The sequence below is a fragment of the Lissotriton vulgaris genome, chromosome 5 (genome assembly GCF_964263255.1).
Source record: "Lissotriton vulgaris chromosome 5, aLisVul1.2, whole genome shotgun sequence".
NCBI lineage: Eukaryota > Metazoa > Chordata > Amphibia > Caudata > Salamandridae > Lissotriton > Lissotriton vulgaris.
The window spans coordinates 161551769-161695947 of NC_141693.1; the positions used below are offsets into that span (position 1 = coordinate 161551769).

General features: G+C 44.4%; 1 protein-coding gene across 1 annotated transcript; it reads left to right on the plus strand.

Annotated features, from left to right (window-relative positions):
* Positions 1–7362: 7362 nt before the first annotated feature.
* LOC147710405 (uncharacterized) lies at positions 7363–104612 on the plus strand. Its single transcript, XM_086919354.1, has 5 exons — positions 7363–7528; positions 54379–54477; positions 55526–55651; positions 57651–57856; positions 104484–104612. The coding sequence occupies exons 1-5, from the start codon at positions 7363–7365 to the stop codon at positions 104610–104612; spliced, it is 726 nt and encodes a 241-aa protein (XP_086775480.1).
* The last annotated feature ends 39567 nt before the right edge of the window (positions 104613–144179 follow it).

Genomic DNA, 144179 nt, shown 5'->3' on the forward strand with positions numbered 1-144179 from the left:
GTCCCCATGCCAGGTTCCTTTGTAGAAATCACAGCCACTGCCCTTGTGCCAGGGTTCTTCTGTCAGAGCCCCTGGTGCCTTTGGCACTTTCCATTTCACAAAGTCTGTGTCAGTGTTTCAGTCGGTGTACACTGTGCTTTTCAGTTTTGCAGTGGGTGTGTGACAAATCCCTCTCTGTGTCTTTCCCATTGTAAGTGTACCTGTGCAAGTGTTTCAGAGCCGACAACGCCGTGCTGTTGTCACACTGCCAGTGCCCCAGTGTCACTCTTCCATTTTCAGTATACAAGTCTTTTATTCTAACTTCAGGGTCGAGCTGTCAGAGTCCACATGCCTACGACCCACGTCAGCATCCTGGTGTCAGCGGCAATGACCGTATCCTAAAGTCTGTGCCAGCGTTCCATGTCACTCCTCTCCTGTCCATGATATGTTCCTATTGCCAGTGTCAATCTTACAATGCCAAGGTATCCTTTCCTCTATCAATGACCCACGGACTGCCCTGGTTCTAGAACCCCACCATCCCTATGTAAGTGGCTCTCTATAAGTGTCCATGTGCTAATGCTCGAGAGTCCCAGTATACTCATTACAATGTCCTAATGTTGTGGCAATGTTCAAGTGACATTCCAGTGTGACTGTGGCAGTTCCACAATATCATTGATAATGCCTCAGTTTCTATGCTTTAATATCGATGTCACTGCTCAATTGCTAGAGTCTCCCAAATGTGTCACTCTGTTGGTGCCCATTTTCAATGTCTCAGTATCATGCCCACATTTCAGCATCCCAGTGGTGTTTGATAAATTGTTTGTGTTAGACCAGACATTCTTGGCATAGTATTCCCCCATACATTTTGCCTTCACTCCTTTTTTGCCAAATTTGTTTTAGTTGGCTCTAGGATTCTACTCTTTTTACCACCGCTAGCCAGAGGTTGTGTTCTCTCCTTCAAACATGGTAAAACTAGCTTAAACCAAATTGGCACATTTAATGTACTTGTATGTCCTTAGTAAATTGTACTACATATATCCAGGGCATGTACATTCAAGTCAAGTCAAGTCAGAGAATTTATATAGCGCGCTACATACCCAGAGGGTCTCAAGGCGCTTGAGGAGGGGTGGGGAATTACTTGTCAAATATCCACGTTTTAAGTTGCTTTCTGAATGCTAGTTGGTTCTGGGTAAGGCGAAGGTAAGTGGGAAGTGAGTTCCAGGTTTTAGCTGCCAGGTAGGAGAAGGATCTGCCTCCCATAGTGGTTTTGTTGATGCGAGGTACCGTGGCGAGGGCTTGGTTGGATGATCGTAGCTGGCGGGAGGGGGTGTAGAAGGACAGTCGTGTGTTGAGGCATTCTGGTCTGATTTCGTAGAGTGATTTGTGTGCGTGGGTTAGGAGTCGGAAAGTGATCCTCTTATTGACGGGAAGCCAGTGGAGGTTCTTCAGGTGACCAGAGATATGTTCTTTACGTGGGATGTCTAATATGAGCCTGGCTGAGGCGTTCTGGATTCGTTGGAGTTTTTTCAGGAGTTTAGCGGTAGTACCGGCATAGAGGGTGTTTCCATAGTCCAGTCGGCTTGTGACCAGAGCGTGGGTGACCGTTTTCCTAGTTTCGGTGGGGATCCAGCGAAATGTTTTTTTGAGCATGCGAAGAATGTTGAAGCAGGATGAAGAGACGGCGTTGACTTGTCTGTTCATCAAAAGTGAGGAATCCAGGATGACGCCCAGGTTCCGTGCGTGGTCTGTCGGGATGGGTGCTTTTCCAAGGGCTTCTGGCCACCACGAGTCGTCCCATGCAGAGGGGGAGGTACCTAAGATGAGGACTTCTGTTTTATCTGAGTTCAGTTTCAGACGGCTGTCTTTCATCCATTCGGCTACTTCTTTCATTCCTTCGTGTAGGTTAGTTTTGGCGGTGCTAGGGTCATTGGTGAGTGATAGGATCAGTTGAGTGTCATCCGCGTAGGAGATGATGTTGAGGTTGTGTTGGCGTGCGATGGCCGCGAGGGGGCTCATGTATACGTTGAAGAGGGTGGGGCTGAGTGAAGATCCTTGTGGTACGCCGCAGATGACTTCAGTGGCCTCTGACTTGAATGGTGGAAGGCGGACTCTCTGGGTTCTTCCGGTGAGGAACAAGGTGATCCATTCTAGTGCTTTTCCTTGGATTCCGATGTTTCTGAGGCGCTGTATGAGGGTGCTATGGCAGACTGTGTCGAAGGCTGCGGAGAGGTCGAGGAGGATGAGGGCGACTGTGTCTCCATTGTCCAGTAGAGTTCGAATGTCGTCCGTTGCTGCGATGAGGGCGGTCTCCGTGCTGTGTTTTGCTCGGAAGCCAGACTGTGAGGAGTCGAGGGAGTTGTTGGCTTCGAGGAAGGCGGCGAGTTGGTTGTTGACAGCTTTCTCGATGACTTTGGCCGGGAATGGAAGGAGCGAGATGGGACGGTAGTTTTTGAGTTCGGTGGGGTCCGCTGTGGGTTTTTTCAGAAGGGCGCTGAGTTCAGCGTGTTTCCAGCTTTCCGGGAAGGTGGCGGAGTTGAGGGAGCAGTTGATGACGTCTCGGAGGTGCGGTGCTATGATGGAGTCTACTTTGTTGAAGATGTGGTGAGGGCATGGGTCTGTGGGGGATCCTGAGTGGATAGAGTTCATCAGGCGGATGGTGTCCTCAGTGGAGATTGGGTTCCAGCCGTTAAGGGTGTTCGAGGGGGTGAAGGTCCAGCATGTGGTTTGGTGGGTTGGTCTCCGGGTTGGTTGTCGAAGCTGTTGTGGATGTCTGCAATTTTGTTGTGGAAGAATGAGGCTAGGGAGTCGCAGAGGGCTTGAGAGGGGGTGATGTCGTTAGAGTTGGCCGGGGGATTGGTAAATTCCTTGACGATGTTGAAAAGTTCCTTGCTGTTGTGGGCGTTGTTATCTAATCGGTCCTTGAAGGCGGTTTTCTTGGCCTTTCGGATCAGTTGGTGGTGTATGCGGGTGGCGTTCTTGAAGGCGTCCTTGGTGCTGGAGGTTGGGTCTTTTTTCCAGGCCTTCTCAAGGGAGCGGCAGAGTTTCTTGGATTTCTTAAGATCCTCGTTGAACCAGGAGGCCTTCTTGCTGCCAAGTTTGATTTGTCGTTTTTTCAGTGGTGCTAGGATGTCGGCGCTGTTGGATAACCATAGTGTGAGGTTGGTGGCGGCTTGGTCGGGGTTTGAGGAGTGGGCTGGGGGGTTTAGAAGAAGCGATGAGGAGATCTGGTCGATGGGGATTTTGTTCCAGTTTCTTTGCAGAGTTGGTTGAGGATGGTTGTTGGGTTTGGGCTTGTAGGTAAAGTGAACGCAGCTGTGGTCGGTCCAGAGGAGAGCCGTAGTGTGTCTGAAGGAGACATGATTGCTGGAGGTGAAGATTGGGTCGAGTGTGTGACCTGCGATGTGGGTGGGGGAAGTGACCAGTTGTTTAAGTCCGAGGGTGGCGAGGTTGTCCAGAAGGGTGGTGGAGTTGTGGTCGTTGTTCTTTTCAAGGTGAAAATTGAGGTCTCCCAGAAGGATGTAATCTTTTGAGGGGAGCGCGTGTGGGGTGATGAAGTCCGTGATGTCCTCACTAAATTGTGCGTGGGGTCCTGGGGGTCTGTAAAGGAGGGTGCCTCTGAGTGTGGTCTTGGGGTCGATGTAGATCTGGAAGTGAAGGTGTTCAGAGTTGCTGAGATTGGCGTCTGAGCTGGTTGAGATGCGGATGGATTTTTTATGGACGATAGCGATGCCTCCTCCTGTGTGGCCGGTACAGTCCTTGCGAATGATCTTATAGCCTTCCGGGATGGCAATGGTGATGTCTGGGGCTGAAGAGGCATTCATCCATGTTTCTGTTAGGAAGGCGACGTCCGGAGAGATGGTGTCGAGTAGATTCCAGAGGTCAATGGCGTGTCTGTGGACCGAGCGGGTGTTGAGCAGGATGCATTGTAGGTGGTTGGGATCGGATATCTGTTGTGTGTTCGTAGATGAGGAATTGTTCTTGGTGCCGTCGAACTTGCAGGAGTAGCAGGAGAAGGGTCCATGAGTGTGTCCAGGAGCGGCTTGGACGCAGTTGGGGAAGCGGCCGGGGTTAAGGGCTAGGAGGGTGGTGGCATCGTAGGTAATGCGGGAGAGCTGGGCAGTGTGAGGGCCAGGGGGTCTGGCGCTGGGCGCGGTCCAGGCGCGGACGGGCGTAGACGGGCTTACCTTTGGCGCACCTTCGGCGCGGATTGGGCGCGTTCGCTGCGCGTGGACGCTGCGCGCGAATGTGACGGTCATATATGGATAGTGGGAAGGGGGAGGGGTGAGGGCGGCTCAGCTGGGAGGCGGGGCGGGCTCAAGTGACCGCAAATGGAGCACAACAACAACAGCAACAAAATGGAGGGGGGAGCAGAGCAGGGCGCCGGGGGATATCGCGCAATGAACTACAGGTCACAAATAAATAAAGTAATCACAGTGCAGCGAGCGCTATGGACAGCAGGACACAAATAAATAAATAAACAAAGTTAATCACAATGCAGCGAGCGCTATGAACAGCAGGACACAAATAATCAAGTTAATCACAGTTAAGCACAATGCAGCGCAGTGGACGATACCGTGTCTCTGCAGAGAGACAGGGGAGCGACCACTCAGGGCAGGAGCGATGAGGGATCACAGCGCTTCTAGGTCCGGGAGCGCTGTGGATAGATAGTGGGAGGGCGGCTCAGCTGGGAGGCGGGGCGGGCTCAAGTGACCGCAAACGGAGCACAACAACAACAGCAACAAAATGGAGGGGGGAGCAGAGCAGGGCGCCGGGGGATATCGCGCAATGAACTACAGGTCACAAATAAATAAAGTAATCACAGTGCAGCGAGCGCTATGAACAGCAGGACACAAATAAATAAATAAACAACGTTAAGCACAATGCAGCGAGCGCTATGAACAGCAGGACACAAATAAATAAATAAACAAAGTTAATCACAATGCAGCGAGCGCTATGAACAGCAGGACACAAATAATCAAGTTAATCACAGTTAAGCACAATGCAGCGCAGTGTACGATACCGTGTCTCTGCAGAGAGACAGGGGAGCGACCACTCAGGGCAGGAGCGATGAGGGATCACAGCGCTTCTAGGTCCGGGAGCGCTGTAGATAGATAGTGGGAGGGCGGCTCAGCTGGGAGGCGGGGCGGGCTCAAGTGACCGCAAACGGAGCACAACAACAACAGCAAAAAAATGGAGGGGGGAGCAGAGCAGGGCACCGGGAGATATCGCGCAATGAACTACAGGTCACAAATAAATAAAGTAATCACAGTGCAGTGAGCGCTATGAACAGCAGGACACAAATAAATAAATAAACAACGTTAAGCACAATGCAGCGAGCGCTATGAACAGCAGGACACAAATAAATAAATAAACAAAGTTAATCACAATGCAGCGAGCGCTATGAACAGCAGGACACAAATAATCAAGTTAATCACAGTTAAGCACAATGCAGCGCAGTGTACGATACCGTGTCTCTGCAGAGAGACAGGGGAGCGACCACTCAGGGCAGGAGCGATGAGGGATCACAGCGCTTCTAGGTCCGGGAGCGCTGTAGATAGATAGTGGGAGGGCGGCTCAGCTGGGAGGCGGGGCGGGCTCAAGTGACCGCAAACGGAGCACAACAACAACAGCAACAAAATGGAGGGGGGAGCAGAGCAGGGCGCCGGGGGATATCGCGCAATGAACTACAGGTCACAAATAAATAAAGTAATCACAGTGCAGCAAGCGCTATGAACAGCAGGACACAAATAAATAAATAAACAACGTTAAGCACAATGCAGCAAGCGCTATGAACAGCAGGACACAAATAAATAAATAAACAAAGTTAATCACAATGCAGCGAGCGCTATGAACAGCAGGACACAAATAATCAAGTTAATCACAGTTAAGCACAATGCAGCGCAGTGTTTGATACCGTGTCTCTGCAGAGAGACAGGGGAGCGACCACTCAGGGCAGGAGCGATGAGGGATCACAGCGCTTCTAGGTCCGGGAGCGCTGTAGATAGATAGTGGGAGGGCGGCTCAGCTGGGAGGCGGGGCGGGCTCAAGTGACCGCAAACGGAGCACAACAACAACAGCAACAAAATGGAGGGGGGAGCAGAGCAGGGCGCCGGGGGATATCGCGCAATGAACTACAGGTCACAAATAAATAAAGTAATCACAGTGCAGCAAGCGCTATGAACAGCAGGACACAAATAAATAAATAAACAACGTTAAGCACAATGCAGCAAGCGCTATGAACAGCAGGACACAAATAAATAAATAAACAAAGTTAATCACAATGCAGCGAGCGCTATGAACAGCAGGACACAAATAATCAAGTTAATCACAGTTAAGCACAATGCAGCGCAGTGTTTGATACCGTGTCTCTGCAGAGAGACAGGGGAGCGACCACTCAGGGCAGGAGCGATGAGGGATCACAGCGCTTCTAGGTCCGGGAGCGCTGTAGATAGATAGTGGGAGGGCAGCTCAGCTGGGAGGCGGGGCGGGCTCAAGTGACCGCAAACGGAGCACAACAACAACAGCAACAAAATGGAGGGGGGAACAGAGCAGGGCGCCGGGGGATATCGCGCAATGAACTACAGGTCACAAATAAATAAAGTAATCACAGTGCAGCGAGCGCTATTGAATGCTACAAGTGGCCCTGCAGCACTCAATATGCCAACTACTGAAGGGGTCATTTAAAACATGTCTCAGGCCTGCCTCTGCAGCCAGTAACTGTTTTAAACTGCCATTTCGACCTGGTAAACACATTATTTTGGCAGGCCTAATCTCTTTTTTTAAATACATATAAGTTACCCCTAAGGTAGTCCCTAAAGGCTCATAGGGCAGGGTGCTTTGTATTTAAAAAATTGGCCACGTGGGCCTTTTTCACTACTGGAAGGACTATCTCTGCTCGTGACTAACATAGGGTTACGTGATTTAATTTCAAAAGTGATGACTAGTGATTGGGTGCAGATGTTAGTTGTAATATAAAATCCTCTTCAATGGTAAATTCGAATTTTAAGTCACAGTTCTGATAATGCAGAATTTAGAAAATTCCCATTTTCTTGCCCTAAACATGTGTGGCTTCTTTCAGTATTCTGGGTTGTTTGGCTGTGAATGGCTCTGCTTGTGGCATTTGGCACAGTTCCAGGCAGTGCACCAAAAGGGTATTAGGTGCAGACAGGATGGGTCACCCAGCCAAAAGTGGTATGGGGAGGCGCCATACCAAGCCCCACTTCCATTTAAAGGACTTTGACTCCTGCACACACAAAGGAACCTTACGATAGTATTTTATCACCTCATACCTCTTTGAGTCTTGACATGGGAAGGAAAGAACTTTCCACAATCAAGTGTGTGGTGTATAAGGGGATCCCCCCACTACAAAGACTGAGTCCGAGTATGAATATTGAACCTCCAGAGCCACTCTGCAGTACATTCTTGGACCTGTGGACAGAACAGAAGGACTGCCTTTTTCCCCAGAGGACTGACCTGCTGCTAGAGGAGTGCCTTTCCTCCCAGAAGGATGCCCTGCTGCTTGAGAGTGGACCTGCTCCCTTAATTCCAGGTAACCTTGGTGACTCAAAGGGCCAGTTGGCTGACCCCTGTCTGAGCTAAGGGGACAAAACAAGCTCAGGAGGCTGCCCTGCAACTGCTCAGCTGCCCTGTTGCAACCAGACCTGCCTAGACTTGCCTAAGCCCAGCTGGCATCTGCTAGAGTGAATCCCTGATCCCCAAGTGGTGCCTCTCCATGTCCCGGACCCTTGGCTGGCATCACAGTACACTATTTAGTGACTTTTGTGGTTCACTTTGACAAAGATTGTGGTTGTTGCTTGAGTGGGACTTCTACTTCTCTTAACCAATAACCCAATTTCTTACAGTTTCTATTATTCTCATACTACACTAAGGCTACTTCAGGGTACCACGGAGAAAGAAAAGGGACATACGAGACATGAATTGAATGAAAGAGACTCATGGACTCATTAGGAGGGTATAAGAGATTCTGGTGGCTACAGAGAAAACGGATCAGCGGTGGGAAATCCTTTAGGAAGCATACCTTTAAAGAACATTGTGAAATAATACTCTTGCTGAAAAGGAGACATAGTTTATTGCTACATACTGTATTTTTGCAGCAAAAATATTGTTTTAACTTTTATTTTACTCTGAGACTTATATCACCCTCATTGAGAGCACACAGTAGCCATATTGCTGGTCCTTTAGTCATGATCATAGGAAAAAAATGTTTACTGCTTTGGAATTTTTAATTTTATCCTGCAGAGCAGGCCTTGCATGTTAGGTTGCATTCACTACGTATTTCAATGTGGCTGGAGTATATAGATGAGGGAATTGCCATCATGGACTGAGCAGGGCTGGCCATTGACTGACACTTTGATATTCCATTTAGATAACCGTATCCAAAGTAAAAATCTTTGAATTCCTAAGTAAACGTTCATTTTGAAACTGGTCGTCCTGGCAATGGGACATTTGTTTCCTGCATGGACAATCTTTCTAATGCCTGATAACAGACTGAGGGCCCGATTCACAGAACTAACTTAAGACAAAATCCTAAACTTACTACTTTTGGTATTCACAGAAGTTAGGCTTTTGTCTTAAGTTTGTCTTAAGACAGACTTAAGTTAGGATTTTGTCTTAAGTCTGTCTTAGGACAAACTTAAGACAAAGGCCCAAATGCATCAAGCGAAAAACCGGTCGCAAAGGGGCAGATTCTCAGAATCTGCCCCTTTGCGACCGGTATTTTTGCATTTGGGATGCCTCATCCCAAATGCAAAAATAGCAATTTAAGAAATCACAAAATTGCGATTACTTTAAATTGCTATTGCATTTAAGGAATCTCAAACTGAGATTCCTTAAATGCAATGCATTAAAGTTAAAAAATTCGCGATTTCGCTAATAGGGGGCGCAAATTAAAATGAAGTAGAACTTCATGGTAATTTTCAAAAAAAGTTCCATTTTACACACAGACATGCCATTCTGTGAATACCAAAAGTAGTAAGTTTAGGATTTTGTCTTAAGTTAGTTTTGTGAATTGGGCCCTAGATTCTTCCAGTTTATGCCTTACTCTTGATCCTTCCCTGTCAGTCACCTGCTCCCACCTCTGTGTCTGTTCGTAATCACTGATTGAGAACAAATAGGACTCCCTGCTAATAGTCAATGCTCCTAATGCTGGAAACTATATTTTGAGTAACGACCTTAGGCAGCCTATTATTTAACTATGAAATTCAGTAATTTGAGGAGAGCCAGGCAAAACGAATTTCATTCATCATATTTCTTTATTATTCATTTTAAAACCAACACAGAATACAGGTGATTCCATTGAGTCAGACATGTTCCATGAGTAAACTAAATAAAGTTGTCTAATCATCATATCGTAAAAGGATATACATATATACAGGTCACAAAGACAATACAGGATGCATGGCTTAGGTCGTGGCTTATTCTCGGTTCGTGACCACATCACTTGATCTATGTCACCACTGCTTCTTTTCCACAGTATGACCAGGCCAACACCAGAGCTGCCTTTTGCATGCTTGTCATGTATGACACCATCAATGTAACCTTTTTACCTGACAGTGTAAAAAACATGGCATAATATTGACAAAATTAATAGGGAGAGAATGCACGAAGGAACCACAAAAACCAATAAATTGTAAAAAACGATATATCATTTAATAAATGTACTAATATGCATGTTAAAAACAATTGGTAAAAAAATACAAATTCAAATGGGTTATATAACAAACAAACATACAATCTTCATACAGAGCATAATATAAAAAAATATATTGTAACAGTGGCAATCAATATTGTTCGACGCGCGTTTCGGCGTTATGGGGAACGCCTTCCTCAGGGGCCACAAATAAAATCTGAAAAACATAGTTAATTTACAGTTAATCAAAACATGTAGATATCTATTGTATTCCAAGGTAACATTCCAATATACAAGAATACTTAAAAACAAGAAATCAGATCACAAAAGAAAGGTACCTTAATGACATTTACTCCCTACTTGTAAAGCTAATAGAATGTAGCTAAACAAGGTACAAACTAACATTCCCATATTTGAGCAGTTGTAATTGTAAATTCAGATATATCCTATAGAGCAAAGAGATTGATGAAGGCTATAGGATTGCTCACTTCTTTCTGAAGGACCTGATAAAAAAGTCTCGCAGTGGATAAAGGCTTGTTGTCCTAGTTGTAATATAAAACTCAGGGTGTTCCTCTAATGTCAGTATCTACCCACAATTTCAAGATTCTGCATCATCTGATCCGATCGGTAGGTAACTATGTATAAAGTAGCAAATAGCTAACCCATCATGCTATCAACTGTTGTACAATTCGTCTCTATTGTTGTGACTGATATATTTTCAAATGTGCCTGCATTATTCGCTCTAACGGAGAACAGGGTCTAGATGGATGTTAGACCTAAGCAATGTTCACAATATTAACTAGGCAGCACTTACCTAAGTACAAGTCATAAGGACGGTATCTCAAAAATAGTATTTTCTTTCTCTTTTTATGTTTTCTATCCGGTTGTTAAAATCTGAAATGAGGTATTACAATAAGAAAAGGTACAGAAAACTATCAAGAAAAAAACCTTGCTAATTGAAAAGTTCTTAAAGGGACTCGCTTGGAATGGATTACATTATTCACGAAGGTGGTATAAAGTAAAGTTATTCTAAATGTGTGAAACTCACTTATTATAGAAGACAATTTGATACCTATACCAAGATGTTATATAAGATTAGCATCTCTTGATTATATCATTGAGTTCATACTATTCTATAAGGGGGTTCCTATTTCCAGCTAGTTACTCATTGTCATATCAACCAACTGGTTATTGTTCAGTAGAGGGTTCTTGAAGATAACAATGATTTTATTTTAAAATACAACATTCTGTCAACTAGTTTTTAGTATGACACACTCTCGCTACTAATTTGCAATGCAATAACATATACCAGTTAAAGATGTGTTATAACTATTTTATGGGAAATATATCAAAATGAAACGTCATTTCACAATATTTTGTTCAAAGTGGCATTTAACGGTGGGCTTTCTGGTGGTTACCTTAGCCCCCTACCGCTAGTAGCTCTTACTAGATTAACACCATCTAGATTAATCGTAACTAGAGAAATGCAGTGATTGGTTAGCCATTGCTTACTTTAGCACAATATCGACAGTTGCCCTTAAAGGAGTAACATCATCTAGAGAGATTGTTACTGTATCTTATATCCGGAAGGTCGACTTTCATCTGATTTGTCAACAAAACTGAATCTAAATCTGAAAGGCAAGGTTTAGCGATATTTAAAAATGGGAAAGGACAAAAAGAAAAAACATACGCGATGATCAGCTTAATTACTGTTACTCGTATAGAGCAGTATCGGTGATTCCTCATAAAGATAGCTACATTACTCAAAAGGGCAACAAACTATTCCGTTACTTCACTAACGTAACTGTAAATCCATTATAAAATGCACTTAATAGTTATTGGTATAACTGAGCGTTCTTACCGATAGATTAGATATTTTGTGTGTTGCTGATATCACAGAGCTACTATGTTTGTTGGCATCTTAGAGCTGCAAATGTTTTATCTTCTTATAAACCAGATTTCTAGCTTTGTAAAGGGAAGCTAAATGTAGAAAAATAAAAAATAAGAACGCATCACGATCAGTGACTTTGATTCCCGAAAGGTTATTAAAATCAGTCCGAAAATCAACTCTGTTAAATCAGCCGTATCACCTTACCGAAAAGAGAAAGTATGCTGTTAATTTTTCGGTTCCGTCAGTATGAAGCAGCTGATACCTGCCGGTGTATATGTGGCTGTGGGAGGATGTATCGCCACGCCGATTTTACAACTGAATTAGAGAGTGAATAAAAAACGATAAACCAGTCTTAGTACTAATTCGAGCCTGGTTCTGGATAAAAAAAGGTTGACGAATACATTACAGTGTGAAGGTGATGGCCAAAAAGCCAACAGCGATGTTACCGTGCAAATAGAAGTCCGTCCTGTGTATTACAACCTACGGAGGCCGCGAAAGATGGCTACTGGCGTCCTGCAGCCGTTGGGAAAGATATATAACCCGGCATGCGCGGAAACGTCTCTTTTTATATGAACCGGTTGTTATGCCTTAGTGATGACATGTGATCACTATGGTCCCGCCTTATGTTAAAGGGGAATCGTTCTTAATTGGAGATACAAAAGGTGGTATAGGACGGATGATTCCAAATACCCGTATGCGATAGTCTGGATGTAGAAAAATACACACACGTAATCAATATTGCTATGGAGTTAAAAGGAAAAGAGATTTCGAAAGCTGATACGCATGTAATTGTATATCAAACGGTATAGAAAGGTTAATGTTTAAGGTCTTTATTAAAATCTATCGCAATGGCTATCGCATCGGTAGTTAAAGAAGGTATTTAGATCATGCAAAGAATCTCTCATGATCTTGATTCTCATAATTATTGAAAAATAGACGATCTAAGAAAAATATTTGAAAAAACGACTTACCATAAGAATGCAAAAACTTTTTACCTGACAACACTTTGCTTTCTAGAATCTTGATAACGCATTTCTCAATAAAACTACAGGTCTTCAAATTCCAGGATGCAAAGTGCATTTTGTTAGAAATCCAAGACAGTTTGAAGGTGTCACACATAGTGGATAAAGTATCAGCTATCCAAAATTCTCTCACCTGATCCTCTGCTCGTTATCACTCTGTTCTATTGTCATCTTCCCTTCTCAATTCTTTCTCCCTAATCTTATTTCCACGCTCCCTTAGATTTAATGGAGGCGATGAGTCACTGACAGGCGATAGTTCCTCTGCACCTTAGGCTTCCTTTATCAAAACATTGTAATTTGCTTATTTAATACTCTTTTTCAGTACCCGAGACTACAAATTTCACAGCAAATTTTGGGCCTTATTTAAAGTTAGGCGCACTAGATAAATGTAGAATATCCCATCCACAGTATTACATATGCCATAGGCTATATTATCCCATAATATGGCGGACGGGCATCAGTTACGTTTGTGACATAGAATCCTGTCCACCAAATTCTAAATAAGGCCCTTGTTTTTTTAAATATATGCAGGTGGCTTCAAACCAAGCCATATATTTGCCAAGAGTAGCGCAAATCAGGCAAAGCAGATGCAGAATGTGTTTGGGAGCTAGAAAGACGTTGTGGTGTTTTGTGCCAGATATAAAGTATATAATTGAGCATGTACACATAATGTAACACACAGGAAGACCCATTTTCAATACACATATATACATTCACATAGTATTGTTTTTCATTATGCTACAAATTTCACAAATTGAACAAATGTACAATAACAAAAATAACTCTGTAGTACTTTATTTAAACAATATGTGGCGTTATTGGAAAGATTGCTATATCCCAAGAGAAGAAAGCTGCCAAAATATGCCACTCTTCTAAACAAAGAGACAGAAGGCAATGTTGGAAGAAAGTCGAACATGGCATTAAATGACGAAGAGATGGAAGTTCTTTAGCAAATTGCTGAGGTGAAATGACACAAAACGCCTGCCTGTGTTCTCCAAGAGAGCAACATCTAAAATGCTACCCTGTGGGCTGCCATGATGAGAAAGAAATATTTTGCACTAACCAAAAAAAACCATGCAACTGTGACATAACATGAAGCCATAAGTTGAAGAAAGTGGGTAGCAGTCCAAATGGCAGAGCAGAAAACTGAAGAATGCCATGACACTTTAGCCATTATTTTCTTTACAAACCGCTATTTTCCCATCCATAGCTACTCCTCATTTCCACGGTGCCACTACACGTCCCAGCATCTTGGGAAGAGCTTTTGAGAGACATTTGAGGAGATTTATCATAAACTTTCCCTGTTCCTTAAATGTTTCTGTACTCAGCCCTACCTTCAATTTGCATGAGTTAGTCAGACACCTTCTTCTGATTCACATTACTTTGTCAATCAATTTAAGCCTCCCCCATAATGTTCAGTGAACAGTCTTGGCAACTGTGCTGACAAAATGGCAATACAAGACCTCTGTTCTTTTAGGGTATTAGTCCCCCTCAACAGCTTTAATAACTTCTTCATACTCACTACTCATCTAAGTCCTCTGCTTCTTTGCAGCTTTAGCTCAGAGCCAAGGGTCTTTAACCTTTTCAATTGTGAGGGCTAATTCTGATCCATGAAAACATATTGAGCTACTGCCTATCATATGGATAAGATTCTAGCACAAAAGGCCAAGCCATTTAAACACTGTCCCTAGAGCACCAAGTCCTGCTGTAGTGTACACATACCATTATTGGCAGAAGAGCCTATCAAGAAAGGTTTATCTGTGTGGTGCCCAAGGACCAGTTTTGTCTTTTTACTCTTCCTTATAAATCAACTGTGAGAGTTGACTGTCGCACTCTGACTTATGTTTTGTTTGTCGTACAGTCCATGGGATGACACTACTCTTATGAAAGCTAGGGCCCAAAAGACCATCGTTATTTGACTAATTGCTCAAAGGTCCTTTAGTTGATGCCAAAACAATGACCCTTCCTTAATGAATCAAGGTTAAAATAGGTATGTGCTGAAATATTTCACTGCCACCATCCCCATCAGCAGACCTCGGAAGCAAAGACAAAAATACAAATCAAAGACTGAAGATGCAGAAGGAAGAAGAAAAGAAAGATAAAGACAGGGAACAAGAGAGAGAGAGAGGAATAAAGAGGAAGAAAAATGGAGGAGGAAAAGAAGAGCAAGTATAAAAGAAAAGGCAGTAGTAAGAGCCGATGAAAGAGGGAAGAAGAGAGGAAGGAAGAAAGTAGGAAAGGGAGGAACAAAGAAAGAAGGAAGTGAAGAGTAAAGAGAGTAGGGAGAACAAGAAAGACAGATTAAAAGAGAATACATAAAAGGCAAGGAGGAAAGAGAGGGAAGTGCAAAAGAAAGGGAGGAGTAGAGGAAGTAAAAAGAGAAGAAAGAAGGGGAGGAGGAAATGAGGAAAGAATGCAAGAAAAAAAGACAATCAATTGAGAAAAGCAAGAGAGAAAAGAAGAGAAGGTAAAAGAAAGAAAAACAGAGCAAGGAAGAGAGAAAGAAAGATTCACACATAGTGCAACTCTCATTGAAATATCTTACTTCCTTCAGATTAACGACTATACACCTCTGAGATAGGTCGTCATGGTGAAGATTTTTAAACTGAACTCTGATGTGAGCCTTTTATCAATTGTTTAGTTAAGGCTGTTTATCAAGCACCAGAACATTCTTTTTTAAGAAAAGAGGGGTTGTATGTTGCTCCTACACTATTTTGTTTCACAACTTTATACAACAGACATGAACTAGCAGTGAGTTACTCCAAGACAACCTGCGAGCTACCAGTGGCTCACGATCGACGTGTTGGAGACTCCAGATACAGGATGCGGGGTCACTGTCGGACACTCCCCTGCACTCTGCTCTCAACACTTTTTTACGAGTGCTAACTTTCTTTTTCCCCACACACATGCCACTCCCAATGGCATCTCGTTAGACTTTGAACACTTCCCTCCATTCTCCCACAACACCCCTAGTTATCTATGATCTACCATGAAGGTACACAGAGCAGCTTAATGTGCAAGATACAATCCCTGCTAACTTTTAATTTACTTTTTTTTAAAACAATTTTTATTTGGATTTCAGATTTATTACACACCCCCGCCACCCCCGCCCCACCCCCGGAGAACAGGTACCCATCATTTTTTTTATTACATCATAAACATTATTGAGCATAGTCGGTTTTAAGAAAGAAAAGACTTTCAAACAGATGAAAAAACATCAAATTTGCAGCAGAAAGCCAACATATAATATTTCCACACTCATTACTCCTCAGTCCAAGCTAACAGTGGCGCCAAATCTTCATACCCCTATTCCGCTTATCCCTCCCTTTGTTTTTATAGATGTCAACCTCCAGGCTGCAAGTCGCAAGCAGCCTAGCTCTCCATTCTAGAAACAATGGCGCTAACGGATCTATCCATGCTGATGCGACGCACAGCCTGAAGACTGCTAACTTTTAATTTACAATAAATGTACTCTGCAGGCCCATTGTTTCTACAGAACATAAGCAGTACAGACTCTGTACTGTGCAGTCCTCTGCCAAACATAGCAGGGGACTGCACTAATTTAAGTAATATTGCGCCCATACTATTACCTCCATGCCATGCTCCTGAACACACATTTAGTAAAGGTGGCATGGCGCTCTCAGGATGCAATGGAAATGAGCCCTCCTCACAGTGACCATTAAAATGAACAAGTTAACTGAGGATTGGGTTCGAGTAAAGCACCAGAGAAAAATGTTGTTCACTTTAACACATGGACTCCTATAAAACCCATGAAGCAAGGCTTGCTTCATGGATGTGGCAAGGAAAGACGTCAGGCATTGTAATATATCGACGGGAGCTTCAGGTATTGGGTAAAGTACACCTTCCGTTTGCTGCACAGAGAAGACAGAACATTTGAGTCTGCAATTAAACAAAATACTTGAGTGAAGTGTGAGATTAACATTAAATGCAATTGCATCTTGAGGCCCTATCAATATTATCAAAGGCAATCAACCTATAAGAGCCAATCCAACCTGTTCACCCAATAATGGGTCATGCTGTTACATTGTCAATGTATGTAAACTACCCTACCCTCTCTCCTTCCCCTCTATTGGTACCACAGAGAGTAGCATGAAATGTTGTTTTACAAACAAGTTGAGCAATACTAATGTCTGGGTCTCGCCTACCAGACTGCTCGATCTGTCTGACTACAAAATACCTTTTATGAGCTAAACCAAGAACTTACAGTGGCCTTAGTGATCTTCTCACTGCTTCACTTTACTGTCACTCTTATTTCCTTGGTTCTTATTTGATGGCTTTTATCTTCTTCTCGTGTTGTTCCTCTCCTGGATCATGGGCTCTTTATCCCTGTTTTGAATGGCTGACTTGTATCCTTCATCTGCTCTCTTTTTGAGGGACTACTTTTCCATCTCCCCCCACCAAATCCTCCCGCCCCCCTCCCAGAGAGCTCTGTGTTGCACTCCCCTCCCACATTTGCTCCCCCCCTCTTTGCTCTCCCTCGTGGTCTGCATTTAATGCCCCATGCCTGTGCGTTCCTTGTTGCTCATTCCTGTGCTTTACTTCTTCCTCCTTGGCTTTATTGTAATAAAACCTTCCTCCAGCTGTTGCTATTTCCCCCGATTGCTCTACTTGCCTGCTCGCCAGCGTCTCGCTCCTACAGTACTTTTTCTCCACGCATGGTAAAAAAAAGAATGGAGTGCCTGACATCTGCCAATTTTGTTTCTGTCCACTCCAATTTTAATAAAGTGATTTTCTGCTGGTATTAATAATTCTTTTTTGCAATTCCAAGTGGCATTCACCATTTTGGATCAGTAAATAAACAAGCATTTGCAATACAATCGGTCTCGCTTTTGGCACCTTACATGCATTTAGATTTGCAGCACATTAGCATGGGTGCTGAAATACCTACTGTTCTTTAACATGGATGGAATCACCAAACTGCATGACATCCCTGGTATTGGAACACATGGAGAGAAATATTGCCTTTCAGGCGGAAATGGTCTAGTCCAAAGCTCTGCTTCCATATAAAGCTCTGCTTCAATATAAAATCAGGGCCTTCAGTGGTAATATCACTGAAAATACAAGGGGCCTTATTTATGAAGGCCTTGCGCCGCCGGTGCGTCACTTTTACCATGGGAAAAAGTGATGCACCGGTGGCAAAAGGCTTTCATAAATGAGGCCCAAGATTTGAAAAACATATTATTGTCTACAGGTGCTTGGGGAAGATAAATTCTAAGGACTGGAATCTAGACAATGCTAAAGTGATTCTGGTATTTTACTGACCTCTGCTGGACGTTTTCTATAAAAAAAAAAGTCAAATAGAGGCAGTTACCAGAAATATAAAAAAATGAAAGTCCCTCAGCAGAAGGCAATTCTGGAATTTTCTGACCTCCACTAGTCGTTTTTCATCAAGACAGTCAAATTGAGGCAGTTAAACAGAAAAAAAGTCCCTAAGAGAAAGCAGACAAGTCCTAGGGCTGATCTCCAGAGCTCACAAAGTACATACACATATAAGTATATACTAAAGTATATACAAGTGGCCTAGAATGCTCAACCTAAAAAAAGTGGTACCTATGCCAATCAGTAAGTTCATGGGTGGGGACGCATTGGCCTGTATTCAGCATTGCATGCACCCACTTAATGACACTGCCACACTACATATAGATAGATATGCTGTTGTAGTTCGGACTGGACTGTTCCCATGGGGCACAGGGTCAGAGCTGATTTGCATAAAGCCATTATCTGACCCAGGGTGGTGTGGAGTGCAAAAAACGATGGATTTAGGCCCAGGTCCTTGTACTGGGGTGAATGTAAGACATTGATCTACATTCTGTCCATCAAATTGTTTTTTGTAATTTTCACACTACAGTACAGCACTACGTGGATGTCGCAGCATGGGCCATTATGATTTCTCTGATGCAGCACAATATTGGCAAAAACGTTTTTTTTCTTTTTACCGATGGTGTATAGCAAAGTCAAAAAGCATTGTCAAATCCAATAGGTTCCAAAGACGAGACCAGTTATCTTTGCCAATGCTTGTTTTACTTAGGTCATGGACAGGTGTCTTGCCTGAGAGAACTTCTTAGCGATCATATTAGACATGCAGGGGCATATGTACAAGGAGTTAATGCCACCTTAGTATTACTTTTTTGACATTGTTGCTGTGATTGTTTTCATTGCCATATGTAAAAGCAGTCGCTAATCTCAGCTAGCAGCATTTTTTTGGCAAAACATCCATAGAAAAGAACGCCACATCTGTTACCGATAATGACATGCAAGGGAGGTGTTCCCATGCAAAAACGGCCGCTAACCCCACTTCGCGATATTTACAAGGGAATCCTTGACGTTTGGAAGACCAAAAATAATGCCTCTAACTGCAGTTAGAGGCAGTTTTTTAAGACCCGAAAATAGCTGGTCTTAAAAATGGAGATAACACTTGGGGTCTTGTTTCAGCAGGTTTTGGTGCAGGACAGTGCGGCAAGCAAGGTTGCGGCGCTGCCCTGCAAAAAAACTATAGGGCAGGAATGCGCATCATCAATAAGATAGTGCACATTCCTGGCCCTCAGTCATGAAAAGTGTTGCAGCGCTGCGACAAGACAGCGGTGGAACACTTTTCATTATGCCCTTCTTGCAACATCATGGATGCGCTGTATTCACTGGACAGCATTCCATGTTGCAAGTAATGACAGATACGTCTGGAATCCTGACATATCTGTCAGCGCTAAAGTCACACATTGCTACAGTTGTGTCACAAGCATGACGCAACTCCAGCAATGCATGGGGCCATCCTATCCCTGTGGCACTGCGTCACCCTTTCGCCTGTCATCAGGCAGGCGTAAGGTACTGACGCAGTGGCGTCTTACAATACTCCCAGTGAAATCTGATGGATTTCCCTGTGCCACTCCCATGAGGCCTTGTTGCGTTGGAACGCACATCCTGCATATATCATACTTGATGCAGGTATGATGTGGCACAGGGCTTTCCAAGCTCACGCATATGCCTACATGCGTCACTTTGCAAATACGGGTCAACGTGGTGCTAGATATTGCCTGGTCTTTTCTTGAGGGTGTCAGAGTGCAGTTGGAGATCCATCAGTGGTGTTTGCATGCTGCGGTGTTATCGTCTGTAAGCGTTGGCGGAGTGGTGTTGCTGAGGGAGTTGGCGAGAAGTTCTTTGTGGCCTTGATCCAGCTGCGAGGGGGGGCGATGATGGTGGTGGTGTACGGTGGGAATGGTGAAGATGTGATGTATACAATGATGGTTGGTCCAGGAGAGTCCGGTTGTGTGGTTGTGTGGCTGTAGTTTAAGTTCCCGCTGGCGGAGGTGACGTGCTCGACCGTGTGTCCTGCTATGTGACTTGATGTGGTGACTAGCTGCTTGAGTCTGATGTTGGCGAGCTTCCCCAGGAAGGGGTGGTGTTCTGGTCACTGGTGTTGTCCAGAAGGAACAAGAGTTCACTGAGTAGGATGTTGTCGGTGGATGGGAGAGCTTTGGGTGCAATGAGGTCTACAGTGGTATCGGAGAATGGGCGGTCCATGGCCTGGGGAGGGCCTGCAGATGAGGTTGCCGCAGAGGATGAGCTTGGGGTTGGTCCATATCTGGAGGTTGAGGTGTTCCATGGTCATTGTTGGGTCAGAGAGCGTGGTCAGTCGGAGTGTGCTTCTGTAGGTGATGACAATGCCTACTCCTGGATGGCCGGGGTGGTCCTTGCGGGTGAATTAGTAGCCGTCAGTGATGGCGATGACGATGTACGGTCTGGAGCAGATGTTGGTCCTGGCAGGCGATGTGGTGTCCAGGGTTGATGGTGAGGAGGGTGCTGGTGTTGTGGTGGAGTGTCCGAGACGAAGGGTCCTTGGTGATGAGCTCGGTCCAGGGGCAGATGGACGCAGACAGGCTTGCCTATGGCTTGCCTTTGGCACGGGAGACATCCATTACAACACAGGCATTACATCGGAATGCTGGTCCAATGCAACTTCAACAACGCAGGTGCCTTTACATCGCATGCCTTCCAAAGCATTGTGAGGTTAGCAATTGAGATTTTTAAGCTTCATGGTGGGTATTGGGTTTTGGGGTCAAAGATGAAATTTGGGGTGTATTATTGGGTCAAATATTAATTTTAGGGTGTGCTTTGGGGGTCAGAAATTACTTTCAGGGTGTGTTTTTGGGGTCAAAGATGCTTTTTAGGGTTCAGGGTGTGTTTTGGGGTGCAAGTGGGAATAGTAATTTTTCCATCTACGTTATCCAGTACTTTCCCTACTGTTGCAATATGCGTAGTATACAATGTAATGGAATGCAATGTAATGGTATGTGTTTAAACGTCATCGCTACCTTTGGAGCACCAGTGGTATGCCCGCTGCCCATGAGCACACAGTGGCCTCCATTGAGAAGTGCTGCGGGGGTTACTGGATAGCTAGGAGGTAGAAAACATGGGAAAGGACACTGGATGAGGTTAGGACGTGGGGTGTGTGTGTTAGCGGGTGTTGTAAATATTTTAATGAATGGAATCTTACCTCGAGACCGGTTTCCCATGTATTAGTTGTACCTGCTCCTGAGTCTAATTCCAGGAACAGGAAGTAGGCAGCCAGGCTCCCTCCCCTAAGCCAATCACATCGCTGCATTGCGGCGTTGGGATTGATCTTGAGCGCTGTGACAAGGCATTCAGCCAGGGACTGGAGGGGTGGGCATGTTCTCCGTGCAGGTTGTAATGCAGCCCGCATTGCGAACAGGGAAGTGTGCATGACTGCTTTGGGCGGCCTGAGCAGGCTGACCAAACAGAAATTACGCACTTGAGTGGGCATACCACTCAGCCCCTGCCCTGCTCCGTGAGTGGAGCAGCCCTACCCACCCTCCCGCCCGCAAAGGAAACATAGCATGATTACATCAGAAGCTTATCATCATGTGATGATTTTTCCTCTTGTTGCACTGCTTGAAAGCAATGGGGTGATGCTTTTCCGTCATTGCGGATGAGCCTCTGGGGGTGCGTCACACCGGTGCTAGGCCTGGGCGACTCGACCCCAGGGACTCCTCTGCTACGTGTCCCACCTTCTCTTTACATGGACATTGACACCGTGGGGCAATCAGCTGCACTCCCTCCAAATCAGTGCCTCAGCTAGGTGGGATTTTACAAGCCTGGGTACAGCAGTCGGCTGGGAACCTCCAGATGCAGGTGATGCAGCAGGGCCCCCTTAGGCGTGAAGTTGAAGCTCTCCCGCTACACAAGTTTGATGCAGGTCAGGGGTATCACCCTCCACAGTGTCCAGCCAGCACAACTTCCTCTGGCCTGTGATGCAGAGAGGCACTGGCCACCAATGGTAATCTCCTCCATGCACCCTCGTGTAGTGGTGGATCGTAGTATACGATGCAGACCTCCCTTTGTTTGGTGCGCAGGAGCGCCTCTACCATTCGCAGCTCCAAGGGGCTCAAGGCGGTCTTCTCACACAGGTCAGCAACGTGTCTCCATGCGACCTGCCAGACTTCATCACTAGGTACGGGCGATTGCCATGCCTCAATATCTACCACCACAGCTCATCAACTCCACGGCACCTCCGCATCCCACTCCAGGCTCCAGATACAAGTCCAAGGAGGCATCCAGGCTCCAGATGCGTGTCCAACGAAGCATCCAGTCTCCAGACGCAAGACCAGTGAAGCATCCATTCTCCAGATGCATGACCAGCAAGGTATCCAGACTCCAGACACAGTACCAACAAGGCATCCAGGCTCCAGACGCAGGACCAGCAAAGCCTCCGGGCCCCAGGGACTGTCCGCTCTTTCAAGGTTTTGGATACTATGGTGTTGCGTAGAGTGCGCAATGAGAAGTGATGCATCACTGGTGTTGCACCGCAATGCAACTCTTTTCATGGATGTAGCCCTGCATTTCCTCTTCCCCAAGGACTCTGGCTGGTCATCCTAGATGTTGAGGGGCTTGAAGGGGTTGTTGATCTGTGCTGCACTTGGCCCTAGCTGCTCCATTCTGCATTCCATTCTTTTTTTGCCTATTTTCATTGGAGGTCGACTGATAGGCTATTTTTACCAATAGAGGCCAAAAAACTCATGTTGGGCTCACTAACGTGCATTTTTTGCCACTAATGGGCCTTTCGTTAGTTTTCGCCCGCTAACGCTGGAATTCCTATCGCAATCACGCTAATGATACCGGCAGTTTTCACCGCTTATCCGTGAAACTATCGCTGTGTAGCGATGTCTTGTAAATACGTCGCTAACAAGGCGATAGTTTTCAGCGGTACGCTGCGGTGAGAAAACTGCAGCTAACTAGCGTTGGCAGTAGTTATCGCCAGTCCTTGTACATATGACCCTCACTGTTAGTTGCTTTATCATTAATAGCCATCTCCAGAATTATGAGCCCTGACAAACGGCAAGCTTTTATGGAGGGGAGAAAGTTAATGATTGCTATAGTCAGAGGATAAGGGCCAGAAAACAATTAGAGCATTCGACACGCCTAGTGGAGATTGTTCTATACTAAAGCACCAGGGACAGAAAGACAGCCGTTGCAATGCTGAAGCAAAAGGCATATACCACCCATTATTGGCCCTCTAGCACCCCATTCTATTCAACTTAACTTCCAAGGTCCCCTTAATCTAATTGCAGCACAAAGGGGAGCGGGACTTCAGATGACACCCTACTGGTATCCACTCTCTTAACTAAACACTCTTTATGACATAAGACATGCAAATAAAAAATAAACCCTTGCCACACGAAACATAGCACCAGTACCCTCATTCATTTCTCTTCCTCTGTTTCATTGCTTAATAAGGGAGACCTTAAGAACCAATGGGGAACCTGATCATAAATGCTGGCAGCTCATAAATGCTAGATCTGCTCTGCGAACCCAGTGTCTTCCTGTGTGTGCATCTAATCTGAGTACTTGCATATCTATTTGTTCAAGTGCTTTTCAAATGAAATGGAAATTGAAATTGTAAGAGAGTTTTTTCATGTACATCTGACATCTCTCTGGCTCCCGCCTCCTTTCCTGCTGCCTCTTCTTTAAGGGATGCCTTGATGCAGAACTGGTTTCCAGGGACTCCAGCCGGATGGATATTTAATTCTATGCTTTAGTTATTTGTTTATTTATCTACTTTGTCCGTCTATACATTTGTATCTTTTCTGTCAGTTCTAATCTATATTTTGCCTCTGATGCCTCGGAGGAGATGCCCCCGATGGACCTGCTCCGCGCTCTCGTGCTCACCTCATGGCACTGACAGTAAGGGCGTGTGTGTTGTTATTCCGAGTGCCCCTCTGTCTGCAGCCAGGGCAGGCATGAAGCACATTAAAGAGAGAGTGATGGAAAGCAAGGATTGCATTTCAATGTCAGAGCAGACAAAGGATTGATAGGCAATGCATTCTGTTCACAGTACCCACCTGGTGCCCAAAGGGCTCTCGAGATCTGGCATGTACAGCTCGTAGGCGCATACACATCTGTCCTGGGCTGTTTGTACAAGGTTCCAACCCTGACCTAAGTCTATCAGTTCATGATGGCACTGGGGAATTCACATTTTGTGTCGGCAGGAAGGTCAGTGATTCATTGATGGTGTTCTTCCGGATGCCACGTATGAGATCAGTAACAACTTGTTGAAGCATTATAGGCTTTTTAGGGTTTTGGCCTGTAACTCTACCTACTGTAGGGAAGTTCTATTTTTATGTTTTTAATAACAACCACTACTGTGTCACCTTAGCAACCAGAGAGGATTTAGCTGTAACAAAGTTTTTTTTTTCCAATGGTCTACTTTGAGTTTAAAACAATACGTGTTTGCCATTGGCTGCAATACCAATTACCTCCTCATTAGTCTTCCTCGCCTCATGAATAACAAAGTGAGCTTGAGATCCACACCAGAACCCTCCAAAGCAAAAAGTCAGCCTCCCATGCCTCCCATCCCTTCCCAATATGGCCGACCGATTACACCCTGACCTCTATGAGAGGAGGGCCAACTCAACCCTTGAGCCTGTTTTTTTAATTCTGCGCAGACTCTCTGAGGCGCTTTCAGGTAAGTGTGTTCCTGCTTTAGCAAGGAGCATGGGTCCCTGGGTGGAGGCCCTGCTTTAGCGGGCCCATGGCGTGGGGATCCTCACCCCTTCCTTCCCCTGTTTCCACTTGCTTGGGGTCAGTTAGGCTCTGCTGTAGCGAGTCATGGGTTAATATGGAGTGGCCGCGGGGGAATTGGGTCTGATTTCCCGTCTTGTCCCCTGCAGCCATGGAGGTTCCGGGGGTGGGGTTGCATTGTTCCCCGTCTGGGGTTGACTGTGTTTAGTCCTGCCCTGCAATGAGCTTCTAGCAGTAATGTCAACCGGCCTCCAGATGCACTCGCTATGATAGAGTGCTCGCGGTTAGGGGTCGTGTTTGTGCATGGACCTCGCAGGTCCTGGCCTTACCTCCTGAGTCAGCGTCCGGGACGGTGGAAGTACCCAACACCGTTCCGCACATCACTTCCCTCTCTGACCGCCCAAGCTTCCTGCACGGGTGGGTGGAGGCACTCCAATTGTCCCGCTCGGTCACTCTTGGCGGACGTATCTGAGTTTTCCCTTGCATTCCGTCCTCCTGTTGGCGACGGACCTCCTCCATGTTTGCAGCGGGTGCCGTTTCCTGATGTCTCCGTGGGTTGGGTTCGGGCTGTTGGCTTCTCCTCCTGGTTCGGCCATCGGCAGCGGGCTTTTCTCGCTGGTCAGCCTCCTTGGGTGGGGCCTGGCTCCCCAGCTTGGCTCGGGGCTATTTCCTTCAGGTGCGGCGGATCCGAGAGCCGGATTGCTATTTTGGCGGCTGCAATGGTGGTGTGCAGGGGCCCCGCGTTTACGTTGTTTTTTTGGGGTCGTGGTGGCCCTGTGTTCTGTATATTGCTTGTCTCCTTGAGTTTATGATTCTGGGTGACCCACTGGCTAATGCGTTGCGCTTTATTTCCTCCGGGTCAAGTTCGCGCTGTTTGGGGCTGGTAGCGGGTTGTGGTTCCATACACTTGTTTACCGTGACAGTAACTCGTTCGTTTGAAGGTGATATGGCTCAAGGGGGAGTCGTGTGCGTTTGGTGGCGCCAGCTCTTACAGGCCAGGGTTCGTATCCTGTCATGCTGTAAACAAATCCCCAGGTGGTTCATTTTCGAACAGTATATTTATTTTTAAAAAGTTATTAAATAAATAAATGCATTAAATAATATTATATGTTAATAATTTTTTTGTGAGGTCTGTCCTTGTCGCTGAGTGACTGGGTTCCCGTCTCGGTTCCAGCGCTCGACGTTCCGTGTCTCTGTGCACTTCACTTTTTCTCCCAGTGTTCCGCTGTGGAGGCCTGTGTTCTTGGGTCTCGGCTCTTCTCTTGGCGGCACTCAGCGTTTCTTTGGTCTGTCCTGCCCTCACAGGCCAGGGTTCATATCCTGCCAATACTGTGTTGATTGTGGGACTTTGGGTTGCTGTGGTCTTCTGTTTTCCCGGGTTTGAGGCCGTGTTACGTGCACTTCTTGACACAGTGTTGAGCCCTTCTGGGCGATCTGTCTTCCGCCGTGGCCCTTCAGCCTTGCCACCCGGTATACACCTATTCTCGTCTGTTCTCAGACATTAGGAATGGTCAGGGCTGGTTGGTTCCTAGATGGGACTCCGCCTGGGTTTCCCTGATGCTGTCAACATGGTGGTTCTCAGTTCCTCTTGTTGAGCTGTGTTTTTTGCCATATATGTGCTGGTTGTTTGCGCATTCTTGGGCCCAGTGGGTAGAGTGTTTCCCTTTCCCAGGCTTCACTTCTGGGTTTTGGTCCGGCGGTCCTTCCTTCCTGTGTTCTCCTGTCGCCGCCTGCTCTCCACGGTGGCTTCCTGGTCGGTCCTGGTTGGTGTGGCCTTAGGGGTTTCCGGGGGCTGTGGGCGCCTGCATGTCTGATGGGGGCGGTCGTCTGTTTGCCCCGCTTCATCCGGGTTGACTTTTGGATTCTGCTCCTGTTACAGTCTGGTTTTTCTTCCATGGACCGTGGTGGTGGTTTCCCCTTCTCCTCCTGCTCCTTAGCTCGGTGGGCGTCCCTTGCACCCTCTCCATTGTTGTGTGGTTCAAGTGTCTCAGCGGGTGCACATGGTGCGTGTTCACTTCTGCTTCCTCCTGAGGGCTCTGGGGATGCCAGTTTGCCAGTGGTGTGCAATGTTGTTGTCCCCACACGCTCCCGAGCACATGTTGTGGCTGGTGTGACCTGGTGGTGTTTTGCTGTTCCTCGCTGGAATGGCATGGTGTGCATATGTGTATGGTGGATTTGGACCTAGTTCTCTTGCACTGGAATGTATGCATGCGATTGTTCTGATTTCTGTCCATCTTCTGTGCTCTCCTTTCCACTGGTTTCCAGCATTCCTGGTGGTAATGGGTCTGGTCCCTTACTGCAGTACTGGCCTCTGCGACGGCCTCGGGCTGTGTGCCTGGCTCCTCCTTGGGATCTTCCCTTGGTCCTGCGGGCTCTGCTGGGTCCTCCCTTTGTGACTCTTCTGTTGGTGGATCCGGTGTTCCTCACCTTCATGGTGGTTTTCTTGGTACGCCTTTGTCTCGGCTGGCCTCATGGGCGGGCTGGGGTCCTTCCTTCGGTCTCCTCCCTTCTTGTGGTTGATCTCCTGCCTTGGGTGGCTGACCCCCTTTGTCTGGGTTTGTGTGGCCCCCTGGCTGGGTTGTTCTCCCTGGCGGTGTCCTTCCATTAGGTGCGTTTTGGACTCCTTGGGCCCGATTCACAGAATGAACTTAAGACTCAATCCTAAACTTACTACTGTTTTGGTATTCACAGATTGCACTTACTACTTTTGGTATTCACAGAATGAACTTACTACTTTTGGCATTTACAGAATGCACTTACTACTTTTGGTATTCACAGAATGAACTTACTCATTTCGGTATTCACAGAAGTTAGGACTCCTAACTTTACTACTACTAAATTGAGAAAAATCCTAATTTTAAGACTTTCGGTATTCACAGAAGGCATTTAGGCGTCCTAAAGTTAGTAGTCCTAACTTTATTACTACTAAATTGAGAAAAATCGTAATTTTAGGACTTTCAGTATTCACAGAAGGCATTTAGGAGTCCTAAAGTTAGTAGTCCTAACTTTACTACTACTAAATTGAGAAAAATCCTAATATTAAGACTTTCGGTATTCACAGAAGGCATTTAGGAGCACTAAAGTTAGGAGTCCTAACTTCTGTGAATACCAAAATGAGTAAGTTCATTCTGTGAATACCAAAAGTAGTAAGTGCATTTTGTGAATGCCAAAAGTAGTAAGTTCATTCTGTGAATACCAAAAGTAGTAAGTGTAATCTGTGAATACCAAAACAGTAGTAAGTTTAGGATTGAGTCTTAAGTTCATTCTGTGAATCGGGCCCCTTGTGCCTGGGTGACTGGATGTGCTTGCCCAATTTGTCAGTTGGGGGTCCTCCCCGTCTGGTTTGTCCCGGTGCTCTGTGGCTCCCCTTCCTGGGGGTTGGCGACCTCTAAACCTATAGGGAGTGCTTGGGTCTGTGCAGGGTCGGTTGGTGTGTTTGTTGGCAGTTTCTCGTCTGCCTTTTGTTGGCCGTTTCCTGGCTTGTTTTTGCCTCTGCCTCGTGGGGGCTTCTTGTTGCTCTCCTGGGCAGTTTGTGCTCTGCGTCGTTCCATGTGGGGTTTGCGGGCTTGCCTCAGTCACTCTTTCCGGGTTGCGTTGCTGGTTTTTCATGCCTTCTTGTCCGGGCTCCCTGCTTTGATCCTGGGCTTGTGGGCCTGGTCGGGATGTTTATCCCGTTGTTGGGGCTCACCTGGTTGCTTCCTGATTCTGCTCCTGCGGATGGTGGCTCCGGGTTTGCTCCATGGTCCGTGTTGGGCCTCTGTGGGGTCTGGCTCCCTAGGTTCTGGGGTTTTCATGTCCTGCCACGGTGTTTTCTTACCCATTGGGGCTCTTGGTTCACACTATTCTTGTGTTTTCTCCGGGGCTGCTGGCTTTCCCGCTTCTCTTCCACGGTCAGGGCCCGACGCTCCTTGTTCGGATTGCGTCCTGTTCTTCTTTTTCCCTGGTGGGGGTGCTGTGTCCTTCCGGCTTGAGTTTTCTCCCTGGGGGTGTTGGCTTTCTCAGGGCTTGTTCTGCCCGGCTATTCTGTCTTTCCTGCCTTTGGTGGGTTGCTGCCTGTTGCCTTCCCCCTTTGTTCCCTCCGGTTCCTGTCGGATCTCCATTTTTCGGCTCGGTCGGTCCTGGGTGTGAGTTTGAGTCACTGTGGCCTGGTGTTTATGTTAGCAGGCTCTTCCACATGGGTTTGTGTCCCGAGGTTTGTTGGTTTTTGCCTCCTGGGTGCTCGCCTCGGCGTCTTTTGTTGCATGTGGAATGTTGCGGGCGGTTTCCTTGTCCCTCGCGCTTGGCTGTCTCCCTCGTTTGTTCTGCATTCCCCTTCCTTCCGAGTTCATTATGCTTTCTTGTGCGTGGGTCCCCTGGTAGGTGTTAGCCTTCCTGTTTTGCGGCTTGGCCTTGGTCCTGGTCCTCTTCAGTGCCCTTGCTGCCGGTGTCGCTTTGCTGTGGTTTCCTGCGGCCCCCGATGTCTGTTTTGCCTTGCACCTGCCTGGGCTCTCTCGTTGCTGTCTCGCTCCCATCTTGGGATCCATTAGGCGGGTGTATTCCATGTCCCCCTGCCTCTCCTTGCGGGTGGGGCTTGGTTCCCCTTTGTTTTTGTTGTTCGGGTGGGGTGCTGGTTTTTTTTCTGCGCCTCTGCCTGTTCTTACGGCTCCTGTCGATCTGGGTTCCCTCTGGTTCCTTTTGCTTCTGCCCCTGATTGCTGCCAGACCTGGTGGTTTTTGTTTTCTTCTCCCCTCCGGACTTTGGTTTGGGGGTGGTTTGAGACTTTCACTGTTGGTAGTCCACTGTGCGTGTGGTTGGCCTTCGATCGGGCTGTGTCTCTTGCTGCTGTGTCTTTTTTGTTGGGTCGCTGTGGTGGAGTTGCCCTCTGTTTCTTTTGTTCTATGGTACCTCGGAGGCTCATGGTCTGTTTGGGTTTTTGCTCCTCTCTCGCTTTGTGCTGTCCTTTGGGCGGTTTTAGCGTGTTTGGTCCTGCTTGCTGCTTTCTTTACGAGGGCCTGTTTGCGATTGCTTTTTGGCTCCATGTTGTCTGGTGCCGTGCCTTCTCTGGCCTCCATTGTTCTTTGGTTTGGGCACATTTTCTGAGGGCACTTCATGTCTTTGGGGTCCGGTTTTCGGCCCTCGCGGTGTTTTTCTGTCGCCGGTTGGTCTACCTGCTTGTGGTTGCCTCTCTCTAAGGTGGTTCTTCCTCTCGCTGGCCTGTTGGATTTTGCCCTCTTCCTTGGGGATCTCGACCTGGTCGATTAGTTTCTTGTGAGTTTCCATGAAGCCGCGTGGCTTTGGTATGTGCTCACTTTGTTAGTCATGTGGCGAGGAAGACTAATGAGGAGGTAATGCCCCGGTTACTTCCAAAGTAATTTTCATTACTCTGAGTATAGTCTTCCTCACCACATGAGTTCCCATCCCTCCCTCCCTGTCTGGCTATCGGCTTCATGTTTCTGCTTGGTAATTTCAGTCTGAAGGGTTGGGCTGGCCCTCCTTTTATAGAGGTCTAGGTGTAATCGGTTGGCCATATTGGGAAGGGATGGGAGGCATGGGAGGCTGACTTTTTGCTTTGTTGGGTTCTGGTGCGGAGCTGAAGCTCACTTTGTTAGTCATGTGGCGAGGAAGACTATACTGGGAGTAATGAAGATTACCAGTAAGTAACAGGTGCATGTGGCATGTGTCAGTACTCAGAAGGAACTATGGACAGGGTGTGTCTCCTGTTCCCAATTCCTGCTATGCATGACTTCTAACTGTGTCTTTGGAGCTCTTAGTGCAAGACCCATTGACCCTCCTCAAAGTTGTCAACTGACAGGGCCTTTGATCATGCCCATTGAGCAATGGGTTAAAAAAGCATTGCTGAATGCCATGTCCTAGGCAATTTCTCTGTCCCCAGTGCTCAATGCTCATGGCCTTCTCCTAAGCAAGTAGTGACCCTACATCAACTCCTCACCCCAATCACACTTCGTATTGGCTTTGCACACTGGGGCAGATTTATGACGACTAGGGCACCCCTGTAAATCAGCAGAGATGTGCCAGATAAGATGCGTCATGCAAGTTAACCCTTAACACATCTCCCATTGTAAGGGTGGAGCATTGATGGAGTAATGTTGCAAGCGTGCCGCAACTCCAGCAATGCTCGTGGCATGCCCATACACAACGTGGTGCATCAAGCCTTACGCTTGCTGCAGAATCTTGTAGATTTCCCTCAGGCACTTTTCCGAGGCGTTCCTGAGCTGGAACACCCTCCTTGCACCGGAACGCCCACATGAAACCTGACGCAGATTTCATGTGGCACAGGACTTTACAATGTGACGCATCTCCTAGATGTGTCACATTGTAAATCTGTCGCAGCATGGCGCAAGGGTATCTACATGCAGGGGAAGATTGTTTATATCTAGGAAGGTCCCACTTCCTGCACATTAACATTCTTTAAATGCTGTTTTGTAACTTCTAGGTGTGCTGCTTAAAGAAGCACACATAGAAGTTGCAAAAACGGCATGTTAGACCTGGCATCCTTGGCTTGGTTTCCCCTGACTTTTTTCCTCTACCTCCTGTTTTTTTGACACTGTACTTGATTTCGTTTTTGCTGGTTTAGATGCTTTGTGCACTTTGCCACTGATGATCAGTGCCAAAGTGCAAGTGCTCCCTGTGTAAATTGTTATGGTGATTGGTTATCCATGATTGGTATATTTGTTTTTCACCAGTATTTATTTATTTTTATTTATTTGAAAGGTTTTATAAAGCGTGAACAAGACCTAGAACGGGTATCCGAACGCTGTACAGAGAGGACAATTAGCTTTGCTATGGGGAGACAGTAAAATTACAATACAACAAAGGCAGCGCGTCTCTAGTAATGTGCACTGAGTGTGCCAGGGCTGGCAATTCAAATGCTACTAGTGGGCTTGCAATATGGAGAAACAATGGTCCTGAACCTATTGATTGTAATAATTGACTTAATCAATTTTTATTTCCAAGAATTCTTAGTACAGAGCAACAGCAACAAGTCAACTCCAATATATTCAGTTGTCTTAGTACAGAAACGATAAATCTCCACCACGGTAAAAGGAAAAAAAGGGGGGTACAATGTGTTTAATTCATTGATTCAAATTTGACAGTTCATTTTTATACACAATATATTATTTCAAAAATAGATAAAAACAAGTGGTTGCCCAAGGGGAGCGTGCAAAGAGAAAGGGTGATTAAAGTGTGTGATGAGTGAGCAGAAAGGAAATTCACAATAGTAGACAAAAATAGATTCACATTATTTATCAAGCAATACCGGACATATAGTATTTTGCCGTATTGAGTCCCTGGCCAAACATGAAATTCTTTTTAAATTCTTATAATAACGATGTTATTAAATCCAGACATATATGCCCAAAGATTTTTGCACTATAGGGAATCTAGAATAATTGGTCCAAGGTGAAAAAAGGTAGCGTTGACGTTTCGACTCGTCTTATGCCCAACCGGTGATTTGAACCTGGGGAGTGCGAGTCTTCATCAGGACTGGAGAAAACAGATGGGGGCAACCGAGGGATAATAATAACCCTATGAAGAGACAGAGGAGGAATTACCAACCGTGGTGGATAACATTTAATTAAAAAAGGCCTATAATCGGGCAGGGTCTATGCTTACCCGTCATTGAAGAACAACAAGGAAGAGGTCCTTAGTAACAACTTCCAATCAAGTCTCCTGTAAAACAAATTTTTTCATAAAACCTCTAGGCCTAATCAATGTCATATGTCTAACCTTACCAGTGTTAAGGAAGAAATGGTTTACCTTAGTGTAAGATTCTCTCCTCAAATATATTGGGAAGGCACAATACTTCAAGTTTGTATCCAAATGAAGAATTACCTACAGATAATTGCATGGCAATATCAGTACACAAAATACCCAAAGTGTAACATAAGGGATAAGAGAATAAATTCCCAATTTTTTACCTTAGTTTACTGCCTACTTTTTGAATTCCTACTTTGTGGAGCTCCTGCTGATAATGCCAGGTAGCTGTATGGTGGAGATACAAAAAGAGGTCTCACTTAGATTATACGATCCGATTTGCGATATATAATGACAATAAGCAGTGCTTAGTGTGTGCACACAAGTTTACCTTCTTGCGGGAGTTTCAGCAGCGTATAGAAAACCAAGCATTAGTTTTGCTACGATCCCGCTCAGGGGTAAGCTCCTACTAGTGATTTCAGGTAGCTGTTTTGAAGACACAAAGAAATAAGGTCTCACTTTAATTTTAAACAAAGAGATGTCACTCGATCCGATTTACGGAGCGAAGTCTTTCTCCAGTATTGTGCAGAATAGTAATGCATAATGTATACAAAAGGCTACCTTATTGCCGAAAAGTCAGCATGTAAGGGTATCCAAGCCTCAGTGTTGCAAGGACGCCGCCAGTAAGACAAATGCTCTTCCGCGTTTGGTTATATTCCAGCCCACCTCTTACGAATAGTGATAGAGGGAGGACTAACTCCTTGGATATAGATCCTGAAACAACGGCTTCAAAACTATTTGTACTTTTACGTAAGGAAATATTTATCCATGAATAGATCAAGATAATACTAATTTCCAGTTTTTTTTAAATATAAAACGTGTTTTGGACAAAATAGCCGCGGTAGAAAGTTGCGACTTCGGAGGCGAAAAACGGGTTATTATCTAGTAATTCCCCTATTATGTCTGCGCACGGTGTCTATGTTTAAAGACACCCTGAAATTGCACAGGAGCGTGTTGTGGGCGCACCGATTGTATATATCAGGGACACGATAGTCATAGAAATAGAAAACGGACTGCTCTTTTTCTATTTCTAGCTCATACCCTGTAAGCCACAAAATATTTTACGAGGAAGAATGTATCATTATATGTAAACCTCCACTTGTGATTTGGGTTATCAAAGGGTCACAATTCTCACACATATGATGGTGTCTAAGAGATTCTATTTTAACACAATTTATCCAGAACTTGGCATAGTGTCCTGTATAGTGAGTCAAGGACTTATCAAACAGTTTCTGTAATATTTTAACAATGCTGTCATACGTGAGTATATAGCGTCGAACAGGTCATATCTTTACACATCTATACATGAACACGATGATAATCTCATATAGATTTAGTCAAATATGCTATGGGTGCATAATATTGAGAGGGTCATGTATTTCCACAACTGTACAAAAAATGATAATGATCTCATATAGATTTGAATGCAATCAATGATTGATACATAGTTATCATGATACACTGTAATCACATATCCATGTGTATGTAAAAACATTTCGGAGACATTCTGTTATATACAGGTCAACTGACACCTGACACATTGTATATTCTGCTTCAATCATATATTCTCATTCATGTTCCCAACAATGCCACTTGTTTATTTATCTCCTCAAGTTCATTAAGGCCCTTATTCACTGTGTTTAGAGTATATCCACTTACACTCTCTTCTATTTAAGGTGTTGTGTAGGTCACCTCCCTGTGGGTTTGCTGTTACTTTTTCGATAACCCACCACCTCAAGCTGTTCTCTGAGTGTTTGAATTTACTGAAATGATCTACCAGTGGGGCTCCTTGGACTTTACAGTGTATCCGACTAATGTGCTGCAAGATCTGACATTTTATTTTCTGTGTGGTCTGGCCCACATACAGAAAACCACATGGGCACATGATTGCATAAATTAACCATGAGGTGTTACAGTTGGTGTGCTGTGTGAGTTTATATGTCTGTTCTTTGTAGTTAAACATATTACCCTCTATTGTGAGGGGACAGACTTTGCAAGACCCACATTTCCTGTGGCCGATCACTGTTGGTGTACCCCACAATGTGGATTGACTTAAGGACTGTTGTGTGGGTAACAGTGATTTGACTAAGTGATCGCGGATGTTCCTTCCCTTACAGAATGCATGTAGTGGTGGTGGGATCCCCTCCAATTCACTACTGATCAGGTGCCAATGACGGTTCACACATTTTTTATTTATTTTATTTATTTTGAAAGTTTTATATAGCGCGAACAGGATCTTTGCAGATATCAGAGCGCTTTACACGGCTGGGAATGCCAGCAAGAGAGTGGGGTTACACATAAGTAGTACAGCACATCAATAATACAAATATAACAGTTAAATGTGTGCATAGATAGTCAGTAGCATCAATAATACAGGTGGGATACATAGTCATAGAGTTCGAACAGCGAGTTAAATGTGTGCGTAGATAGTTAGTAGCGACAATAATTCAGGTGAAATACATAGTCATAGAGTTCGAACAGAGTAATACAGGTCGTAGTAGGGTCTTTCCAAATCCACGCTAATAGGTCAAGTGTATTTGGCCATAAAAATAGCTTTTACTTCTTTCTTAAAAAGTGTGAAGGAGGAGATGAGTCTGGTTTCAGGAGGGAGTGAGTTCCAGATCCTGGGTGCCATTCTTGAGAAAGAGCGTTTATATGTTTTTTCCTTCCGGAATCTTCGAGGTTTTAGCAGAAGATTGTCTGTGCCTCTAGTGTTTCTAGAGCCGCCAGAGATTGACAGCTTCTGAGTGAGATATCCGGGAGAGCTCAGATGTAGAGCCTTGTGTGTCATGCAGGCGATTTTCAAATGTATTCTGGCTTCAAAAGGCAGCCAGTCCAGTGTTTTCAAATCAGGGGTGATGTGCGAGTGTTTTTTTGATCCAGTGATGAGTCTGGCTGCAGCGTTTAGAGAGGCTCTTAGTGGTGCAGTGCTGGTTAACGGGAGACCGCAGAGGGCGGTGCTGCCATATTCAATTTGTGGGATTACTAGAGCTTGTACTGCAGTTTGGAAGTCTTTGGCTGGTAGGAAGGGTTTAAGGTTCCTCAGTGTATTGATTTGGAAGTTCGCTCCCTTAGTAGCCTTGCTGATATGATGCTGCATGTTAAGGTTGGAGTCGAGGGTTATGCCTAAAGATTTCGCTGAGTCCACTATGATGGGTTGGACATTGAGTGCCGTTAACTGTTTAAGCCAGGTTTGCGTGATGGGGATCTTCGCGGGAGGTGTGATCAGCAGGAATTCTGTTTTCAGAGCATTGAGTTTGAGGTGATTATCAGCAAGCCAGGATTGTGTGCTTCTAATCGTAGAGTTCAGTAGTAAAATGTCGTTGGGGGATTTTAATTTGAGATATAGTTGGGTGTCATCTGCGTACATGTGAAAAAATACATTGGATGCTTGAAGCAAGGTGGTGAGAGGTTCCATAACTAGGTTGAACAGGGTTGGTGATAGGGAAGATCCTTGGGGGACGCCTAACGACACAGGTATTGGAGAGGACATCAGGTTGTTACTCTTGAATTTCTGCGACCTGTTGTGTAAAAAGGAGGTGAACCACTTGAGAACAGTCCCAGAAAGACCCATTCCTGTGCTCAGAAGATCGAGTAACTTCTCATGTTTGACGGTGTCGAATGCCGAAGAGAGATCAAGCAGGATGAGGAGGCAGGTATCACCTTGATCTAGGATTTGAAGGGCGTCGTCAATTATGTGAGTCATAGCAGTTTCAGTGCTGTGTCCTGCTCGGAAGCCTGATTGATGCGGGTTGAGGAGATCAAACAAGTCGATATGTTTAGTCAGTTGTAGTTGAACGCATTTTTCCAATAATTTGGCGAGAGTGGGAATATTGGTAATGGGACGGTAGTTGTTTAGGTCGGATGGGTCGGCAGTAGGTTTCTTTAGCAAAGGTGTGACTTGTCCAACTTTGAGGGAGTCAGGGATGGTTCCTTCTTGGAGCGAGCTGTTGATGATTTTAGTCCAGAGAGGAAGGAGCAGTGGGATGAAATCTTTGACAGCGTTAGCAGGGAGGGGATCCGTGAGGTGATTGGAAGGTTTCAAGGTGTTGAGCAGTTTGCCTATTTCTTCTTCGGAGTAGGTTTCAAAGGTTGACCATGTTGCATTGTTTTTAGGTTCGGTGGGTGGGGATCCCCCCCAATTCACTACTGATCAGGTGCCAATGACGGTTCACACATTTTTTGATGGCATTACTTTTTGTATTGAACGTCGTTACACAGACTAATCTTTCTTCCTTAGGTTCTTGGTTAACACAGAGTAAGTGCTCTCGGTGATTATGCCATGCCCGTTTACAGGCCTTTTTGAGAAATCGAGTGGGATACCCACGTTCACCCAATCTTGACATCAGAAGTGAAAAAATGTTAAAATAGAATCTCTTAGACACCATCATATGTGTGAGAATTGCGACCCTTTGATAACCCAAATCACAAGTGTAGGTTTACATATAATGATACATTCTTCCTCGTAAAATATTTTGTGGCTTACAGGGTATGAGCTAGAAATAGAAAAAGAGCAGTCCGTTTTCTATTTCTATGACGATCGTGTCCCTGATATATACAATCGGTGCGCCAACAACACGCTCCGGTGCATTTTCAGGGTGTCTTTAAACATAGACACCGTGCGCAGACATAATAGGGGAATTACTAGATAATAACCCGTTTTTCGCCTCCGAAGTCGCAACTTTCTACCGCAGTTATTTTGTCCAAAACACGTTTTTTATTTTTTAAAAACTGGAAATTAGTATTATCTTGATCTATTCATGGATAAATATTTCCTTATGCAAAAGTACAAATAGTTTTGAAGCTGTTGTTTCGGGATCTATATCCAAGGAGTTAGTCCTCTCTCTATCACTATTCGTAAGAGGTGGGCTGGAATATAACCAAATGCGGAAGCGCGTTTGTCTGACCGGCGGCATCCTTGCAACACTGAGGCTTGGCTACCCTTACATGCTGACATTTTGGCAATAAGGTAACCTTTTGTATACATTATGCATTACTATTCTGCACAATATTGGAGAAAGACTTCGCTCCGTAAATCGGATCGAGTTACATCTCTTTGTTTAAAATTAAAGTGAGACCTTATTTCTTTGTGTCTCCAAAACAGCAACCTGAAATCACTAGTCGGAGCTTACCCCTGAGCGGCGTTGTAGCAAAACTAAGGCTTGGTTATCTATACGCTGCTGAAACTCCTGCAGGAAGGTAACCTTGTGTGCATACACTAAGCACTGCTTATTGTCATTATATATCGCAAATCGGATCGTATAATCTAAGTGAGACCTCTTTTTGTGTCTCCACCATACAGCTACCTGACATTATCAGCAGGAGCTCCCCAAAGTTGGAATTCAAAAAGTAGGAAGTAAACTAAGGTAAAAAATTGGGAATTTATTCCCTTATCCCTTATGTTACACTTTGGGTATTTTGTGTACTGATATTGCCATGCAATTATTTGTAGGTAATTCTTCATTTGGATACAAACTTGAAGTATTGTGCCTTCCCAATATATTTGAGGAGAGAATCTTACACTAAGGTAAACCATTTCTTCCTTAACACTGGTAAGGTTAGACACATGTGATTAGGTCTAGAAGTTTTATGAAAAAATTTGTTTTACAGGAGACTTGATTGGAAGTTGTTACTAAGGACCTCTTCCTTGTTGTTCTTCATTGAAGGGTAAGCATAGACCCTGCCCGATTATGGGCCTTTTTTTAATTAAACTTTATCCACCACGGTTGGTAATTCCTCCTCTGTCTCTTCATAGGGTTATTATTATCCCTCGGTTGCCCCCATCTGTTTTCTCCAGTCCTGATGAAGACTCGCACTCCCCAGGTTCAAATCACCGGTTGGGCATAAGACGAGTCGAAACGTCGACGCTACCTTTTTTCACCTTGAACCAATTATTCTAGATTTCATATAGTGCAAAAATCTTTGGCCATATATGTCTGGATTTAATAACATCGTGATTATAAAAAATCATGTTTGGCCAGGGACTCAATACGGCAAAATACTATATGTCCGGTATTGCTTGATAAATAATGTGAATCTATTTTTGTCTACTATTGTGAATTTCCTTTCTGCTCACTCATCACACACTTTAATCACCCTTTCTCTTTGCACGCTCCCCTTGGGCAACCACTTGTTTTTATCTATTTTTGAAATAATATATTGTGTATAAAAATGAACTGTCAAATTTGAATCAATGAATTAAACACATTGTACCCCCCTTTTATCCTTTTACCGTGGTGGAGATTTATCGTTTCCGTACTAAGACAACTGAATATATTGGAGTAGACTTGTTGCTGTTGCTCTGTACTAAAAATTCTGGGAAATAATAATTGATTAAGTCAATTATTACAATCAATAGGTTCAGGACCATTGTTTCTCCATATTATAATATACCCAGGTCCATACCTTACGGGTTACCCCATTTTTTCTTAATGGTTACTAGTGGGCTTGCAGCACTATTTCTGCTACCCACATGAGTAGCGCTGAAAGAGAGGTCTCAGGCTTGCCACTGCAGTGCCTGTGTGCAGTTTGTTAACTGCTATGTCGACCTGGCCAGTGCACCCACTTGGCAGGCCTCACCCTTCCCTTTTCTTACACATTAGGCACCCCTATGGTAGGCCCAATGTACCTATTAAGAGCCAGTATTCAGGGATAAGTCTAAGTTAGGCTTTATTCAGATACAACCATCGACATAAACAGGTCTCAACTGCAGCTCCTCCAGAGTCAGAATGCCACAGAGCAGACCATGAAGTAATATGATTCTAATTCCATTACCAAGACATGCAAATGTTCTACAAGCTATATGGTAGACATGCAAGTAAATTACAACACATCCCCTTTTCACAATTCAAGAAAATGACAATATAACACATGTTTCAATGTAATATCTAAAACATCAAAAAAAAACAAAAACAAAAGAACAATATTAAAATACAATTTAGTAGTGGATAAAGATAAACAACAAAAGAAATTGGAGGACACTAATTTCTAATATAAAACATAATCTTTGAATTTCACAGGTACATGCTTGAGTCTAGTTGAACTAGCAAAATTATCATTGCTTGCACCTCTATTCATAATTTTTCAAGTTCAAGTCTTAACGGCTCAGCCATCAAATTTGGCACTCTCTGTACCTTATGTACACAGGGTATGGATAAATTCTTTAATATAATCCGATACTCAAAACCTTTGAGACAACCAAGAGCATCTGAAAATACCTCAGGAAAATCACCAAGATATTTACTTTTAACATCCACATTATGAATTGACAAGACTTGTTCATATGAGTCGTCACACACTCTATCAATCAACGTGATCTGATCTTCTGGGTTCTTGGCGTTAGGATTTAAAATTATGCCCAAGTCACGTTGATGCCTCCAACCCAGAAGATTATCTCCTCTCACAGCCACATACACCTTCGCTACTATTTCCTTCCCTTTGAACACAATTTTTGCTGTCACATACCCCACAATATCCACACGAGACCCCCATAACTGAGAGGAGAAACATCAGGAGGTAAGAGTTTAACATTTTCAAGTCCTACAACCTCATCCTAAATTTTGTTCCTAATTAAGGTAAATGGGGAACCTGAATCAGCCATAACGTTGAATTTGTTACCATCTACAGAAATGTTACAAAATGGCATTACAATTTTGTCAGAGTCAATCTTGCCTTCACCCTCAGAAATACTTGAAATGACCACAGTGCGAATACTATCAGGGGTGTTTTAAACTGCACATCCTTTTTTTGTGGATTTGCAAACAAGAGCATATTGACCTTTAACTCCACAGCTAATGCAAACGGATTCTCTAGCATAACAGTTGGGAAAACTAGCAGAGTGAGAGAACCTGTCACATCTGTAACAGCGTATTCTTTGATTAACAGTATTATTCTTCTCATGATCAAAAGAACATTGTTGGCGTAAGTCACGTTGGTTACGTAATTGAATATCTCTGTTAGTAGTGGTGTGACCATGGATGTCCTTCGAGACAATCTTGTTTTTCGTACTTAAGGAAACTTTGGCAATGTTGTCAGAAACCTCATCATTTATATCACATTCTGACATGGTGTGCACAGCATCTTGACTTTCTTTGTACTTTCATCATGAACTTGGTCACTATTGTCACGATTTTTTGAAATTTCTTTCACCCACGAGGAGGTATTTTCAACACCTTCTACAATTGCAATGGCCTCAGATAATGTGAAATTTCTGGACAAAAGTTTTTCTTGCACTCTTGGGCTGTTGGTGCACCTCACAAGTTGATCTCTCACCAAAAAATCTGACATTTCACCAAACTCACATATACGTGCCAATGTTTTTAAGGAAGCAACGTAGGTTCCCACACGTTCAGTATTACCTTGGATTCTTGTGAAAAACCTATGACACTCCAAAACAACATTGATTCGAGGTCCAAAATATCTTTCTAACATAGTCATCGACATCTCATATACATATGTAGGTTCACCATCACCAATAGTTATGAGGTCCATGCTGTCATAAATATTTCTGCCTTCCACACCTAAATTATGCAGTAATATGGCTTGCTTCCTGAAAGCTGAAAATGTCTCTCCCCCAATTGCTACTATATATGAGTCAAATAAATTCCTCCACCTTTTACAGGGAAGGAGGATTCTCCTTCTTCAGACAAACATGCTGGAGGTTGAGACATGCTGGTAGAAGTAGCCATAACTGTTATCCACAAAATAACCCAAACAATTTATTATAGTCACAATGTAAAATTCTCACAGTAAGTAAAATTTCCAAAAGTGTGATGAATATAGTCACAAGGTAAACTTCTCACTGTAAGTAAAACTTCCAAAATGTGATACAATTGTAGTGGAAGATGATCTTTGCATCGTAAAATGAATCGCGCTGATTTTACTATGTAAAAACAATGTTCCGATCTAATTTGCTTCACCTTCGCTGTAAAATTAAACTCAGCCCAATCCAAAATGGCCGCCACACGTGTCATGTGATGCGTGACGTTTGCAACGTGACGTGTGACGTGTATAACCTCAGCGTCTGAGTCCAGGATGCAGGCACTCGGAGTGGAGTACAGAATCAAGAAGAAAGAAGGCGTTGAGTAGGCATAGAGAACAAGCAGGACGCAGGGTGCGCAAGAGCACAGCCCGCTATGGCATTTGAAAGTGAGCAAGTTAGTAAACTGCCACTTACTTTCTAATTAGATCCAGATGAAATTCCACAACTCCATAAATAATAAGTGCAATCCAGCGATAGTCAATGAGTGATACGATATGATCACCATGTAATCCAAAATTCTATAAAATCCAAAATGCTGTGTTGTTGATGAAAATCCAATTCCAATCCAAGGTTTTCAATTTAGAAGAATGGGTTCACAGGGAAATTGATGGTTGAAGCTTGTCCCCAATCAAGAGCCCCTCGCCGCCAGTATTAAAAGCCAGTATTCAGGGATAAGTCCAAGTTAGGCTTTATTCAGATACAACCATCAACATAAACAGGTCTCAACTGCAGCTCTTCCAGAGTCAGAATGCCACAGAACAGACCATGAAGTAATAGGATTCTAATTCCATTACCAAGGCATGCAAATGTTCTACAAGCTCTATGGTAGATATGCAAGTAAATTATGACAGTACCCCCTGGGCAGAGTGCAGTGTATGTGAAAGGTAGGACATGTACTAGTGTGGGTAACATGTCCTGATAGTGAAATACTGCCAATTTAATTGTTTCACTATTGAATGGCTATCTTTCCCATAGGCCAGAATGGGGAATGCCGTGTAGCATGTCTACCCGCATATCTTCCCATAGAAAGAAGATGGAAAATTGGAATCTGGTATCCCTGAACTCAGAATTTAATAACACATCTTTTAGGAGGGGTGGTTTTTACATTCTGTGTTTGAAAATAGCACTTTTAGAAAGTGGCTTTTTTCTTGTTCAACCCTTCTGTGTGCCTCTGCCTGTTTGTGGATTGACTGTCTGATTTGAGAGTGACAGGAGCTGAGGTGGCTCCAGGAGTCTGGGTGAGTCAGCACTAGGATGAATAGACCTATCTGCATTTGGAGTGGTGGGAGGAGTAGCACCTGGGCCTGGATAGGGCTGTGCCTGCCTTCTGCAATGCTGGCTCCACCTCCAGTGGTGTGTCTGATGAACCTGGCCCACACTGACAAAGGAAGAAGTTGTGCACTGGCAGAGTGAACACAGACCTGGTTTGGACTGTGTCCAGGACCCCTCACAAATAGTGAACAAAGACTTTTGGGGTAAAAATATGTGAGCTGAAACCCCTAAACTTTAGACTACTTTAGAATCAAGGAGGAACATTTGCTGAGGAGAATGGCTGAAGAGCTGAAGGAGAAGTACTGCCCTTGCTGTGTGTCTGGGTTTGGCCTGCAGTTGCTATTTCTGCCAAAGGAAGGAGAAGGACTTTGCTGTGTGCTGTGTCCCCTACTTGAAGAAAGGACTTTGCTGTGTGCTGTGTCCTAAAACGAAAGTCTCCAAGGGCCTGAGAAGAGCTGGCCTCCTGTTGTGGAAACACAGGGATATAAATGTTTCCAAGACTACTTTGTGATCAAGAGGAATCCCTGCCAAAGAAGATCATCTGAAGAGACTAAGGAGAAGTACTGCCCTTGCTGTGTGTCTGGGGATTGCCTGCAGTTTGGTGTTTCTACTGAGGAGAGGACTAAAGGACTTTGCTATGTGCTGTGTCCCCTGCTTGAAGAAGGAATTTGCTGTGTGCTGTGTCCATCTAAAGAAAAGTCTCCAAGGGCCTGAGAAGAGTTGGCCTCCTGTTTCTGAAGTCCCAGGCACAAAAGGACTTCGCCCCAGCTTCCCTGAACTTCCTTGCTGGGAGTTCCAAACTGCTAGGAGGGCCTGTAACTGTGTGTGAGGCCTGTTTGCTGAAGGGAGATGGAAGCGTAATGTAATGAGAGAAGCGTGATGCCTCCCCAGCAGCTGTTGTCGCATCATCGAGGAAGCATGTCACCACTACAGCTGTTCACCATCGCATCACTGGAGAAGCGTGCCGCCGCACAGAGCGTGCCGTCGCATCACCAAAGAAGCATGTCACAGGGCCGTCGCATCACTGAGGAAGCGTGCTGCTGCTAATCGTCGCTGCAACACCAGAGAAGCATATCGCAGTCACCGAGGGTGTCATCGCATCACTGGAGAAGCATGTCTCAGGGCCTGTCAAGGTTCAGAAAATCACAGAGTTCACCGCACGGCCTTCGGGCATGCACGCATCACCTCTACGTTGTCGCATCGCAGTAAAGACGCCATTTTCTCCCATCACACCGGATCGTCGCAATGCTTCGAGGGGCCATGTTGTCGCATCGGACCCGGAGCACAGGAAGAATCTACGCATCGCCTTCTCTGCGACCCTTTTGTTTGCTTCGCATTACGCATGCCAGGTACTTTGTGAGTAAAGTGTCTCATTTCATCACCTACAAGTTTATTTTTGCAACAACCTTTCTAAAGACATTCTACTTAGTTTTTGAATGTTGGATTTTTGTTGTTTTTGTCTTGTTTAGTTTAGATAAAGATATTTTATTTTTCTAAATTGGTGTGGCGTCCATTTGTGGTGTTTTCACTGTGTACTGTGACTGCTGGTACACATACTTTACACATTGCCTTTGGGTTAAGACTGCCAAGCTACCAATGGGGTGAGCAGGGATTATCTAAGGAGTGTATCCCCCTTACCCTGACTAGAAGCAAGGGTCCCTATTTGGACAAAGGTACCTACCTCTGCCAACTAGAGACCCACATTTCTAACATTGGTGGCAGCGGTGGGATTTGAACTTGTATTTGTACTTGACCCACAGTGATTGGTGTACATCACTAGATTAATGCAGACCACTACGCAACCACATACTGTATTAGATTTTTTGGTTGTATTTTTGATCCCTGAGTCATCCACACATCATGTCCCAAAATGGTAAAGCAGCAAGGGAGAAGGCAGAATTGGAGTTTAGCATTGAGGAGTTGTATTCCTACAAGATGGATCAACTGAAACAATTTTGAAAAGATTTGGGATGTCCCACAAGAAGCGGCGCTAAAGAGAATGAGCTACAGAAGGCCTTAAAAGCCTAATGGGAGGCCAAATAAGCTGAGGAGGCAGATGATGCAAATGTGTATGAAGATGATACCAATGTGGATGAGGATGGGTTCAGGTCACAAGATTTGCCTGTGCCAAGGGCAGCTTCGTGTCTGCCAGTGTCCATTCCGCAGGAAGTCTCTCCAGAGAGGAGCGGGAGAGAACCAGAGGATCAGAGAATATGAGCTGGAGGTCATGTAGCTCCAGGCCAAGGCGGAGGAGAACAAGATGGCTTGGAAGAAAAGAGATTGCTTTTAGAGAGTGAAAAGAGGGCAGAGGAGAGCAAAAAATCTCTCTCCCTGGAGGAAAAGAAATTGCTTTTGGCTCATGAGTTGAGCATGAGAGAACCGGACATTAAGGTCAAACAATTTGAGTCCAGTTCAAGTGGTGGCAGTGCACAGCCAGTGCAATGAGGTAAGGTGTACATACCCAAGGATTTAGTGCAGAATTTCCATAAGGGAGAGGGTATTAATGCATGGTTTTAATCGTATGAGCTTGCATTGAATATGAATGAGGTACCTGGGACGAACTGGGGGGCGGGCCTATGGAAACACTTTGAGGCTTCTGGAAGGGCTGTTTTACCACCTTTAGAGAAGGAGGGTACCCTGACCTATGCCAAGATAAAGGAGGCCTTAAGCCTCAAGTATGGGCTCACCCCGGAACAGTACAGAGTGAGTTTCAGGAACTTCAAGAAGCAGGATTCAGACACTTGGGTTGAATGTGTGAGGGTGCACATGTGTGTACTGGAAGGTTGGCTAAAGGGCAGCAAAGTTTATGATTATGAGGGGCTCTACCATCTAATTAGTTGGGAGCACTTGAGCTGTCTATGTGTTCCAGAGCTGCACCAGCATCTTTTTTACAGTAAGTTAACTGATCCCAGTGAGCTTGCTGAGGAGGCAGACTGCTGGACCAGCAACAGGTACCACAAGGGGATTGTGGGTGCCACATCCAAAGGTGGGCAGGGTCTCCAGCAGAAGAGTGGGGGGACAAAGGTAACCAAAAGGAGTTCTCTAAAGGGCACCAAAACAGTTCAGAGGGAAAGGAAATCCAGCCCCCCCAGCCTAAGATGTCACAGCCCCCTAAGGGCGGACATAACTTCCAGGGTCTCCCCAGGTGTTACAATTGTGGTGAGAAGGGCCTCATTTCCCCTAGGTGCACCAAGAAATCCCAAGCATTAACTGATGCTCAGACACCGGGTTTAGTGAGTGCCGCTTTGGGAGAGGAATTAGTTTCCAGTGAAGGAGAGGAGCAAGTAGTTATGACACTTGTCTCTTTAGAAAACAGAGAGATGGTCCAGGAGACCTACCTGCCTGAGAACACAAAAAAATACAGGCAGTGGGTGATCATCAATGGGAGGTGGGTGGAGGCTCTGAGAGACACAGGAGCCAGTGTGACATCTGTTAGGTGTCAGTGGGTGACTAAAGAGCAAGACATTCCCAATGCACTTCACCCTGTAGTTGCAGCAGACATGTCTGTGCGCCTCTGCAATATGGCGCTAGTTCCCTGTGAGTGGGGGGGTCTCAGGTTCTTTGAAGGTCGTGGTTAGTCCATCCATGCCTGTAGACTGCTTGGAAATGACCTAGAGAGTTCCTCCTGCCTGCACATAAACAATCATTGGCCTTTTGCTGTTTTCATGTGTGCTGCACAATACAGCACACACGAAAACAGCAAAAACTAGGAGAAAGTAAACATTTCTCCTAGTTGCCCCAGGGCAAGACCAGGGATCTTAATTCTGGCTCCGCCTCTTATTTACACTACCCTTGCGAATAGGGGGCAGTGTCAAAATCAATGTGTGTTGCGGTGGAACGCCCACAGCAACACTCATTGTCCTCCCCTTTCATGCTAAGCATAGTGTGAAAGGGGGCCCTATTTACAAATCAGCATTAAGCCACTTTAAGTGTCTTAACGCTGCCTTTTTAAATAAGGCAAAGCCTCCATTGCCACAGGAAAGTCATAAAAAGTGATGTTCCCGTGGCGATAGGGGCTTGTAACTATGTCCCTAAATTTCTTTTTGAATATTTCAATAACTGCTAGACTGATTTTCATCTCACCATGAAATGATTATGAGACTGTCTGGATAGAGCGTGCCTTGTTACTGTGAGTCTATATATTGTTAAATATTTTTTTTTTAAAAGGGGCATAGAGCTCACCCATTACTTTCCATTGGTTGGCTTCAGGATCACTCACATTTGCTTGCACAGTGCTTTCAGTGGGATAAAAAAATTGGGGGTCTCTCAAAGGGGCATGGCCGATGTAATTAATGGCATGGATTAAAAACACTTATGCTAAAAATCTGTGCCTAGCATAGTTTGCCATCCAACTGGCATTTTGCTGCTTCTGTTATTAAATCCAGATATATAACACAACAAGTAACATTCCGCCTACAACAAGCAACGACTATTGGCTTTGCCAATGATTGTTAGCTGCATAAGATAAATAATCAACAACTATGGCTTTGTTGTAAATAACACTGAAAATGCTTCCTTCTGAAATGATGAGACTGTAAAAGAACTTTAACGAGTCTTTGAAGTTACATCAAAGGCAAGGATGGGTGGTACTGCTGCAGATTGAAGATTTTTTTTCACCCTGATGGTGATGGCAAAAATGGAGAGTCGATAGGGACCCGTCTTAGCACCTGATTTGTACCGGCAGAACCTAGACCACTTAAAGCCCTGGCCTTGGTTCTCATTGGTCAGTGGGCCCCTGGGCTTACTTTCCCTTTGTGTGTTTGTTCTTTTGATGCAACATGGATAAAAGTACTGATGGATCTCTTTACACGTGTCCTTCTACTGTTCATACTTGGACTGAGTCACTTTTTGTTTTTCTTTCCCCCTGAGGTCGCTTCTTCATCGTCATTGCTTACCTTTTTGCTTCCACCTTCCTGGTTCAGTGCCGAAACAACTCAAATATTTATTTTGCTTTTGTAAAATATACTTTGGGCCTTATCATGGTGGCGGTGCAGGCACTGCCGCAACAGGGGTCTGACTGACCCATTACAACTTGAGTGGTTGGACCACATTGGCACTGCCACATTTGCCATTTTGCGGCCGTCTTGAGGCTGCAATGTGATTGGCTGGGCAGCTACGGCCACACCAAGAATATTACAAGTTTCACAGCTACGTTTTTCATGGCAGTGGGAAATGCAGCAGTGAGGAAATAAATGGGGCCCTGCAGGGCCCCCCTGTGCCTCTGCGCTAAGGGGTGTATGCACCCCAGTTTCTGCAGGGCATGGACTACCTTTGATGCCTTTGATGACCTTTGATGCTCCCATTGTGGGTCTGCATGCACCCCCAGTTCCTGCAGGGTATGGACTTGACAGTCATGGCACTGCAGGAACTACCTTTGATGCTCCCATTGTGGTGCTTTTTTCAAAGGCACTGCCAAAGAACTGCCCACCAGTGACTTTAAGGGCCTTATTATGACTTTGGCGGTGTGGGAGCGGGGCTGCTACACTTTATTTTCCCCGACCCTCTTCTCTCCATGTTGGTTATTTAGATTCCCTATTCCATCGATTTCACCTTGAGGTAATGTACTCTACTTTACGGACGAGTGCAGCGGGCGCGACGAACGCGCGCCGAAGTCGCACATAAGTCAAGCCCGTCTGCGCCCGTCCGCGGCAGTCCGGGGCCTGGGGCCACGACCCCTGGACCAATCATTAAATACTCCTCTTCTACACTGCTGTCACTTAGACCCCCCGACAGCGCTGGACTCGCCCCGCCTGCTCATACCTTAAAACGTGCTGCCTCTCATGGTATTCTGAAGTCCGAATACATTCCTGGCAAAGCTCCCAAGTTTAAGCCCTCCTTACCTTCTGCAACCCCTCGTAACTCAGAGACCACTCTTAAATGTCTATATTTAAATACCAGGTCCATGGTTAAACACTACCTGGATATCTTTCTCCTGCTCCAGGTCGATCAACCAGACTTTCTATTCCTCTCTGAGACCTGGCTTAATGAAGGATCCCTGCCTGACATTTTAGCCGCTGTTCCTTCGAACTATTATATTCTGCATGCCGACAGACCAGCCGGCAAAAGAGGTGGAGGGGTCGCTGCGATCATTCGCAGCTCCCATAAAGTCTCTTTTTTACCATCTCTAGACTTAATTGGATCAGATAATCTGATTTTTAAACTGGACACTAACTCAGGATCATTACTCCTGATCCTTTTATACCGCCCCCCTCAAACTATGCCCACATTCAATGCATCCTTTGCAGAACAACTTGCTCCCTTGACAATCTCCCACGATAAAATCGTGCTCTTGGGAGATTTCAACCTCTGGCTGGACTCTACTGAGTCTGACCCTCAGGCAGCCACGTTAAAAGAAACCCTTTTGGACATGAACCTCATTCAACATATTCATCTTCCTACTCATGATAAAGGGCATAGCTTAGATCAAATTTGGTCTCAAAACATCCTCCTTGCTATTAAGTCCATCACGCCCTGCATTTGGTCGGATCATTATTTGATCAACTTCACCATGACCATTGAAAGTAGTAGAAGGTCCCTACCCCAGCCAGGAGGAAAAACTAGACTGTGGAAGAATGTTGACATCCCCACTTTCATTGGATCCTTAACCTCCTCCCCTCCCTCACTTGACCAGGGCATTGATGAAATGGAAAAAGCTTTCTCAGGGTGGCTACTTCAGGCAGCTGATGTTTATGCTCCCTGCACCAACTTTCCCCGCTCTCGCCCCAATGACGCTCATAGGTGGTTCACACCTCTTTTGAAAACCATCAAGCTCGAAGTCCGTCAACTGGAGCAAAAGTGGCGAATAGCCTATTCAGAACAAGACAGGGATAACTATTGCAAGGCTCGCAGGGACTACCAAAAGCTCATCCTGAAACATAAAACCGAATACTTCTCTGAAAAAATTCTCAAAGCCCACAATAAATCCAGAGAACTGTTTAACATAGTGGAAAACCTCAGTACCAGCGACAGAACCTCCCTTCCGATAATCCCCACCCAGGAACTCTGCAACTCACTTACCTCCTTCTTTTTTGATAAAATCTGCACCATCAAACAAAGCATCTCTACCACTCAGCCTCCTCTTCTGGTTTCAGACATCTCTCATAATCCTGCCACCCTGGACTCATACCCCCCTATTGACAATGCCATCCTATCCAAACTTCTTACAAAGGTCAAATCCGGCTCCCCCGATGACATCTGCCCCCCCACATCCTAAAAGAAGTGGGCACCTACATCCCCGAGGGCTTACTTCCCCTGTTAAACGGATCACTCACACAAGGGAAAGTCCCAAACAACTTTAAAAAAGCCCCCCTTATTCCCCTTATAAAAAAGACAGGAGCCAACCCGCTAGATCCACTTAACTACAGGCCTATTTCTTTGTTGCCATACTGTGCCAAACTTCTGGAGTCCCATGTTTGTGACAGTATTTCCACATTTCTGGAAAAATCAGAGTACCTTGCACCTAACCAGGCCGGCTTCCGCCCTTGTCATTCAACTGAAGCAGTCATTCTTTCAGTGCAGAATACCTTGAGGCGGAATGCGGACAAGGGGATCCACCAGGCTCTGGTGCTGTTGGACCTCTCTGCTGCGTTCGACACGGTCGACTATACCATCTTGGTCGACCGTGTCGAGCAGGCAGGCCTCAGGGGCCCGGCACTGAGCTGGATCCGCTCGTTCATTTCTGGCCGAACTCAATCGGTTAGACTGGGCACTTTCACAGCTCCGACCATATCCACCATCTGCGGAGTACCTCAAGGCTCTTCGCTATCTCCCCTGCTTTTTAATTTGTACCTGCGCCCCCTTTTGTTCTCCCTTAGAAACGCAAAGGTAACCATCTTCAACTATGCAGATGATTTGCAGCTCATCTTTCCTCTTAACACCAAGGACTCAGTGGTAGAATTTCAAAACACCATGTCCCACATACTGAGTTGGATGAGCTGCAATCATTTGAAACTTAACCCAGGAAAGACCGAACTGGTCTTGCCCGGACAGAGTATGCACAGTTGGAATCCCAGCTTCTGGCCCTCCTGTATGGGTGCCCCCCCATCTAAGTCACCCTCGGTCAAGAGCCTGGGCATTTACATCAGTGAAGACCTTTCCTTAAAAAAACAGGTGGGAGCAGTCGTCTCCTCCAGTTTTTTCCAGTTGAAAACAATCAAAAAAATTGCCTGTTTCTTCTCTTCTGCCGCCCTCACTCAGATCGTCATCTCCTTGGTCCTGTCCAGATTGGACTTCTCTAACAGTCTCTATCTTGGGCTCCAAAAGGGAGAGCTCAGACGCCTCCAGCTGGTTCAGAACCAAGCAGCCAGACTTCTTTTGAACATCCCTAGAAGGCAATCAGTCAGACTTGGCCTGAAACAGCTACACTGGTTGCCGGTGGAGCAACGCGTGGCCTTCAAAGCGGGCTGCATTCTATTCAAATCTCTACATGACATTGGTCCCCAATTCATTAGAGACTTATTCCAAAGATACAGCCCTCCCCGCAACCTCCGGTCCACCCATAAATCCCTCCTGATTGTTCCTCCGTACAAGAGGAAGCGTCTCGGAGGCAGCTGCTTTGACCACCTTGCAGCTGCCTTCTGGAACTCTCTCCCCCCTCACCTAAAACTAAGTGATAATCTCCTCAGTTTCAGACATCTCTTGAAGACCTGGCTTTTTTCTCAGGCACATCATTGAGCTGCTTTTTTCTACTAATTGACTGACGCGCCCTGTTCCTTCCTACAGCGCCATGAAGCCTCCGGGCGTACGAGCGCTCAATAAATGATAATTAACATTAACATTAACATTAACTTTTCCCAATAGAATCTTTGCCCCTAGTTCATTCGGTTCTAATAAGCTTGAGCTTTGTGAGGTTGAACTTGCTGATTGGGCGTCATGTGCATTTCAGGGGCAGACCATGCACGCCATGCACCTGACCATGCACCATGCACCATGCACCAGACCATGCACGCCATGCACCTCATGTGCATTTCAGGAGCAGACCATGCACGCCATGCACCTGACCATGCACCATGCACCATGCACCAGACCATGCACGCCATGTACCTCATGGTGCAGAGGCACGAGTGGGACCTGTAGGGGCCCCTTTTTCTCCTCACTAACACACTTTTCATGGTGGTCGCACCGCCATAAAAATTGTGGCAGTGAGGAAACTCATGATTAAGTATGGGCGAATTTTGCGAATCTCGCGTTCGCGAATTTTGCGGATTTGCCAACTCGCAATCCGCAAAATCCACGAATTCTCGCAAATTTGCGGATTTTTTTTTGTGTGTGTACGCAAGGATTTCTGCCAGTTTGCGAGGGTTTCGTACCAGTTGGCAATTGCGAACTTACATTTCGGCTCGCAACGGTCGCGATTATGTTGTTTCTACATCTGGTTCATCATCACAGGTTCCCAGCACCCTCTGTTTCACCACTGCAACCCTCTGTTACATCAATGCCACCCTCTGGTTCATCATCACTGTAGATTATGGGGGGGAAAAGCAAGCACACCAGCCCTGCTTCAACTGACATGAATTAATTTGGGTTAGTTTATTAATGTGTCACTGTTTTAAAATTCCAGTCTGGCACCTGCTTCCTTATCTGTAATTTGCTTTCTGTTGCAGTGCATTTTTTTTTCCAGGACCTTTGTGGCCTACTTGTAGCTATTCTATGAGCCTGCTGTGAAGGTCAGAGCAGGGTCATACAATAGTTGCAACTAGCAACTGAATTCTGGAGGGGCCCCAGTCAGGAAGCACTACAGGGAATTGTTACTAATGATGAGTTTGAACTCTTGCACCTGCCGAGTGCTTTCAGTTTTGCAAAACACGTTTTACTGCAATTTCGCGGGATTTGCGGGCGCGAACACTCGCGAGATCGGATTCGGAAGCCGCGAATTCGTGCGAATATGCAATTTGTTTTTTGCGGCGTGTTAGTTCGCAAGGTTTTGTGCGTTTTTGTGAGCCGCTCGTAGCGCAAGGCGCGAAGTTACCCTCGCGGTCGTTCAAGGGCGCGGCCATCTTGTTTGCCTGACGTATTTCCGATTCCGGGCGCGAAGTGTAATCTCGCAAAGTGTGTGGCTCTCCAGTACAGTTTCGTGAGTGTTCGCAAGGAAAATCTCGCGCGAACTTACCCGCGCGGTCATGAACGGGCGCGGCCATCTTGTTTCTCATTCATTGCTATGGTTCTGGGCATGGTCTTTGTATCCTCTGTCAATCTCTGCCATCCTTTGCTTGTTTGAAGTTTTTTTTGATCTATTTTACTTATCATCTATCCCTCTATTTTTCTAGCCCTATATTTTTGTGTTTACTGCTACTTTTGGTTAATTTAAACTACTTTTTTAAACTCTTTTCTTTTCTTCTCTTCCCTATTCTATTTTCTTTATTCCTTTCCGCCCAGACCATGGTGAAGGGAGCCGGGAAGCATCCCGAGAAGGGGAAGGGTCCCGCACCCCGTGTCCGGCTCCCGTGCGGGCGTTTGAGGGGGGAGGAGGTCATACCCAGGGAGATCTTTACCCCGGAGGAGGTGGGCCAACTCATTTTTTATGTTCAGCGCCGCCTCCCCAGGACCATCATGGGAGGCGGCAAGATCAGTGCCGGGTACGGGGTCCGGGAGCGCCGGAAGCGGTGGGAGAAGGTGTGCCAGGCCATTTACCACCACTCTCGGGTCTGGCGCACCTACAACCAGGCCACCCACTGCTGGACGGATGTCCTGACCCGTGAGCGAGATCTGCTCGACCTCCTTGGCCTTGAGATCCCCGGGCTTGGTGAGTAGTAGTAGCTATTTCTTTACTACTATGTTTTCTCCTGCTGTGTTATTATATTGCAAATTTTTGTTTTTTACCAAGAGCAATAATGCTGCTCATTACATTGTAGGTAAATTATATTTCAAAATCTTCTGTGCATTTCAGGTACACTGCTCTCCTTCTTCTCAGTAGTGTTGCTACTATGCTTATTTGTTTTAGATTTTGTGTTCATTTCATTGGCCTGTGAAATTATGTATGAGTGTAGTTTAAAGAACTGCGTAATGCTACACACTAAGGTTCAGATTTTTAATTACCGGCGCATCCCTGCAAAGTAGCAGGGATGCGCCAGTAATTGTGCGTCACGCCACCATCACCCATGGTGCGCCGTATTTACAATGCGGCGCACCATGGGCCCAAAATGTCACCAAAGCGTTACGCATCTGTGCCGTAAAGGCGGCGCATTGCTGGAGTTGCGTCGCAACGATGGTGCAGCTCCATCAATGCTCTGGGGTGCCCTATCTCCCCAATGCTGCGTCAAGCCGTACGTCTGCTTCAAGCAGGCGCAGGGTTTGAGTCAAGCATCATTGTCCTCAAAGTGACTGATTGAAATCTTGTAGATTTCCCTCAGCCACTTTTAGGATGCGTTCCTGCGCAGGAACGCCCTCCCTTGCGCCGGAACGCCCCCTATTGGCGCAGGGCTTTACAACGTGATGCATCTCCCATATGCGTCACGTTGTTAATATACGCCGCACCATTGCGCCTATTTTGTGCTGCCGCTGCGTCACAAAAGTCACGCAACAATGGAGCAAAAGAGCCGCAAGGGGCTTCTAAATCAGCCCCTACAGACTCAAGTCCAGTCCTTCCTTTGTACACATGGCGATAAGAAGAAATAGTGGTGGTGGATTGATAGTGTGAGTATTTTAATGACTGGTTAATGTAGTAGGAAACTTTAGTGTTGTCGCTGATCTTCAATCACGATGAACTTTGGCTGTCACTTCGCGTGCTGCGGACTGCTGCCTGCCAATCCTAGGCAAACCTTTTTAGTACTTTGTTTAGTGAGTTACATAAGGTAATTTCCAATTCGACGGTCCGCAAATCAAGCAATACTAAAGTAATAACGTAGTCGACCACATGAGATTGGTCAATAATATATCCCGTGGAGTAGTTGTCTATTTGCTATTTCGCAAAAATATTTTGTTAGTTCTTTTGAAATGTTTGATTTTGTTGACAAATATCATCCATGTTTTCTGTTTTTCTTTATTTCATGTTGTACATCAGCTTCCCCCAGGGGCAAGAGGAGGACACAGGGGGAGGAGGAGGGTGCTGTTGACGATGCAGGCCAGGACCGGGCAGGCGAGGGCTCCTTTGCTGGCCCCAGTAAGTTTTAATTTTAATATAGAGTACTTATTTTTTCCTAGCGTTCCTCATTCGATTTTTTCTAAATCGTCTTTGATCTTCTTGTAGACAGGATCTAAATTCTTATCCTGCCTCGACTATGACTCTGTGTGGTATTACTAGATTATTCTTATTAGTCTGTCTGTGTAGCTAACTAAGATTGCACACAGAGTGCAGTCCTCTGGGATTGTCCATAATGTCTTTTCAAGTATTCTAAATGTTTATGCTTTGACAATTGCCAACAATAAAAAGGTGAATGACCACCAAGAAAGAATAAGATACTACTTTACTTTTGGTTTGGATAGGAGGACAATCCATTCTACTACTGTTGCAGGGACAAATCTGCACAAACAGAACTATGGACACTAAATAATGCATTGCTTAGCTTATCAATTATAATAGGTGCTGTTAGACTTTCCACATACCTCAGTGATAACAGACTTTGTAGTTGAACCCCCAATCTCCTTACTGACTAGATAGTGTGGCAGAGTCATTTAGCTCCCAAAGTCACCGATGGCAGAGGCACGGACTTATGCTTGCAAAAATTCCAAAACCTTCAGCTCATCCACTCTAGTCTGGAGGACCAAAAACCACAGAGTCTATTTGAGTTTAAAATCTTTATTAAAAGTAAACACATTTATTGAATTCAAGTTTGTCATAAAAGTAAACGTTTAACTGGAAATGGAAAAGTGCTTAATGCTGACGATTAATTGGACACATTTCTTGTGGTCGAGCCGAGCTCTCACCTGGTTTGAACTTGATCCTGCTCGTGTTCTTAGAAGTCAAGCTTCTGTCTGTTAGGAGAAAAAGTGGTGCGTGTTAAAAATAAAAAGCAAGCATTCATCAGTTGTGCCAAAAAGTGCAGCAAGACAACAGCCTTCCCTGGAAAAAGGGACATTTTTACTTTACAGTAGACAGTCACAAATTATTAAATTGTATACTGTTTTTTTCACATTTCTTTCTTCCTCCTAGACCAAATATTATATAGTAGTGAGTGGTGTATTCTAACATTATTAAATGTACTTTGTAGGTGGAACATCTGGAGGCGGGGCCAGCGTCGAGGTGGTGGTGGCATTGGACGAGGACAACTCTGGGGAGGAGGCGGTGGAAGTGCCGGACAAATCTGTGGGGGATGACACGGTGGTGGCGGGCAGAGGTAAGCTATACATTCCTTACTCATTTGAGATTGAAGACTGCAGAGTGTGCTTTCTGCACGGGTGTATTATAAATAAACCAGGTAGTAGCCTCCTCTAAATGTACTTCGACTTAGCTGTGAAGTTTTTGGCGAGAGGAATCCCAATCAGATCTGAGGTGAACTTGATGGAAGGGATGAATGAAAAGCGAAAGAAGGGTGTAAGTAAGTGTGGAAGGACGAGAAATGTAATGATGACTGGCAAAGAATAATGATATGTGTTTGCTTGGTCCCCGAGGTGGCTGGGAAGGAAAGAATATGGTATGGTGCATGGCTGGGTGAATGATGAAGCAAGGATGGGTGTAAGGAGAACAGTCTGGGTGGGTGAAACAGAAACTGTATGTGTGCATATACTTTGAATGGATGGATGCCTGGATCATTCATGGTACTATCTGACTCTTAGATAGCATATGTGTATCTAGAGAGAGTAGACGGTCACTGGATGAACTAAGTGTTACTTTGAAGAGCATGTAACACCGCACCGCACGTCCGTTCCAGTGTAGGAAAGGCAAGGAAAAGAAGTTGTAATTTTGTCCAAATACTACCATGAATAGTAGCAGTAGTTTGTATTGCAACTGCAAGCACCGCATATATCCGGTTATTACGGTGGACACTCCCTACCTCTCTTAATAACTTTAGTTTAGTAGTAGTACGTCATTCATGTGTGGGGGTATCACTGTTCGCTCAATAATAAGCAAAGCACCTAAAGTCATCCCATATGTCATCAAATACATCCCATGTGAAGTGATAGATAATCAGATTATTTAGCTTCTTTATTTTCCTTTTCTAATACTCATTTGCACTGTAGGGTGAAAGCTAAATTAATTAAGCAGTAGCCCTTTTAACAGAGTATTCTCAGTGCCACCCGTAATAGAAAAGTAAGAGCTTCACCACCTGCATGTACTGGACCCGTATAGTAACGCAAGTCTGTCTCACTCACCATGGTGTGCGTCTGTTTTTCTCGGGTGCAAGTTCACTGCGCTGGCATTATGCCGGCTTGCATAAGATAACGTACCAATTTTCCTAAATAAGAGAGAAGAAGAAGAATAAGACTGGTGTACTGTCATAGTCAACTGTAATGGAAGTCCATAGTGCTTGTAGAATTTGTTCCTTAAACTCCCACTAATGTTAGAGCAAGGATGAAGAAGTCGGAGGTTACATAGATACTGTCCTCAATAGTTATGTACTGTGCTTTCAATTTGCTACTTGTACTGTAACAACTTTCTGCTCAATCATTTTGTGTTAATCTTAAGGAGCATTGGTTACAGACTATGGCCCACATGCATCAAGCACTTTTTCATTCGCAAACGGTGCGATTCCTTAAAATCGGCCGTTTGCGAATGCAAAAGTGCTTTTGGGATGCATGAAGCAATTTTAGAATTCGTAACATGTTTGCGAATTCTAAAATTGCAGGTGCTTTTAAGAAGTCGCAGATGTGCGATTTCTTAAAAGCAATGCATCATTATTTTAAAAAGTGAAAATTCGCAAATAGGGTGCCAAATTTACCGAGTGGTTGAACCACTCGGTAAATTTGGAAAAAGTGTTTAAAATGTTGAAAATGCTTTTTTTTCAACATTCATGTTACGGACACACATGTCCTTAGGACATGTGTGTGTGCAACATGATGCGAAAAATACATTTCAGGGGTGCATGGGGGGGTCCTTTGGACCCCCCCCCCTGCACCCATGAAATTTTCTAAGTGCCACTCGCAATTTGCATTGACTCCTATGGGCCTTTTGGCCCGTAGGAATCAATGGGAATTGCGAAAATTAACTTAAGAATTCGGTATTTCTTTGGGATTCGGTAAAAATTGCGATTTTTACCGAATCACAAAGAAATACCGAAAAAAATGATGCATAGCATTTTGCACTTCTTAATTTGCGATTCCTTATTTTTCGCAAATTAAGAAATGCAAAATGACACAATGATGCATGTGGGCCTATGTCTTTCTTTCTTCATGTAGTTGCTCCTTCCAAATCCAAGACACCATCAAGGAGGAAGGAGCTGGCTCGAATGGCCCGGCAACGGAGGCTGGATGCCACTGTCGCTGAATATCGGCGGCTGGTGGCCCTGGAGGAGGAGGAGACGCAGTCTGGTACAACAACAACGTCCACGGGGACAGCTGCATCCTCCTCCGTGCGGGCTGCCAGCCAGCGCAGTGCTCCAGCGGTTTGGAGCCGGGCTACCAAAGCCAAACGCCAACGCCGAGCAGCAAAGACAGCAGCTGCCCCCCACAGGATTTGCAAGGCACACCGGCGCCGCTTATCCCTCAGACTGTCCTACCTGGAGCAGGAGGTCCTGAACTATAAGAACTTGGTGGAGGGCCTCCACTTCGAACTTGCCACCCTCCGCAAGGAGCATGATGCCCTGGCTGCTAAAGCCAACAGCACCCTGCCATAGTGTCCCTTGCCCCTTTTTTAGAGACTTTTGGGGGGTGGGAATTGGGAGTTGGGTTTTTTGGGGACTTTTGAAGGACAATCTTTGGGGTTAGGGAGGGTCTTGCGGGAGATTATTTTGTTAGGGCTATAAAAATATAATTTTTGAAACTTTATCTGACCATACCTGTTTTTTACTGCTTTTGAGTCTGGTGGGTGGGGGTTTAACAGTAAGTTTGTTTTCCTGAATAGTCCTAGGACTTTAGTAGTACTACCGTCAATCTCTCGTCTCTCCTAATACTCCATTATACTACCTCCAACCAAACGCTTATCTTACCTGTAATTTCTGTTTGCAAGTAGGGCTAGGCCCAGGGCTGGCTCCACGGGAAACAGCGAATAAGGTTGGCAATCCTGGGCGGATAACATTTCCTCATAGCGGTGGTACTAGTGGTGTGACACAGTGGCAGTTGCATGCCTATGAAAAAAAAGAAAATTAAATCTGGTTTGTCCTCCTGAGCAATACAACGGTACAATAGAGAATATAGCAGGTGACAGTACACTAGAACAGTGCCACATTGTAGCCTAACAAATGGTAAAGTATAACTACTAATTCGATTGAAGTTCTTTGACATTAGCCATGGGTCTTTGTCAAGCAGAGTAAGAATATATCCTCGGATTTCTTCACCAGCCTGTTGGTATCACCTTATCCCCAGCAAGTGTGTGGATTCATTGCTGTAATTTAGTCACACATCAATCAAAACCACACAGCCCGGGGGAAGAGGGTTAGGGTTTGAAAAATGGATGAGTACAGGGGTTTTTGGGAAAGGTTTTGTGAGACAAGAAAAAATAGCACAGCATGGACAAACAATTGTGAACATAAACAAATCTTTGGGTACAAACCTATCCATCAATCTTTGAAAGTGCATGCACTACTGCATGCATGTCAGCGAAAAGTAAGTAGTACTTTCGACAACTGTGGAAGAAAGAATGCGACAGTACAGGGCGTGTGTGGAAATATTGATAACTATATTCAAGATAAGGTCTCTGTTGCCAGATACCTGAGAGCCTTGCTGGTCACTATAAATCCATTCACAACACTCAATGGGGTTGGTCTGGAAGGTATAGTAGATAGAAATGGAGAAATTGCTCTTTTTCTAGGTGTCCCCTCACTCACCAGGGTTGCCCCTTGGTTACATGCTTCATCATTGGGGCCATCCCAGTCCTCTACGGGCTGGGGCGTGCTGCGACTTGCGAATTACGTAGGAGCACTTACAAATGACTATGTGTGGTGCAGATGTGATAGTGGAGTGGACAAAGTGATGTGTTAAAGGATCAATTTAGAAGCAGAGAGAGATCCAAGACATGCAGTCACAGTCCTAGAAAAACACAATGGATACTGTATCTGTATGTTGTTGTAGTTGTCCTGTTGAATTTGGTAAGTAAGTTGCATGCAGAAAAAAATTCCTCTTATTAGCGGCACTCCTCCATTGCAGCTGACGCTTCGTCCATCGATGTTGGTCACCACCAGAAGACACCCTGTAAAAAAAGCACAGCATGGACAAACAATTGAACATAAACAAATCTTTGGGTACAAACCTATCCATCAATCTTTGAAAGTGCCTGCACTACTGCATGCATGTCAGTGAAAAGTAAGTAGTACTTTCGACAACTGTGGAAGAAAGAATGCGACAGTACAGGGCGTGTGTGGAATTATTGATAACTATATTCAACATAAGGTCTCTGTTGCCAGATACCTGAGAGCCTTGCTGGTCACTATAAATTGATTCACAACACTCAATGGGGTTGGTCTGGAAGGTGTAGTAGATAGAAAAGGAGAAATTGCTCTTTTTCTAGGTGTCCCCTCACTCACCAGGGTTGCCCCTTGGTGACATGCTTCATCATTGGGGCCATCCCAGTCCTCTACGGGCTGGGGCGTGCTGCGACTTGCGAATTACGTAGGAGCACTTACAAATGACTATGTGTGGTGCAGATGTGATAGTGGAGTGGACTAAGTGATGTGTTAAGGGATCAATTTAGAAGCAGAGAGAGATCCAAGAAATGCAGTCACAGTCATAGAAAAACACAATGGATACTGTATCTGTATGTTGTTGTAGTTGTCCTGTTGAATTTGGTAAGTAAGTTGCATGCAGAAAAAAATTCCTCTTATTAGCGGCACTCCTCCATTCCATCTGACGCTTCGTCCATCAATGTTGGTGACCAGAAGACACCCTGTCCACTGCCTGCCTGGCGGATGCTGAATTGCGGCTCGCTAATGTGAAGCCTGACTCCATCCTTTTTTCCCCATTGCACAGACTGAAACCCGGCCTGTAATTATTCAACAAAAAACAGGAAGTGATATAATATTACAACACCACTGATAAATAAATATAAGGTATGTAGGCTGTGGAGTGCAAAAAGTCACACTTTGATTTTCCTAGTAGACAGTACAATATTTTTGACAGTGCGTACTCTGTCTGAGTCACCTTTTGAAGGATAAATAAGTATGGGCAAATTAATGTAGCGGATCTTTCCCCTCAAGCTAGGTGTACTGTAAACTGTGTTTTAGAACAAAATTAGATCTTCCCAGCAGTGCTCCCACCCAGACCCTTACTAAAGCCAGTCGCAAAAATGTAGAAGACCCCCAATCAAATCGCAAAAAACGAGGCCTAGCAGAAAACTGGTGACAAAACGTACTTTGAAAGTAAAAGTAGGCCCAAATAACCCCTTACCCACCTTGGATTGCATTCAAACCACTTGCAAGCAACCAAGCAAAAGTATCCATAGCCAGCATCGCTCCAAGACTCGAAAACCCCCCCACCCAAACACATGCAATAGAAATACTGCTAACCCTAATGAACCCTAAGTTAAGAATAGTGGCAAAGGCTTTCTTTAACTATGCCAAATCCCCCCTTTCCCACCATGGATTTTCTTCAAATGACTTGCAACCAAAATTACACATTCTCACGAGTGCTCTAAGACCCTAGAACTCAGTTGCAAAAATCTAGAACACCCCGAAACACATGCAATCCTGCTGCTAGGGCTAACCCTAACGAACCCTAAGTTACAAAAAGTGCCAAAAGGCTTTTCGGCGTGGATTTTGTCCCAACCACTTCTACCCGGTATTAGACCTTCCCAGGAATGGCCCAAGACCCGCCAACCCACCCGCCAAAAAGCATAACACCCCCAAACAGGCCAAAAGCAACATCTCCTACTTACAATATTTCTCGGCCTTCGGTCCAAACGCGCTGCATAGCTAGGCCATAAGTCCGGTTTGCCACCACTGATTTCCTGAAAAGCAAATGCAATCAAGATTAGAGTGTCCCAGCAGTGCTGACAGACCCCGAAACTCACCCACAAACAGACGGAACCCCCCCTAAGAGCACCTCAAAGGCGAGCAAGTCAGCAAAAACACAAAAAAAATTCCGCCTCGGATTTGGTCCAAACCACTTTTATCCGGTATTAGAGCTTCCCAGCAATGGCCCCAGAGCCGTCAACTCACCTGCAAAGAGGTAGAACAACACCCCCACAAGTGCTGAGTCTTTCTTCATTGGGCATAAACCAGCCCTCTGCTTTGATGGAAATAGGAGTCTGGAGGAGGAGGATAGAGGAGCATGTTCTTCTGAACTTGTGAACCTGAGGAATGCAGACTGCGGCACCTTCAAATCAATTAGCAAACAAGTGAAGACAGTTCTGCTGATGGGCTTGTTTTTGTGATTATCTGATTAAAGTTTGAATTATATTAACTGTGCACAACAAAGAAAGACAGACACACAGGAATAAAAGTGAATAAGGACGAAAAAGAAAGTTATTGATTCGTTGTCTCATTTTCAGGGTTCGGTATCACGGTCCGTGAATAAGAATAAGGCTTCGTCATCATACTCTGCGAATTCAGGCAGGGTGAGGTCAGTGTCACCTGACAGAGAAGAAATTCCCTCATCTATGTTGCTGTCCACCTCGACTTCATCCGGCGCGCTTTCTCGTACTCTGAAATCTGGTGGTATGAGGTGCTGATTCATCTTGATCATTGTTAACCTCTCCACATTTTTGGGCGAGAGGCGGCTCCGTTTGGAAGTTACAATGCCACCAGCAGCACTGAAAACACGTTCAGAAGACACGCTTGCGAGTGGTCAATGACAAATAGTTTAAAGCCAGGTTGGTGAGCTGTGGCCACAATTCTTTTTTCCCATGCCAATACGCCAATGGGTCAGCATTAACATAGACCTCTGTTGAGTCATTCAGATAGTCCTTGACCATCGAATCAAGGTTCTCCTCCAAGGTTCCTCCACTTTGCTTAGCTGTTGCTGTGACCTTTTGAGAACCAAACCCAATCCGAGCTGGCCAATCCTCTTCAGCCTCCAATGTTACTGTTGTGTCTGGTGGTCCAGATGATCCGGTTGCCGGTCTCTTTAACGGCTGAGAGGTCACTTGTGCCGCAGCCACAGGTGCAGAAGTGGATTGTTGTGACTGGGGATGGCCTGCTGATGCTGATGTACTGCCTTTTCCTTCAATTTGCTGCTGTTCTCTTTCAAACCTCTTGGCTGAGGAGGCTATCCACTGTTTGTACTTTGTAATATCTTCATCAGCAAAAGGAAAGAATGCTTGGCCTGCCAGCGCCTTTTTGTAGCAGTGGATCCAGAATAGTAGCACAAATGTAATGCTGGTTTGAGTGGATCATTTTAAGACGTTCATCACCTTGTAGGTGCTCTAATAATTTCTCAGCCAGAACAAAAGGGTCTTGGTTTTTTTCATCTTTTTCAAACACAGAACACACCTCCTTCAGTTGGTGCTCCAGCATGTACAACAATGGGATAGCTTTTCCCAAATTACAGTCCTTCTTGCTGACTGAACGCGTGAAGAAATCAAAAGGACGAAGCATGCGTGTCAGGCTTTTAACTATGTTCCATTGTGCCACACCCATCCTCAGGTCCTCCTTCTGAGCTGTGTTAAGAAACAGTGATCGAGTACCGTTTACTGCTCATGCAGACGCTCAAGCATGTAGAAGGTTGAGTTCCAACGTGTTACCACCTCCTGGATGAGTGCTTTCACTGGCATTTGACGTTCATATAGCAGGCTCCTCAGAGGCTTCCGGGCCTTAAAAGAATGGCTGAAATGATTGCACATTTTTCGGCAGGTCTCCACTACTCTGTACGCTGCACTGTCTTTATCACCCAAGAATTTTTTGACAACCAGGTTTATACAGTGCGCCAAACACGGCACTCTGAAATAGTCACCCAGCTGCATGGCCTTAACTATATTGGAGCCATTGTCCGTGGAAACATAACCAACCTGGCGTTTTTTTGGGGACAGCCAGTCAAGGACCTTTGTGTTGAAGACATCCAAAATGTTTTGTGCTTTGTGACATTTCTCCAAACCAAACATGGCTAGTGTTGCATGTTTCCGAGCAGCTTTAAAAACAATGTCCGGGTCAACACCTGCGTTTAGCTTTGCTTTAGCCCCTGAAAAAGAGACCCAGTGTTCAGTGATGCACATGTAATCAGCACCTGCGCCACTGGTCCACATGTCTGTTGTCAGATGTATAGTGTGAACAGCACTCTTCTGCAAAGCTGCCCCAATCACCTCCAGAACATCTTCATGTAGTGCTGGAACCGCAACTCGGGCAAAATAGAACCGGCTAGGAACCTTCCATTTAGGGCAGAGCGCTGCCACTAATTCTAGAAAACCAACCCCTTCTACAAAAGAAAAAGGGAGAAGGTCCAGAGCTAGCATTTTAGCCAGCTTAGTGTTATACAGACGCGTCAGTGGGTGGTTGCGTTCATATTGCGCTTCTGTAAACAACATCTTTTTAATGTTGCCCTGGACCAAGGATTTACGGGATGATGATGATATCTTCGACCCAGTTACGCTCGCTGATGAACTTTTTCGCATTGATGTCTCACTCTCTCCCACACTCTTAGTGTGGCTCACATGGGGTGTGCTGCTGACAGGGGTACTGGGTGTAAGTGAAGTGTTTGAATCGTCTTCTTCCTCCTCGTCATCATCAGATGAAAAATCAACGTTTTCATTACGTGCAATTCGGGCTTCCTTGACCGCCTCTAGGTGCGCAAACCATTGGACTGCAAGCGGTCTCCTAAGATGACCTCTCTGGCCTCCGGTACCATAGTTGGTACCAAACTTACCACGACTAACTCGAAGCTTACAAATGCTACAAATGGCTACGTTTTCCTTTTTTGGGCAAACACTAAAGAAGTCCCAAACTGGAGACTTGAAATGTCTTTGGGGGCCGGAGGAGGCGGCGATACTGGTGGTGGTGGTCCTGCTGCTAATGCCAGATGAAGTGGAGGATGTGGATTACCGAACTTCAGTACGTTTTGCACTTTCACCACCACTAATTGAGGTCGAGGTGGATGGAGGTCCCTTCTTGCGAAAAAGAAATATGGAAGCAGTAGGTGTTGGTGTACTAGTTAACTCCAAATCTAACGATTGTTGTGTTTCCATTTCCATTGCCTCCTCGTCGACATCATCACACGCTCAGCAGCTTCTCGGGATAGGGTCAAAATGTCTCTTTGCTGCATGCCCGCTGGGGCTGCAGTGACCTTTATGATGACTGGCTCGTCGTCATTGTGAGAGGCTTCATCAGCAGCAGTATCCCTCACTTCTTGTTGAGCCTGATCACACTCCATAGCTATGAGTTTTTCGACGACCTTCCTTTTACGCTTAGGTACCTTTGTCAGATCATGGTGTGCCTCACTCTCGAACGGCCGTGGTGGTTCCCAATTTTCATCCAGTTCATCAGAAGGAGGTGGGCTTGAAGAAGATGTAGACACCCCCCTTGATCTTTTCCTTGCTAGGGATGTGGAAGACAATGAATGATCATCAGGAGGAGTGGCTTCCAATGATACCTCGGCTTTATTGTCGATTTCCTGATGTGCCCCTACTTCGGGAGGAACAACTATTGTGGGCACTTGTGACCCTCCATGCACCTCTGCTTGCGCATCTCCTTGCGCTGCCTCTCCTTCCACATGTATTTGGGCTTGTACTTGCACATGGTGTTGTTGTTTCGGCTGTGGTTGTTCAACACTTGTCAGATGAGTTACAACAACCTGTGTTGATTCAGGGACATTGCTGCTACTTTCTTGCGATGAGCCAACATCACTGGTCGATGGTGATTGGAGAAGTACACTGACTGCCTCTGAAGCACTCAAGGGCTTTGACTTAAGTTGACGTGGTGGTGGAGGCACTGAACCCAATGGAGCGGGGGTGGTGCTCCCAGCTTGGTCCCCAGCAGATCCTGCTGCTGCTGCAGGCGTACTTTTTTTTTTGCTCCCAAAAAACGCGGCGGCCGGCACACCAGCCTCCTTGGTAACTTGCTTCTTCTGCTCCTTACTAGCAACTTTCTTGCTAGAGGAGCTACGGAGACCTTTTGTTGGGGCCATTTTCTTCAGAGCAGGTCAGACAGCAGGCCGCAGTTGCACGAATTGTAGAGTTGTCTGAGGCCAGACGTGACGTCGCGTGACGTTATGCTGCACACACACACCGCTGCAGGACTTCTTCCTGGCACTGGTGGTTCTCTTGAGTCTTGTGCACCTAAAAGCAATGGAAGACAGAGGAACATCAGTTCAGTTATACACCCCAAAAAAATCGAAAAAAAACAGAACAATCAGCACAATCCCATGCCCTCCATGATGCTTAAATTCAAGACACCCCACAGAAAGACTAGGCACATGCAACACTCACTAGTCACTACCCCTGGTGAAAAGGCCACAACAACAGGCCCAAAAAACGAAAATCCCACGCCATGATCCAGCCCCTCCATGATGTTTAAATTCAAGACAACCCACAGAAAGACTAGGCACATGCACCACTCACTACCCCTGGGCCCTGGGCATAATGGATGAAAGCTAGGCAAAATGGGTGCAGGCCTGAGAACACTGCCTGCATTCAAAATGGCCCCTCCATCACAGCACATGGCCAGGGCCTGTAGCAGCACTCAAAATGGCCCCCAACCACATGGCCTGTCCATCCACAACAGGCCCAAAAAACAAAAAACACAGAAAAATCAGCACAATCCCATGCTATGATCCAGCCCCTCCATGATGTTTAAATTCAAGACAACCCACAGAAAGACTAGGCACATGCACCACTCACTACCCCTGGGCCCTGGGCATAATGGATGAAAGCTAGGCAAAATGGGTGCAGGATTTCCTCCAATTTCACATTATGCATATATTTGCCATCACCACTGATGTTGCTACCTATCTCTTTCTTTGAATGGACAATCCCACAGTATCAGATATGTTGTGTAGGAGCAATATATATATGCTCAAAGATTAATCCTGAGCTCACTGACCAATATTTTTTTCTCCATATGTCACAGCAGTACACGTCCATGATTTGTGTAGTGAGTCACAAATTGGTCCACCACATCTCCAACACCTGGAGTGGCACAAGAGATCTGTCTTATGTAATCTAAGGAGCATCCAGTACCATTTTTGCAGAAGTTAGAAGTATTATACATTGAGATATACAACCTCAAAATATTTGTCATGTGTAAAGGATAAGGGGCTGAATACTATTCCTGAAGTCACACTGCAGAACAACTTTCCATAATTGTCTTGAAGCATTCATAGAGCATTTAGATAAGAGTCAATCTATAAGCACTGCATAACAACATGACATATCCCTTGTATAGAAGCCCAGGTGTTAAGATAGTGAAGGTGGAAGATTAAGGTAAATCTATTGGGGATTGGGTTCAATGTACATGACAAGCAATTCAAGAGCTGCTGGTAACACCTTATATTACTATTGTCCAGTCCAAATTCATCATAGAAGGTAATGAATGGTTTAAGGGTGTCATTGGAAAATAAATAGTCCAATTGTCTAAGTCATATGAAGTTAATCGATTTCAGCAAATTGGGCCATTCACTAATAAAACCTTGGTTTTACACCAAATTGGGGCTGATTAATCAAGGAAGAGTCCCCCTTTAGTAATTCTGTGGAAAGATTTACAAACAGAGATCGCAGTGTGAATCACTGTGTAATCAACTAGGATGGATGAGTTATATGAAAGTATATTGACGATATTCCCTTGGAGGCCCTAAAGATGTATATTTATAACTTTAAAAAAATATATTTTTATTGAATATTGAAAAGCAATACCAACCATAGATAACAATTATACAAGAATGCCTACATCAACAAGTATTCCAGTCTCAATACTTTTTCATTTTCCGCAATGAAGAAGATAACCATAAGAAAGAAGAGGAGAAGGGAAAAGTGAAGCAAGAAAGTGGGGGAATGAGGTGAAGGAAATAGATGGGAGAAGAGAAAGGGGGAAAAAGAAAAAATATTTAATGAATATATTGATGACTGCAGGGAGAGAAAGGTAGTAAAAGGTAACCAGGATAAGTCAGATTTAATCTAAGGCTGGGTGTCAAACTCCGCTACTCTGGTGGAGTTTTCAGAATTTTGCCAACTCCTCGCTCCGTTGGGAACGTGGAGTTCAGGCAAAAACCCCAACTCTGTGGTGGAGCGGAGTTAGCCCCTGCACCCATGCCCAATTAAAGAGTAGGAAATAAACACTTACCTGCTCTAACATCTCCCGGCTGCCCTTCTCCTCGCCGTGGTCTCGCCTCCTTGCTGTCCACCATCCTCGCTGGAAACAAACCCCAATGTTGTACGACTAGTGAGGACTACTCATGCATGCGTGTGTGTGCATGCGCAATCCTCGCAAGACGTACAACTTATGGGTTTTCGACAGGTGAGGAGGCGAGGAGGAGACCTAGGTGAGGAGGAGGGCAGCCCAGAGACGCCAGTGCAGGTAAATGTTTATTTCCTACTTTTTAAATGTATTGTAGGTGGAGGGGAGCGGAGCAGAGCGGAACTCCGCCAACTGTGTCCACCCTTAATTTAATCTCTAGTGTAATGTCACTGATGAAACAGTTTGGATCTTATGCTCATCACAAACAAAGTTCTAACATGTTAACATGGATACTTTAGAAACGTCTTTCAAACAAGAAAGTATAACTTTAAAACCAAATGCAATAAAAAGATCAAATAACAGAGGCTTAGGTGATAATTGTTCTAAGCTAGGGGCTAAGGAACCTAAGAAAATTTTGGAGAAAGTTAGTAGTATATTAAAAGTAAACATTTAGACCAAAAAGTGTGCCATAATTTATGAACTTTAGAGCAGTAGTATAACGTATGCGTCAAAGAACCATTACATGCGGAACATTACCAACATAAGGGAGAAGCAGAAGCGTCAAATTTAGAAATACGTTCTTGGGTAACAACTGCTCTATCATAAATAAAATAGAAATATTGGGTAATGCGAACAGCTCTCAAAGTACCGACTAACTTAAACTAAAATTTATCCCAGAATTGAGCAGGGAACGATTCAGACTGATCTGTTTTCCACAGCAATTCAAGTGAGCTTTTAGTTCTTATAAAAGTAGGCAACAGCAAGGTTTTATATATGCAAGCGGCTTTGGGAATACATTCACAAGAGATTAAATCTAGAGGTAACAAAGGAATGTGTGCAACAGGAGAAGAAGGAAATTGGTGAATATGAAAAAAAGAATGGAAAGTAGAGGAGATTAATTCAGATTACTTTAAAAATTAGTTAGGCGTGTGATAGTGAGTTTTTAGTAGGGAAAAAGGGATAGCTGAAGTGTCATTTTCAAATTGGGGAACAAATATAATATCCACTATTTTCCAATGTTTGTAGCAAAAAGATTTTAGAAAAATATTATGCTAAATTGATGAGGATAAAAAACACTGGTGAATGTTAAGATTTGTGGAAGATAACATAAGTAATAATTGATGTGAGTACTTCAAAATGGGAATCTAAGAAATTAATGTCCAATTAGTCATCTGAATGTTATCTTTGAATGAGAAAATATTCCTTAGAATTGCTCAAATGTAATGCAACGTTGAGGGGGCAGGTCCTGAAAGTCAGAAAATAGGGTGAAATGTTTATCCAATCCAAAAGGCAGAGTTATGAAGTATATGATCAGGAAAGCGTACACCATTCTAATTTTTTGGATGCTTAAGTTTTAAAAGGGCAATGCCGCCTTGTTTATTATTCCATACGAACTTTGCGGAAATTGAGTCAATATGTACAAAGTCGTATTTAGGAATCTTAGCAGGTGGTATGTAAATAGTAAATAGAACATGTGGCACAATCATCATCTTGATGGCATCACGTCTGCCCGACCATGACAAATGCAGAGGAGACCAGGTTGAAATTAATGCGCTTAGTTTAGGTTTTAAGGCAGTAAAAGTATATCTAAGAGTGTGGGGTATGTTGAAGGAGAACCAGTCATCAAGATATGTAATTTTCGAGGGACACCCTGCAAAATTGGTATTAGTGAATATATATTGATAGCAAGAATAGTTCAGTTATGATGAAAGTAAGCTTATTTCCATAGATACTGGGGTATACTGTGATATCCCATATGGAAAACCTAAGGTGGATAAAGGATTAGACATAAATACTATCACATCCTCAGGGTAAGCGGATAGCTTGACCGCAAAGGAATTGTGTATGAATCCAGAAATGAGTGCATTGCAACATATTCTTTCAAGGAAAGGTTTGAGACAGAGAACAAATAATAAAAGGGAAAGGGGGTAACCATGCCTAGTACCTCTGTGCAAAGAAAAATAAACAACCATTGACAAAAACACTAGCACAGAGTCAGAGCATAGTAATTCTATAAAAGAGATACATTTTGGGTGAAATCCAAACCAATGAAAAGGGGTACACATAAAATGCCAATAAATGCTGTCAAAAGCTTTTTCAGCATCAAGGGATAAGGCTGCAGTAGGTATATTGTTTTTGCAGCTAATGCAAGAATGTTAGAAAACAACCTGGAGTTGTCTGCAGCAAGTCTGCCCTTGATAAAAGCAGATTGGTCAGGTTTACCAAGCAGTAGCACAACAGTCCAAGGCACGGGGCTAGACTTTTGGCATGAATTGATTATTAATCAAGGATATAGGTTGATAATTCTTGCAAAGGGTGAGGTCTTTATCAGGTTTGGGAATAATAGCAATCAAGGCATCTACAGGTAAAGCTTTTGAACTTGAAAGAATTGAGTTGAAACATTCTAATAGTTTGGAGCAAAAATGCTGAGAAATTAATTCATTTGAGAATCCATCTGGGCCAGGTGCCATGGCTCTTTTCAGGGCTTTGATTGAGTCCAGAATTTCTTGAAGTGTAATATTAGCCTACAGTTTCTCAAATAAATGTGAAATTGAGGGCAGTTTAGAGATGTCATTAAAAAATGTTTTGCAAATTAGTTTTGGACAGGGTAGTGTCTTTTACATATGTATAGGGTGTTTTATAATAGGATTGAAAGCTGCAGGAAATGTCAGAGACAGAAATGGAGGTAGTATTAGTAGATTCATTTGGAATGGGGCCTATAGTCTTACGTTTTGTCTTTAGTTTAGTTAGTAAGCATTTTGCCAGCTTCATTTGACTACTCTGAAATTTAGACTTAAGTTTGAGCAAAATATTATATGAACAAGAGTAGCAAGTTTGTTAGGTGTAGATTTGGCTTTGATCTAATAATTGAGAATCAGGGTGAATTGGGAGATATAATAATAGCGTTCAAGTGTTTTCCAGGAATTGACCAATGGTCGAGAGGCAATGGCTGATTAGAATACCTTATCAGACTTATCTGGATCAAATTTCCATTTGGGCTTCCTATCTGAGAAGGGATATAACCATTGGTTAAAATCACCCGCCACAATAATATTAGGAGTACCAATATTGGCAAGGTTCACTTTAATACTACACAATAAACCAGTATCTGCTTTAACTGGACCATAAATATTGATAAAGCAAGCACATTTATTTTTAAATATGGCATCAACCAAAACACATCGGAAATGATCACAATCGGTGGATAAAACTTGAAGGTACAATGCCTTATGACAAAGAATAATAACACCACCTTTATTAGCAGAAGAATAAAAAACCTGGCCAATCAATTGGTATTTTAATCTGACTGATTCAACATCATTATAAGGAGTTTCTTGCAGAAAGGAAATTTGAGAATTAAGCTAATATAAATGTACCTTTTTTCTTTTAACCATATTTCTGAGTCCCAAGATGTTAAACAAAACAACATTAAACATATTGGAGACACAAGGATAAGGGTGCAGGTAAATAGGTGACAAGCTACATAAACGAAAAAGTGAAAATATGACACCATATATTAACAACAACATAAAAAAGTAAAATCGGAGGCAAAAACATAGTAAGCAACATATCAGTAAGCAAAAAATAAAGGGAAAGAGTTTATTAAAACAAGTGAAAAGACAACTTTTTTCCGTGGTGACTTTCAGGATACAAAGAAGGTCCGTGAATTCAAGGAATAGCATAAGAATTCCCCTAGGTTTAGGGGAATGAGGGTGAGAACGACTTAGGAAAGGTGCACAATGGATGTTGTGGAGAGGATATGAGGACCAAGAAGATCAAGAAGAAATTGCTTCAAAAAGTCAAGTAAGTTAGTACCTCCAACAGATTCCGGTAGATCATATAGGGGAAGATTATTTATTCTATTTCTATTTTCAAGGTCTCCTGTGTGAATTTTAAGTTTTAGAATTTCCTGCTCAAGAAAAGGAATTTTAGTTTTGGCATCTTGGAGAGAGCTAACATTGTGCTCTATCTCAATCATTTTATTTTCCATAATAATCTATTGATCCTCAATTTGTTGGACTTTCTCATTAGTGGTTCACATGAATGGTTTCAAACCCCTTCTCTCAACTATGATGGTATCTAAGACTGGGTTATGAGAGGACATGATAGGCGATGGAGGATCATATTTTCCCCTCTTCAGTTTTGTGCTGGATGATATGGTTGTAGCACATGTGAGAAGATCATTAGCCATCATGGCATAGTGTGTAGTATGATGTCAGATGTTCAAAACGGTTCTTGTTCTGCCCGTATAATGAGAACCGTTATAAAGATCACAGTTTGGGAGAAGGTGGTGAATAAGAGACACTTTTTAAACAGGCAACAGAGATAAAGAATTAATGATGTCAGTAAATAGAGAATTGGAAGGCATCAAGAGTTAACTCAATGAGAGAATACCTTGAAATAGTCAAATAGGAGCCTCCATGAGATCCATGCCGTAGATCAAAAAACACTGAGGAAAAAAGAGAAGACTTAGAAGACAAGGGCAGGAAAATATATATCCTCTCATGTTGTATAAGAAACTGCAAATAACATAAAAATGGCAAAACGTTTAAAATGCATTTCCATTTAGTACCGCTGCATCTTGAGGCAGGAAATGCTCAATATGCACAAAAAGGGAGAAACGAGTATCAGAAACAGGTTGTAATAGGGCTTGCAGGCATGCTCAGAGGAAACTATTGTGACCATGTTCTGCTGTTGTCAGGAGAATTGCCTCAATTATGAAATGAAAAGTTACTGAGGAGAAAGGCCGGTATTGTGCACAAAATGCCTGTTGCCTGCGCTTTTACCCGGCATCACTGCCACAGCTCCAACTCAGTTGAACGCTGCTGAAATACAGGAAGGCGAGAGATCTCCCATTTACAAGTGGCAGGGAGATATTAGTGGCATGTCAAAGGAGGTATCCCACATCAATATTGTAGTTTAAATCAGATACAATGCTCTGCAATGCAACAGAGCTCAAGGAGGGACCACCATCTTGATTGGCGTGCAAGTCGTATCTTTCCAACTTAACCAAAAGTGGAGCAGACCTGCAATCAGAAAGGGAATAAGTCAATTGCGACAGGAGGCATGCATAATGTCACAAATCCTTTTATGGCAGATGAAAGCCTCCAACCTGTGTATGAAATTAAAGCACAATTTAATGTCTATGTTGATTCTCAAGAGGGTGGTCATTTTTGTTGACAATGGAATCATACAAATGTGCCCTTGTATGTGGGCACTACGATAATTGTATTGATCTGAGTTCTTCCCCACAATGACAGAGGAAAGTGACACCACTCTGCAGTTTCTCCATCAAAGACAAATTATCTTCTACTATATTATTGAAACCCCTTTGGCATAGATACCCAAATATTTCAGGCCTTTTTCTTAATCTACTTTATTAAATGATTTTTAAAACTTGTTTTAGTGGAAGAGCCTTGTACTTCTCCGAATTTTTCCTAGATCTTGAAAACTCTGAGAACATGTATGTAGTCTATTAAGGCTGGCAAGGATGTGTAGGGGGACCTCAAATAAAGCAGAATGTCATTTGTGTAGAGGAAAGATTTCACTATCTTAATTGGATTGGGTATACCCTCAGTGGCAATCAAGGCTCTCACTACTGACAATGGATGTTATAAAGGTAGGAGGAAAAGAAAAGGTGCCAACAGGCATCCCTGACTAGTGCCCCTCCCCATATCAATTGGTCATGACCAGAAATCTCCACACTTAACTTAGGTTGCACGGGTACCCTTTAGCCAGGCCATGCAGGATCTATGGATCTATACTGCTGGAGGAGCTATATTGCCAGGAAATTAAGCTCTTGCCCCAGCCGCAAAGCATCATGATTCAAAGCAACTTAGTTTGCATTATGTATCTCCATGTAACTCATGTAATGGATAATAATGTGTTCCAAGGAAGCTCTTCACATGATATGTATTGTCAGTAGATTTTGTTATATGCATAAATTGTCAGTAACTATGCATCATAGATAATACTGATGCTTGAATCAGAAAAGTGTTTGATCAAGTTGATTGCAAAAAAATAAATTTGCAAATATCTTGAATTCTTGAAAAATTATGTTCCGTTTTGATTAATTATTTTTTGCATTGGTTAAAACAACAGAGAAAGGATTTCTCTAGGTACAGTGCACACTGCAGGTAGGCTTCGCGTACCTATACATTGACTGTATCAAAGCAAATTGCTTCACCTTACACAGACAGCATTTCTTCGAGCAAACCGTAGAGCTCAATACCTGATGAGCAAGTAGCTCTATATGAGGAGCACCAAGGAATGTATCTCAACTGTGAGTCTTGTATTATGGAGGATATCACCATCTCAAGCCTGTTGGCCAAGATCTCTGCTAAGATTTTGATGCCAGTATAGCTACCGCAGTGTAAAGAGTGTTTTCCCTCTTTTGTGAGAAGGGATGTAATATGTCAGTATTTTCTGCTTCCTTGAATATTTCATGCAACATGGGCATCCTTAAGAGTTTAGAAGTATTGAAAAAATTGCTATCGAGGCCATCAACATTCACTGAAAAAAAACGTTTAAATGACATTATAGTTAGGACCTGAACCCGTTAAAAACCTAAAAGATTACTGACATTCACCAGTTATAGTTTAATTAACTAAATATAACTTGCACCCAGTCATGCACTGCCTGCATGACCTCAGAAACTATATCACTGACATGAAAATGTAAATTATTGATGATATAACTGATGATATCTCAATTGACATAATAGATGACACCACTGGCAACACCAATGGGGATATCACTCATGATACCTTTACCCACAATACTTCATAAATCATTACATCATTTTTAAAAGAAAAGATTGGAAGTAAAGGCCCTGCAGTGGTAAGAAGCATTAAAATACTTTGGGGCACATTCATGAAATTGTGACACATGCCAGCAGGTCACCTTGCTGCGCTACTCTGCATGACAGGGAAAGGGCAGGATTGCACTGTATTTAAGTCAATACGGTGCATTCCTGCCTATTCCCCTGCACTGTCACCCTTTTAGCTGGCTAGCAGCAACGCAGGCACCCTTGTGCCATGATGCAAGGATGTCTCGGTTGCATGCAGGATTGTTTTTGTGGGTGCACAGACATGATATTGAGTTTTTTTATTTCGAACTACAGAAATATCGAGTTGTAAATATCGAAGGGACAGAATATCGACATCAAGAATATAGGTGACCAGAGTATCGACCTGAAGGTAAAAAATATTTTTTTGTTAATATCGAAGTCAGTAATATCGTTTGCAAAAACATCGTTGGTATTAATAACGATGTTTATATTAGTGTTATGTATTTTATTATGTGTTTTATATGTATGCATTCTATATTTTTTGTGTTATGTATTGTATTTTTTTTTATTATATGTATTACATTTTGAGAAGTTAGTAATTTTGTTTTCCCTAAATTTTGCAATTTAGTACCGTAGTGGGTGTGGGTTTATAGGGGAATAGGGTGGGAAGTAATTTAATGATAGTAAATTAAATAATACGTTTTAGAAATTATTAATTATTTTTAAATACATTTTACGTTTTATTTCCGTATCAGGTTGTGGGTTTATAGGGAAATAGGGTGGGAAGTAATTTAATTATGATGAAATAAATATATATTTTTATTTATTGATATAGATAATTAATTTATTGTTAATTCATTATTAATTGGTAATTACTTTTTATAAATTGATTAAATATATTAATTGTGTTCATTTATTTTAGGAGTGTGTTGTGGGTTTATAGGGGATTTGGATGGGAAGTAATTTGATTTTATTAAAGTAATTATTAATTTTAATTTATGGGTATTCATAATTTATTATTAATTAATTATAAATTGGTTATTTAATAAAAAAAATGATTTAATTGATAAGCATGTTAATTTTAACCCTCTGCTATCCAACACTTTCCCTACAGCTACACTCTCTGGAGTGGGAATAGTAATTTTTACCCCTACGGTATCCAACACTTTCCCTACTGTTGCACTCTCTGGAGTGGTAATACTAATTTTTACCCCTATGCTATCCAACGCTTTCCCTACTGTTGCACTCTCTGGTGTGGGAATAGTAATTTTTACCCCTATGCTATCCAACGCTTTCCCTACTGTTGCACTCTCTGGAGTGGGAATAGTAATTTTTACCCCTACGCTATCCAACGCTTTCCCTACTGTTGCACTTTCTGGAGTGGGAATAATAATTTTTACTCCTACGCTATCCAACGCTTTCCCTACTGTTGCACTCTCTGGAGTGGGAATAGTAAATGTTATATTAATTATTTTAATAATTTTAAATTAGATTTAAAACATTTTTAAAAAATCGACATTTTGACTAACGATATTTTTTAAAACTATATTTTTGATTTGATATTTTTGTACTTACCTGTTTGTGGATAGGAATTCGATATTTTTGCATTCTATATTTTATCTTCGATACTTAGGTAATCTGGAGCCAGCCCTTAACTTTTTCTCGGCAGTTGATGAGTTTTTCCTCACAACATTACTGTTCAGTGGGCAAGGGAACATGTCATAAGAATAAAGGTTTTAAAACTTGTTGGGACTGTCGGAAACAGATTTCGGTGACAGATCCCCATGAGGTGTGTCTCTTGTGTATGTGCCTCGACTCCAAGTCATGCAAAAAGTGTATTGTGATGTGCTAAAAATCAATGTCGTATTTCAAACTATGCTGTACGTCACCAAACACTGCTGAAAGTCACATAAGACACGCTCAAAGTCAAGGACATGGACCCATTCCCACTCTTGGGGATGCCCCAGTGACAGTTTGTCATCGTGGTCTAAGTGGTATGGAAAGCCAAAATCCAAAACATGCAGAAGAGGTCCAAGTGGGCCTAGGTCAAGCTTTGCCACGCCACTTCTGAGCAGTCACAAAAATGTCAAGGTTCCTTTTGGTCTAGCTCCCACTCCCCCACCAAGAAACTGATTCAGCAGCTGATCCTGATGCTCCCTGAATTTCCCGGGCTGTAGGCGATGCCACAACAGATTGAGGCATTGAAGGAAGGCATGTTCCAAATTTTTGGTACTCTGCATGCTCCCTCTGACATGCCTTCCATGCCCACGCTTTCCCTACTTTCCCTACTGTTGCACTCACTGGAGTGGGAATAGTAATTTTTACCCCTTCTTTATCCAACACTTTCCCTACTGTTACACTCTCTGGAGTAGGAATAGTAATTTTTACCCCTATGCTATCCAACATTTTCCCTACTGTTGCACTCTCTGGAGTGGGAATAGTAATTTTTAACCCTACGCTATGCAACACTTTCCCTACTGTTGCACCCACTGGAGTGGGAATATACATGTTTACCCCCACGCTATCCAACACTTTCCCTACTGTTACACTCTCTGGAGTTGGAATAGTAATTTTATTCCCTCCGCTATCCAATATTCCAATATATTCTCTACTATTTTTGGTAATGTAGTGTATAATTCATTTAAAAATATATATATATTTTTTAATTTGTTATATATATTTTTTATATTTTTAATAATATTATTGTTGTATGTGTATATATGTATTTATAATTTGTAAAAATGTTTTTAAACAATTTATGTTATTAAAATAATTATTTATGAATATTATTAAGTACGTATATATATTATATTTTATATGCATATGTTTAATTTATTTTTACATTCTCTGTATTAGTTATAATTTTTAAACATTTACATTTTTTTTAACTATGTTCCTTTTAATTATATGTATTATTTACTTTCTTTTACAAAAATTTTTTAACGTTAAAAAAACAGTATTTTTAACAACAATATATTTTCCGATATTTATTTTCGATATTTTTGTATTTACCATAATGTAGATAGGACATCGATATTCTTGCGTCGATAATTCTGTAGCTCGATATTCTGACTGTTGATATTCTGTCAGTGATCTGTCTTTGTGCAGGAAGGGGCACAAAACAATCTCCTAAGGCATATCATTGCAGAATGCAGCATACATAAAAAGAGGAAGTAACAAGGAGAAATAAATATATTTCTCCTTGTTACACCTCTCCTGGTTGGCGTATCTTTTTGGTGCATTCCCTGGTTTACCGATTCTGGTAAATCTGGGAATGCAGCAAAATCCATGCAAATTGCGTGGGAAGACCCACGCAACATCGATGGAATGCCTTCCCAGGGCAGAGTAAGTCAAAGCAGCGATTTGCTCTGCGTTGCTTTACTTCAGATTTATGGAGCCGCTCAGGGCCGCGCAAAGTGGCATCTGCGTGGCTTCATAAATCTCACTTAAGGTTTGCATTGCGCATGTACAAACATGACAGAGACTGGGTCATAAAAATGCACCTTTGTGTGCACTTGTGGGTAAACAGAATGGGAACATGGGACGGCATGTAGCCAAGTTTTATATGGTACATGATTAACATAACAGTAAAGATTTCAGTGCAAGCAGTACTGCATGTTAAATTGGTAAGCTGTTTCAATTGCTAGTTTGATTATTTGGTGTAATTGTACAAGGAATAGGCAGTATTCATACTGTATCAAATTTGCATTTTCTGCATGATTATCTTTTTCTGAATTCTATTTTTTGCTGGTAATAGACACTTTACACAATGCACAGTACTACTAATGTGACAGTGCAAGTGACCTGGCCCTAAACTACAACTGGCAAAGTAGGAATCACCAAATTGGTCTATTTATCACTCCTTAAGACTAGGGTAGATGTCGCAGAAAATGCACCAGTGACATGGAACTTGAATGCCATATATGGGCTGCAATGTGTATTTTCACCATCCACATATATGATGAAAACATGTCTGCCAGGAGCACCAGTGTGTTCTAGCTGAGATTCTTTTTAAAGGTACTACAGTAACACACAATAGAGAAATATGTCTTGACCTTATATGAAAACCCTATTTTTTTTAATAAAAAATGTATTGTTCCAGAGTAAAGTATTCAAGCAATACATTTTTAAGACAATAAAACAAATTCATGTTTGGTCAATAAAAGCACCCCAATTACTCATCGCAATCTTCTTTTTTTAGGACCCTTAACAGAAAATAAACTCATTTCTAAATTAAACAGATTATACATTTTAGCCCGCCATACCTCAAATGCAGGAGGATCATTTTGAAGCCATTTAGGAGCAATGCAAAGCTGAGCAATTGTCATTGCAACAAAAATCAGATAGCGACATTTATACAGTGGAGTACCTTTATCAATTTCCGACCCCGTCCCTAATAACATTATGGTGGGTGTAATTCCCATCGGATTATCAGTAATTATAGACATAAATTTCTCTATATCCATAATAAATCTGGACAATTTGCAGCAGCTAAAAAAAACATGCAAACTATTGGCATTATCTACCTGACAGCGGAAACATTTACCATCATAAACTTCCCCGCCACTTAAACATACGAGCCGGGGTATAATATAAATCAAACACAGTCTTAAAAAATTGCACTTTCAAATTAGCAGACATTAACACAACTCTAGACCTAGCAATGGCGTCTTCAGTCGATATGTTCTGCTCTCCTAAAATTTTAGTTAACGTAAATAACAAGGACCCCCTGAGTAGTTGGTTCTAGCAATTCCTAGGTGAGGGACATAACAACATGTGAAAAATAACAACCTAGGCAACTACTATTTGCTTGTCTTATATAGTGACAGAGAGGAGAGAGAAAAAATAATGACAATTAAAGTTCTGCTTTTTATTAACTCAATCAATATAAAAATACATATTGCTTAAAAAGAGTTTTTTTATATCTCAGACTCGAAGAGCCAATCACATCAATAATTAACGAATGACATCATAAATTTATACACAAACATAATTAGTTAAAAATGAACAGTGGCACAACAATACTATTGACGCGCATTTCGGCGACCAGCGCCTTCTTCAGGAGTAACCACGTTCTCCTTCATCACAGATGTATGACAGCGCAAAACACCAAGGTATCAGCATGCAGTGATAGAAGTAGAGTTATCTTTGGTTTCATGTGCTGGCAATTCACAAGAGATGTAATGGCTTACGAAGGTTTTGCAACGACCGAAAAGTCAAATCACGAATATGAAGAGCTAATGTTTCCTGGCGACTCATGCGGCTTCGTAACTGCAATTGGACTTTAAAACCAGCAAGTCTGCATGCCGTCTAATGCGACTTCATAAGTATGATTAAAAAACATAGCACGAATCTGAGATGTATCGGTATTGATTTTCGCCTCCTGGTCTACAAATGAAATGAGAAATGCACTGCTCTGTATATGCCGGACGAAAAATCCTCCTGATGTTGGGATATTTATTTATAAAAAATATAACATGATGCTCTAATGATATACGGCTGGAGCAGACCAGGGGCGAATGGCGACTTGCTTCTTAGTTTGAAAAACTCTTTTTATGCAATATGTATTTTTATATTGATTGAGTTAATAAAAAGCTGAATTTTAATTGTCATTAGTTTTTCTCTCTCCTCTCTGTCACTATATAAGACAAGCAAATAGTAGTTGCCTAGGTTGTTATTTTTCACATTTTCTCCTAAAATTTTAGACCATTCAGTATTATGTGTCCCTAAATCATCAGATCTGTAAGTAAATATTAATTTATACAACACCCCTATTTTTTCTTGCCGCCTTTTCACCTCCACAAGAAGATTGGGTACCAACAACATTTTCTTACGAGATAAATAATCCCGAATTTGAAGAAATTAAAAAAACTGAAAATTCGATAAATCATACAATTTCCCTAATTCTTCAAAAGACATAAGAAGACCCCCCTGTGCATAAAAATCCCCTAATCTTGTAATGCCTTTATTCTTCCATACACAGGCTACATTATCCCAAAAAATAGGGGGAAGAATCTTCTCAGCATTCATGGGTGTGTAGTAAGATATCTTCTCCAATAAGCAAAGTTATCGAATTCGTTTCCATACTGTAAACACACCTTCCAAAACTTTAAATCTTGTTCTCTTGAAATAGCTCCCATCAATTTCTTTAAATAAACATTGTCGTGCTGCAGATCTTAGCAAAATCTTGAAAATTGAAGGGGCCTCTGCAGCATTAACCACTTCCTCCCCAGTCAACAAAATCCGTATTTTTAACAAACAACATACATAAAAATATAGGGCAAAGTCCGGTACGGCCAAACCCTCTCTCCACTGGAAGGGTCATAAACCTGCTGGTTCGCCTTGGTTTACCTGGGGCCCAGAGATTGAAGATGTTGTAGCTGAACCCCTGTCACTTCCAAAGGAATTGATCTAAATATTATAAAGCCTTAGGTAAGATATTCATTTTAATAATGTTACTTCTACCTATTAGAGCCAGATGTAGCCGTGCCCATTTATTAAAAGAATCCTTAACCCTCCGTATCAACGCATTTCTTTTAGCATCAACAACCTCTAGCATAGAGGTTCTTATTTTAATGCCAAGATAAGTCACCTCTTTTAACACTCTAATATCCTGCACCACAATGCTTTCTGAACAGAGCATTTGTGTTTTGGTCATGTTGAGTTTATAACCAGATACCTGGCCAAACAATATTGCTAATTGTTCAATCTCTGGAATTGCGAGCATTGGATCAGCGGATGTCACTGCTATGTCATCCGCATAAGAAAAAACAGAACATGGAATGTCATTAACATAAAAAGGTTTAATACGAGGATTTGTATTCAACTGATCAACAAAAGGATTAATTTATAAAGCAAATAAAAGTGGGGAGCAGAGACAGCCTTGCCTGGTACCTCTAGTGATTTTCACAAACTCTGATGATAGCCCCATAGCAGTAATTCTACCAATCGGTTCAATATATAATACTTGAAGAGCAGTCAGGAATCCCTGTCCAAAACCGATACGACGCATCAATTGCCATAAATACCCCCAGTCCACCCGATCGAATGCTTTCTCCGCATCCAATAAAATTAATCCTAAATCTCGCTTTTCCGTGTGGGCAACATCAAACAAAGTGATTACTTTATTTACATGAGTAGTAGTCCCACGAGAGGGTATAAACCCATGTTGGTTTACAGAAACTAGAGAACTAATTACCTTAGATAAACGATTTGCCAATATCTTAGAATATATTTTACTGTCACAATTCAACAAAGAGATCGGGCGATATGATCCAACCGATTCCGGATTTTTACCCTTCTTCCAAAAAAACCGCTATGGACGCTTCAGCCCATGATTTAGGAGTATAACCCTTCTGCGCAGCCAGAAAGGTATTCAACATTTCTTCCTTTAAACAATGAAAAAAAAGTTTATAAATATCTGCCGGGATCTTGTCAGGGCCAGCAGCTTTTCCAAATGCTTTTTTGTATGTCATTCCAAAAGTGTATCTTGGGACACAATCTCAATATATAAACAGGGGGCACACTACAAACCTTTTGGGTTTTGTGTGCTAGTGCAGTAAAATAAAATGCAAATGCTGTTTCACAGTGCAAGCCTTGCTTGGCATTTCTATGAACAGGTTTAGATAGGATGAAAATCGTTATTTCCTATCCCAATCTGGTTTCTACTAGAAAAAAGTTTCAAAGTTATTTCTCATTTCATGCTCAAAATCTGTTGTTCAGGGCCCGGAAGTTAAATGTCACTAGTAGACTGGAGCACCTATAGTGCCACCTCTACAGTGATAATGTAAAACAGGGCTCCAGGCCTGTCTCTGCAGCCTTGCTGTGTGGTTTTTAAACTGCAATTTTGACCTGTCAAGCTAACCTTTTTAATTAACCTAAACATCCATTTTAGAACTCATTATTCACTGCTAAATTAGGCCTAACAAGCTCTATCGTAGGGTGAATAGTATTTAAAAAGAGGGCATGTAGTAAACAAGGGCCAGATGTACGACCATTCACTTTTGAGAGTCACAAAATGCGTCTAATTGTTACTCGCAATTTGCGACTCGCGTAAGTGAATGTAAAACAGTATCTCAGACACTGTTTGTGATTCCCAATGGGGTCACAAATTGCCTGCCTCATTAATATTCATGAGGTAAGCGCAATTTGCGCAATTTGCCACCCCTTTGGGAATGGCTAGCACTCCCAGGGATGGTGGCCTGCAGTGGCCAGCAGACCACCATGTGTGTGACTGCTTTTTCAATAAAGCAGTTTTTTTAATGCAGCCCGGTTTCCGTAAAGGAAAACGAGATGCATTTAAAAACGAAAATTAGAACTTTTCAGTTTCATTTTTTAAGGGCAGGCAGTGGTCCCTGGGACAACTGCACAAAGTAAGGCAGGTTCAGCCATCTTGCTTTTTGGCAGACAAGTGCAGAGTTGAATTGTTGTCCGCCAGGTAAACAGGAACTGCTGCAAAAGTGGGTAGGGGTGCCACAGGTTACTTTTTCCATATTGGTTAGGGAGGAGTCAGGAGAGAGAATATTTCCTCAGTTCCCTAGCCACATGTCTAGGTGCACACAAGGAGCTCTGCACAAAGTAAGAAAGGTTCAGATAGGTTGCTTTTGGGCAGAGAAGTGCAATGTTGTATTGTTGGCTGCCAGGTAAAAACGAACTGCTGCAAAAGTGGGGAGGGGTGCCACAGGTTACTTTTTCTATATTGGTTAGGGAGGAGTCAGGAGTGGCAAGCCAGGATAAAGACGTGGGCTCCAGGGTTCAGTTGGACAACCTCCTGTTAAGCAACAGAGACACAAACACTGAAAGAATCCTACTTGACTGGAAGACCCCAGCTGGCCAACTTCAACTGGACCTGCCCTGGACTCTGCTGGTGGCAACTGTGGAATTGGAAAGGGGTGACCATTCGGTCCCCCCGAACGTATGGCGGAGTACCACGATCCCCCCGGGAAGCCATCTTGGCGGGAGGCGAGTCTCGGCTGGTATGCCCGAAGCGGCGTAGCTGGGGCGCGCTTTTTCCCGCCCTGGAGTGGGCTGGCCTAGACACTGACGCGGCCGGCCACGCCCTTTGGGGCAGGCAGGGGCGGGTTTACGCCCGCCCTGAAGACGGATAAAAGGAGCAACAAGCCAAGAAAGCATCCTCTTGTTCCTGTGCTCTGAAGCTGCACCTCCTCGCTACACGTGAGCTCGAGACGGAACGAAGAGCCAATTTTGAGCGTGGTAATCTTTCTTTTTTGTCTTACAGATACTCTGTCTGAGAATGCCTAAGAAAGTCGGAAAGCGCGTTACTACCGATCAGATGCTCCGTATGCTCATGAAAGAAGTAACCGATCTGAAGAAGCAGATGGCGGCTAAAGACGGGGAAGGGGGACCGAAACGACCTTTGGCGGGAGCAGCTCCCGGAGGAAAAGGCAAGAGGCCCAGAAGGGGGGCATCTGGGGGGGACATCCCGGTTCCCGATACCCCACTCGAGGAGCCAACTCCGGTGCCGAAGGAGGGGAATCCGATTCCCGTGGTGGTCACTCCCGTATCCGGCGAGGACATGCCGCCTGAGTTAGCAGCACAATTGGCAGCGTGGTTGGGGAAAGAATGCGAGGGCGCCACGGCTGACGACGCACGGGTGTTGATGAAGCAACTGCGGGAAACTAGGGAGGCGGCGAAGGCACCATCGCCAGTTACCCCGCTGTCTCCGGCAGTGGATAAAGCAACAGGAGCAGGTCCAGCGGCGAATGCAGCTTCTGGTTCAGGTAAGCGGCCATTGGCAATTGCGAGGGAGGAGTCTGCACCTTCACGAAGGGAAAAGTTGGGTCAGCATGTCCCTCTGGCAATTAAGGAAAAGATGTGGGCGGACGAGTATGTGAACATATTTTCGTTGCTTACCGATCATTATGAGATGGAGCATGTTAAGAGCCAAAAGGAGCTCATGCATCCGAGTGTTTGGCGCGCAAAGATGGCCGCCTTTAAGGTTGACGAAAACATTGGCACTTGGGGCAGGGCATGGGGAATCTTTACCTCCATCATGGGTGAACGTAGGCCCGAGTTGCTGACCGAATTGCCTATTTATCAGTCACGGATCATGGAATATTATGGATCATATGGGGGCAATCAGTGGTTCTGTTACGATAATATTTTTAGAAAAGCGAAAGAACATGACAAAAACTTGACTTGGGATTGTTACGACTCTGTTTCATGGTCAAAAATGGAGAGTACTGGTATGTTGAAGTTACCATTGGTAGGGAGTAGCGGGGGTGAATCCTCCCGCCAGTATGCTGGGACATCTTTTCGATCAAGTACAGGTAATGACTACCACTCGAAGCCGAACAGCAACACAGGTAAAAGGGGGATTTGTTGGAACTTTAACAGGGGTAAATGTACGAGGCCCCAGGGCTCATGCAAGTTTAGACATGAATGTGGAGGGTGTGGGCAGCCATCCCATCCTGAGTCCATGTGCAGAGCCAAAACGGGTGATAACGGCGGTAGGGGAGGCGCCAAACAGGTCTGAAATAGGCCGAGGGGCGCCTTTACCTACTCCGATTGATACCATGGCAATGATTCCTTGGCTCAGCGAATACCCGGATCATGTTTCCGCTGGGGTGTTGCGGAACGGATTTTCATATGGTTTCCGCATCCCAGTGGGGGATTTTCAGGGTGTAGCAAAATGCAAAAACCAACTGTCGGTCTTGCAACATACCACCGTGGTACAGGAGAAGATTGGGAAGGAGGTTACTCGAGGTCGAGTCGCCGGTCCATTTGTTGAGCCACCATGTGCTAACTTTGTTTGTTCCCCTTTGGGGGTGGTCCCTAAGAAGGACCCGGGTGAGTTCCGACTGATACATAATCTATCAGCCCCACGTGGTCTTTCCGTGAATGATGCGATAGACCCGGAAGTGTGTTCGGTGCGGTACGCATCTTTCGATGAGGCCGTCGCCATGTTGAATCGCCTAGGGCCCGGTGCGCTGATGGCAAAATCAGATATTGAGTCAGCGTTCCGGTTGCTCCCGGTACACCCAGACGATCAGCGTCTCCTTGGTTTCATGTTTCAGGGTCACTATTACATGGATAGATGTATGCCGATGGGATGTTCTATATCTTGTGCCTATTTTGAAAAGTTCAGTTGTTTTCTGCAATGGGTCTTCACAAAGAGGACAGGTTTTGAACATGTCATGCATTATCTCGATGACTTTTTGTTTCTGGGGGCGGCCGGGGATCCGGAATGTGGACAGGCTTTGAATGAATTTTGTGTCTTAATGAAGCATTTTGGTGTGCCACTGGCACCAGGTAAGACTGTGGGTCCCGCGACTTACCTCGAGTTCCTGGGGATCGAGCTCGATTCAGAGGAAGGTTGTTTTCGATTACCAAGAGAAAAGGTGTTAAGATTCAGGGCTTCCCTGGAAGCGTGTATTAGTGAGTCTAAAGTCAGATTGCATCAATTACAACAAGTGGTGGGCCAGCTAAATTTTGCCCTGAGAGTAATGCCGATGGCCCGCCCCTTTTCCCGCTCGATCGCCCAAGCCATGGTCGGACTGAAGGAGGGTCATCATCGCACGAGGCTATCGGCAGAGGTTCGCCAGGACATGCGCATTTGGTTGGCATTTCTGGCGGAGTTCAATGGTCGAATTGTCTGGAGTAAACCGCCGGTGTCCTCCGAAGAGCTGGGGCTGTGGACAGATTCGGCTGGGAGCATTGGTTTTGGTGCCATATTCGGCACACAATGGTCGGCTCAAAAATGGCCGTTATGGTGGCATGAGTGTGGGCTGACAAGTAACATTGCCTTTCTTGAACTTTTTCCCATTCTGGTGGCCCTGAAAACTTGGCCTGAGGGATTCAGAGACCACTCTGTGGTGTTTTGGTCTGATAACATGACCGTGGTTGAGTGTATCAATAGCCAGGCAGCACGATGCAAATGGATTCTGAGATTGCTCAAGGAAATTGTGTTATTGTGTATGCAATTGAACGTGCTATTTAGGGCAAGACATGTACCGGGGGTAATGAATCAAGCGGCTGATGCGCTTTCTCGTTTTCGTATGCAGGCCTTCTGGGGTTTTCTGCCCACAGCGGACCCGGTGGCGGCACCCTTTCCCGAAGCTCTCTGGTCTCTCGGTGCCCCGAACTACAGAACCTCGTGGGAGAGAGTTTAGCACCCAGGACAAGGAAGGCATATGAAGGGGCGTTCCGATCCTATTGGGCCTTTTTGGGGACTGCTAGGGGAGAGCTTTGGGGCCACGAAGAGCTAGTAGTAAAATTTCTGCTCTCCTTACATCAGGCAGGCAAATCAGTGGCTACGGCCCAGAGGCATCGGGCCGCCATTTCCTTTATGGCAAGGGCTCATGGGATTGAGGACCCGACTGCGTCTTTTGTTGTGCAAAAAGCGCTACGTGGGTGGCAACGCCTTGAAGGTCGCAGAGTAGATGAAAGGCGCCCGATAGGTCTGGATAGGTTGGCCCTGTTGTTATCTGTACTTCCTGCGACGTGTTCATCCAAGTACGAAGCAGTATTATTCCGAGCCGCTTTTATGCTAGCATTCCATGGGGCTATGCGGGTAAGCGAACTAGTGGCAAAGAACAAGCAGGATACCATGGGGGGACTGTGCCGAGAGCACGTTCAGGTCAAGGGGGAGACAATGACTGTCTCGTTTGTCAGGTCCAAGACCGATCAGGGTGCGATTGGGGACGGAATAATCATACAAAGGATTCCCGGGTCTTCCATGTGCCCTGTAACGTGCATAGAGGAATATTTAACGCAAAGGGTGGCATCATGGGGGGGGACCTTGTTGAGACACGCTGACGCCACCCCACTGACGAGGTTTCAGTTTCAGCGGGTGCTTGCGATGTCGATTTCGGCCGCGGGCTTGAACCCCGGCGAGTTTGGGACTCATTCCTTTCGGATAGGGGCTGCTACGGAGGCTACAGCCAGGGGTCTGACTGTTGAACAAGTAAAACGTGTGGGACGTTGGTCCTCAAACTGTTATAAGAGGTATGTGCGGTTGCACATGTTGTGAAGCTGTAATGATGTACTCACGCTTCTTGTTTTTGTTTGGTTTTCAGTTGCGCAAGCCTACGAGGCGGGGCGGACTGTGCAGTCGACCCGACACCGGGGGGCCAGCGGTCAGACATCACCGGCTGTGAAAAAGGAGGTGTGGGTCGTGGGCCACTCATACGTGAGGCGTGCCGGGGACGTATTCAAAGCAGGTGACATGATTCACGTAGCTGGGGAATACGGGTACAGTGTGTCCTTCTACGGAAAGGGCGGGCTCTGTATTGCTTTCCACGGTAAGTTGGTTGGCAAGAAGAGTTCCAGGGTGCACAATTGCATGGTCCCATATGATCCCACGGAAAGTGTGGCGGGGGGCTATTTCGGTTCCTGCTCTGAACCATTCAGTAAGGAAAATTAATAATAAAGTGAGTAGATTGTTCCGTTCAAGTACACTGCATTCTATTGCGCATGGTTGTATTAAAGGGGACAGTATGTATTTGGGGGATGGTGTTCATTTATCCCGGATGGGGAACGAATTACTCATAGGAGACCTGATAGCTTGGCTGAAAACTTTATGACATGACCTTTAGGCAGGAGTATTGTGGGGGGGTCCGGATAGCCGGTCAACTATCCGGCCTGTGGCGGTAAGGTCATGATCGGTGAGCAGTAATTGGAAGATCCCTATGGGTGGGCGTCACCCATTACGGATGGGAGCGCTCGAGGGAGGTGGCCATTGGCCCCTCAACGGGGAGGCGGTCCCTTCTAAGGATGGGCCGCCGAAAGGAAAGGAAAGGCGGTCAAGGCCCCTTCCTGGGTAGGAGGGGCTACAGCCCCCTCCTGGGGAATTTCCCGGGGCCTGGACATCTGCGACGGCAGATGTGGTAAGTTGTGTGGGGTTTGGGAGGGGGTCTACGCTACCTTCTAGATACCTCACACGAGTCCTCGGACGACCTTTAAATGGCGTCGAGTTTATTGGGGCCCCCGTCAAGTCAAGGGAAATTGGTAAATGCACTTGAGGTACACCTCTGTGCGGTCGCCCCTCACAAGTGGGGGGGATATGTCTGGTTTAGGGATCTTGACACCGGTTACGACCTTGCCGTTGGCCCTTAAACGTTAGGATGTACAATTTCAAGTTAAATGTTTTGTAGGATGTTAGTTCGGCTAGGAGAACCTTTGTATTAGAGAATATGTTAAGGTTAGCCAAACATCGCAATGTGGAAATGAAATTGTACATTAATATGAAACTGTTATTTTAATGTTTTATTTTTGTTTCATATTTTAATAAATACGGCCGGGAGGGTCACTCCCTCCCGTCTTCCAAAAGTTCAGAACCGTTTCCGGTATCCCATTCTTGGGGATTGTGTTGAGAGGGGGTGGCGGGTATCTCAGCCATATGGAAAGGGGCGACCATTCGGTCCCCCCGAACGTATGGCGGAGTACCACGATCCCCCCGGGAAGCCATCTTGGCGGGAGGCGAGTCTCGGCTGGTATGCCCGAAGCGGCGTAGCCGGGGCGCGCTTTTTCCCGCCCTGGAGTGGGCTGGCCTAGACACTGACGCGGCCGGCCACGCCCTTTGGGGCAGGCAGGGGCGGGTTTACGCCCGCCCTGAAGACGGATAAAAGGAGCAACAAGCCAAGAAAGCATCCTCTTGTTCCTGTGCTCTGAAGCTGCACCTCCTCGCTACACGTGAGCTCAAGACGGAACGAAGAGCCAATTTTGACCCACCCACCAGCCCCTGAGGACAGCAAGTGGTTTTGAATAAAGTTTGATGTGGTAATACTATTTTTTGCAGGTTGTGATGACTATCGTGATAACTTGGAATATGCAATAAAGAATGGTCAAATCGTAATATGTTTTGCAAATAAAGTAATTATGCACTAGTGTTGATCAGTAATCATGTCTTTTTATAAGTTGTAATTATTACTGTCTTTTAGTAATTTAGTGATTTAGTAATTTAGTTAGAATTGTCGTATTTATTTTGGTCGGGCGGTAAGGTCATGATCGGTGAGCAGTAATTGGAAGATCCCTATGGGTGGGCGTCACCCATTACGGATGGGAGCGCTCGAGGGAGGTGGCCATTGGCCCCTCAACGGGGAGGCGGTCCCTTCTAAGGATGGGCCGCCGAAAGGAAAGGAAAGGCGGTCAAGGCCCCTTCCTGGGTAGGAGGGGCTACAGCCCCCTCCTGGGGAATTTCCCGGGGCCTGGACATCTGCGACGGCAGATGTGGTAAGTTGTGTGGGGTTTGGGAGGGGGTCTACGCTACCTTCTAGATACCTCACACGAGTCCTCGGACGACCTTTAAATGGCGTCGAGTTTATTGGGGCCCCCGTCAAGTCAAGGGAAATTGGTAAATGCACTTGAGGTACACCTCTGTGCGGTCGCCCCTCACAAGTGGGGGGGATATGTCTGGTTTAGGGATCTTGACACCGGTTACGACCTTGCCGTTGGCCCTTAAACGTTAGGATGTACAATTTCAAGTTAAATGTTTTGTAGGATGTTAGTTCGGCTAGGAGAACCTTTGTATTAGAGAATATGTTAAGGTTAGCCAAACATCGCAATGTGGAAATGAAATTGTACATTAATATGAAACTGTTATTTTAATGTTTTATTTTTGTTTCATATTTTAATAAATACGGCCGGGAGGGTCACTCCCTCCCGTCTTCCAAAAGTTCAGAACCGTTTCCGGTATCCCATTCTTGGGGATTGTGTTGAGAGGGGGTGGCGGGTATCTCAGCCATAGAGCCTTGCTCCTGAAATACTTTTCTTAAGGTCCTGCAACTATTGGCTGGTTTCAGAGTACATTCCCCCTGCCTAACCAGAAACACTGGGGACTTAAAAGCTTGTTGCTAACTTTTTGCATGGAGAACTGTTGAGGTACAGAGACCAACCTGCCTGTTGATCTTCAAAAGGTACATTGCTAGTTATCCTAATGTTATCATAGGTCAAGCCACATACTCTGCTTGATGTTGGAATCTGTCGATGGCGCAGCCGGTTTGACTCCATCCTGCAGCTGCATAGATGCCCCCGCTGATGAGGACTTGGTCGGTGCCGAAAGCCTAAAGGGAATGAAAACTTCTCATTCTGGATCTTTTCCCACCTCATACATCAGTTCGGCAGAGTCTCAACACTGTAGTCCGTCAATGTTGAGCCCCTTCTTTCGGTGCCAGCCCACTGTCTGTTTTGTTAAAGGCTGTTGACACTGGGAGGTAGCTTTTCTATTGGGGCTAACCTGGTTCTTGTATATGACCCATATTCCAGCATGGTTAGCACATACAGATCTACCCTTTACCCGATATAGTGCAACCAGATAGCCATGGTTAGCTCTTAAGCTTTTCAGTGCTATTTTCATTGTTTTAAAATTTTTAAATCATATCTGAGGTGCCCCTTTTTGATGTAATTTTGTTCATTTAACTATTCTGTATTCTTTTAAATTGGAGTTGGAATTGAATTTTTATTGTTTTGTGTTTTCTACTTTTCAACTTTTTGGTACTTCTAGATGCTTTACACATTTTCTTTATTTAAGCCTTTCTGCTTTATGCCGTAGCAACCATGCATTGAGATCAGGTTAAAATTACTAAAACATTTACTGGGCCTAACAAGAATAGTGGCATTATTGCCTGTGGTGGACTACCATCCACCCCAACTAATAATCCACGTTCTTACAATGGTAAAATCTGATTTTTGATATCTAGATAGAAAATGTAGTTTTATAAAAAATGATCTTTAGGCTGATTGAGCCAGAACTGGCTTAAAACAAGTTCTACCACTAATCTCACTTTCAGAGCTCGAATACATAGCAATGGGTATTAGCTATCTGGCAGATGAAAGGAAGAGTTGGTAGAACACAGGGCAGTTCCGACACTACCTCTTTTGAATTAGAGAAGCCAGGGAAGGTTTCTCCTATTCATTCCCAGGACCCTACTACACAGTCAGCACAGTATTGGAGAGAATGAGTTCCGGCCTTGTCAGAAGAGAGAAGAGCACATCTAAATAGGGGAGTGGCTAACAAGCAGAAGGCAGACCTGCCTAGTGACTGAGGGATTCTGTCAAACTGCAACATTATCAAGTTGGTAAATTTTAAGTAAGGCTTTAAAGAAGCACAGCAAAAGGAAGTAGGAGGACTGCTAGAAAACAGTTAAGGTTTGGTAGCAGCATTTATCCAATCACTGGCTAGAACACAGGATAAATCTGACATGTTAGCCATCACCTCCTCAGAACATTTCTGGAGATGGGTAGACTTCTTGCTGGAAGAAAGATTGGCCCACATGCATCAAGCATTTTTGGAGTCGCAAACGGTGCGATTCCTTAAAATCGGCCGTTTGCGATTCCAAAAATGCTTTTCTGGATGCATCAAGCAATTTTAGAAATCGCAACATTTTTGCGATTTTTAAAATTGCGACTGCTTTTAAGAAATCGCAAATTTGCGATTTCTTAAAAGCAATGCATGATTACTTTTTAAATTGCGAATTCACAATTAGAGGGATAAATTTACTGAGTAGTTGAACCACTCTGTAAATTTGCAAAAAGTGTAAATAACGCCGAAAATGCATTTTTAAAACATTCATGTTACGGACACACATGTCCTTAGGACCTGTGTGTGTGCAACATGATGCGAAAAATACATTTCAGGGGTGCATGGGGGGGTCATTTAGACCCCTCTCTCCACCCTTGAAATGGATTGATGAATTGCGATTTCAAATTGCGAATTCGCAATTCCCATTCATTCCTATGGGCATTTTGGCCCATAGGAATGAATGGGAATTGCGAATTCGCAATGTGAAAATCGCATTTTTTTATGCGATTCGGTAAAAATAGCGATTTTTACCGAATTGCATAAAAAAGGAAAAAATAATCATGCATAGGCTTTTGCGATTTCTAAATTGCGAATCGCTATTTTTTTCGCAATTTAGAAATCGCAAAAGCCGATATTGATGCATGTGGGCCATAATGCCTAATGCTTGATACATATTCGAAGACAAGGACTCGCTCGACTCCTGACTCTTGCTGGCACCCAGGACCTTGAACTGCTCTCCAAGCATAACGTGGTTGACCTCCTGTTTACCTTCTTCATGTGTATGGGTCCAAAAAGGTAGAGCTGACCACAGAGGACTGGACAATGCAAGAGCCCTAAATGGATAGAGACTTGGTGACCAGAAACTTGTCCTGAGGACTGCAGGGCAAAGGGCTGCAGGACTGACTACAAGCCACATTCCCAGCATGTGAAGAGTAGGTTTGAATGTGAAATCTTTGATTGGGCTAACCCGAATGGTGTACTCAATCGCTGCTGAATCACAGTCAGTCTGAAATGGTGCCTTGTTCCCTGAGAACACTGAACTACTGTATTTCAATGGCATTTTACTTTTTCTAGGCACTTCTTGCTTTTAAACTTTGAATATTAAAATCTCCAGTTTCCTTTAACCTTATTTAATGACCTTGGTGCCTTTTTCATATTGTTTTTTTCTCTATTTGTCTAAATTAGTTTTAGGAACTTTATAGTGTTGTTTCCTTGACTTTAAAATTGTCTGTACTTTTGAACCTACCACTCACTTCTTTAGGGATTATCTGCTGCTTGTGCCACAGCTACCAAGAGTTGAGCAGAGATTCATTCAGAATTGTTTTTGGGTGTAGCCTGAGGTGATGTATTAAATTGGTTGAGGTATCTGATTCCCAAATTACTAGACTAATTACTGACATCTGTCTTTAAAGGTTGCATTGCGTCAGTAATACGGTTTCACTATTTTGATGTCTATCGACAAGGAAGAAGACCAAATGCCTGTCCCCCAAACCGTAATAAAGGCTGTGGCACAGGGGACCACAAACATGCAAACATTCGATAGATGACAATTGACCCTAATGCCTAACATAAATTCAGCATATGTCTAAAAAAAAATTGGGCTAAATGGCATCCAATGGAACTTGTAGTAAATGTCCTCTCTAATGATCTTTACTAGTTAGACTGTCCTATGTCATCTGTGACATAATAGAATTCCTGGGTGACTCTCTGACTCACTGTGTCTCTATCTACCTGACAGTGGCAGTTGGTCATCTCAGGCTGAGCTGCTAACAGCTAGCTCCTGGTGGGGTTCTACTTATCAACTCCTGTACTTTATATCTTGGAAGGAACTTACAATAAAGGAACCTATTTGTACAGTGGACTCTGCTACCTCCTTTACCACATTTTGGCGACGTTTTGAGCTGGCTTAACCTACGCGTGCAGTTAAGAATAAGGAATTAAACAACTACAAAGAAAGGAACCCAAGACATCAAGACTTGTGGAAAAATTCAAGTTGAATTTAAAAGGTAATGCCCAGCTAACCCCACCAGTGTCCTTTTCCACCTGGACAGCCTGCACCCTGGGTTTTCCTCTTTATTTTGATGTCTGCTATCGTCTGGTAAATTTTCTATGGGATCGACATACTTCTACCTGGGTGTGGGAATTGCCTACTCTGCCTTTGTCTGCCCTCTGTGTAGAAGTTGGCGTTTTCTGGACTGAACATCACTGTTGTGCCCTACACATTGTAAGAAGGCATCGGTCTAGTGATAGGCGTCACATCTGCTTCACTGGCTTGACAGCTTTTGTCTATGTCTACTCTGAACCAGTGTGTGTCTCCCATCATCCGGACAGTGTGGCGTATTTGGGAAATTTCTCCAGCTGTCCCGGATCTGCTTGAGGCTGCCCTGTGTGTCGAGTGAGGCCTGCAGCCTCGGTGAGCAGCCAGACATGTGGATAATTTTGTCTGCGTGGACTAATTGCCTCTGCGCCTTTAAGGAAAGCGTCTGATTTGGTTACAAGTGCGACATATCCTCAGGTCTATGGGGCAGAGACTGTTCGTTGCGCGGTGATTTATCGTGTGGTGAACACTCTTTCTTTCATTTTGCATTTGGTGCTAAGAAGGGGTCGCGTTAGACTTTGACAGTTAAACCGCCACATTTTCAACGAACCTCATGCTATGGCGCACTATTTTACCTTGTGAGGCTGGCATTCTTGCTTCTGTGACGTTTTTCTCTCTCTCATCATCCGACAGCACGTCTTCGCCGTGAGCCATCCGGCGCGGACGTGACAGTGTACTGCTATTTTGTTTGGAGTCTGCGCAGGTTTGTGCAGCGTGTACGAGTGCGTTTTGTTTTTCCATTTCTCGAAGACCAGCAGTACCTGTTCCATAATTGTTTCAGTCAAGCGGAGCATGCTTACAAGCAACAGTGTTTTTAAATCCTCTCAAGCCTACAGCTGTGCTTTCGGATCGTCTCAAGCCTTCACCAGTCCCGTGATGGTTTCAGTGAAAAGCGGAACTTGTGTAACTTACTTCTTCTGTGCATGGTCAGGAATTTTCACTTGTGTGACTTTGTTCAGCTTTTCCCTCGAGTCTTCTGCGCTTTCGAGGTCTGCCACTTTCATATGGAGCTGCTTGCAGGAACTCGGGTGAGAGATCGCTCACCGGAGCAAATGTTATTTATTTATTTATGGCAGCTAATTTACCATTGCACATTATTGAATATGGCCTTATTTTGTGGTGATGTGGTGTGATGTGTGGCAAACTTGTGTTGCTCTTCTATTTTGTGGTGATGTGGTGTGATGTGTGGCAAACTTGTGTTGCTCTTATTCTTACTCTATTTTCTGTGTTTGGTCATGTCCTGGTTGGATGTTGCTGGGTAGTGGGTAGTCAATTCTCACCCATATTTTTAAGGTTGGTTTCCTCAAGTGTAACGTAGGTGGTGTGTGTGTGGGTAGTCAATGCCCCTTTTGGGTTCTTTGTGTTTGCATCATTTGCTTGGTGGTAGTCCATGCCCCATTTTTGTTCCCAGGAATATGGTCCTGCGGTGTACCCTACATAGGGAAGGTTGTGTGTGTGAGTGGGTAGTCAATGCCCTTTTCTATTAATTTTCTGAGGTAGTGGTCTGTGCGTCCATGCCCCATTTTGGTTCCCAGGTATTGTCCTGCGGTGTACCCTACATAGGGGAGTTTGTGCGTTTGAGTGGGTAGTCAATGCCCATTTCTTTTAGTTTTCTGTGGTAGTAGTCTGTGTGGGTAGTCCATGCCCCATTTTTGTTCCCAGGTATTGTCCTGTGGTGTACCCTACATAGGGGAGGTTGTGTCTGTGGGTAGTCAAAGTCCATTTCTTTTAGCTTTTTGTGGTAGTGGTGTGTGCGTGTAGCCCATGCCCCATTTTGGTTCCCAGGTATTGTCCTGTGGTGTACCCTACACAGGGGAGTTTGTGTGTTTGTGGGTAGTCCATGCCCCATGCAGTGGTGTTTGCGGGTAGTCCATGCCCCATGTAGCCTTATTTTTGTTCCCAGGTTTATTTTTCCTGTGGTGTACCCTATTTAGGGGAGGTTGTATTTCTTCTTAATCTCAGAGTTGCTACTCTGTGCTGTTCCCTACTTTAGGTGGAGACTGTTTGTGCACTATGTTCTGGTCTGAGTCCACCTTCATGCAACTCGTGGCCAGGGTTTCTTGTTGGTATGACTTTGTGCTGTGAGTTATCATATCTTTTGTGTCAGCACGTCTTTATCAGGGGGGGCTCTAGTCCTTTGCAAAGTCTGTTTTCTTTGATGATTTAAGGGGTTTGCTCTCTTTTTGTCTTGAGTGAATTTTTACCCCTATGTGTCTCTAGAGTCACCGTCTACACTCATTTTTGTTCCAGGGTGTGCCCATGTGTGTGGGGAGATTATGAGTGTGACCACTTTGCTTAGCTGCTCTGGTTTGTTAAGGGAGTGGGAAGAGGCATATGGTTTTACAATTTGGTTTTCTTTGTTCACATTTCTGCTAATGATACTTCATGCTATGAACATCTCGTTTGGTTCATTCTTGTTCTTTCTGCTGATGTTGCATTTGGGGTATTTTGCCAATTGTGTTCTCTGTTCTGTTCCTATTCCATAAGGGAAGAGGATGTGTAGTAAATGTCCTCTCTAATGCTCTTTACTAGTTAGACTGTCCTATGTCATCTGTGACATAATAGAATGCCTGGGTGACTCTCTGGCTCACTATGTCTCTATCTACCTGACTGTGGCAGTTGGTCATCTCAGGCTGAGCTGCTAACAGCTAGCTCCTGGTGGGGTTCTACTTATCAACTCCTGTACTTTATATCTTGGAAGGAACTTACAATAAAGGAACCTATTTGTACAGTGGACTTTGCTACCTCCTTTACCACAGAACTCATCACCAATACGCACAATACGCACAATACGCACGTCTCCATATGCTGGGCAGTGGGCCAGTATGTAGACCTGGCATTAACTTAAAAACAAAGGGACATATTTATGATAGAGTTGTGGTGAACTTCAGCTACAGAACGGGGTGCAAATTCGACACAACTCATAAGTTTGATTTATCAAGCCATGCAAGGCCAATTGCGTTGCTTAATAAATCGCTAGCAATGCAACGCATCGCAAATCGCTGCGTTGTCTTACTCTGCCCGAGAGGCATTCCATGGGTGGAGAGTGGGTTTCCCACTCATTCACCCATGGATTTTGGCACGTTCCTAGATTTACTATCAGTGGTAGAACTGAGAATGCGTCAAATTGCCTAGCCTCCCCAGGTGATATGTAACAAGGAGAAATCTCTTTATTTCTCCTCACTACTTCCTCTTTCTATATGTGCTGAATTCTGCAGGACACATAGAAAGAGGAAAATGCCTCAGGAGATTGTTTTTGTGAGGGGAGGTGTGCCTTCCTGCACAAAAACAATAGTGCTTACAATGCAGGGACCCTTTTATCATGGTGCAAAAGTGTCTGGATTGGTGCTAGGCAGCACATTGTGCACCAGCACTCGGAAATGACAGGAATGTGCGCATACTGTTAAATATGGTGCATCCCAGCTCTTTCCCTTCATGCAGCACATGGCAGCGCAGTAAGGTTACTTGCTGCACTGCATGATTATTTTGTAAGTATACCAGTAGCATTATACTCCCACAGCCCACTTAGTAAGACATTGCAACCAGACTAAGGACAGGGCAAGAACGCAACACCCTTAACACATTATCCCAAGCTGAATCAGATTCTGGTCTGCGATGGCAATCCTGAAACCACGTGTAGTGATTGTATACTGTTGAAAGCACTACAAGGCCATAACAATGATACAATATGCACTGTGAGAATGCTGATGAAATAACATACTTTCCATTTTGATGTCTCAAAGCAAATTACATAACACATCAATACAGCTTCTTAATTTTTTCAGATAATGTGGTTATCACAATAGCTGAGTTTCAAAACGCCAATGGTGATGCGTTCAGCTGCTAATGACAGCCATGATCTGCATGAGCTGTGTGAATAGCATGGCCCAGGTGCATGATTGGCATCCAGAAGAGGAAAAGAACAATGTCTGCTAATGGCATCTTATTGTAATTACTATTCAGTTCTTGAGCAGATGCAGCATGCTTGGGAGAGGAAGACTGCTAATTCTACTTTGCGCAAATGCACATAAGAAGAGAACGATAGTGGATACATGAGCATGGAGAATTCAGAATGCACATGTACATTCCCTATAGGCCAACATCTTTACTAGTCCCTTTCTGCTTGCTTTAGACTCAACCGACTGCTGTGAAATGTGCTTATGGACTCAATTTTCCATCAAAAGAAAAGAATGATGTTCTTTAAATGCCATATAATAGAACTAGGGGCCATTGGCTTGATAATATGCCCTTGTAAATTCCCATAGAAGCACAGGTTAACACCAGAACCTGAGCTTCTATGGGAATTTATAAGGGCATATTATCAAGCCCATTATCGGCGCTTTAGCGGCAGTTTCCTGCCGATAAAAGCGGCGATATTGTATCGCCCTTTCTTGATAATATGGCCCCCGGTTTTTAAAGGGCATTCTATTTCACATGGAAGAGCCAGGGTCGCCATAAGGACAGAGAGCCTACGGGGCCTTATGTCAAAGGCCTCCTTCTTTCCAGTTCCTTGTGCTCTTTCAGCAAAGCTATATAAACAGTTAAAACTAGAGCGCAGTCTGCCATCTTCATTAGAAACTAAGTGAACCTACCTGAATATACTAATAGATGGCAATAGATGCTATCTTTTCTGTTTCACTGGAGCACATTCACCACTTTAATGTTTAAAAGTGGGTGTTGTTTTGTTGTGATATGACCACTTCTTATAGTTCCTGGAGTGCCTCTGTTACAGCAGCTTGAAATAGTGAATTGCAGGCTGGAGAGTCACTGCAAAGTACTTCTATCAAATAAGAAGATTACTTGGTGTGGAATGAATTTTCTGTTCTAACTGCTGAGTTGGCAGAATTTTGACAACACCGCATTACTATTGTAACACGGATATCCGTCCAAATTCGGCCACTCACCTTGTGATGGAATTGTTTTCTCACCCGAGGTTCAAGAATGGTTAGTTGGCAAGTGCGAGTGAGATTTGGATCCCCTAGTGTGATTTAAAGTCGCTAAGAGGACATCTGGCGAGATTTCGGTAACGCTGGTGGTCTCAAGGGTAATAGTGCAGTCAAGGCCCTAACATTTCTGAATTTACAATAAAACAAGTACGATTTGTTTCACTTACCAATTTATCATCCCTTTCCTGGTTAAGCTCCATTTCCATGCTAGGTTCTTCTTTCTTCCTGCGATGGAACTTTGAATATTATATTAGGAATCAAGGAGCAAATTTAACATTTCAAATGTAAGCGTATCAACAATTTAAGTGCAGTCAGTAATGAAAGTTGGGATACCTTTTAAAAACATTTATTCTCATTAAGAAATTAGTAAAGTTCTTTTATTTGTGTTAAATCAAATACGTTTATAGAAATCTCATCAAAAGAATGGTCAGAATAAAGCATCAAATATAGTATTAAGTGCATTCCATGAAGGAATAATTCCCTATTCCAAAGTTCAGGATCAGAAGTTTAGATTTGTTGAACCCATGAAGTATTCAGATTCAAATAGAAAAGAGTGAGATCAGAAGAATATAAAGCTTAATTTTTCTTTCCCTTCTCTTGTGTAAGTAATATCTACAGCCCTTGAATAAAGCAAACATGCACAGCAAACAAAGCCTTATTATTAGTACTAGCATAATTATAGCCTTCAAAATACCTCCTCCTGCTACTGTAATCCAATTTCCATATTCCTATCCCAAACTTTTCTATGATTCTAGGGGGATTATTTCGAAGCTCTGTGCACCATTTGGAACGTCATTTTTGGTGATGTTCTAGTGGCGCACAGGGCTTAGCCATATCTACAAAGACACATAAAGACACCCTGCATGGATTTCAATGTACTTGTAAATATGGAGTAAGGCAAAGCTGTTCATGTCGTTACCTAACCTACTTTGCCTCATAGATGCGTTCCATGGGTGTTTAAGTGGGTGTTCCCATGCAGCACCCATGGACTTTTATGCTGTCCCAGATTTAAATTAGCTCGTAAACCTGCGGCAGTGCCAAACCCTTGTGCCACCCTAGAGCAGGCAAAACGAGGGGAGATGTTTACATTTCTCCTTGCTTTTTCCTCTTTCCTTGTGTGCTGTATTTTGCAGCTCACATGGAATGAGGAAAATGCCACCATGGTGCAAGGGTGTATTCCCGCTTGGCTGCAAATTGTGTACTTATGCAGACAGAAAGGACAAGAATGATATGTATCTTGTGAGTATGGTGCATTCCTGCCCTTTCAAATTGGCAATTGGAAGTGCAGCAAAATGACTTGTGGTGCTGCCCTATGCCAATTCTTTGCCAATGTGCCCCCAGGTGTTTCCAAATCTTCTAATTCAGGTTTCAAATAAGAAATATTCTTTGAATATTCTTATGCTTCTTAATCTCATCAGGAATGTATGAGCAAGAATGGGCTAATTTTAGCATCTTGCAGACTCCACCTTTTTGTATGAGTAAAATGTCTAATGCTAAAAGATCCTGCAAAACCATTGGTCATATGGCAATAAGCTCAGTGTTTACTACTAGCAAAGCCACCAGAAGTATAAGTTACCAGCTTGTCAACAGCAGTTGACAGTTTTCTAATATTTTTATCCTTTAGTATGACTCCTGCAAATGGAATGTTTGCTTCAAATATATCTCTCACTAACTGAACTCTAGTCTCTATACTACATGTGTGTCTGTGTGCTGGTTTTTATTGTTAATGCATCTATGCTATCCACATGATTCATTTTAGAAACTAGCACACCTAAATAGCTGAAACCCTCCCAGTCAGCAGGCAGCAGAAAATAGGAACTCTGTCCACAAACAGAACAAACTCCTAGAATTGCAGATTCTTTTCCCTCTAAGATTTGCCATGTCCCTCCCATTAATTCACATGGATGTTCACAACTACTAATAACGACATGTCTGGTCTGTTTGGGTGTCCTTTTTCTGTAAATGCAGACATTCTCTTTGTGTTCACTGTCTAATCTTAATTTTGGATACACCATTTTCTTTCTGAATTCATCTTCCACATTCTTCCATACATTTTCAGAATAGCACTATGTTTTTCTTTACTGCATGTCATGTTAGTGTTTCTTCTAAAGACACAATAAAAAGTTTCTCTAGTGGTCGCATCAAAAAGGTTAAAGTGTTCTGAGAAGCCTTACCACTATTTATAGGTCTATGTGGAATAAAGTAATACCAAGCTGTGTCAATTTATTTTCTTTTTGAGTGTAAATTGAATTCATGCTTTCTATCAAAGGCATTCTAGAAAATATTAAATCATAGCTTGAATAGAAGTATTCAAAGTGTTCTCATCTGTATACAAATGTAAGCCATATACTACATGTAATTCCATAAGATAATGGAACCCTGCTCGCAGGCAGGTCGCTCCCCATTCCACCACACGGCCGCCAGCTGCTTCGTACCTGCTCCCTGCCGCCCGCGTGTTTTCCAGCCCTTTCCTGCTCCTTCCCGCCGCTGCGTCCCTGCGGCCCCGCCCCCTGCTCCCCATTGGCCACCCCGCTCCCGTCTCCCAGCTGCTCCTCCCTCCCTCTCCCCCTCTTAAGGAGGCCACGCAGTGGCGTAGGAGCGACCTCTGACCCTGCTCGCAGGCAGGTCGCTCCCCACACCACAACACGGCCGCCAGCTGCCTTGTACCTGCTCCCTGCCGCCCGACTGTTTCCCCGCAGTTTCCCGCTCCTTCCCGCTGCTGCGTCCCTGCGGCCTTGCCCCCCTGCTCCCCATTGGCCACCCCACTCCCGCCTCCCAGCTGCTCCTCCCTTCCTATCCCCCTACTATGGAGGCTGCGCAGCGGCCGCACGGCGGCCCGCCACTGGCGCGCGCAGCGGCCACGCCGCTGGCACGCCAAAGGCAAGCCCGTCTGCACCCATCCGCGCCTGGACCGCACCCAGTGCCAGAACCCTTGGACCCTACGAGCGCCACGATACCAGAATCTGCTACGACACCAGCACCTTCTACGCACTCAACGCTGGCCGAAACCACACCTGCTTTCAAGCCGCCCTGAAATGGACTCACGGACCTTTCTCCTGCCACACCTGCAGCTTCACCTGCGAAGGAGCCACCAAACCTCAAAGGACTGGACCCAACCACCTCCGCTGCATACTCCTCAACAGCCACTCTGCACGCAAACACGCCATCAAGCTCTGGGATCTGCTCGACACCTCCGCCTCAGACGTGGCCTTCCTGACCGAGACCTGGTGGAACGACTCCTCAGCGCCCGACATCACCATAGCCATCCCGGACGGCTACAAGATCACCCGCAGGGATCGCGCCAACGGAATCGGAGGAGGAATTGCCATCGTCCACAAGTCCACCCTCAAGGTCGCCCGAGCTCAATTCAGCGACTCCATCACCGACCTCGCCAGCACCCACACAATCGCCTCCATGGACTACATCCTCCTCGGGGACCTGAATTTCCACCTCGAGAACAACAACGACGCCAACTCCACCACCCTGATCGACAACCTTAGTCTCAGACAACTCGTCACCGCACCCACCCACGCCACTGGCCACACGCTGGACCCCGTCTTCTCCACAGGCACCCACGTCACCTTCGACCACACCACCGAACTCCACTGGACTGACCACCGCTGCATCCATCAATAAACCAACCACGCACCACCGCACCCAACAGCTACCTCGCCGCTGCTGGAGCAAAGTCACTGAAGACCAGCTGATCACCACCTTCGGCCAAAACCCAAACACCGACACCACCAACCCAGACACCGCAGCCCGCAACCTCAGACAGTGGATCAATGACTGCGCCAACCACGCCAGCAAGAGAGCCACCTGGTTCACCGACAAGCTGCAGACCTCCAAACGTGCATGCAGGAAACTGGAGAAGATATGGCTCCACAAACGCACTCCGGAAAACCACGCTGCCCACAAGGACGCCACCCGCAGACATCACCACCTCAACAGATTAGCCAAGAAATCCTCCTTCAAAGACCGCCTGGATAACAATGCACATGACAGCAAAGAGCTTTTCAGCATCGTAAAGGAACTCTCCATCCTGAGCGCCAACGCCAACAACATACCGCCCTCACAAGAACTGTGCAACTCACTGGCCATCTTCTTCCACCGCAAGATCGCTGACATCCATGACAGCTTCAGCACCATGACCGCCCCGACTACGCCAGACCCCACCTTCCCTGTGAACACCTCCAGCGCCAACCGCCTGACCTCCTGGTTCAACGATGACGAGAAACGCAAGATCATGAACTCCATCCATTCAGCATCTCCGTCAGACCCGTGCCCACACCACGTATTCAACAAAGCAGACTCTGCCATCGCACCCCATCCACGGAAGGTCATCAACATCTCCTTCGAAACAGCGACATTCCCCTGAAAGCAGGAAACCCGTCGAAATCAACGCCCTCCTCAAGAAGCCCAAGGCGGACCCCAAGGACCTCAAGAACTTCCGGCCCATCTTCCTGCTCCCGTTCCCGGCAAAAGGCATCGAGAAAATCATAAACATGCAATTGGCCCGTCACCTGGAAGACAAAAACATCTTGGACCCGTCCCAGTCCGGGTTCATGCGAAACCACAGCACTGATACCCTCTAAAGTCACAATAAAAACCTTCTCTAGTGGTTGCATCAAACAGGTTAACTTGTTCTGGTAACCCTCAAATAGGTCTATGTGACATTAAGTAATACCAAGCTGTGTCCATTTCATAGTGTAAATTAAATTAATGCTTTTTATCAAAGGCACTCTAGAAAGTATTAAATCATAGTTAGAATAGAAGTATACAAAGTGCTCTCATCTGTATACAACATTAAGCAATATTCTACATGTTTTCCATAAGATAACAGCATGTGATAATATAGGACTTCTGATGATGGTAAATGAGCGCAGGCCTAACAGTCCTTTGTTCCCATGGCATGTGAGTATTCCTGTATTAGTCTAGAGTGAATGTTTGTTGGGTAATCTATTGAAGAAAAGAAATTACGCTTTCAATTGCTCTTTATCATTTGGATATATATTTTGTATTTCAGAAATCTTTCTCAGTGTTAGATAAATCCTGCTAGCATTATGATAATCATAATTACAGTTATTATGAAGATTGAACACATAATATATTTACACTTATTTCTAAGGCAACACATGATTTCTCTGGAAGCAAATTAAATGTAGGCAAGTTAAAATTCATTACAGACTTTGTAAATAACTTGTAGGTGGTTAGTTTTCTTCAAAGCGATCTTCTTTTAGACAATACCTAACACTACTCCATGTTCTTCTATCAATGTTATCCTTACCTTTCTACTGCAGACTTGGGCCTAGGTTGGGCTTCTGTAAAATAATAAAAAAAATAGGAATCAATCAGTGCCAGTCTCTTTTTTTCATGTCATTGTCTTTTAAACTTTTCAAAATCTTTTCTTTATTTTTTATAAATGCACAGTTCTTTTTTGACAAATATCTTTATCCAGGTATGCTTATTGTGATGGTGTCATGGAGGTTCAAATAGTTCAGATCTCACACCATACAGTTTATCTATGGTGGCATTCAGTGCTCTGTCCAAATAGTAGGACCATTCAGGTGCTGAATACCTCGACAAGTTACTCTTTTTGATCTTCTCATCTTTTTGTTGATTTTCTCCTTTATCACTTTCATTACTTGTTTCACTTTCTTCTGGTATAGCCAATGGAATCCGATCAATTGACAGGCTTTGTTTCATCCTTGGTTACAAATCTGAGCCCATTCAACTTCATGTGTGACTCTTCGCAGTTCATTGCTTGTTCCTTCAACTGGTTCTTCTTGCTGTACTGATGCTGTTTACGTCATGTTTACAAATTGAGACTTCAATACCACCTGGTGTAACAACAGGTACTTTAATTGGTGCAGTTGGCTGCAGTTCTTCACCCCTTTCTTCATCCTGCTGCTGGTGTGATCCCTGTACCCCTGTCCCACTGCACCCCACGGTCTCACAGCTTGTGGTGGTGCAGTCACTAGTGTTCTGGGTTCAGGACAAAATAGCACAATTTCTTCTTCTGGATTTTTCACTTTCTTAGTGTGCGAGGCATGCTCTCAATTTGGAACTCTGCCACACTTTACAGCAGTATTTGTCTCTATAATGACCTGGAAGGGGCCTTTCCACCTTGGCTCCAACCAGCGGTGGCTGGTGACTTTTCAAAGCGTTTGGGCGTAAAAGTTGGGAAGAGGGTTACATCACAACCAAGCGAATCAAGCAAGTCCGAACAACAAAAGAGGATTTGGGGGTGGTTTTCTCAGTGAAAATGTGTAAGAAAGAATGCCATTTTCATACAAAACTATTTACTATCAACTATACCTGGAGTTGAAGATTTTAAAAAGTTCTAGCTCCTGCCTCCTTGATTGATCTACTTGAGTGACAACTGCACCTTTTATAATTTGTGCGAGCTCGCATTTCATTCCATGAGAAGCATCACAAAAGCATTCATTAGGCACAGTTAAGGTTCACATGATCTGTGGAGATATGCAGGGAATAGATGTGATAGGCAAAATGCGAAGCATCGGTTAGTGGCGCTCTACAATGCAGTGAGGTTGGCCTTCCGATGCATGTCCCTTCAGTATAACAGGAACTTAAGGTGCTGTCGCCATCTGTTTATCAGACTCCTGGGCATGTGAGGCACTTCCAGTGCATCTGAGCATGTTATGGACAATGGTGTGTGCGCTGCACACATCTGGGGTAACTGCTAAATACTCACAGATCAACTGGAGCTCCAAAACACTAATACAAACTTTAAAATGTTCAACTGTCTCAGAATTTAGACATGTTTGTGCAAATGCTGTGGTTTTCCTGTTTGTTAGACTCTGTTGGCGAGGGGGGGGACAGTCTACATAAAGCTAATGCAGCATCGCTTTTAGGAATTTTCACCTTCCTATCACAAACATAATATTCTTTCTATTATATCTGTTGCATGAGGATGGCCAGACGCACTTCTTTCTACAATAGAAATATTAGAAAGACTAATATGTCTTTAGCATAAATGTTCCACAACAGATATAAAACACACATCAATTTCATTTATAGCAGAACAAAAAGAGGACACTTGTCAGTCGCCTGGGTACTGTTATCACCGGATCACTGACATAATATCGAATTCACAAATATAGAATTACCAAAATATCGAAGAAAAAATATATATGAATTCCTATCTACAATCAGGTAAGTACAAAAATGTTGAATCAAAAATATAGTTTTAAAAAATATAGTTAGTCAAAATATCGAATTTTTTTAAACGTCTTAAAAGTAATTTAAATTTAATGAAATAATAAATATAACCTTTACTATTACCAAGCGTTGGATAGCATAGGGGTAAAAATTACTATTCCCACTCCAGAGAGTGCAACAGTAGGGAAAGCATTGGATAGCGTGGGGGTAAAAATTACTATTCGATATTAAATTACTTACCTTCAATTCGATATTTTTCACCACTATATTCTGTCCATTCGATATTTTGTCCATTCTATATTTTGCCTTCGATATTTTGTCTTGTTACCGTTATCACCAAAGCCATACATGAAAACTGTTATATCTGATAATCTTTTTCTTTCACGCCTCTGGTGGAAATATGACCACAAGAGTTATCAGTTCTTGCTAACATAATACTCTTATTATGTTTTTCAGCACAGGCAGCACCGAAGCAGATGGCAGGTTTAATTGAAATAGCTGCAAATAATTTGAAAAATGCAGTTGCATTTGAAAGGGTGTCATCATGACAAGTGTTATAGAAGTGATTACTCTGAGAAGAGTTGTGAAGACAATTATTGATATCCATCAGTTGTGAAGGAATAGGAACCATTTAAGCGTCCAAGGTATGGCCTTCTTCCATGGCTTCAAGAGGGATTTTTACTGCATTATTTTGCTAAAATTGAGTTTCACTGGACACTGCTGTGAGCTATTTTAAAAGGACCCTCTTTCTGTACTGGGCATTAAAAAGTGCAGCATTCTGCACAATAGTCACTTGTTGTCCTCATTGAGTTGTAATCATAGGTGTGTAATTCTTTCCATTTACCTGCAACTTGCCATTTTGCTTCACATTTCTGTAACTAACACTTTCCTCGTGAAGTCAGGCTGCACCTACTTGTCACTTTTAGCTAATATATTTCCTTTTCTCAGTTACACTCATTAGGATTTCCATCACTATATTAGATGTATCAATGATCTCTTGAAGGAGTCTTTTTTCTTGTCCTGCCATACTGGCAGTGCAGTTAATATTCTAACTATTTAGACTACTCTAAACTTTATGAGCCTGTGGTATGATTGAGGAAGAATTTAAAGTCCTTTTCTCTTGTGCTAGTTTTAGATTTCTAACTTGAAATCTGGTTTTATCATTAAAGACCATTTTAAACTACAATTCAGTTGAGTATAAACAGGATATCTCTATCTACTCCCAATTTAGGGTTAGCATTTATTAAATATAATAAATTAACCCAGTGTTAGTCAATGGGAAAGATAAGTCCTATAACAGTGAATTACGACTTTAGGGGGTTTTCACTGCCAGCACATGTAAAACTAAGTATACATGCCCTAACTTTTAAATACAATATACGGTGCTAGGGCAGGGTGCATTGTATTTAAAAGTTAGGACATGTGTACTTATGTTTTGCAGCATTTAGGGCCTACCTCAAGGGTGACATATAAGTATTAAAAAGGAATGTGGAGGTCTAGAAAAAGGTTTCTTTTGCAAGGTCAAAATTGAAGTTGAAAACTGCTCTTCATGCTGCAGTGACAGAGTCAGACCTGAGACATGTTTTAAAGTACTACTTTAGTGTTTGGGACATTGAGTGCTGCAGGCCCACTAGTAGAATTTAATTTACAGGACCTGGGTATATGTAGTACTGTTTTACCAGAGACTAAAAAGTAAATTAAATGTCCCAATTAGATATACGCTACTTTTACTATGTTTAAAGAAGAGATCACAAGCACTGTAGCACTGGTTAGCAGTGGTAAAGAGAACAGATACCTAAAGCTGAGGAAGGGTGAAGGAATAATAATGATGTCATGGTCTAGCAATTTGCACAGGTCACATTTCTTAAAGTGCTTGTTTAAATGTTGTGTACAAGAATTTCCTTTCATTTGCTCTTCAGAAAATCATTGAAATGGAGACGCGCGAGCGCGTCAACCAAGATGACCGCCGCCACCGAAGCTCCGTGATTACTACGGCCCGAATTTCCCTGTAAGGACGAATTTTGTGTCAAGAAGTCGGCAAAAATAGCAGCTCTTGCCTCTACTTGCTAATTCTTACCTGTGGAGTGTTTTTTGGAAGATTTCCTTCGACGGAAGTGTTCTTCATTGCTCCATGGTTCCTGCTCCCAGGTTCCCCTGCAGGTATCACCGGCTTTGAGTGCCTGGGGGCGGAGTGATATCTATGACAGAGCCTGGCTTGGGCCTAGCCACGCCTAAAGACCAATTTAGCTGCTGCACCTGTAGTTTTGAAGAGATTTGTGGTGTTTTCTTCACTAATTACATAATTTTTCTCACAGTTTGAGGTTGTTTTCTTCACTTTATTATTTTTACGTATTGTTGAGAATTTTTTCACCTCAGAATGGATTCCAAGAATTCAACTACTAATAAAAGGAAGCAGCAGGTTTCTCCTCCTCCAACCAAATCTAAGGTGGTAGAATCCTCAGAACCTTCTCTTGCACTAATTTTGGAGGAAATTAAAGCATTGCATCTAAACACTGATACTATTGCCTCAGAAGTCAAAAACGTCCGTAAAGATATGGCCTCTATGTCAATTAAGGTTTCTGATAATGCCATTAAAATTCAAGATAATAAAAATAAACTTGACGCTTTCACGCCTTTAATGGCCAAAATAGTTCCAATGCATACTCAACTGTTGGACATGGAAAATCGTAATAGGCAATACAACCTTCGTATTTTTTATTTGCCTGAGGATGTTGAGGGGACAAATTGTCGATTAAATCTTGAATCTCTTCTACCTGGTCTTTTGAATATTAAATTTGCAGAAAAATTTGAGATTGACAAAGCCCATAGAGTCCCTTCGCATCGGAATCCTCGACATACTAAATCCAGGCAAATGATATTCAAGGTCCTGCGTCATCATCATCATCTGGTTCTCATTCGAAAGGCTGTGAGAGAAATTCCTTCATTATTGGTGAATGGAACCAAAATCTTTATTCACCAGGACTGTGCTAAAGAAACTGTGGCTATTCGTAAAGAGTTTTCTATCCTTCGTCCGCAGCTGAGAAGCCTTGGATTTAAATATGGACTGTTTGATCCTTCTACGATGCGTGTGTGGAAAGACAATGTCTCCAAATCTTTCCAAGTACCTGAAGATCTTCGGCTGTTTCTTGACCAGCAAGCTCCTCCATCTATGGACACTCAAGATCCTAATACTTGAGTTCGCCTAGTCTGACTTCACTTGTCACATCTTTGCATAATCTTATATTCATGGGCTTCAACGGTTCCTGGCAATACTTGTGGAACGGGTGTGCGTTTCCTTGCCTCTCTTTATGTTTCTTGTTTGTTCCTTCCTCTTTCTTTTCTGTTCCTCCCTTTCATATTTTCTACATAGAGTTACTCCTTTAACTTGGCTATTTCTTCCTTCTTGTTCTGATTCCTTTATTTCCTTCCTTCTAAGTCTTAATGGCTAATATTCATAATATTAAAATTGTTTCTCTTAATGTAAAGAGTTTTAGACATCCAATAAAATGTATGAAAATTCTAGATTATCTAGGTAGTTGCAAAGCCGATATTTGTTTTGTTCAAGAAACACATGTTGAAGATAAGATCCTACAGTACATGAATAAAAAATGGGTAGATACTATTGTCTCCTCGCCTGCCAAAGGTAAGAAAAATGGGGTCGCTATTTTTTTTGCTAAAAGATTACATTGTCAAATTCTCAGCAAGATTTCAGATTCTGAAGGGAGATATATTATAGTTAAAATCAAAATTCATGACTCTATTTTCTTTTTGTTTAATATTTACGGCCCTACAGCAGATGATCCAGTATTTTGGGCTACTATTACTACTGAAGTTTTAAAGTTGGGAAAAGTTCCATTGATTGTTGGAAGGGAATTTAATGTTATTGCTGACCCATTGTTAGACAGGTTATCTACCACTCGATTTTGACCGTCCAGGCTTTTCCATGCCTTTAAAGCTTTTCTTCATGCCACCAAATTAGCTGACATTTGGAGATTACACTTTCCCACTGGTAAAGATTTTTCTTTTCTCTCCAACCCTCCTAATTCCCATTCCAGAATTGATTATTTTTTGCTTTCCCCTTCTCTTATTCAATCTGCAACTAATCCTATCATTGGTACCATTGATATTTCAGACCATGCCTTGATTTCTTTTGTTTTGAATGTTTCGTCCACTTTTGCTAAGCAAACTAGATGGCGTATGAATACTGGCATTGTCCTCAATGACACTCATAAGCCTAAATTATTACAAGCGATTCAGGATTACTTTATATTCAATCCGGAAGACTCTACGTCTATTTTCAATAGATGGGATGCATTTAAAGCTTACATTAGAGGTTCCACAATTTCTATTATGGCCCATGAGAATAAACAATTTAACTCTAACATCAAACTTCTTGAGAAGCAAATAGCTAAATTTGAGCGTTTATTTATTACTTCCAATGATCCTCAATATAAACTTAAACTTCAAAAACTTAGGTATGAGTTTAATGCTATCCTTAGTACTAGGGCCGGGGTCCAACTCTCTAAATCCAATGCTAGATTTCGCTTTAATTCTAATAGGTCTGGGAAACTCCTCACAAATTATTTGCGTATTAAAAGGGATAAAACACAAATTACTTCCATTTGGGGCTCTCAAGGGAAAGTTGCACTTTCCCATAATGATATTGTTCAGGAATTTTTACACTTCTACTCCAACTTATATAACGAACCAGATCTTTGTGATAATTCTTTAATTGATGCTTTTTTAAAAACATCTCATTTACCTCACATTTCTCCTTCTGACAGACTTGGGTTAGATTAACCAATTACTAATGATGAAATCCTGAATGCCATCAAATCACTCCCAAAGAATAAATCTCCATGTCCTGATGGCATCCCTGCTGAATTTTACAAAGAATTCCAATCTCATCTATTGCCTCATTTGTACCAAATTGTTTCGCATTTTGGTTCCTCAGGTACCATTTCGGGCTCTTTTTCAGAAGCCTTAATTATTGTACTCCCTAAACCTGATAAAGATCCTACCCTTGTCTCTAATTACCATCCCATTTCTTTAATTAATCAAGACTGTAAACTATATGCTAAAATCCTTGCTTCTAGATTAGCTCCTATCCTCCATTCCATTATTCACCAGGATCAATTTGGTTTTATGAAGAATAGATACTCCGCTAACAACACTAGAACATTATTACATGTCATTGAACAGAGTTCTACACTCCTTGTCCCTGCTGGTGTTATGGTTTTGGATGCAGAGAAAGCCTTTGATAAAATCCATTGGCAGTTTTTATTTAAAACTTTATTATCTTTTAATTTTGACCCCTCTTTTATTCGTATGGTTTCGGCTTTATATCATGCTCCTACTGCCCGATTGTTTATTAACGGTCACATTTCTACTCAATTTTCCCTTTTTAGAGGCACACGTCAGTTATGTCCCCTCTCCCCTCTCTTATTTTTATTAGGAATAGAGCCTTTTCTTAATTTCATACTTAGGTGTGAGGATATTCAGGGTATCACCATCAAAGATGTTACTGTTAAAACTTTAGCATATGCTGATGATGTGTTATTGTTTATTAGCAATCCTATTTCGTCTGTTCCATTTTTACTTGACATTATTTCCAAATATTCAGCTGTCTCAGGGTATAAATTAAATGTTAGTAAAACTGAATTTGTCCCTTTAAATATGCTTTGTACTCCCGATATGTTAACTTCACCTGATATTGTTTGGCAAAAAAGCAAGTTGAAATACCTTGGCATATTATTTTCATCCTCCTTACATGCTACGTTAAAATTAAATTGTAATTTTATATTTGATTATGTCAAGCAGAAAACGTCTAAATGGTCTTCCCTTCCTCTTTCCTGGTGGGGGAGAATGGAATCTATAAAAATGAATATTGCCCCTAAAATATTTTATTCCCTTGCCATGATACCCATTCAATTCCCGCTCAAATTTTATAAAGATATTGAAAAACTATTGTCCAAATTTCTTTGGAATAATAAACCTCCTCGTATTGCTTATAAAAAAATTGAAGATTCCTAAATGCCAAGCTGGTTTTGCCCTCCCGGATTTTTATCTGTACCATAAGGCCTTCATCTTAAAACAGAGTTTGTTGTGGTTTAATATGTCACCTGTTATTAAAGCTCCTATCTGGTTTCATACCGAAAAATCACTTGTAAAACCTTTTCCACTACCCTCCTTGTTAACTATGTCTCATACCTCTAAGGTTGTACATTACTCGTCCATAATCAAAGCATCCAGATTAATTTTTAATGATCAGGATTCAAATTTTGCCTCTCCTTTACTTTCTACGGTACATTTGTCACTATGGCACAGTGCTTTAATAAAATTAAATAGAAAAGTCACTTTTTGGTCCTCATGGATTGACAAAGGCATTTTCTATCTTAAATATGTTTTTTCTGATGGTGCATTTATTCCCTTTGCTCAACTCCAATTACACTTCAGCGTGCCAAAGTCCGATTTGCTAAAATACCAATTTTTGTGTAACTCTATTTTAGACTCCTTCCCAAATGGTATTCCATCTATGTCCTCAGCTGATTTTTTAATTTACCTCAATACTGTTTCTGCATCTTCTAAAGCATTTTCTGTAGTTTATAAAAAACTTACCTCTTCATTGGGCTCCAACATTGATGTAATTTCAACTTTTTGGAATGCTGAACTTTCCATTTCCCTATCTGTTGACTCTTGGTCATTAATTTGGACCAATAGTATTTCTGGATGGTTACCAGTATCACTTTATCAGACTAATGCATACATTTTGTTTAATTCTTTATGGACCCCACTCCGTTTATTTTGTGCTAAATTATTACCATCAGATCTCTGTTGGCATTGTAAATTGTATCTTGGATCTTTACGTCACATGTTATTTGATTGTCCTGTTATTATGAAATTCTGGTCTGAAGTTTGGAATGTAATATTGAAAATGTTGCCTATTTATGATCTGCTTTCTTATAAATTATTAATTTGCAAATCAGTTGTTTTGATACACCCTCTTGAAGATGCTGAGGCAAAGTTATTTAATTTTTTGGTTTCAGCTGCGTTAAAGTTGATTACTTTTTGTTGGAATGATGCTACTTCTCTTTCAGTTCAAGCTTGGTGGTCTTGGATTATCTTTACAAGAAGAGGTGCTCAATTATCGTTACAAGGTGTTCATCATAATTCTGTGCATTTTCAATCTTTTTGGTCTCCTATTGATTCATATTTAATGTTGTGACTTATGTTTTTCATTGTTATTGTCTTATTTATTGATTATTGTACTCTTTTCTATCTTATTATTGGTAACTCTATTTATTATCTTTATTATGCTATGAAATGTTCTACTCCTTTCCCTTCTTCCCTTCCCCTCTTTCCTTCCTTTCCTGATTTTGGTTTCTCCTTTGGTTGACTATTGTGCATTGTATTGTACTTTTTTATGACTGCTTATTTATAATTGTTCTTGATCAACTGCTTGTAATTTACTGATATGACTTGTATTTTTCTGTTTTGTCTCTTTGTGTCTTTTCTCTGCAAAAATTCAATAAAATCATTTTGAACACAGAAAATCAATGAAATCCAGCTAGAGCCACAGTGCCTCTGTCTCAATGTTTTCGCAAAAAGCATTCAAACAAATAAATTAGGCATTACACCAGTATGAAAGTTTGTTTCTTTAAGTTATTCCTTAGTTCATCATTGTCTCATTTCTTCATGGGCCACCACAAATTCTGTAGTGGCAATACAGTTGTATTCTTTTTTAATTGTATCCATGTTATGTTGTTTCAAACGTGATCATTGTAGCAATCTTTCATTTTGTTCCTTTGCATTTAAGACCTCAATGCATTTGGACCGCCCTGGTCCTGCGTCTGATCAGTATTCATTGCCTACTTTATAGCAGTATATGCTTGTTTCTCCTCTCAGCCGCTTGTGAGGAGATATGAGCATACACAGCTCAGAAACGTACACTCTGCTATGAAATAGATAACAAATACTGCTGGCTCTGTTCCGAACAGGGAGAACTGCTGTTTATTTGTATGTAGAGGGTAAGCCAAATGTGATATTTGTATTTAGATTTTATTATTATAATTTGATGTATGTAAAATCTCTGATAAAGATTAACATTTGCTTTTATAATGATGACTTAATGGCTCACCACCTTTCCATCCGACCTGTCTACACTCCTATCTTGGGGTGTGTGGACATGTCCCAGACAATGCAAGCTAAAAATCCTAGTGACACCCTCTCCAACCTCATCAGTAAACTCAACATAATACAGCATGTTACACAGTCAACTCACTACAAAGTCCAAATCCTCGATCTTGTCTTCTCAACATCATCATGATTCCAATACAAACCACCCATATACTTTGGCTGGACTGCCCACTTTGCCATCCTTTCTCCTTGCTCAACACAAAAAAGAGAGGACCAAACCTTCAGATCCATCAAAAACGTCTCCGTAGACAACCTAATACTCTTCTCTAATTCTATCAATTTGAAGCCTGATGGACAAACCCTTCTAAACAACTTCAACAATTTTTGAAGAGCTATGTGAATGTGCACGCCCCAATTATAAGAAGGATGTTCAAATCAAAGCCTTCGGCACTCTGGTATTCTAAAGAAGTTGAATGACGCATTTGCAGACAGGAAAGAAAATGGATAAAGCACAAATCCTGAGTACCTCTTGATACTTAAGGATCTCCATGCAACATGCAGACAGTTCATCAATTCAGCTTATGCAAGTACTAGACCATCACCATCAATAGGCCACCAACAGGAGCAGAAGACTGTTAAAAAAACTGAAGTACAGCATTAAGCCCCCCTGGATCCACCTGTTCCTCACCCAACAGAAAAGTGCAATGTCATCAACCTCTTCTTCAGTGAAAAAACACAGAAGATTAACACCACATCAATAATACCAAACATTCTTATCTCTCCCACGCACTCCGTTCTTTAGAATCTCACAATGGCCAGACTTAGAAGCCCTATGTCTCCCAGATTTGGCTGACATGCTTTACATGGAACCACTTGATACTCTGCTCACAGATAACTGGATAACAATTTGCTAATATGCGGATGATACACAATTCTACTTGAAAGTCTCTGCTTCAATCTTCCAGTGCCTCATACACTGCATGCACATCATCCAGACTTAGATGTCCTGAGACTACCATAAGATCAACAACACCAAAACAGAATTACCATTATTTTCCAGGAACAACAAACAAGATACAGTACAAACCTGACTCAATGACATCAACCTTGATGGCTTTGAAACCCTAAATCTCACTGAATGATAGATCATTGGATTCACCCTGTACACAAACCTCTCCCTCAAGTAACAAATTTGCTAACAATCAAATATGGCTGGTAACAACTCTATCTTCTAAATTAAGTCAAACCACTTCTTCCAGAAAGTACTTCAAATCTGATGTTCCACCCCTTGCACTCTTGCATCGCATTTGGATGAAGGTAATGCCATGGCCTCCCATATATGATCACCATTCCTGATGGAACTCTATTGGCTCCCCTTACCAGCTGGCACCATCTTCAAAACCAGGTGCATCATTTACAAATTCATCACATGCAGTACCCCTACATATCTTGCAGATTATCTCAGCATGTCTGGTGGTATTGTGCAAACACACAGCCAGGACACCATCAGACTTCAGTCTTTAAAGTGTAAAAAGGAAAAACAAGACAACATGCTATTCCTTCAATTCACTAAGGATCTAGAAAAACATTTCTGTATCCATCTGGACTGACCCAATGCTGCTCCAATTAGAGTAAAGACTCACTTATTCAAAGAACACTGCATCACAATGCATTAACTGCTCACAAATGTGCTTCTGCTTCTCTTACCGCACAACTTTATGCTCACTTCTGACCCTGTACTAAGCTCTGCTGACTTTTGGCTAACTTTATGCTGTAGAAATACCATATACATACAAACATTGACTACCGCTATATATTCAAGATAGGTATATATATGGAAGCATGGAATTACTATTCTTAACTGAACATGAGGATATAGTTGTAGTTAATACTATGATCTGATATTGCTCTAGGTCCATATTACGACCAAGACATTTCGACCCCCCACCTGGTGAGGTCATGTTTAGTCATACTCATTGCCTTGTAAATAAATTGGATTTGCTGAGGTAATGATTGTCAATTTGATTGCCTTGTAAACTTGATGCGGGTGTTTCATACTTATAGTTCCATCACATCAGTTCAAATAAATGTTGATGGCTGTACGGGGTTATTTTTAAATTGATAGTTGAATATTTGCATGTGAAAGGGCGTACATCAGTCTTACGCCTGCTGTGAGGCAGGCGTAAGATATTGACGCCTTTGCAACCTAGAAGTAGCGCAGGGAAATCTGGTACATTTCACTGCATCACTTCTATGAGGCTTACTTACGTGGTAACGCCCACCCTGCATACAGTATACCTGACGCAGCTATAATGTAGCGCAGGGGTTTACAATGTGACGCATTTGCTTAGATGCGTCACTTTGTAAATAGGGTGCAATAGGAGGCATGATTTTTTTTCATTTCAAAGAATTTTATTATTATGAAAAAGAAAATGAAGATACACAATACAAGTGTCAGTGATACAATTGATATAGGATAAAACAATCAAAATATAGTAGGCAAGCATATGTTGTAAAAGAGACATCTGTAACAAAGGTAGTCCGCCAGAATCAGATAAATAAATTAAGTATGGTAAAAACAATTAATATATATCAGAAACAAGAATCAAGAGTATCACTATCAGTTAGAGTACCCAAGGAAAAGAAAGGAAGGGAAAGAAGAGAGAAGAAAGAAGAAAAGAGAGAAAAGAAGAGAAGAAAGAGAAAGAGAGAAAAAGCAAGAAAAGAAAGAAGGAGGAGGATTTCCACCGGACCATCCCAACAGACAAGACACCATTCAACCAGACATTTCAAAGGGGTATTGTACAACCAATAGGAGGCATGTTTTACGCTGTCGATGCGTCACTAAAAGTGATGAAATGCCGGCGCAAAACTGGAGCAATGGGCTCATAAATAAGCCCCAAAATGTCTAGAAAAGACAGTACTTGAGATGTCTTTGCAATACCTAAAAACCAATGGAGTATTGAAAGGAAACAGCCAAAGCTGACGGGATTGGTGTTTTGAAGAACATTGTTGATGTAAGCCTGAGAATAGGATATGTTACTTAGGATGATACTGAGTCAAAGCCACATGAATATCTGTATAAGCAGGATAAAAGTGAAAGTTACATAGAGAGCATGGCATGTGTTTATTGACAAAGAATGTTATAAATATACACTGCAATAATGCAACTTGTTTGTGGGCACAAAGCATGAAAGTTACAAAGACCGTATCAAAATGTAGAGGGAGAAATGATTGAATCAACAGTAGGTATTATATTGGTGGAATGGAATGTGGCCTATTCAAATATAAGGAACTGGTAGGTACCCTCTTCAACGTATACATGAGCCCCCTCGCGGCCATCGCCCGCCAACACAACCTCAACATCATCTCTTACGCGGATGACACTCAACTAATCCTTTCTCTCACCAATGACCCCAGCACCGCCAAAACCAACCTACACGAAGGAATGAAAGAAGTTGCCAAATGGATGAAACAAAGCCGTCTGAAACTGAACTCAGACAAAACAGAAGTCCTCATCTTAGGTACATCCCCCTCTGCATGGGACGACTCTTGGTGGCCGGAAGCCCTTGGAAAAGCACCCATCCCGACAGACCACGCACGGAATCTAGGCGTCATCCTGGATTCTTCACTCTCAATGAACAGACAAGTCAGCGCCGTATCCTCATCCTGCTTCAACATTCTTCGCATGCTCAAAAAAACATTCCGCTGGATCCCCACCGAAACAAGGAAAACAGTCACCCATGCTCTGGTCACGAGCCGACTGGACTACGGAAACACCCTCTACGCAGGCACTACCGCTAAACTCCAGAAGAAACTCCAACGAATCCAAAACGCCTCAGCCAGGATCATATTAGACATCCCGCGCAACGAACACATCTCTGGTCACCTGAAAGACCTCCACTGGCTACCCGTCAATAAGAGAATCACTTTCCGACTGCTAACCCACGCACACAAATCACTCTACGACATCGGACCCGAATGCCTCAACTCACGACTGTCCTTCTACACCCCCTCCCGCCAACTACGTTCCTCCAGCCATGCCCTCGCCACTGTACCTTGCATCAATAAGACCACCATGGGAGGCAGATCCTTCTCATACCTGGCTGCTAAAACATGGAACTCACTCCCCGCTTACCTTCGCCTTACCCAGAACCATCTAGCATTCAGAAAGCAACTTAAAACGTGGATATTTGACAAGTAATCCTCCTCCCCTTTCTAAGCGCCTTGAGACCCTCCGGGTATGTAGTGCGCTATATAAATTCTCTGACTTGACTTGACTTGACTTGACTTTGTATACATGCTTTGCCTGTTAGAATACACATGTGTGCTCAGTATTGTGCATTCAACAAATATTAGAGTAAATCGAGAGTGATGCTAAGGAAATAGCAGTAGCAATGCAGCAAAGCACAATGATTGTGACTGAATGGCACCTTGTGATATAAGGAAGAAACTTCATGTGAAGTAAAACGTGACATTTTCCTGAAATGCACATCGAAGGACGGATGTGGAAAGACTTGCTAAAAGTCCGAATAGAATTGTATTTAGTGTTTTTTAGAATATCAACTTTTAGATTTCTTTAAAAGGAACTATTTGGGCAGAAAATATTAAATCTAAATAAAATATGTTTAGATAAAAATAAAAAATGCTAATCAAAGTTAGCATTGTGTGCATTTCTATTCAGGGAAAAGTGCTAGTTATCAATGGTGCAGCATGAGCAGTTTCACCGGAGCCCATGAGCCTAAGTGAGTTAGAATACCCCTTTAGTGGACAATTAAAGGAGAGGATTGGGTAGCAGCATGTACTTGCCTCCTTAAGGAACAGTGTCATACTTGGAACAGTAATAATTCTGGGAGTAATTAAATAATGGAAATACAAACGCAAAAAAGAGCTTTGGCAGGAGATTTTAAATCATGAGGTGGGCAGATGCATAAATGAAGAAAGAAATTAAGGGAAAAGAAATTATGATTAAAATATATACACACTGCCCTCGGATAGTCTGTTCCATTGTAGTTCACATTTGACTTTTTCCGAACAAAGCTTACAGCACAGGTATTTAGGGTAATGGCTCAGCCAACCAACTACAGCCATTTTATATGTTCACTTTGACTGACATTTTACTTATACACGTGCACATCTGTCCACAAAGTAGTAGATATCTACATTTCAGTGGCAGTGATACTAGGAGAATCATTTCTTTTATTTTTGCTTTAAATTAATGTTTTTTTTATGGCTCATTTTCAAAATCATGTTTCTACATCCATATGTATGCCAATTTATATAGCATCAATCTTACTTCGTTTAATATATATTACATATGTTTGGAAAAACATAAATGCATTAAAATAAAAAATAAAAACACAACAGCTGTGCCAGGCTGTACCTACTGGCTTTGCTGATGCTTAATTTTTGTAATTAAATGTCATTTATTGGGGTTTTTTAAGTTGAAAGTGTGATGTATTTAAAACATCTATACACTTTTCAAATAAAGGAACTCGTGCGTGGGGATTGTTCTTAATTTCTCCTAATCTGACATGTGTCATTGTTTATGTATTTGTACGTTATTTGAGGTCCTGATGTTACAGGAGTACTCTAGCCCACATGTCCTGATCTCCAGGTTAGCCAATAATGTAGATAGTGAGTGATCTGGAACTTCCTGTTGCCCAGAGTTGTTTTTTATATGGTCGAGTAAATTGTAAAGTGCAAGTGTTTTGTGGAAGAACTCAAGGAAAGTAAAACAATAGGTTCCTGGTATGAGACAGGATACACGATGGAGCTAGTTTAAAATGTTGTATAGGCAGCAGCTTTTAATAACAAGTTAAAAATAATTTAAAACAACACCTCTCTAAATGAAAGACATTTATAATTAAGGCATGGCTTATTAGCTCAAAGGTATCAAAGACAACTTAATTATTATTATTTTTTTTACACAGTTCCTGTCACCCTAGTTTTGATGGAGAGTTACCCACGAGGGTTGTGAGTTTAACGTATCTACCCCACAGTCGTTTCCTTTTTTTTGTTTTTCCTTTCTTGCCAAGAAGTAATTTCCACCAAAGAATCGACCTTCCTTTCAAAGTTACGTCCTCAGGAAACAGGGCCAGACTGGCCGTAGCCGGCACCTGGCATTTTCCAGGTGGACCGGAAGGGTGGGGCAGGTTTTGGATCAGTAGGGGCCGTTTTTAGGCCTCACCTACGCAGCGGGCAGGCGCTGCTTATGAAATAGACCTTAAGCTATTGCTTCGGCTGTTTCCCAAAAACATGCACGCGTTCCATTGCCTTCAATGGCATTGCGTGCACGTTTGGCATTTCCCTTGCGGGCGCGATCTTGACACCATATGTTTGTAATTAACTTACAAACACATGGTGCCCCTGGCTCGCTCCTGCAAGGGAAACGCTGTGTGTGCTCTCGCACTGCCCACGTTTAGCGTGAGGCGCGAGCGCTTGTTTTCAAGCTCTTGGGCCAGAGATCGCCTAATATTTATTTATTTAGCTTGCTTCAGAGAGTTGAGAAATATCTACAAACACACATGTCTTTGAGTTGCTTAATAAAACATATCCTCAGAGGTATAGTGGTAGCATTTGATCTGGATGGAAAACTTTCAAAATCTCTGCGTGGTGTGGACATTGCTCATGGAAGGAAAGCGGCGCGTTTTTGCATTTCTGCACCCGTTCTCGTTCCTGCAGAAGGTCAGAGAACATGTCCCCTTTTCCACAGCCCATTAGCTTAAACAGCATTTTTCTTTTTAGTCAATTGTATGAGAGGACCGCATTTTGCGAAAGTGGTTATCCACCACAGATGAGGTACTTTTTTCCAAGACGTCCCTACAGCAAGGGTTTACTGTTTTGCAGCGAGTAATTTTTTTTCAAGACTATTAATTGCACTATATGTCATGAGCGTCGAATAGTTTTCCGTGAAAGAAAGACGGATGAATATTTCATGATTGTAGCTTTTTAGGAACGTCCCCTCGCTGCCGTTTTAAACTCGTCTTTCAACACCCAATGTCAATCAGAGGTCTTTAACAGATGTAAAAAGCACCGCTTCTCCTTGTCATAGAAAAGCGTACAGTTCGCGATGTACATCTAAAATATTAATTGTGTAGACGAAAGTCTGGGCCTGTGGAAAGAAACCGCTGACCCTCGCAAGCACGTGCGATGCGTGTCATTCTTTCCCTCCTGATTCGCTCGTCTGTGGCCATGATGCCTCTTACCGCTGCAGAGTACAGGGTTCGCTCACAATATTGTTGCAAACTAATGTATCTTAAGTAACCCCCAGGTTGGCCTTCTACAGCGGAGACCTTGACTCCCGCAATGTGCACTGGATTTTAATTGCCATGTTATTCTATAGTTTCCTGCCCTTTTGTTCCTTGCTTGCTGTCTTCATTTATTTTAGCCCTGTTGGTGTCGTGGTATCTCTGTACATCGTCGCTGCTGACGTCAAATTGCTGTCTGCCTGAGAGTGACTCCTCGAATCTTCTTCCAACCATTATTTTGGCAGGCAGGGTGAGCCCTGGCGGCGGCGCAACCACTGTGCGAACCGCTGACCTCCTACATTGAACCGTGCTCGTAATTTCATCACTGATTTGTCTCCTATGTCCCCATGGAAGCTATTAAATTCTCTATCATTGCCCGGTGTATTGTTCATCAAAGATGCCCGGAGGCTTTGCTGTGTGGAGGTAGAGGTCTGTGGTGGTGAAAAGGTGGTGAAATGAAAAAACATTACTTCAAACTGCCTGTCTTCTTGGGGTCAGTGGGATTCTTAGAAGTGCCTCAAAGCAAAATTTGCTTTTATGATATATTCTGGGAAGTTGTAAAAACTAATATGCTTGAAAGAGTCGGTCCGGTCCTAAAGGCAGAGATTTGCTGCTAGTGAGAAATAAAGAAGTTTATTTTGAGGGCTATTCCACACTTTTACTGATTTTGAAGCTCCTCACTTTTGTTGAGATCCTTAGAAGGTGTCCTTGGTCCATAGGGTTACGTGGAAATGACCCTGAGGGCCATATTATCAAGAACAGCGATAACATTATTGCCGCTTTAGCGGCAGGAAACTGCAGCTAAAGCGGTGATAAGGGGCTTGATAATATGCCCTTGAGAATTCCCATAGAAGCCCGGTTCTGGTGTGAAGGACATCAAACCGGGGCTTCTATGGGAAATCACAAGGGCATATTATCAAGCCTCTTATTGCCACTTTAGCGGCAGTTTCCTGCCGCTAAAGCAGCGATAATGTTATTGCCGTTCTTGATAAAATGGCCCTGAGTCTGACATCTGCAGAAAGGTTCCTAGATCCCTGACTGTCTCACTCATCAAAAGGTACTTTTTGAACTGTGCACAGTATGGGTGTGGAAAGGGCAGTAAGGTAATTGACGCATAGAAGATACAAAAAATTGCCTTCATTTCCCAAAATGCAAGTGGTTTTGTGAGGCTCTGAGATTTTAGTCTTTGTGAGATAGTGATCTCCAGGGTGTTAAAGAAAATAGCTTGCACTATTTTTGCTCATAATTGTAGTCTAACACATGTTTTAGGTGTCACCTGCCATCACAAGCTCTATTAGAACGAGAGTAGTAAGAAAATACCTCTTTTTACATGTCACCCCCATTTTCAGGTCTCGCCTATGTAGCACGCATGCGTTGCGTAGGACACAAAAATTTTGGCCAAGGTCCTAGCAACCCGTCTCAACCTTATGATGCAACGCCTGGCACTCCCAGACCAAGCGGGGTTCATCCCCAGCAGGGCTACGTCGCATAACCTTCGAACTCTGGCCGCGGTGCTGCAAGACATCCACCCTAACAGCTCTGCAGTCCCTGTTTTTCTGGACGCTACCAAAACGTTCAACTCCCTGGAATGGGACTACCTGCTGGGTACCCTGAAGTACATCGGCATACCCTATGCCTTCCTCCAATGGATACACCTGCTGTATACACACCCGGTCGCTTCTGTGCTCCTCAATGGCGCCAAGTCCACTCCTTTTGCGGTCTCCAGGGGCACTCGACAGGGATGTCCCCTCTCTCCGATCCTTTTCGCCTTAGCCATTGAACCTCTCGCAGCCCAATTACGGCAGCACCATAACCATAGGAGCTAATATACCCGGCCAGGCAGCTGCTTATCTCTCTATATGCGGACAGCATGATGCTCTGTTGGTAATTAAAAAAGGCTGGTGGATGTGATAGGAGTGTATATTAGGGCCTCCTGCATCCAGATGTGGTCTACATGTTTCAGCCAGTGCCTTTAAGTTTTAATCTGGCTTTCCTCAGGACCAATAAAAAGGTAAAAGTGCAATTTTTAGTTAAGTGAGTGTTTTGATTAAAGTATGTGAAGCACTCGCTAAGGTGCTATAAGTGTGCGAGGGGGATTTCCTCACCAAGCATTACTGAACTTACAACATGTATGACAACACAAGACATACAGGGAGAGAGTCTTAGCATGATAGGCTTATTATCACAATAAAAACGTAATTATGCCGATTTTTAAAGTGCAGTGTGAATGGTGAAAAGGCGGCAAAGGTGTAACCGTATTGATGGTACGGTTAGCGTGATTGTTATTGAGGTATGGGTAAAGATGTGTGGTGAGCTAGGACACGGAAGCATCACACACTTAGGGGCTCAGTATGATTGCGGATTTTCCGCATCCTCCGGGCCGGCGGAAGCCACCGCCAACCCGGAGGATGCGGAAAATCCGCAGCGGACTCACCAAAGACCCACCGCCACATTAGGATGGCTGGTGGGTCCTGGTTTTCGTCCGCAGCTTTTCCTCCGCGGTTGGCTTACAACCGCGGAGGAAAAGCACTAATCTGGTGACGGTGTCTCTCAGACACCGTCCGCCAGATTAGTATGTGCCTGCAAACATGATTTTCTGCGGCGGCTTTTCTGCCGTGGAAAAGCATGTGTAACTTCACTGTGGGGCCCGTTGCGGGCCCCCTAGGTGAAGGGGGGGTGGGGGATGCACATGGGGGGTACCTATGGTACCCCCCCTGCATTTGTATGCAGAAAGCGGCAGGCACCGCACGGTGCCTGCCTCTTTCTGCATGCAAATGCAATGCGTGCATTTTTAACATTGCCGCGGGTGCAGCATGAAGCCACACCCGCCGCAATGTTAAAAATAGAGGATGTGACCGCCACCCTGGCGGTCACATCCTAATCGCACAGGAGGGGACTCTGCAGCCCATGCGGACGTCCCCTCCTCCTCAATGATCACGGACGGACGCAAGTCCATCCGCGATCATAATCGGCCCCATAATCTGTGGTTTGGAGCATTTAAAGAAAATGTATTCTTACGCTGGCGTTTTGTCACCAGTGCCCCCAGGAGTGATCCGGCAGAGGTTTGACCCTGAAAGGAGGAATGGGACAAGGGTAGTGAGCGACCTGTAAAGGGAAAATGGCTTACCCGCGAAAGTTGCAGAGTTTCATGCTATTCACTGTACTGGCGGTCAAGACCTGCGGTGGACCTGTAGTGCCATCATCGATCTCTGAAGAATGAGTCGAGGTCTTCCGTGTTCTTAAGTAATGCCCGGGTCCATTTAAGATCACCTGTGCTAGGGAGATCACTGAAGAGAGACTACCTGTTGCTGTATCATGCTCGCACCACGCCTGTGCTGGTGTGGCTTCGAGCGTTATAAACCAGCACATGCTCAGGAGAAACTGGCTTGTAATCGGGCAGCACCTGTGCAGTGGCAATAGGTGTTGCCAAAGGGATGGTTCCGGAAACACTGCGGGGTAAAACAGCGTGGCGGGCGGTCGGTCCTTTGTGTGTATTAAGTTAACGGAGAAATGTGTTCAGATTTTAATTTTTTTTTTAAATGAAAATTACATCATTTCATTACACTATAATTGTGGGCTTTACACATGGGGAGACTGAAACGTATCCCGGGTGAGGGTGTCAGTATTTAGTACATGGCAGTGTCTGTTTTCAGATAATCATGTGTACGGGTGTTGACATGGTTGTTGTGATTGTCCTAATTCAGAAGAGGGATGGTTTCTGATTTCACAGTTTTAAAGAGTTCCATGGAATGGAGTCATTGAGCCCGTCATTCTGTAGTGACAGGCGGCAGATCCATCTTTGCTCCTTGGTTCGGAGGATTTTTTCGTTGTCACTTTCGTTGGTATCGAACTGTTCGATGACTGTCCAGGTCATATCATTGGGAGTATGTTGGTGTTGTAAAAAGTGGTCAGTCAGTTTCCTGATGTTCTTTTTACATCTGATGGTGCTCCTGTGTTTGACCACACTGGTCCGTACCTTTCGTGTTGTCATGCCAAAATAGCGGAGTCCGCACGGGCATGTGATGAGGTACACCACATTGCTGGAATTGCAATTGGTGTGTTAGCATTGTGTCCAAATATTACCTGGTTCAAGGTCCTGTGTTTTGGTATGTCGGGTGAGGTAGCACTCGCTGTAGTTGTTACACCGGTACTGGCCAATAACTCTCGGGACCCCCCAGGTATTGAGAATGGTGTTGTTCATGGATTTGGTGCTGGTTCTCGGACGTGTTGACACTAAGTGATCTTTTAGGTTATTAGATCATTTGTACGCAAAGCGTGGAGTGTTAATTATCCACCAATGTTTTTGGATGATGTTGGAGACCTGATTGGAAGCTGTGTTATAGGTCGTCATGCACGTCATGGTTGGTGATTCATGCTCTTTTGTCACTGTATCAAGTAGCGCCTCTCTGTTTTGATTACGGGCCCTTTTATTGGTTTTTGTAATGATGGCTCTGGGGTAGCTGTGTTCTTGTAATTTGTGTGTTAGGGCAACTGACTGTTTCTTGTAATCCGTCAGTTGACTACAATTCCTTCGTATTCCTAAGAACTGGCCGAACTGGAGGTTTTCTCTCACGGGTCTGGGGTGGAAGCTGTCAAACCGCAGAAGGGAGTTCCTGGCCGTGGGTTTGTAGTAGGTGGTAGTAGTGAGAGTGCCCTGTTTTACGGTCATATTGAGGTCCAGAAATGCCAGCTCAGTAGTGCTAGAGGTGCTGTTGAATCTGAGGTATGGGTCACGGCTATTTAGCCAGATAAAAATGTGGCCAGGGTGATCTGGGTGCCCTCCCAGATCACAAAAATGTCAGTCATGTATCTGTGCCATGATTTTATGTTGCCTAAGTAGGGATTGGTGATTGACATTATATGTTCCTTTTCAAAGTGGTGGACATATAGTCCCGCCACACTCGGTGCAAAAACACTGCCCATTGATGTGCCATTGGTCTACAGGTAATAGGTGCCCTCATATTCAAAGTAGTTCTCCTTAAGCGCTAGAGCTGCACAAGCCAGGACAAAGTGCCTAGGTGTGTGGTATGTCCATGGGGTTTGCATGAGGACATCATGTAGGACCTGGACTGTGGCATCTTGCGGGAGGCTGGTATAGAGGCTTTCTATATCGAGCCCTACCAGGAGTTGGGTGGTCTGGTCAAAGCTCTCATGTTTAATGATATTAAGGAGGTGCTTAGTATCTTTTATATAGGTGGGTGCCTGTTGGACCAAGAGGTTAAATAAGTGGTCGCAGTATCGGGACAGGGGTCCCAAGAGTGAATTGATCCCTGACACTAAGGGCCGGCCTGGAGGTGGTATTGTACCCTTGTGTACTTTAGGTACAGTATAAAAATATGGTACATTTGCATTTTTGATTTTTGGTACATAGGTATTCAGCTTCCTGATTGGAGATGTGCTCCGAGTCGCTTGCCCTCTTCACCAGGGTGTGTATGGTTACTTTTAGTTCCGGGGTGGGATCCTTGTTCAGGCGCTTGTAGTTACGCAAGTCACTTAGCAATCTGCGGCATTCCTTGTCATAGTCGATTTTGTCCATGAGTACAATTCCACCGCCTTTGTCAGCGGGTTTTATGATCAGGGTGGGGTTGTCCTGTAGGCGTTTGATGATGTCCCGGTCTTGTTTTGAGAGTTTGCTGAAGAATCCCCTGGGATTCAATTTCTCTATGTCAGTGTAGACCGCCTGTTCAAAAGTGGTGATCTCAGCAGGCACGCTGGTAGGTGGTGGGACAAATGTGGATTTCGGTGTCAGACCCGTCTCATTAGGGTTGTTATTGGTGACGTCTACATTAGGTATGGTCTTTTCAAAGAATGCTTAGAGTTTTAGCTTCCTAAAGAATTCGGCCAGTTCAACATGAAATTTGAAATTGTCCAGTCTGGTGGTGTGGACAAAGGAAAGGCCTTTGTCGAGGACCGATTTTTCTTTCTCCGTAAGTGGGGTGCTGGATAGGGTAAATACCAGAGATATGGGTGGTTCAGTGGCCACTGCCTGCTCGTGCACGGTTGTTCCCCGACATACCAAAACACTGCACCTTGAACCAGGTAAGATTTGGACACAAGGCCAACACATCAATTGCAATTCCAGCAATGTGGTGTACCTCATCACATGCACGTGCGGACTCCGCTACGTCGGCATGACAGCACATAATTCAGTAGAGGGATGGTTTCTGATTTCACAGTTTTAAAGAGTTCCATGGAATGGAGTCATTGAGCCCGTCATTCTGTAGTGACAGGCGGTAGATCCATCTTTGCTCCTTGGTTCGGAGGATTTTTTCGTTGTCACTTTCGTTGGTATCGAACTGTTCGATGACTGTCCAGGTCATATCATTGGGAGTATGTTGGTGTTGTAAAAAGTGGTCAGTCAGTTTACTGATGTTCTTTTTACATCTGATGGTGCTCCTGTGTTCGACCACTCTGGTCCGTACCTTTCGTGTTGTCATGCCAAAATAGCGGAGTCCACACGGGCATGTGATGAGGTACACCACATTGCTGGAATTGCAATTGGTGTGTTAGCATTGTGTCCAAATATTACCTGGTTCAAGGTCCTGTGTTTTGGTATGTCGGGTGAGGTAGCACTCGCTGTAGTTGTTACACCGGTACTGGCCAATAACTCTCGGGACCCCCCAGGTATTGAGAATGGTGTTGTTCATGGATTTGGTGCTGGTTCTCGGACGTGTTGACACTAAGTGATCTTTTAGGTTATTAGATCATTTGTACGCAAAGCGTGGAGTGTTAATTATCCACCAATGTTTTTGGATGATGTTGGAGACCTGATTGGAAGCTGTGTTATAGGTCGTCATGCACGTCATGGTTGGTGATTCATGCTCTTTTGTCACTGTATCAAGTAGCGCCTCTCTGTTTTGATTACGGGCCCTTTTGTTGGTTTTTGTAATGATGGCTCTGGGGTAGCTGTGTTCTTGTAATTTGTGTGTTAGGGCAACTGACTGTTTCTTGTAATCCGTCAGTTGACTACAATTCCTTCGTATTCCTAAGAACTGGCCGAACTGGAGGTTTTCTCTCAGGGGTCTGGGGTGGAAGCTGTCAAACCGCAGAAGGGAGTTCCTGGCCGTGGGTTTGTAGTAGGTGGTAGTAGTGAGAGTGCCCTGTTTTACGGTCATATTGAGGTTCAGAAATGCCAGCTCAGAAGTGCTAGAGGTGCTGTTGAATCTGAGGTATGGGTCACGGCTATTTAGCCAGATAAAAATGTGGCCAGGGTGATCTGGGTGCCCTCCCAGATCACAAAAATGTCAGTCATGTATCTGTGCCATGATTTTATGTTGCCTAAGTAGGGATTGGTGATTGACATTATATGGTCCTGTTCAAAGTGGTGGACATATAGTCCCGCCACACTCGGTGCAAAAACACTGCCCATTGATGTGCCATTGGTCTGCAGGTAATAGGTGCCCTCATATTCAAAGTAGTTCTCCTTAAGCGCTAGAGCTGCACAAGCCAGGACAAAGTGCCTAGGTGTGTGGTATGTCCATGGGGTTTGCATGAGGACATCATGTAGGACCTGGACTGTGCCATCTTGCGGGAGGCTGGTATAGAGGCTTTCTATATCGAGCCCTACCAGGAGTTGGGTGGTCTGGTCAAAGCTCTCATGTTTGATGATATTCAGGAGGTGCTTAGTATCTTTTATATAGGTGGGTGCCTGTTGGACCAAGAGGTTAAATAAGTGGTCGCAGTATCGGGACAGGGGTCCCAAGAGTGAATTGATCATTGACACTAAGGGCCGGCCTGGAGGTGGTATTGTACCCTTGTGTACTTTAGGTACAGTATAAAAATATGGTACATTTGCATTTTTGATTTTTGGTACATAGGTATTCAGCTTCCTGATTGGAGATGTGCTCCGAGTCGCTTGCCCTCTTCACCAGGGTGTGTATGGTTACTTTTAGTTCCGGGGTGGGATCCTTGTTCAGGCGCTTGTAGTTACGCAAGTCACTTAGCAATCTGCGGCATTCCTTGTCATAGTCGATTTTGTCCATGAGTACAATTCCACCGCCTTTGTCAGCGGGTTTTATGATCAGGGTGGGGTTGTCCTGTAGGCGTTTGATGATGTCCCGGTCTTGTTTTGAGAGTTTGCTGAAGAATCCCTTGGGATTCAATTTCTCTATGTCAGTGTAGACCGCCTGTTCAAAAGTGGTGATCTCAGCAGGCACGCTGGTAGGTGGTGGGACAAATGTGGATTTCGGTGTCAGACCCGTCTCATTAGGGTTGTTATTGGTGACGTCTACATTAGGTATGGTCTTTTCAAAGAATGCTTAGAGTTTTAGCTTCCTAAAGAATTCGGCCAGTTCAACATGAAATTTGAAATTGTCCAGTCTGGTGGTGTGGACAAAGGAAAGGCCTTTGTCGAGGACCGATTTTTCTTTCTCCGTAAGTGGGGTGCTGGATAGGGTAAATACCAGAGATATGGGTGGTTCAGTGGTCACTGCCTGCTCGTCCACGGTTGTTCCCCGACATACCAAAACACTGCACCTTGAACCAGGTAAGATTTGGACACAAGGCCAACACATCAATTGCAATTCCAGCAATGTGGTGTACCTCATCACATGCCCGTGCGGACTCCGCTACGTCGGCATGACAGCAGAAAAGGTACGGACCAGTGTGGTCAAACACAGGAGCACCATCAGATGTAAAAAGAACATCAGGAAACTGACTGACCACTTTTTACAACACCAACATACTCCCAATGATATGACCTGGAAAGTCATCGAACAGTTCGATACCAACGAAGGTGACAACGAAAAAATCCTCCTAACCAAGAAGCAAAGATGGATCTGCCGCCTGTCACTACACAATGACGGGCTCAATGACTCCATACCATCAAACTCTTTAAAACTGTGAAATCAGAAACCCTCCCTCTTCTGAATTAGGACAATCACAACAACCATGTCAACACCCCTAGACATGATTATCTGAAAACAGACACTCCCATGTACTAAATACTGACACCCTCACCCGGGATACGTTTTAGTCTCCCCTCATGTAAAGCCCACAACTATAGTGTACTGAAATGATGTACTTTTAATTTTACATTTTTTTTAAATACGAACGCATTTCTCCGTTAACTTAATACACACATAGGACCGGCCACCAGTCCGTTTTACCCCACAGTGTTGCCGGCAATCCCTTTGGCAACACCTATCACCACTGCGCAGGTGCTGCCTGATTACATGCCAGCAGTGCTGCCAGAACCATCCCCCTGGAAACGCATATCATCACTGCGCAGGCACTGCCCGATTACAACCAAACTAGAAAAGGTCTGCCCTCAATGATAAATATTAAAGGCTAACATGGAGTCCAAGGATTTTAAATTCGCAACATTGAGCTCACCACAAAACACGGCCAGACCACATGATTAATCAGACCACATGTAGAAAAATAAAAAATGTATTCTCTTTTTTATATATAATTTCGTAGTGCAGCGGCAATTAAATAACAATTAAAATGGTAACGAATCACACTTATCAAAACTTCAAATTGGCCCCACATCACCCTCTCATCATTCATCCAACATCATCACATCACTTCTCTTGCATATCCTCATACATTCAAACAGCCAATTTCACATAAAGCAGTTCATACACCATCCTCATCACAATTCCCTGAGTGACACACTGAAGGGGCCCTGAAGTGTCTTCTCAGCAGGGCGCCGGAGACTCAAGATCGTAATAACAGGACCCAATGTAACAACGCCAACGTGCGTTTCTGTGCCTGGCCCGATCTATGGCCGCACCTTCATCAGGGCTTTCACGTCACCACATTATCACTCAGCACCACCACAGCACCACTCAGCACCACCACAGCATCACTCAGCACCACCACTGCATTACTAAGCACCACCACAGCACCACTCAGCACCACAACAGCACCACTCAGTGCCACCACAGCATCACTCAGCACCACTACAGCATCACTCAGCACCACCACATTATCACTCTGCACCACCACAGCACCACTCAGCACCACCACAGCATCACTCAGCACCACCACAGCATCACTCAGCACCACCACAGCACCACTCAGCACCACCACAGCATCACTCAGTGCCACCACATTATCACTCAGCACCACCACAGCACCACTCAGCACCACCACAGCATCACTCAGCACGACCACAGCACCACTCAGCACCATCACAGCACCACTCAGCGCCACAACAGCATCACTCAGCGCAACCACAGCATCACTCAGTGCCACCACAGCATCACTCAGCACCACCACAGCATCACTCAGCACCACCACAGCATCACTCAGCACCACCACAGAACCAATCAGCACCACCACAGCACCACTCAGTGCCACCACAGCATCACTCAGCACCACCACATTATCACTCAGCACCACTCAGCACCACCACAGCACCACTCAGCACCACCACAGCATCACTCAGCACCACCAGAGCACCACTCAGCACCAACCCAGCATCACTCAGCACCATCCCAGTATCACTCAGCACCACCACAGCATCACCACAGCACCACTCAGCACCACCACAGCACCACTCAGCGCCACCCCAGCATCAATCTGCGCAACCATTCAACAACAACTGGTTCAAATATGTTCTCTCAATGTTTCAAGCTTTATTACAAATGTCACAAAAAGATGTTAATATTTCACTTCTGTTCTTGGATTTTCGTCACAATAAAATACACTGAACATAATCTTCACAAAAGTTATTTACAAAAGTTTAAGCTATTCCCATTATAAATTAAAATCACTTTTATTTAAGTATTAATTATTTTTAAAAAATTAAAAGCCGTTGTAATTTGCAACATCTAAGTTGTAATTTGTACATCTAAGTCACGTAAATACAAAACATGTTGCAATACAAATGCTATAGGTGTCACATTTGCGAAAGTTATAACTATTGGCATTGTAAATGACAAAGCTATTAGTTTAGCTATTTTCAAAACCAACACATAAATAAAAAAAATTGTCATTTACAAGACCAACAGCTCAAACTTTTCTAATGCGAGACCTATTGGATTGCAAATGATTGTAAATCTGTCAGTGCTTCCTGTTGAGGTTTAATTTTCGTGACAGGCGCCTCATTGCCTACTTGTAACTATTCTCTGACCCTGGTTCAAGGGTCAGAGCAGGGTCAGAGAATAGTTGCAAGTAGGCAACAAGGCACCAGGAAGCACTTACAAGCTTACAGCAGCAGGTGCCCAAGTTGAAGTTAATTTCTTTGTAACCCTTTTGTAAAAGGTTACAAAAAATTAGCTTCAACTTTTGCACCTGCTGCTGTAACCCTGTAAGTGCTTGGCTGAAAAATCGTCCCCGCTGATTTGCGGATTTTACTGCGATTTCGCGAGATTCGCGGATCACGAAATCGCTGAAAATCCGCAAATTCCACGAGCAGAACGAATTTTCAGCCCATGCTTACATTTGATGTTGTTGCACCGAGGATATTGTGCACTCGGCCTGGTCGCCCCCACGCTCCTCTCCTCCTCTGCCTCAGAGCCTCACCTGCTGCCTGCTCGCCCACCATCGCTGTTCCCGGCACCCCAGCCGCCGCAGGGCTGCCCGCCAATCCCGATCAGATTTCCCGCCGCTGCCTGCCTGCGGCCCCGCCCCCCCTGCGAGCCGATTGGCTCCCACGCTCCCGCCTCCCAGCGAACCCTCCCTCCCGGCTCCCTTCTTAAGGGGACCTTGCTTCCTTCTTGGGAGCGACCACTGTGCCCTCGGCCTGGTCGCCCCCACGCTCCTCTCCCTCAGAGCCTCACCTGCTGCCTGCTCGCCCACCGTCGCTGTTCCCGGCGCCCCAGCCGCCGCAGGGCCGCCCGCCAAGCCCGATCAGATTTCCCGCCGCTGCCTGCCTGCGGCCCCGCCCCCCCGCAAGCCGATTGGCTCCCACGCTCCCGCCTCCCAGCGAACCCTCCCTCCCAGCTCCCTTCTTAAGGGGACCTTGCTTCCTTCTTGGGAGCGACCACTGTGCCCTCGGCCTGGTCGCCCCCACGCTCCTCTCCTCCTCTGCCTCAGAGCCTCACCTGCTGCCTGCTCGCCCACCGTCGCTGTTCCCGGCGCCCCAGCCACCGCAGGGCCGCCCGCCAAGCCCGATCAGATTTCCCACCGCTGCCTGCCTGCGGCCCGCCCCCCTCGAGCCGATTGGCTCCCACGCTCCCGCCTCCCAGCGAACCTTCCCTCCCGGCTCTCTTCTTATGACGCCCCCAGAGCGACCGCGCAGCGGCCGCGCGCAGCGGGAGCACCGACTGAGCACCGAAGGTGCGCCAAAGGTAAGCCCGTCTGCGCCCGTCCGCGCCTGGACCGCGCCCAGTGCCAGGACCCCTGGCTCCAGCAGACACCAGCCCACCCGCCGGACCTACGACGCCACCGAACTCCACGCACTCAACGCCGGCCGAATCCCGGGTTGCTACCGAGCCACCCTGAGACGCACCCACGGACCCTTCTGCTGCAACTCCTGCAAGTTCACCTGCATCCAGACCTCCACTACACCAGCACCGACCAAGACCAAGACGAGCAACAGCCACAGCCACCTGAAATGCATCTTGCTCAACACCCGCTCCGTCCACAGGCACGCCATCGAGATTTGGAACCTGCTCGACTCCACAGCCCCAGACGTCGCCTTCTTCACGGAAACCTGGATGAACGCCTCTTCAGCACCCGACATCGCCATCGCCATCCCAGACGGCTACAAGATCATCCGAAGGGACCGCATCAACAACACAGGAGGAGGCATCGCCATCATCCATAGGAACACCATCCGCATCACGACCAACACCGACGACACCCTCGCACCCGCCGAGCACCTTCACTTCCCGGTCCCCATCAACCCCAAGACCACCCTCAGAGGCACCCTCATCTACAGGCCCCCAGGACCACGCACACAATTCAGTGAAGACATCGCCGACTTCATCAGCCCGCACGCCCTCTGCTCTGCTGACTACATCCTCCTCGGGGACCTCAACTTCCACCTGGAGAACAACAACGACCGCAACACCACCACCCTGCTGGACAACCTCGCAAACCTGGGACTCAAGCAACTGGTCACCACCCCCACCCACTACGCCGGACACACACTCGACCCCGTCTTCTCATCCAGCAAGGACATCGCCTTCAGCCACGCCACCGGACTCCACTGGACGGACCACAGCTGCGTCCACTTCAGCTTCAGAAGGACCACGATCCACCACCACCAGCAGCAGGTTGCTGTTAGATCCCCAACCGGCCCAAGCACTGCAGGGACGTAGCACGCACCAGTCCCCTTCTCCTGCCCACGGGACACCTACAGGAAAAACACTGTGTGTACACCTATGGACCAGAAAAGAGGGTGGTTATGTGAGGAGACACCAAGTCTACCACCCTTGTAGGCACCAGGACACTGCTCCCTCGTTCTTTACGCTTCTGCACCTGCAGCACAAGTAGAGAAAAACAACACCTTTCATATATTCAGGACACCACTATAACCAACCCCCAATGACCATGCCTTGTCCACCATGTAGCCCTCCTCACCTGTGTCTCTGGCAGGCTTGGCCTCGTAAAGATGCTGGGCACAGTACAAAAATAAACGTTGTATTCCTGTCTCTGCTAGAGTGACTGTTGCAGAGGAAATGTGGGAGCGTGAGCAATGTCCCTGGTGCTAAAAATAAGAAGGACGGGGAAAAAGGTCTGAGGAGGCACACAGCCAATACCAAAAAACCCCGTTTGCCAAATGAAAATAACGAAGGGGCAGTGAGCAGGGAACTCTCCGATGCGCTAACCGATCGGCGCTTAGAGAAAAACAAAACCGCCGCGGAGTGACCCAAAACGTCACTTCCGCAAACAACAAGGCGGATAGCACTGTGTTCGGGGCGCGTTTGAAATCGCGTAGAAACACTGGACTTTAGCGTACTACAAACGAACACGCTGGAGTGTCCGGGAGCCCCCGGTTCACTCTAAATCAAAAATAAAACAAAAAGCCCCAGTGACAAAAAGAAATAAAGAAGAAAAGGAAGGGATTACCGGGATACCGCTAAACACCTAAAAAGGAGAGGAAAGACGGGGAAGGAACAAGAGCAATGCCCAAAAAGAAGCAGTAACCCTCCTCACGAGCCCGTGAGAGGGTAAAGGTCAGCAACAAGGGAAAAGACCACAGGGAGGGAACTCAGCTCTGCAGCCTCCAGCAACCAACAACCAGGAAGGGAATCCAAACACTGGCAATATCGAGCAATGAGCTAAAGGTAGGACTGGCTATTTATCTCCCTAACCCTGGTCACATGATAGCAAGGCATGGCCACAGAGATAGGACTAGCTTGATTCCTAACAGTACCCCCCCCCCGACAATCCTCCCCACCGGTCTGGGCTTAGAGGGGTGCGATCTATGGAAGGCCCGAGCCAACCGCGGGGCGTGAACCTCCCCAGCAGGCTCCCAGGACCTGTCGTCTTTAGTGTACCCCTTCCAGTCCACTAAGTAGTATAAACGTCCCCTGACTCGCTTCGAATCAAGGATAGCCTGGACCTCATATTCCTCCTGTCCATCAATCATGACCGCAGGAGGGGGTGGTAGCACCTGATCGGTTGGCACATAGGGTTTGAGCAGTGAAGTATGGAAAACAGGGTGCACACTATACTCCTGTGGTAACTTAAGCTTCATCGCTACCGGATTGATAACCTGGAGGATGGGATAAGGACCCACAAACCTGGGCTGCAGTTTACGTGGTCCCTGTAACCTCAAGTTGCGGGAAGACAGCCACACTAGATCCCCAGTTTTGTAGGCAAGAGCAGGGACACGGTGTTTATCCGCTTGTGTCTTCATAGCCTCCTTTGCCTCCAGAAGACTATTTCTAGCCAAGGTCCAGACTTCCCCCAATTGCCTACATATACTGTCAATGGCTGGCACGCGACCCGTGGGTTGTATCGCCATCGCCCTTGGATGGTACCCCAGGGAACAGAAAAAAGGGGACATGCCCAAGGCGGAGTGCACACTGTTGTTATAGGCAAACTCCGCGATGGGCAGGGCAGTGACCCAATCGCACGACAAGGACGCTATCAGACACCTTAAGTATTGCTCCATCGTCTGATTAGTACGCTCGGTCTGACCGTCAGACTGGGGGTGGTAAGCTGAAGAGAGACAGATCTTGGTCTTAAGCACCTGACATAACTCAGTCCAGAAGTGTGAAACGAACTGGGCCCCTCTATCGGATACAATCACCTCCGGTAACCCGTGCAAACGCACAATTGAGGACATGAACACCACTGCCATCTCCTTTGCGGTAGGAATCTTGGGAAACGGGATAAAGTGGGCCATCTTGGTGAACAAATCTACCACCACCAATACTGTAGTAAGACCTGTGACAGTAGGTAGATCGGTTACAAAATCCATGCTCAAAGAATGCCATGGACCAGGAGGAACAGCCAAAGGCTGTAAAAGTCCCGAGGGTTTACAATGCGAGGGCTTGCTCGTTACACACACTGGACACGCACTTACATAACCCTAAACATCTCTTGACATGGACTCCCACCAAAACCACCTCATGCACAGGTCCTTAGTCTTTCGTATACCCGGGTGAGCTGCCAAGGTAGAGGAATGACACCACCCCAACACCTCATCCCTCAGCGCAGGGGGTATAAACAACTTGCCCTCCTTATACAACAGACCATCCTTCATCTCAATTTGTGGCAGGGATAACCAAGGGGCCAGATCCAAGTGACTTAACCGGTCTTTCACTAGAGCAGGAAAGTCTTCCAGTGTCAATGCCCCTATGATTCTCTCCAGATCTATCATGGTCCTACTTGCACTCACGGAACCTTCGTCCTTCATGTCCACATGTATTCTAGAGAGCGCATCAGATTTCACTTGTTGTGCTGCAGGTCGATATGTTATAATGAAATTGAATTCATTAAAAAACAAAACCCATCTCATCTGACGCGGTGTTAATGCCCTTGCAGAACGAAAGAATTCTAAATTCTTATGATCGGTGTAGATGGTGATTACATGACGAGCACCCCATAAGTAATGGCGCCATTCCTCAAACGCTAGTTTGACCGCCAGCAGTTCTCTCTCTGCCACCGTATAATTGCGTTCCGCTGGCAATAGAGTTTTGGAAAAGAACGCAATCGGATGCATATGGCCAGTGGCTTCGTCTCTCTGCGACAAAACACCTCCTACCGCGCACAAGGACGCATCTGTTTCAACAAAATACGGCAGGGCAGGATCAGGGTGCACCAATACCGGGGCAGACACAAACTGTTTCAACAACATCTGAAAAGCCTCCTGAGTTTCACCAGTCCAAACAAAAGGAACGCCCTTTCTCAAGAGGCGAGTCATTGGGGCCACTATCTCGGAGAAATGGAGAATGAATCGCCGATAAAAATTAGCGAAACCTAGGAGCATCTGTATTTGTTTTACATTCGTCGGCACTGGCCAGGACACAATAGCCTGAATCTTTTTTGGATCCATACAAATGCCTGACGCAGAAATGACAAATCCCAAGAACTCCACTTCAGAAGCCCCAAACTGACATTTCTCTAACTTGGCGTACAAATGATGTTCCTGTAATGTCCGTAACACCTGCCTCACATGCTCTGTATGATCAAGACCTTTTTCCGAATAAATGAGAATGTCATCCAAATACACTATAACGGTTTGATCCAAGTATTTACCAAGTACTTCATTTATGAAGAACTGAAACGCCGCGTGCGCGTTGCACAGACCAAACGGCATGACAGTGTATTCGAACAATCCATACTTCGTCTTAAAAGCCGTCTTCCACTCATCCCCTGGCCGGACTCTGATAAGATATATGCGCCCCGCAAGTCCAGTTTAGTGAACACTGTAGCCTTGCGGAGTTGGTCCAGTAACACGGAGATGAGTGGAAGAGGGTAACGGTTCTTAACCGTGGCGGAATTCAAGGTGCGGTAGTCCACACACGCCCTCAAGGACCCCTCTTTCTTCGGTATAAAAAAGATAGCCGATGACACGGGCGAAGAGGAAGGGCGTATGTACCCCAATGACAACATCTCATCTATATAGGTCTTCAGATGAGCCTCTTCTGGTTCAGATAATGCGTAAACCCCACTACATGGCAACGGGGCACCCGTTATGAGGTCGATCTTACAATCATATGACCTGTGGGGAGGGAGTCCTTGGGCACACTCTTTGTCAAACACCTCCTCATAGGCCGCATACTGTGGAGGGATTCTACACGTCTCGGTGGCCGCACAGGACAAAGGGTTAATTTGCTCCGCCGCCACTACATAACAGTTCTTTAAGCAGTGTACCGAGTCTAGGGTGACCAATCTTTGTACCCAGTCAATCCTGGGGTTGTGCGTTTGTAACCACGGGACCCCCAGAACCAAGCCAAACGAGGGGGCATCAATCAAATCGAAGACCACGGATTCCACATGCCCATTGTCACACACTAAACCCAAGGGCTCGGTCTGTCTAGTGATACACCCCGATGTCAACTCAGTTCCATCAATGGCCCTTACTGGTTCCGGTTGTTCCTTTAGCTGACAAGGAACCATCAACTTATCCGCCATCGATATATCCATGAAATTCCCGGTGGCCCCAGAATCAAGTAACACAGACACCGGGACACGGCTCTGCGCAGATATCAATAGCTGAGCGTTAATCACAAAATGCCTAGGGGCCTGATCAATCGCCCCCAACACCTCATATTGTACTGTCTTGTCCTTCTCCATTGTCTGTTCTTTTTGTATGCATGCCACCTTCTTCCCAAACCCTGCTCCAGAAGGTTTCACGGGACAATCACGTGCAAAATGCCCCCCTTGTCCGCAATACAAGCACAAATTTTTCTCTCTCCTTCTCTTCTTTTCCTCAGATGTCAAAGGACCTCGTACTCCACCTATCTCCATAGGCTCGGGTGTGGCCTTACTCTCACCTCCCGCCTTTACCTCTGGTCTCACATAACCTCCTCTTGAGTACTGAAATCGGCTACGTTCACCTCGCCGTTCTGTCACCCTATGGTTAAGTTTCACTACCAAGTCTATAAATGCCGCACAGTCTTCTGGAGGATCCACCACTTGAGACACTATGTCCTTCAATTCTTCGTTTAACCCTTGATAGAAAAGGGACGTCCTCTTTTCAGTCGGCCAATGCGTCTCAGAGACCAAGCGATTGAAGTTGGCTATATAAGACAACAAGTCCTGCCTGCCCTGCCGCAATTTCAACAGTTCGGCGTCACTGGCCTGCATGAACGCATGTTTGGAAAATAGACTATGCATTAAAACTTTAAACGCCTGGTAGTTGTACAACACCCGGTCGTTATTTTCCACTAACGGAATCGCCCATTGGGCCGCGTTACCAGCCAGATATGACAGTATGAAAGCAATTTTAGCGGAGTCGTCAGGAAAGGCATTAGTTCTGCACATAAAGTGCAGTTGACACTGGTTCATGAAGGTGCCAAATTTGTCACTGTCTCCTGTGAATCTCTCAGGGGGGGCCAAGGGCACTGCCACAGGAGTAGAGACAGTTACCGCTATTGGTGAACCGCCGCTAGCTGTACTAGATCCCGCTCCTCCAGTATACTGGAAGGTAGCTGGCTGAATCACGGGAGTAGGGCCCCTCTGCTGTGACTGTTCTCGGGCTCTTACTGCTACTAACTCCTGCTTCAGCCCTACATTCTCCTGCTGCAACTCTTGCACCTGTGCCTGCAGGGTATGAACGGCTCCCATAATATCCTGCATAGAAGGGCCCCCCGTACCACCTCCCAGCGGATTCCCATCCTCATCCATGCCAGCCCGGGCAGTGCTATATTAACGTGGGCTCGATATTCTGTTTGATCCCCAACCGGCCCAAGTACTGCAGGGACGTAGCACGCACCAGTCCCCTTCTCCTGCCCACGGGACACCCACAGGAAAAACACTGTGTGTACACCTATGGACCAGAAAAGAGGGTGGTTATGTGAGGAGACACCAAGTCTACCACCCTTGTAGGCACCAGGACACTGCTCCCTCGTTCTTTACGCTTCTGCACCTGCAGCACAAGTAGAGAAAAACAACACCTTTCATATATTCAGGACACCACTATAACCAACCCCCAATGACCATGCCTTGTCCACCATGTAGCCCTCCTCACCTGTGTCTCTGGCAGGCTTGGCCTCGCAAAGATGCTGGGCACAGTACAAAAATAAACGTTGTATTCCTGTCTCTGCTAGAGTGACTGTTGCAGAGGAAATGTGGGAGCGTGAGCAATGTCCCTGGTGCTAAAAATAAGAAGGACGGGGAAAAAGGTCTGAGGAGGCACACAGCCAATACCAAAAAACCCCGTTTGCCAAATGAAAATAACGAAGGGGCAGTGAGCAGGGAACTCTCCGATGCGCTAACCGATCGGCGCTTAGAGAAAAACAAAACCGCCGCGGAGTGACCCAAAACGTCACTTCCGCAAACAACAAGGCGGATAGCACTGTGTTCGGGGCGCGTTTGAAATCGCGTAGAAACGCTGGACTTTAGCGTACTACAAATGAACACGCTGGAGTGTCCGGGAGCCCCCGGTTCACTCTAAATCAAAAATAAAACAAAAAGCCCCAGTGACAAAAAGAAATAAAGAAGAAAAGGAAGGGATTACCGGGATACCGCTAAACACCTAAAAAGGAGAGGAAAGACGGGGAAGGAACAAGAGCAATGCCCAAAAAGAAGCAGTAACCCTCCTCACGAGCCCGTGAGAGGGTAAAGGTCAGCAACAAGGGAAAAGACCACAGGGAGGGAACTCAGCTCTGCAGCCTCCAGCAACCAACAACCAGGAAGGGAATCCAAACACTGGCAATATCGAGCAATGAGCTAAAGGTAGGACTGGCTATTTATCTCCCTAACCCTGGTCACATGATAGCAAGGCATGGCCACAGAGATAGGACTAGCTTGATTCCTAACAGTTGCATGCAGAAGCTGGAACAAGATCACAGCCGACCAACTCACGACCTCCCTGAGCATGAACCCTCCCACCAGCACACCGAACCCAAGCCAGGCGGCCACCAACCTCACCAAGTGGATCAGCGACTGCGCAGATGACCTCGCCCCCCTGAGGACTCCGCCTAGCAGACCCGGCAGCAAGAAAGCCCCATGGTTCACCGACGAACTCAAGAGCTCCAAGAAGAACTGCCGAGCCCTCGAGAGAACCTGGCGCAGAGACCCAACTCCGGACAACATGGCTGCCCTCAAGCTCACCACCCGAAAGCACCACCAACTCATCCGCACCACCAAGAAAACCGCATTCAAGGAACGACTGGACAGCAACGCACACAACAGCAAGGAACTCTTCAACATCGTCAAAGAGCTCTCCAACCCCAACGCCGGAAACAACGACATCACCCCTTCGCAAGACCTCTGCAACTCCCTCGCCTCCTACTTCCACAACAAGATCGCAGACATACACAACAGCTTCAGCACTCAACCGACGCACGCCACGATCGAACCCCCGCCCCCCACCACCACCCTCCGCGCCTGGACTCCGATCAACACCGAAGACACCATCCGCACGATGAACTCCATCCACTCCGGATCTCTGACCGACCACTGCCCTCACCACGTCTTCAACAAGGCCGACGCTGTCATCGCACCCCACCTGCGGGACATCATCAACACCTACTTCGACACCGCTACCTTCCCGGAGAGCTGGAAGCACGCCGAACTCAGCACCCTACTCAAGAAGCCATCAGCCGACCCCACTGACCTCAAGAACTACCGCCCCATCTTGCTGCTCCCGTTTCCTGCAAAAGTCATCGAGAAGACCGTCAACAAGCAGCTGGCCGCCTTCCTCGAGACGAACGGATCCCTCGACCCCTCACAGTCTGGTTTCCGGGCAAACCACAGCACCGAGACTGCCCTGATCGCAGCCACCGATGACATCCGAGCACTGCTCGACAACGGAGAAACAGCGGCTCTCATCCTCCTAGACCTCTCCGCGGCCTTCGACACTGTCTGCCACCGTACCCTAGTACAGCGCCTCAGCAACGTCGGAGTCCAGGAGAAGGCACTGGAGTGGATCATCTCCTTCCTCGCCGGAAGGACACAGAGAGTCCGCCTCCCTCCGTTCAGATCGGAAGCCACCGAAGTCATCTGCGGCGTCCCTCAAGGCTCCTCGCTCAGTCCAACCCTCTTCAACACCTACATGAGCCCCCTCGCAGACATCGCACGCCAGCACAACCTCAACATCATCTCCTACGCTGACGACACCCAGCTGATCCTCTCCCTCACCAACGACCCCGCCACCGCCAGAGACAACCTACACGAAGGGATGAAAGAGGTAGCCGAATGGATGAAGAACCGCCGCCTGAAACTGAACTCGGACAAGACGGAAGTCCTCATCCTGGGATCCTCACCCTCCGCCTGGGACGACTCCTGGCGGCCCCCCGCCCTGGGCAGCGCACCCCAACCAACAGACCACGCACCCAACCTGGGCTTCATCCTGGACTCCTCCCTCTCCATGACCAGACAAGTCAACGCCGTCTCCTCGTCGTGCTTCAACATCCTGCGCATGCTACGTAAGATCTTCCGGTGGATCCCCACCGAGACCAGGAAGACGGTCACCCAGGCCCTCGTCACCAGCCATCTGGACTACGGCAACTCCCTCTACGCCGGAACCACCGCCAAGCTCCAGAAAAGACTCCAGCAGATCTAGAACACCTCAGCACGTCTCATCCTGGACATCCCTCGTCGCAGCCACATCTCCGGACACGTGAGAGACCTGCACTGGCTCCCGGTCAACAAGAGAATCACCTTCCGACTCCTCACCCACGCACACAAAGCCCTACACAACCAAGGCCCGGGATACCTCAACAGCCGCCTCAACTTCTACGCTCCCAAACGCCAGCTTCGATCGACCGGCCACGCCCTCGCCGCCGTCCCTCGCATCCGAAAAGCCACCTCAGGAGGACGGTCCTTCTCCTACCTCGCCGCCAAGACATGGAACTCCCTCCCGACCCACCTCCGCCTGACCCAGGACCACCTCGCCTTCAGGAAGCAACTCAAGACCTGGCTGTTCGAGCAGTAGCGGACCCCCCTCCCCTAGCGCCTTGAGACCCTTTGGGTGTGTAGTGCGCTATATAAATGCTGTGATTGATTGATTGATTGATAACTAAACACTTATAAGGTCCCAAAGGCGAAACCTATTGGCTATGCCAATGCTTGTTATTACTGGGGGCCACTTTTACAGCGCTGCAATATCGGCCTATGTAACATAAGCAACAGTGGTTGGACTGAGAATACAAACCAGCACTGCCAATTTACTACAATGGGCTGCTCAAAAGGAAGCACTATAATGGATCCCTGCTTCGCCCTGGGGGACTTGGGAGCGTGGATGAAAACAGTAATTCGGCCACAGGAGACTGATAAGAGAAACACACGAGAAGAACACAGGAAATAGTATGATACAGCCAATAGAAACAGGGGGAAATGTAAGTGGCATGCACACGAGCCAATGGAAAGCAAGAGTGGAATGTAAGACCCTTTTAAGATGTAAATTGAATAAGAAAGATTTCACCAGCACAGCGCAAGCACGGCGCAAGCAAAACCTGAAAATGAATGAAGGGTGAAGTGTGATACCCTGACAATAAAATGATTCTCACCTATCACATGTCCCTAATTCTCGTATGTTCTTTTTCTGTGAAGGAACAAAAGGCATGTCTGTGAACCAGCACTGATTGGGGAAACTAATGGAGCCATTCCTGTCATTGCATCAATTCCCACAAGCAGTACCGAAAGCATGCCTCTAATTTAAATCCCGCTGTGATAACACATAACGCAGTAACCCTTGGCAACCAGATACTTCAATTTTCAAATGTGTTTGCTTTGTAATTTCATGAAATGCTCCAACTGACACAGAAAACAGAGCAAGCA

Coding starts and splice junctions, on each gene's coding strand:
- LOC147710405 (XM_086919354.1), top strand. CDS start 7,363: ATGAATATTGAACCTCCAGAGCCACTCTGCAGTACATTCTTGGACCTG. Junction 54,478..55,525: donor GGGCTCCTTTGCTGGCCCCA/GTAAGTTTTAAT, acceptor TGTACTTTGTAG/GTGGAACATCTGGAGGCGGG. Junction 55,652..57,650: donor CACGGTGGTGGCGGGCAGAG/GTAAGCTATACA, acceptor TTCTTCATGTAG/TTGCTCCTTCCAAATCCAAG.